The 110,211-nt window shown below is 37.5% G+C and overlaps 6 protein-coding genes across 10 annotated transcripts; 4 read left to right on the forward strand and 2 right to left on the reverse strand.

Moving 5' to 3' along the window:
• The first annotated feature begins 13,461 nt into the window (after nt 1-13,461).
• On the forward strand, nt 13,462-23,876 carry LOC113030452 (organic cation/carnitine transporter 2-like). 3 transcript variants are annotated; one of them, XM_080307251.1, is made up of 11 exons: nt 13,462-14,626; nt 15,642-15,824; nt 16,365-16,468; nt 16,905-17,059; nt 18,530-18,701; nt 19,515-19,641; nt 19,905-20,005; nt 20,370-20,584; nt 22,538-22,798; nt 22,948-23,083; nt 23,592-23,876. In XM_080307251.1, the coding sequence occupies exons 1-11, from the start codon at nt 14,420-14,422 to the stop codon at nt 23,659-23,661; spliced, it is 1,731 nt and encodes a 576-aa protein (XP_080163377.1). In that variant the 5' UTR covers nt 13,462-14,419; the 3' UTR covers nt 23,662-23,876. The 3 variants fall into 3 exon arrangements, with proteins under 3 accessions (XP_080163377.1, XP_080163378.1, XP_026037708.1); XM_026181923.2 differs by having other exon boundaries at nt 13,489-14,626; nt 22,616-22,798; XM_080307252.1 differs by lacking the exon at nt 18,530-18,701 and having other exon boundaries at nt 13,470-14,626; nt 19,511-19,641.
• A 150-nt stretch (nt 23,877-24,026) lies between these two features.
• Nucleotides 24,027-34,515, forward strand: LOC113030453 (organic cation/carnitine transporter 2-like). Of its 2 annotated transcripts, XM_026181926.2 has the most exons (11): nt 24,027-24,379; nt 25,883-26,065; nt 26,193-26,296; nt 27,017-27,171; nt 27,267-27,438; nt 30,811-30,943; nt 31,138-31,232; nt 31,799-32,013; nt 32,193-32,375; nt 32,533-32,668; nt 32,924-34,515. In XM_026181926.2, the coding sequence occupies exons 1-11, from the start codon at nt 24,173-24,175 to the stop codon at nt 32,991-32,993; spliced, it is 1,653 nt and encodes a 550-aa protein (XP_026037711.1). In that variant the 5' UTR covers nt 24,027-24,172; the 3' UTR covers nt 32,994-34,515. The 2 variants fall into 2 exon arrangements, with proteins under 2 accessions (XP_026037711.1, XP_026037712.1); XM_026181927.2 differs by lacking the exons at nt 27,017-27,171; nt 27,267-27,438.
• A 246-nt stretch (nt 34,516-34,761) lies between these two features.
• On the reverse strand, nt 34,762-45,693 carry LOC113031170 (organic cation/carnitine transporter 2-like). Its single transcript, XM_026183111.2, has 10 exons — nt 44,850-45,693; nt 44,312-44,415; nt 42,964-43,118; nt 42,689-42,860; nt 42,327-42,453; nt 40,369-40,466; nt 37,723-37,937; nt 37,305-37,487; nt 36,661-36,796; nt 34,762-35,729 (listed from the first exon to the last, which is right to left on the reverse strand). The coding sequence occupies exons 1-10, from the start codon at nt 45,327-45,329 to the stop codon at nt 35,666-35,668; spliced, it is 1,734 nt and encodes a 577-aa protein (XP_026038896.1). The 5' UTR covers nt 45,330-45,693; the 3' UTR covers nt 34,762-35,665.
• A 3,749-nt stretch (nt 45,694-49,442) lies between these two features.
• On the forward strand, nt 49,443-54,488 carry slc22a5 (solute carrier family 22 member 5). The gene is made up of 10 exons (XM_026183126.2): nt 49,443-49,979; nt 50,072-50,175; nt 50,719-50,873; nt 50,971-51,142; nt 51,261-51,387; nt 52,336-52,424; nt 52,580-52,794; nt 52,881-53,063; nt 53,333-53,468; nt 53,727-54,488. The coding sequence occupies exons 1-10, from the start codon at nt 49,590-49,592 to the stop codon at nt 53,779-53,781; spliced, it is 1,626 nt and encodes a 541-aa protein (XP_026038911.1). The 5' UTR covers nt 49,443-49,589; the 3' UTR covers nt 53,782-54,488.
• Nucleotides 54,489-60,235: 5,747 nt separating this feature from the next.
• On the forward strand, nt 60,236-96,433 carry slc22a4 (solute carrier family 22 member 4). The gene is made up of 11 exons (XM_026182362.2): nt 60,236-60,664; nt 61,992-62,095; nt 62,169-62,323; nt 62,696-62,867; nt 63,809-63,935; nt 64,182-64,282; nt 64,385-64,599; nt 65,481-65,663; nt 66,222-66,357; nt 66,465-68,703; nt 94,153-96,433. The coding sequence occupies exons 1-10, from the start codon at nt 60,236-60,238 to the stop codon at nt 66,544-66,546; spliced, it is 1,704 nt and encodes a 567-aa protein (XP_026038147.1). The 3' UTR covers nt 66,547-68,703; nt 94,153-96,433.
• irf1b (interferon regulatory factor 1b) lies at nt 96,127-100,004 on the reverse strand. Of its 2 annotated transcripts, XM_026182985.2 has the most exons (10): nt 99,832-100,004; nt 99,120-99,212; nt 98,540-98,639; nt 98,274-98,441; nt 98,095-98,135; nt 97,748-97,874; nt 97,543-97,644; nt 97,378-97,406; nt 97,067-97,190; nt 96,127-96,853 (listed from the first exon to the last, which is right to left on the reverse strand). In XM_026182985.2, the coding sequence occupies exons 2-10, from the start codon at nt 99,204-99,206 to the stop codon at nt 96,744-96,746; spliced, it is 888 nt and encodes a 295-aa protein (XP_026038770.1). In that variant the 5' UTR covers nt 99,207-99,212; nt 99,832-100,004; the 3' UTR covers nt 96,127-96,743. The 2 variants fall into 2 exon arrangements, with proteins under 2 accessions (XP_026038770.1, XP_026038771.1); XM_026182986.2 differs by lacking the exon at nt 97,067-97,190 and having other exon boundaries at nt 99,832-99,988.
• Between the last annotated feature and the right edge of the window lie 10,207 nt (nt 100,005-110,211).

Consider the following 110,211-nt stretch of genomic DNA (forward strand, 5'->3'; position numbering starts at 1 on the left):
CTCTAGTGTTAATTTAACACTGGAGATTTTGCTGTTTACACTAAGATTGACTGAATGATTAAAAAAATTAAAAAGCATATGCAGAGTTTACTTTTGAACATTAAAGCTCCTCATGTTACGGACAGACTAGAGACGCAAACAAAATAATACCACAGTAAAATGAGGCAAAATGCTGTAAATTCACAAAAATGCCTTTTAGTAATACAAGATCAGCCTGTCATCTAGCAACATGTAGGATCCCCTGTTTTTCATGTATAAAAACTCTTTCATCTTTTTGTTTCAAAGATAAAAAATAAAGGTTTAGTAATATTATAGAAGATACATACATGTATATGTGTATATATGGGGAAGAAAAGCATGCATTTGTAGATACATCTGTAGAGACAATAGTAGAATAGTGATACTGAAGATCTGTATCCCATTCTGCAAAAATAAAACTTATAACAAAAAACTAATTTCTTAAAAGTTATTAATTTTCAGTTTACAAGTTAGATTCAACCAAATAAGTATTTGGGATAAAGTTTAAGAGGTTTTTTTTTAGTTCTTTTTACAAATTATTTAGATTATTTTATTAGAGCTAGTGAAAGAAAATATACTTTAGAGCCTACTAATAAACAAAGGGTGTAACAAATAACACAATATCTAATATCTTAATCATTTATTAATGAAGGAGAACATTATGGAAAATTTTTAAATAAAATTTGGATAAAGTGTGGTGTTACTTGTTAAAATGAATTAAAATTTAAAAACAACATATGTTTGAAAAAAATAAGCACTCATTCTGTCACTGTAACCGGAAGGTCGCCGGTTCGATCCCTGGGCTCTCTGTCCTGGTCGTTGTGTCCCTGGGCAAGACACTTTACCCTACTTGCCTACTGGTGTTGGCCAGAGGAGCCGATGGCGCGATATGGCAGCCTCGCTTCTGTCAGTCTGCCCCAGGGCAGCTGTGGCTACAACTGTAGCTTGCCTCCACCAGTGTGTGAATGTGAGAGTGAATGAATAGTGGTATTGTAAAGCGCTTTGGGTGCCTTGAAAAGCGCTATTTTGAAATGGACCACACAGCTGTCCAAAACAAGATAAGAAATGCCACTGCACTGCTCCAGAGCTTACCATTTATTTGCTTGGAATAGTTTGGCACAGTCTGGACTGTCTGCTCAGATCGGCTACAGTGCTACTCTGCACAGCCAGCAACCAGCAGCTAGCCAGTTTTCCATGTATTAGAACCAGCTGAGCATGCTGTGGCAGAGCATAATCTGCTCTGGACATAGCATAATCTGCACTGCCATTGCTCAATATTCTTTCCATGACCTCCAGTCCATAACATTTGGCCCATGTGGCTATCTGATAACTGCTAATAGCTAATGTTAATGTTGCCGCCAGGTTGACATTCATGATAACTGTTTAATACTTCAGTGTTGTTGAAACAGAAGCTTTACAGGAACATTAACTGTTATGAACATTAACTATTTCAGCTGTTAGTGAGGAGAGGAGCTGTGTGTCTCTCTACAACGGTGACAAACGGTGGAGGTGGCAAAAGATTACACTGTTTGTTGCAAATGAATATTGTACATTGATAGTATTGATTAATACACGAGCACTGATTTTCTTGAAAACTCTAATGTCACAGTATGACAACACTTTCAGACCATGTCCACAGCAAATTTTGTGAGTAATTACCAATAACAAAACAAAATTTGAAAAAACCCACCCATACATCTTAACTACATAACCACTTCAAGGTCAGGGCTGGATCCTCTCCCAGCTAATTTTCCTGAGTTGGGTTTATTTCATTTGATATTTCCTATCGTGCTAACATTTGTGTTTGTTGCAAATGAATATTGTAAATTGATGGTAATATTGTAATACATGTCCACAACAATAAACATTATTCATCCTTGTTACCCGTTTTAGTTGTTTAAATTGCTAAATTTTAGAGTAATTACCAATAACAAAACAAAATTTCGAAAAAAAAACAAACCCATCCATACAACTACTTAACCACTTCAGGGTCAGAGCTGGGTCATTTCCCAGCTGATTTTCCTCAGTTGGTTTTATTTCATTTGTTATTTGCAATCACTCTAGATAACATCAGTGCCAAAGTTACCTGCGGAGGAAAATAAACAAAAAGTGTATTGTGCTTTGGATGAAGCTATGTTGTTTAAAAAAAACCACATTTTTCAAAGCAAGGTTTTAGATACTTCACTTACCTTCATTAACAGTTGTCGGTCTTGCTTTCTTACAAAAATGTTCTATAACCAGAATCAGAACCACAAACAGCATGATGACATTGGTTACCAAAGGTACTGTCAAGGTTGTAACAGAACCTAGAATGCAAAAGCAAATGTCAAACAATATTGAATATCATGACAAATTCCAAAATACTAAAATGCTTCCAAATAGTTCCATTTGCCATCCATTTCTTCAACATACAGTAACATCTGAAGTCACAGGAGATGTGTACTAATTTTTCCCACAAGAATTCACAGGCGACAACCAAAACCATATGGTAAATTATTTATTTTACTCCATATAAATTCAAATCCAATTTCCCTTTGAAAGAAAATATGTAGTGTTGTCCCAGAAAATCTTACGTTTAAATACTCTACCACTGCAGGCTGCCAGGGGAATAACGGTTTCATCTCTGCTGACATTATTCCAAACTTCGCACATAAAGTTTCCAGTCAGCTTTCCATCTAAGATGATGGTAACATTTGGAAACTCGGCTGTCCAAATGGTTAGGGACTGGTTGTGGTCATTGCTTTGTATAAGTATCTGACCATCCAAACTCAAAATTAATTGTACTCCATCTCCCTCAGAGAAGCAGCTGATCTTCATCTGTTCTGGTGACAAACATGTCTGAGACAATGTTGGCTTTGACACTGGAGCTGGAAGACATGTAATAATATTTTGTAAGCAGTGTACAACACAAACATAACGCATATCGTATAAGTTAATGTGCACTGTATTTTTTAAGTCACAAAAAAGGTTTATAGGAAAATATCAAGTATTAAGAAAAATATACATTTAATTTATCTCACATTTGGGAAATCTTTTTTTAAAACAGCAATGTAAGTTATAATAATAATAATAATAATAATAATAATAATAACAATAAGCAAATATGAATAACATTCTAGGGTTGAAAATTTGAATTTCCAGATTTAATTTAGTTATATGTATACAGCATCAAATCACAATAGCAGTTGCCTCAAGGTGCTTTATATTGTAAGGTAAAGACAATAATATAATAATGCAAAGATATGTTACAATTAGTGCCATAAGGGTTTTGTCTTGACTTCATTTTTGCAGAATATCGAGATTCTGATGTTCAGTTGAGAGGGACTCTGTATTTTGTTACTTAAGTTCTAGTTTTTAGTTCTTGTTTAATTTAGTTCTCTTAGGCTTTCCTGGGAACTCACGTTGTGTCCTCCCTGTGAGTTCCCAGTGTGTTGTCTATCATGTCTGTTTATGAATGTCACGTTCGGTGTGGCTATGACAGTCTCTTGTCCGGTGTGTGTTATGTTTAATTTTGCTTCCTCTGTCTTGTTATTTCTTGTTATGTCTAGTTTGCTCCAATTGTGTTCCCATGTGTCTTCACTTCTCTGTATCACCCTTCTCTGTATTATAATGGCTCAGTCTCCCTTGTGTCTTGTCGGATCATTAAGTCACTTTCTCCCTGTCTTCTAGCATCTGTCTTCCTGTTTTCTAGCAGCTCTAGTTATAGTTTTCCAGTTTATTTTTCTTAGTGGTTTTCTAGCTCCCTTTGCTTTTGTTTGATTGCCTAAGTTTCGTTCTGGACATCAGCCTTAATAAATTTGGTTCGTGAGTCTGCATTTTGGGTCGTTTATTTCACTACTCACAATCTGTGTTTCCGCAGATCATGACAAGTTTAAAGTCTTAAAACCTTTAAAAAGTTTCAAGGGTTTCTTGTTCACCAATTCACAAAATAAAATGCATTATTTGCTATTGTTTGTTTCGGTTGGAAGCATGCATAGATTTTTTACCTAAACTTCATTAATCTTTAAAGTTCAAGTTTATTGAATTTGTTGACAGTAAAAAGACAAAGGATTTCGACAGTTTGATTTAATCACATAAAATACCCCCTTTTTTATTCCTTGACAGGGATCAAATGCCAAAAGAATACCAGTAGTATTCTCTCTTGCCTCTGGCATTGACACTTTTTTGCATCAAGAATTAATTAAGATTTACATTTCTTGTCAATAACATGAACTAATACTCTCTAAAAGACAGAACTCAAATATGAACCTGCAGCCTTTGCTCCCCCCATATTCAGTATAACAGACCATTCTCAAATTTTGATTTAGTATTCAGGTTTTCTCTCAAATATTGTTTTACTGTATCCTGCATATATATTTAGGTTACTTTTTAAATCTGTGCAGTGAAGTGTAAAGCAGTAAAGTATTTTTGCTTTTGCAGATTTGAAGATTAAAGCAATAACGAATTTTAATCGAATTAAGATTTAATCTAGTCATATATATATATATTCACACACACACACACACGCACATATATATATATATATATATATATATATATATATATATATTCAATTAAAAAATTAAAAATGACTATACAATTAATGTACTAGGTTTACAATATCTGCTTTTTTATCTTTTAATAAAACAAAGCCATTCATGTAAATTAATAATAATGATTAACTTGAGTTTGAAGCAAACAAAAGAATAAAATAAAAACCTACCATGTATTTTTAGACATAGATTCGCTTTTTTCAGTAACTTTCCATTAGAGTCATGTTCTTCCAACTGGTAATATCCAGAGTGTTTCTTCATGGCTTTGCCCAGTTTCAGTGTTCCATTATTGATCCCATTTGGTTGATTTACATATTCATGATCTAAAAACACAGTCTCATGATTGTCAGTTTTTAAAACCCTGTGTTTGTTATCCTTCACGATTACAATTGAAGTATCAGTTTTATATGACACATGAAAAATTAGCGACTGTCCTACGGCTCCAAAGCAACAATGGGTTCCAGGAGATTCCGAGAAAATGCATTCAACTGATCCTAAAAGAAACAAAAACACAAAAAATTTTCTATGTAAGGATTGTATGGATTAAAAAGAAACTGATTCTATAAAAAAAAACCTGGTACAAATTTACAAATTCAATCAGTATTTCTGTATTGAAAACAGAGTACAATATACCTTTTGCCAGGGCTGTTGTTGCCAGAATTGCGATGTTGATGTAAATGAAAATCATTGTTTCTGTAACACAGAGGTCAACTTTTAGAATCATGTCACATTTTTTTGGAAGGTATGCCTGCCCTAGTTTATTCTACAGATTCTACTTCAACTTATTCTATTGATCACTTTGAGAATAAAGTGAAAATTTCTAGATTAAAGTCAAAATTCTATTTTGAGAAAAAAGATAAAATGTGGAGACTAAGACAAACTGCTACGCCTGCTATACCCTCTATAAAATGCCTTGTGTAGATGAGTTAGTAAAATCCTACTTCATAATCTGTTTTTGGTCATAAAATTATTTCTCTTTTAGCACATAACCAAAGTGTGGTGATAAGTATGACAGAAAGAGGAAAAAACACACAAACGTGGAAGAGTTGAATGAATTTATAACAAATTAAATGCCTCCCAATGGACAGATGCAGGAATATCGATGACTGCAACCTCATGCAATGAAGAGGATGTACGTTGTATCACAATACACTATAAGACGGCTGATCAATTTGTTTCACTAATTCATCTGCACAAGGCATTTTGTAGAATGTATATAGCAGTCATGGCATTTTGTCCTGAAACACCTGTAATCACCAAATTTGACTTTTTTTCTCAAAATAAAATTTCAACTTTGATCTTGAAATTCAACTTTATTCTCAAAATGATCAATAATATTAGTTTATTCTTAACACGGCCTTAATTGTTCTTTGTATTATTTAAACATTTGCCACACTGCACAAAAGGTTGATTTCACAAATTAAAAGTTATACAGTCTCTATGAAATAGTATACATGGATTATTATTTATAATTTGATTAAATAAATTTTTACAGATTTTTAGTTAGTTTTAATCAATATCAGCCTGCATGGATTAAAATTATAAGCTTTCACTCACCGCATTCAAAAGGGGATGTTTTCTATATGGCAGTGTAAGACTGCACTGTGAATGTTTTACAAGCAGAAGGCTGGTTTATGGTCATTACAGATGGGCGGATCAATCTAAATATCAATAGTATTGATACCAATGCTGGTATTGGTATTGGATTGATAGTAGCATGATAGAATCAATACTTTGTTTCTATCCTCTAAGTTCAGTATGTTGCCAACCTAACTGCATAAATTATTTATGGGGAAATACAAAGAAATATTGTATGTGTAAACCTCGTTGTACTGAATGTGATCTCAATTTGATTTATAGCCTACAGCACATTTAAACAACAGAAGAGTTGTTTAGAAATAGGCACATTTATATTTTAGGTTTCCACAAAACCCAGTTTCAAAAGTATAACCAATTATTGTGAATAGTAAAAGTCACTGTGATTTAGTGATCATTAAAATGTGTTCAGAATTTGCTAATCGATCATGAATCAACTCATAGGTTCAAGGTTCTTTATTATTTGTCACATGCATAGTTATACAAGTATAACACACAGTGAAATGTAGCCTGACACGCTCCTCGACATGTGCAAAAATTGGGGGGGGGGGGGGGCTGTAGAGGAAGAACATTATATATATATATATACATATAGTATATACACTGGGTGAATGTGCAGTAGTAGCAGCAAGCAGGTGAATTCTGTACATTAATATTTATTTATTTATTTATTAACCTTTATTTAACCAGGAAGATCCCATTGAGATTAAAAACCTCTTTTTCAAGGGAGACCTGGCCAAGATAGGCAGCAGCAGATGTCTCACAGTTACAGAAATTACTCAAACACAGGCAGCAACAACACACATGCAACAATAAGTGAAAGAATACAAATAAAAATAAAATTCAATAAAATTCAAATAAAATAAAAAGTCAGTTAAAATGACAATCAATCTAATTGAAACAGTTGCATGTTATGGACTTGGCCTCAAGGATTCGTAGTTTAGATTTAAAATCACTTAATGAAATGAATTCAGTCATTTTCCATTCCTTCTGCAGTTTGTTCCAGGCCGAGGGTGCTAAATGGACAAAAGCTCTTTTACCAAGTTCAGTTCGGGCAAATGGAACAGAAAGCAACAAGTAACCATGCGGACGAAGAGAATACCGACCAGCATGTTTCATTACAAGCAGGGAACATATATAAGAAGGCAGCAACCCAAGTATCGCCTTATATATAAAACTGTATAAATGAGAGTTCCTCCGACTTACCAAAGCAGGCCATCCTACCTGAGAGTATAACTCACAGTGGTGAGTCTGAAATTTACAGTTAGTGATGAACCTCAGAGAAGCATGATACACAGAATCAACCATTCGAAGACATTGAGCAGAAGCATTCATATATAGAATATCACCATAATCCAGCACAGGCAAGAATGTTGCAGCAACAAGCCGCTTCTTTGTATTAAAAGAGAAACACAACTTATTTTGAAAATAAAATCTCAGTTTTAACTTCAGGTTTTTCACAAGATTCTCTACATGTGGTTTGAAGGTAAGCGAGTCATCAATTAAGATTCCCAGATATTTATAGGTGTGAACCAACTCTATTTTATTACCTTCAAGAGTGGTTACTGATGGGATTGTTTGGGCTCGTCTCCTTGATTTAGAAAACAACATGAGCTTTGTTTTGTCTGCGTTGAGAACAAGTTTAAGCTGATGTAATGAGTGCTGGACAGCAGAAAAGGCTTTCTGCAAGGAGTCGATGGCTTGGACAAGAGTTGAACCACAGCTGTAAATAACTGTATCATCAGCATAGAAGTGCAAGTTTGCATCTGGCACATGTAGACTAAGATTGTTTACGTAAATGATAAATAGAAGGGGACCTAATACAGAACCCTGTGGCACTCCGCTGTGCACTGTAACAAAGTCAGAACATAGACCGTCAGATTTAATGCACTGAGTCCTGTTACTGAGGTAGTTTGAGAACCATGCCACTGCTCTCTCAGAGAGTCCTGACTGGAAGAGTCTAAGTTTTAAAATACAATGATCAACAGTGTCAAATGCTTTTGACAAATCAATAAAAAGGGATGCACAGTGTTGTTTTTTATCAAGTGCAATAGTAATATCATTTACCACTCTAATTGCAGCTGTGATAGTACTGTGATTCTTCCTAAAGCCTGATTGATATTCAGATAAAATGGCATTGATGTGCAAAAACTCCTTTAACTGCTCACACACAAGAGCTTCAAGAACTTGAAATATGAATAGATATCTGACTATTTTACAGGATAGACAATATAAACATATTTAAAATTAAAGGAATTGAAATGTACATTGTGCCTTGGTTTAATGTCTGGAAGAGTCCTGTCTCAGTCAATTATAGATGATGTGAGAGGGCGGGTGTGTGTGTTTAGGGCACGGATGGCTTGGGGATAGAAGCTCCTCTTGAGTCTCTCTGTCCTTGCCCGGAAGATGCGGAGCCTTCTACCAGATTGCAGAAGTTGGAACAGTTTGTTGCCAGGATGGGACGGGTCCTTCAGTATCTGCGCTGCTCTAGTCCGGCATCTCCTGGTGTAGGTGTCCTGAAGCGGGGGGAGAGCAATCCTGCAGCAGCGTTCTGCTGTACGGATCACTCTCTGCAGAGCTTTTTGGTCCTTCACACAGCTGTTCCCAAACCACGATGTCATGTTCTGTGTGAGGATGCTCTCCACAGCGCCTGTATAGAAAATCCTGAGGATCTTTGGAGAGACCCTGAACTTCCTCAGTTGTCGTAGGTGATACAGGCGCTGCCTAGCCTTTTTGGTCTGGACCTGAATGTGGGCAGCCCATGTCAGGTCTGAGGAGATGTGGACACCAAGATACTTGAAGGACTGCACCCTCTCCACTGGAGCTCCATTGATGATAATGGGCTTGTAGTCTCTGTGCTGACCCCTTCTGAAGTCCACCACCAGGTCATAACACACTGCTCTCCTCTACATTAACTTTCTTTATAAGTTAAAAGTGTTGTTTTTTGCATTGTGTGGGGAATACTGGCCCCACATTTAGTTGGTATCTGATCAATACCAAAATTTAAAGTATTGCACAGCACTGATGGTTATCCTCCTTTCTTCTTCTCTGATAAGAATTAAGGAAGGAGCTTTTGTACTGGTTCCCACAACTGTACAGTACAAATTGGTCATACATGCTTTAGTTTTTAGCCCCTTTTGTCAGACTGGTTCTGGCAAAAGGTGGCTATATTTGCTAAGTGTCTATTTAGAAAAGCTGCAAAACCGAACCTCACTCAATCATGTTTGTGGTGCTGGTGTTTTCTGTCGTTATCAGACCAAAAATATGGCTTCACATTTGGTTAATTATACTAACAGGCTTTTCAAAAGTTTTATGCTCCTTTTGTTTTGTTCATTTGTTCTGTTTTTGTTGTTGGAGGTTTTTTTTATCTATTCTTTTTTTTTGTCTGCGGTCAGGGGGACCGATATTGTTCTAAGCCAGGTAGCTTTAACTAGTAGTTCAACAATTCAGGTCCTTAAGAGAAACAAGATATAGACGGTTATTGTGACAATCTTGATCTAAGAACAGCACAAACATATAAATTATTTGACTTTTTGTGAATGCTGTATTTTTATGCGTGAAATTATTTTTAGCTTTCACACAATATAAAAGGATCCAGAAAGTTACAGTTTTATTTTATTTTAGAATCAGAATCAGATATTTATACATATTTCTTTCATTTATTTATTTATTTTCACAAATTGTGATACTAGATTAGTGAAGTTATACAATGTTATGTATTTTCTTTGGTGACACTGGTGTATTTTTGTTTTACCTTTTAATTTTCATAAGGGCTGGCATTTCTGATGACCATATTGTCTCTAAAGAACAGCTTGCTTATTAATGCTATTATTGTGACCTTTATTTTATTAAAATCCCCTCTGGATTCAAAATGTTTGATAAAAATTGTGGAGTGTGGGCATTACAGTTTTCCTCTTCTTCTCCAAAAGGCAGTGTGAGTGTTTGGGGCTTGCCAGCAAAAGACAAAAAAACATCACTCACACAATTGTTCAAGTTTCTCACCGACAACAAAGGCAATAACAAATTAAGCCAAGCGTGAGACTGACAGTTAAAAACCACAGCTCTTTTTCTGTTTCCGTCACTGTCTCATCTGTAGCTTTTAATGTGAAACTCTCAGGGGAAACTTCTGAGTGGGGAAGACATACGGCATAGGGCCGTGGGTTGGACTCGAACCCAGGCCGAGTCCAACCCACAGGCTGTGTGTGTCTCTGTCTATCTGTTACTCTGCTGTGACGGATACGTGTATGCTGCCTCTTTCCCAAAGTCAGATATAGGTTACACCTCCTGCAACACTTCATTGGATAAGCAGCTGAAAAAATGGACGTCCTCCAGAACTCTTTATCAAAGAAAAAAAACAAGTTGTTAATGCAATCCCACAACTGTCAATGATTTATTCTCAATCTTTTTCATAATCTTTTTTCATAAGATCTAATGTTGGCATTCCTTATACCTCACTGCATATAACGTACTGATTACCACATATAGCAATCAGAGTCCTTTCTATTTCAGCTTGATTAAACAAAAGCTAACTTGTTTTACATGTGTCAAACAGGTGAAAATGCTCTAATTGCTTAAATTTGTGTTTTTGTTTATGGGCCACTTTGCAACCAACTTATCCACATTATTCAGAGACTGACATGTTGCTTATTATTTAGTTTCTATCATTTTCCTCATTACATTCTAAGTCAGAACACTCAAAATTGCTCAGTACTCTTTGTTTTGTACAGCTTTCATCAGTCTCTGGGTTCTTGCAGTTCTGCTTCAGTTTCTCGTCTCTCAGGGTTTTCCATAATTCTCTCCAGCGATGTAACTGGACTATCATTTCTTTTTAAAATGCAGCCTAGAAGCAAAAATAAGAACAGAAAACAATGTTCACATAAACAATGAAGGACTGGCTGAAACTGGGAGTAATAGAGTTAAGATGATAGTAAGATGATAGTAGTTGCAGATATCCATTGCCTGCACCACAAAGTCATTCCAGTGTTATTATTGTCGGGTCTACCTTACAATATAGAGCCTTGAGGCAACTGTTGTTGTGATTTGGCAATGTATAAATTACACTGAATTGAATTGAAATTAAATTGAATTGAATTGGTGATGAGGTCATCCAGTCATGTTTGGTATTCTAACTGGCAAACTGTCAGGTCTGCGTAACCAAAAACTGTTAAATTTTGCAACGAATATAATCATTGTAATGACTGGTTCCCCAATCCCTGTAATCGCCTTCCAGTTAGCAATAGAGAGAGCAAACAAGAGGGAGTGCAGTAGCAGAAAGCAGAAGAGGAGGTACAAGACAGCAAACCAGCGATACCTGAGTAGGAGCGTGTTATTTGTTTTTGTCTTAGTGACTGTATGGAATACCACAGCAGGATACCAGTGAGGTTAAACAAAAACAAATATATGCGTAACAATAAAAGAGACCACTGAGAGAATGTGCACAAGGAGAGAAATTAGAAGCATTGCTAACAAATATTAGCAAACAAGTAAAACCTGTGCAACTGAAACAACATAAGGTATTTTCTCAGGGAAATGTAACACGAGCAGTTTTCTTTCAGACATGTCTTCACACAACCTGCCTGAGGGTTTACACTTAATTCTTTACATTTTTCAAATGTAAGGATCAGACATTTAATTTTAACTGTCAGACTGAACTATAATTAGTATTTTTCTATAGTCTGTGTTACAGAGTATAGCATGGTGGAAAAGGATGGAGAGAATCCCCCACTAAGCTTTTGGGTTGGCATTACTTTAGATTTTGTTTTGTATTGATTGCATGCTTTGGTGTTTCTTTGTGTTTGATGTGAGGTGTGGGCCACACCCATGTGGGAGTGGAGATTCTACTCTAGTCCAGCTGCCAGCTATTTGGAGTTGAATACAGGGAGCAGCTGATTGGGGAGGATTGGAGCCCTTCTCTATAAAGGGGAGAGGAAACAGGAAGTAGGTGTTGTCGTTGTATTTTTTAGGAGGACACTGGTGTAGCAGGGAAGCCTCGAAGCAGGATGAAGTGTGCACGTTTTAACGGAAAAGATTTTTAACCTGGCCTGGTTTTGCTTTTAAAATAAACTGAGGATGTTGGAGGGAGGACTCCAATGTGAGTGGATGTGCTGGAAGGCAGGAAAACAAACACTGGACTGGAGACTCTCTGTGCCCCTGACAAGGAAACTGGACCAGTGTTGGGGAAGTTCCAGCTCCCAGGATGTGATGTGGAGACCCAGCCTCGAATGAAGTCAGGCCTGAAAAGGTGGGTGGCAAGCCTTTTTGAGGAAGATGCAGGATTGATACGTTTTGGCTGCTTGTTCTTCCAAGTGACCACCTTTCCCCTGTTTGTAACCAGGCTAACAACCCTGACCGCGGTGGCTTTGGGCCTTGGATTCCTGGCCAGAGTTGTGTCTTCAGCCAGTAGTTTTACCCGGAGAAAGAACAAATAAATCTTGTGTAACCCATTACAGTGTGCGTGTGGTGGTTCGTTACTGGTCAATATTAGAGCTACTACTTTCTTGTACGGAGGCCATTTTGGGCCTTACGTAACATTGCACAATTTTAAAATATAAAGGGCCTTAGTCCCTATACTGAGTAACTAAGATTAAACAGGCAGGACAGGTTCAGTATTATAATTGATATTGTAGCTGCACCTTCATGACTGACATGACACCAGTGCTTCACCAGACTCTTGCTTCTCACACTTAGCATATTATAAAGTTATAACTGACATTGTTAAATCATTTCATAACGTTAAATTTGTTTAATAATGTTAATGATTATTATCAATCTTATTTTCTTAGTTTAAGCTAGGGCATTATGTCCCTACTGTATTTCAGAGTATTTGCGTCACTTAATTATGAACATACAGTGTAATGCACACTGTGAAAAGCTAGAGGGGGCAGTTTTCAAATTGACTTCACTACGTTAGAGCAAATTCTGTTTTGTTTTCTTTTATTTTTGGTCTTTTTCTCAGTCTCATTGGCATGACAGCATTTTCATTCTTTCCAACCTGCTGTGGAATAATAATGCAGCATTAGTTTATATTAACTGTAATGGAGCTACAACATTATGATTTACAAATAGCAGAGAGAACATTTATATTTTACACCTCAGTGAATTTTAGATTAGTAAAAGAAAAGATTTGGACATATTTAGGATCTCTCAGGGATGCCTGCCTGAATTATATTTAAGTCAGTGGCTCAGTCACAATTTTAAGACATTCCAGGGCTTCTTCAGCACTGCTGAGCTGTAGTGTGTCAACCACAGCGCTTGAGGCTGACTGATTAGCCTTATCTCGCCAATCCAATTGCAGCTTTGAGTGAGAGAAGTGTCAAGACAGACAACAGGTTAAAGTCATGAACTATAGCTCTATCAAATGCTCGAGAAAACCATTGTAGCATTTATGACATTATATTTTAGATAAACATGCATATAAACATATGGCACATAGGATATAACTGTACCTTTCAAAGTGTTTTCACTACCCAGCCTACATTCGAGCAACAATGCTATTAGTCACTGGTGTTCCAATATTAGAGCCCATAATGATAGGAATGGCTGATTGCACATCTAGATCTAGATTAACTTTTAGTAACAGCCATCTTGTTTTGCTTCCTAAATTTAGCCTCCCTTATATTGCTCTGCATACTGGAAACTCAACCCTGCTTGATGTGCTTGGCTCCAGGGTGCACTCTCGCAGCAACAGCTCGGGTTTCTTGCCCAGAGCTGTGCAGCTGACACGGCCACGCCTATATGTGTGTGTTTGTCCTATGAAACGCACACAAGGTTCTCCTTATTATCCTATAGAATAAAGACCGGTTTGTTAGGCAATCCACACCCTGTGTGGCAATAACTCCACTAGGCGCTGATTTCTGCACTGCACCCACTCCTCCTACTGCAGCTAAGGCAAAACTATACCCTAGCCACAATGATACAGTTACTTATGTATACTCCTTGTCCAAATCTCAGTTATATTATATACAAGTATGTTATTAAATGTGTATGTTCACGTATACAGTGAAAAGTTAACTGGAAAAAAAAAAACGTGTCATTATGATAACATTAGTCACTCCTGGAAACACAGCAGCTTGTGAAAGTCACAGTTTAAAAATATATAAATAAAAGTTTAGAAGGTTATTTTGAACAGTACAAAAGAGGTAATAGGAGCCAGGATCTGTGTGTGTTTGGGTGGAGTACATGTAAGCACAGCCAACAGGTGTGGCTGGACACAATGCTGTTTCAGGAAGACAGAAGAGTCAGCAGCTTAGAAAAAGGGTTATAATTATTTGACTATGAGAGATTATGCTGAAACCATTGGTTTTCTGGGGCAGTGGGGACGTTTCCAGCAAATTGTCTTCTTCTCGCTCGTTGCCACCATTATGCCAAATGGATTTGGTGCTTTCACTCTCGTTTTTCTGACTGATACACCGAGTCATCACTGCCTGGTATCTGGTATCAACCTCACTGAAGACTGGCGTAAAAGTGTCATCCCAATCAAAGTAAGTGACTGCGAGAGCCCCAACTCTGTGATACAGCACATCAAAGAAAACATTTAAACTACTGATGCAGTTTTTCAGTGATAATTGAGTTTGCTTCAAATATTATTCCAATAATGTAACTCAAAACATTTGTATTTATTCGAACACATTTATGCTTATTTCAAAACAAAAAAAACATGCTTGGGAGAAGTAGAAAACTACTTTTGGGAACTAAATGAGTTTTTATGTTGCTGGTAGTTGAAAGTTTAAAAAAAGCAGTGTAAACAATACATTTAAACTAAAAACCATTAAATCTTTATGAAATGCAATAAAATATTGCAAAACAGAAATAGGAAAAAGCACAAAGTTCAAGTTTCCTGGTTGTCAGAAGATCCACATTTCCAAGAAATAGAAACCGGTAATTGTGTATTTTGTGAAACAGAAGAGGAGGATTTGGACCATCTATTCTTTTTGTGCAATTTCATACAAATATTTTGGTTGGAAAAAGCACAAGGGAAGTGTTTCTGGGGAGACAATAACCCGATGTACCAGTTGCAGGAACCCAAAAAATAATAGGTGTGTTTTGTCATGATTCATATAATAGTGATGATGGATTTTTAGGCTAATAGTTAGGCTAACACACTTTCCTCTCATCTTTTCTTTCCTTACAAAACCATAGATCCTCCACTTCTTGGGCTATTTTGGTTCCTGCAACTGGTCCGTCAGGTTATTGTCTCCCCAGAAACACTTCCCTTGTGCTTTTGGAAATCTGTTTTTTCCTATTCCTGTTTTAGTTATTCCTATTTCTGTTTTCGTTTGTACTATTTCCGTTGTATTTTGTGTGTTTTCGCAGCATTTTTGTTATTGCTGGTGTTTTTTTAAGTTGCAGTCCATTTGGCCTCTCAGGGCCACCGTATAGGCCCATTGTTGCCTAAATATTACATATTTTTGTAAACACTATGACATCCTACTGAGTTTTTCTTAAATGTCTCAATACTAATAACCCTAAAACTGTTTGTATCCTTGTGACTATGAGGAGGTGGATGGGAAACAGGAGCTGAGCAGATGCAGCAGATACAGGTTGGATGTGGTCAGAAATCTCTCTGCTCAGGGATACATTCCTGGCAGGGATGTCAACCTTACAGACCTGGAGGAGGAGGGCTGTGTAGATGGGTGGAGCTATAGCAAAGACATCTATGAATCCACTATAGTTTCTGAGGTATGGTCAATCCTTCTTCTACATCTACTTATTTTTCATGTAGTATTTTTTAGCAGCATCAGCTGTTTTTTCTTGATGTTGCAGATATATCATTAAGTCCTTAGTCTATGTGGCTCCTTTCCTCCTACCCTATCCAAGACAGGGGATTTCAGCCCATCCATTTATTCAACAGTTAGGACAGAACACACCTGTGAACATACAGTAGGTGCAGTCAGTCAACATAGGAACATGATATAAATTCCTCTAGAAAACTCTTTCTCTACTGTTATCAACATGGCTTATTTCTCATTATCTTGTTGTAATCTTGTTGACCTTTGAGTCTTCAGCTTGTCATTATTTTGTCAGTGCTTAAAGTTCAAGGTGCTCTTTGGGGATTAGTTTCTGCACACCAGGAAAGACGCACCCTTTTTCTTTCTACTTAGAGTGAAAAGACATTTGAATACAGCCAGCAACAGTCAGCACAAATCACACTGACTTTAACATTGTTATTTCCTGCATGCACATATTCAGTCATTCAACTGTTAATATCTCATTTTCCAGTTTGACTTGGTGTGCAGTAACCAATGGAAGCAGCCGTTCACATCTACTGTTTTCTTCGTGGGAGGACTCCTTGGATCGTTCTTGTCAGGCCAGCTGTCAGACAGGTACTGACATGAGATTCATGTGAAAGAGACCAAACACCACACCATTCTTTAAAGGTTCAGGAAAGGCTTCCGTGTTTCGATATTAAGATTGTCTTTATTGTAAAAAGAAATAAAAATGAAAATCATTTAAAAAGATCATGTTACAGTATACACTTATAATAGTCAGTAATATAAAAGACATGTATTATGCCGCTGAAAATGCTACATCCAGACGAACTTTTCTGTGATTTTAATTGATGATGGAGTTGTATTTTTACCAGTATAATAAGAAATAGAGTGGTAGAACACAGTTATTATTTTGAGATATGTACTTATTTATTTTCAATTTGTGCTCCTTCCATCCAGATTTTTAGATGCAATTCACACAACTGTATAGGAAGTACAACACTTTTTATGCATGTATATGTTTACTAATATATTTATCTTCTCTGTCTAGATATGGCAGAAAACCCGTTCTTTTTGCAGCTTTGGCACTACAGACAGTTTTCACCTTTGCTCAAGTCTTTTCTGGTTCATGGATTATGTTCCTCATCATCCTCTTCATCAACGGTTTGGGACAGATGTCCAACTTTGTGGCTGCTCTTGTGTTGGGTAGGATGGAACATTTATTTAGCTATGATACAAAACTAAGGGCCAGATTTATAAGAGGGTGTCATGGTCCTGTGTCAGTGACCCAGTGTTTTTGAGTTTTGTGCTTTTAGTTTTTGATTTCTTGCTCACTTTAGCTCCTCAGCCCTTTAGTATTTCTTGAGTTCTCATTTCAGGTTTTGTTATGTGGCTTCCCTGTGTTCTGCGTTTCCTGTTTTACTTTTAAGGTCTGTGTCTCTTGTCTCGTCATGTTAATTAGGATCAGCTGTGCCTCCCTCCTGTTTGCTGTCCCTTTTTCCTTTTGTGTGTGTATTTATAGTGTGGGGTTGTCTTTGCTCACTGTCGGACCGTCTGTGTTACTCGGTGTATCTCTGTGGCTCTCTGCTCTACATTCTCTGTGTCATCCCTGCTCATCATCCCGTGTAGTTATGGTTTCAGGTTAGTTTTGGTAGCTCCCCATTCTGCATTTCCTGTTTTTTGCCACTACTGTAAATAAAGCTCACTCGCATCTCAGCCTGTACCTGCATCTTGGGTCCTTACTCTCACACACCACATGACTGCTGCCGCAGCCGTGACAGTGGGACAAATTGTAATGACACCACAATCCTAAAAAGTGCCAATGGGAGCGTTAGGTTCTACTGCTGATCTACTAACATCATGCCAATTAATAAATGATGCAGTTTGAAAGATGCATTTTGATGCAATCTAACACAAGGAGCATAAACTAGGGAGCCAAGAATAGAAAACACCAGAGGAATGTCTAAGTGCAGGTTTTACACGTGTGCTTTGTACAGCAAATGTTTTGATATAAGTGCAAAATTAGTCAGAAACTGAAGTCAGGTGACAGCTCAAATGGAGTGAAGGAGTCATTCAGAAGACAGCTGCTTTATTGCAGATCATTCTGCTGTAACTCTCACAGCTAACCTGTCAGGTGTCACATCACTCACATATTTCTGAGTAGTTTCTGCAGCCTCTATGCTTTTATTCAGTTTCTTAATGCACACTGTGTGCGTTTAGTCTGTGTGCCATATATACCCAATGGCAAGGTGCATTTAATCCTCACAAAAATCACTCTGAAACACATTTTGACAAGTCTTTACTGGCAAGCCCCCGCTGCCTACAGCACTTTCAGTCTTTCCAGGGGTCTCAGCACACTTTTACATAAAATAACAGGCAGTGATTGGCAAATTTGCTGCAGATGCGTGAACCCTCTCAGTGGACAGTGCTTCTAGAAGCACTCTGTCTCACGTGTCCCTTTGCAGCTGAGCCACAAACCACACCTCACTGCCATAAACAAATTCAGATGTTAAAAAAATATACATGAAAGCTTATTTATTGTGGGGTGGCACTCTGCATGGTGATGATAACATACAAACAGAGTTTTTTGTGCAATCTTCAGTTTGTTTCCTTTTTTTGTTTTGTTTTTTGTAACACATAAGTTTTTATTCATCATTACCCCCTCTTTTTTTGCAGGTTCTGAGGTCTTAACTGGCAAAGTGCGTGTCCTTTACTCATCTTTGGGCACATGTCTAGGCTTTGCTATTGGATACATGATACTTCCACTCTTAGCATACTTTTTAAGGGACTGGAAATCACTGTCATTGGCTTTATCTTTGCCTTGTGTGGCCTACGTCCCCTTTTGGTGGTAGGTGGCACTAGCTCTAGCATATCTATCTCTCTACATATCTTTATATAGCATTCCCTGTAGGAACTGAATCAAATGTATTGACTTGCTTGAAACTGTGGTGGACATTAGTCAGGGGGGAGTTTCCATAGACTGTGACATACACAGATGATATTGTTATCTAAAGAAAGAGTACGGTGTAGGTGCAAGAGAGCCAAGCCAGGTGGAAATATGGACTGCAGGAATGATAGCCAGTAGAAGAATATGTATGTGAACGAGAGGGATGCAGTTGGAATGGTGAAGATGCAAAGAGAGGGTAGTGAGGCCTGCTGTAATGTAAGGTTTTGACACAGTAGTGTTTACAGAAAGACATGAGGCCAAAATGAAGATGGCAGATTTTTCAGTTACTAGAAGCAGACAAGATTAGATATAAATATTTCCTCGGGACAGCTCAATATTTGGAGAGAAAAAGAGGCAAGGTTCAGGTTGATATGGTTTGAAGATGGACAGAGGAGAGATAGCTGATACACTGGGAAAAGGATGTTAAACATGGAGATGGCAGACAGGAGAAGAAGAAAATCACAGATAAGGTTTATGGATGTAGTGAACGAGGAAATGCATGGGTCAGTGTGATAGAAGAGGATCTTAAGGATAAGGTGTGACAGATGAAGATGATCCTCTGTCACAACCCCTAAAGGGAGCAGCTGAAACAAAAAGAACAAACTGTTCCCACTAACAAGTTTATTGACCTTATTTCACTGTCTTTTTTGCTTTGTCTCCAAAATCCCTCTGATTAAGTCTGCATCCTTCTGTTTGTGTTAAATATTAAGCCAGGCTTATGCCAGAGTCTCCCCGGTGGTTGCTTTCTCGAGGCAGAGTTGAGGAAGCCGAGGCCATTATAAGAACTGCTGCTAAGTGGAACAAAGTTCAAGCTCCGAGGATCATCTTTGAAGACTGTGGTGTAAGTGAACTTTCACTTAAACATTACTGGATTAACCCAAGATGCAGAACACAGTTGTTATCATTTGAAAACAAGTTCAAGTTTTACAAATAAATAAATATATTAATATATATATATATTTTTTTTTTAATATATTTGACATTTGACTGATATTATTAGTATAAAAATGCATGAAAAAAAAGAAATCTTAAACATTTTTGTGTTTTAATATTTTTTGAAAAAGCCCTGCTCACACAGTCAAACTAATTTTATGTGTCTTCCAGACAGAAAAGATGCAGACACACTCCAAGGAGCATTACAATGTCTTTGACCTGCTGAGGCAGAGCAGCATGAGAGCCACAACACTCATCCTCTGCTTTGTGTTGTGAGTAAACAGTGAAGACAGTGTGGTACATAGCGACTTAATGAGACATCCTCAGATTGAGAAAATAATGAAACAACGAGAAAATTAACAAACAAGGAATTTGCCGGATTCCTCATGGAAATCAAAAGGAGAATTAGCAGATAAACAGCTAAAATGACCTGTCTCTTAACTAAAAATGATTTTTTACTAAAAGAAAATTCATTTTTCTTTTGGTTTTTCATGTATTTCTGTTTCCATAATATAAGATCTGCGATAGACAAAATGATTACGATTTGCATTTGAAAAAAATGCATGCATGCAGAAAAATCTTTGGAAAGTTCACTTAGATGAAAAAAACGCTTTCATTTCCCTTTGATTTTCCCAGGTTCACTATGATTGTTGGCTACTATAGCCTGTCTTTCAATACAGCACAACTCCATGAAAACCCCTACATCAGTTGTTTCATCTCAGCAGTTGTAGAGATTCCAGCATACATTTCCAGCTGGATGGCTCTGCTATACCTTCCACGACGCCTGTCTGTGATCCTTACGTTGGTCTTCGGAGCCGTGCCACTCTACCTGATTCAACTTGTTCCAGATGGTAAAATTTCTTAAAAGCAAGCTGCAAGAATTCACATTAGAACAATTGATGAGTCATATATAAGTTACTTATTGCTTAAAGTGCCCATACTATAATTATTCCTTTTCCTTTGATGAGTGATACACACTACTGTGATTTTTTTTTAAATTTATTTATTATGTGCTTTCAAGGACCCAGACTTTCTTGTTGGTTTTTTTGTATTTTGTCTTGGTCTTCTAAATTTCAGTCATTGTAATTGTCCATTTTAGGGAAAAAATGTTGTTAAGCCACTGTTAAGCATTGATTTATGAATCATTCAAGCATAACAGGGCACCTAGCTCAAAGCATGAAACACTGTCGTGTCTACCTACAACTCATAACAAAGAACCTAAAGTATTGCTTTAGGCATTCGTTACTAGCAGCCTGCCATTGAAACGTGTAATTTGTTCTCATTTCTTCAGTGGAATCTATAAAATTTCAAAGATAACAGTTTGACAAGGATGAAATTATATTTTTACAACAACAAGATGCAAAGAGTGATGTTTGCTGAAAATGCAGCATAAACTGGGATGGTGTGCAATGTATGGCTGTCAAAAAAAAACATTCCTAAGGAGGGTAAACAAAAAGGCTGAGATATACCAAAATCCTCAAGAACTGGAACAAAAATCATTTTTAAAACTTTTGGTTTAAAAGTACCTATTATCTGAAGGACAACAGCTTCAACTTTTAGCATGCCAATATAGTAAAAACATACCTATATAGAAAAACACGCATTGGCTTCCTTACAGCCTGGACCCCAACATTATTGAAACAGTCTGGGATCGTCTTGACAGAGAACTGAACAAAAGGCAGGAAACAGACAAAGATGTGCTATCTGGAACCAAATATTGACTTTAACCTCCTTTGTACTATACAAAGAAACCTATATTCCCATATGGGTTTGCACATGTTCTAATAAATCACTGCACCTGCTTCCCATCTTCCAGGTAACATCTAAAGAAAAAGGGGACCAAAAGTCCCAAAAAATTATTTTTGGAAAGCACTGTAGCTATTTTGCACATAAAAGTTCTTCCAGTTACAAATTATAAAGCCTCTGGCAAAGATAGTTATTCTTTCATACATATAAAACACTGAACCTTTCTTTGCCTGACGTAACTGATCTATCATCAGTTATCTGCATGCAGTGACGTGTCTGCAGAGCAGCTGTTTGGCAACATTTTCTTCAAAGAACAAGAAATTGACTCAATCCAAATGCAACAGCTGCCTTAGAGCCTGCTAAAATTTTCGCATTAGAGCCCCTTCTGCTAACTCTAAAATGTCTCAAAGCATTACAAAAGTTTAGGATTACTTTTTTTTTTGTAATGTAATGTATCCTGGAAAAAGGTAGCTTCCTGTATCTTTAGTTCTAGCCTTGTCCATGGCTATTGTTGTTTACATTAGCATTAGTACTGACTGGGGGATGATTATTACAGTATCTTTCGGCCCAGAGAATGCATGAATGCATTTCTTTCTGACTTTCTGCTGGAATCCACAGTCTCTTCTGGTTCATTGTGTATCAGGAAACTACAGGTGTATGTTAAGGGCAGATAGCTTTCAGGAGACTATGCCAAAGTTGCCTTTGATGAGCTGACAAATCACAAATCAGGCTTTTCTGGAGGTGGGGCCCTTAAAGGGACAGAGGTTGAAAAGAGGATGGAAAAAAACCCAAAGCATCAGTGTGCATTGTGCGAAATGTGATACGTTATTTAACATTGTAGGATGTGAACCAACAAAAATATGAACATGTAAATAATCATAATAGAAGAATAGAATTTGTTTTTGTGATCTTTTCGTTTTACTAGGCAGGAAGTGACTATATGATAGGTATATGCAGAATTACCATCTTATATAAAACAAGTTTCACAGACTTGATTAGAGTTTTGTCTCTTACTGTTTACTTATATCTACAAACTAAACAAATGTATTATTCTTTAGATCTATCAAATCTGGCTCTTCTGATTCTAGATCTAAAGAATCAGAATCAGAATTCTGATTCTGATTCTGATTCTTTAGATCTATCAAATCTGGCTCTTGCACTGGAAATGCTGGGTAAGTATTCAATCACGACCGGTTCCTCCCTGATGTTCGCCTACACCGCAGAGCTTTACCCAACAGTGCTCAGAAACACAGCAACGGGGATAAGCAATACTGTTTCCAGAATTGGAAGTTGCATTGCCCCTTTATTGTTAAGTCTGGGTGAGTGCATTGATTAATATTCATTTAGCATTAGTACTAACTGTTTCTGACTGTCTGTTTTACCTCATTTGATTAAATTTCTATATTTTATAAATGCACACTCATAAAGGAGTTTTCTCTCATCCTAACTTCCCCCTCTGTGTCTTCAGGTATGTATTATAAGTATCTACCTTATATTATATTGGGGAGTCTGGCTGTTGTGGCTGCCTTTGCAGCTCTTTTCCTTCCAGAGAGTTTTAAGAAACCTCTTCCTGAAACTATTGAACAAATGCAAAGACGAGAAAGGTAAGCTACTTTCATTCACAGTTTATTTTACTTTCTATGAAGTAATAAAGGCAATTGTAATTTTACATTCTTATACAGCAAGTTCTTTAAACATGGTACACAGTATGCAGAAAAGTATGTTGTCAGGCGAGTATCTGTCATTTAGGGAGTTAGTGAAAGTGACTGAGTAGAAGTGAAGTAGAAGTTTCAGGGTGACTCTAAATGTATCATCATGTTCAATTTAACTTTAAATGTTGGGTATGTAAATTTAAAAAATCATTGACTATCACTGACTATCATTGACCTGAACACGACAGGAAGGTTAAGAAGTGAGATTGCTATTTATTTCCAAGTGAACTTTACTGCCACCAAGTGGCCAAATGTTTTGTTTTGGGGTTTTTTTTGCAGATTGAATGAAAGCCCTTAGCCAATAGTACAAAAAATAAGTGTTCACATCTTATAAGTAATAATGATAATGAAGTTTATCGCTGAAAATAAAACTCGTGTTTGTCTTTCCTCTTTAAAACAGGGTGAAGTGCCCATGTCTTACAAGAAATATGACGCCTGTACCTGTGGTACCAATGGACAGTTCACTATGACTATTTGTTTGTCCTGGTCTAGACAGATGTTGTTGTTGTTTACAGTCTTTTATATTTACATTTTGTTTGGCTTTGTTGTCTGTTAAATGACTGAAAGCTGTATTATATATAAATAGTCTCATAACAAAGATAAACCTATAATTTTCTTTTTTTTGTCTTATTTAACCAATAAATCCTCAATAGATGGTTAATAATAAATGCTGTCTTGCACAAGTTGGAAGTTTTCCCATATTTCTTGGAAACCTATTATGCAAGTGATGGTCAAAGATTATCTTTCAACATCTGAGCATTTTGTTATTGCCTTTGTAATCTATAACCCAGTGGTGACTATAAAAAGTCAAATTTGGAGTTGATACCTTTAAGAATGCACACTACATAAAAGCTCTGCAGAGTTTCTGGAGTCCTCACTTTCAGAGTAGCACTTGTTTATTTATGCAACTTTTTCTTTAAAGAGTATTTTTTACTTTCACAATAGATGAAGAAGTGATTTAAAAGACAGAATTCCAAGAGTATGCAGGATTATGATGAAGTCACAGCATTTCTTGGTCACTGGGGACATTTCCAGCAAAGTGTTTTCTTCCTACTTTGTGCCAGCGTGTTGCCAAATGGATTTGGTTCTTTTTCCCTCATCTTCCTGACTGACATTCCCAGACACCACTGCCTGGTTCCTGATATTAACTTGACAGAAGACTGGCATCAAGCTATCATTCCAATGGAGGTAAAGAAGTATATTAATTAAAAGAAACAAGAAGAGCTGCATGTAATCTTTACAACACCAATACAGATAAGTTGTGTCAGTGTTGCAATCAAATCGTCTAAATCTAATATTTTCTTCAAAGGTATTTAATGTATTTAGTCTGAAATGTCAGTATGAAATTTGAGTCGTGAATTACATAACCACAAGACCAAGAAAAACTTCACATAAAGCAAAAATTTAGGTGAAAAAGAAATAGTATTTTCACTCTGCAGCTTTGATACACAAACTGGAACATCATTATAAAAGTCTGGCTTGTGCAAGATAACTTCTCGACAATGCGTTCTGTAACTAAGTCGTTATGACAGATGAGTCATGATAACAAAATTTGAATCATTTAAGGTGGGGCGAAATCTGCTTTGGATTTGTATGACAGTCAGTGGCAAAGGAAATGCTGCATGGCTGGAAGGAATGATAGTTCCCACTAAAAGTCTGTGAATGTCACTCAGTCATTCAGCCAGCACAGCATAAACGAAAGCTACATTTGAAATAGCTTCCTTCTTTAGAAACAGAGTTAGTCAAATGCAATACCAGCCCAATACCAACACTTTAAAAGGCATATACAGTAACACACAATTATATATTATTTATAATCACACTCAGACCCATTTAATGGGCAGGACAGTTAAAGCGAATTCACAATTACTTGTAATTACCTACTTTTTTTCTAAGACAACATGTTGTATGTTTGAATTAAATGTTAATGTTGGAGGATGTGCAAATTTTTTAAATGTGTGTGTCTGATATTTACTTTAATGATCATATTTGCAGCTTTGTAGATGTATTTTCTTTGCATTCTGCAAAGCCAGCTTTAGCTTTAAGCTCAATAAAGTAGAATGGCCATATTTTATGATAGGGTATATATTTATATGTGTGAAGGGTTATTATGAGCACTAAGTGGTCAAAATACTGTCATGGTTTGGGGTTTTATGATTTTGGACTTTGCATTCTTGTTTATTTTTAACCATTCTTTATTTTAGCTTTAGTTTTGAGTTGTGTTTTTTAGAGTTCTTACAGGTTTTAAGATTATCTTTACAAGAGTAATGCCTCTGTGTCTAATCTTTAGTTGTTGAAACTTTGTGATCTTGTTTCTGTTGGTTTTTTGAATTGTATTGTGATCGCTTGTGTTTTACTTTGATCTGGCCCTTCCAGTGTACCCCTGTCTCTTTTAGGTAATTCCCCCCTAGGTTACTTCCTGTTTTATTTTGAAAGTATTTTGTTTCTTGTTTAGTTTCGTTTTTTTTCCTCTTTTGTCAATAACCTAATTCTCCTGTTATCCAGTTCTACATTTCAGTATTTGTTTGTTTGTTTCTGTTTGCTTGCTTTTTTGTTTGTTTTGTTGTTGTTGCAGTTACTTTAGATTTGTTTTTCTTTATCTTTCTAGAGCATGCTATTTCCTTTATAGTATGGTATTCAACACAATTTCACAGAAAAGTAAATAAATTAATGCATTTATTTACCTGCAAGATGGTGAATGGGAAGCTGGAGCTGAGCAGATGTCGGAGATACAGGCTGGATGTGGTCAAAAATCTTTCAGCTCAGGGATATATTCCAGGCCAGGATGTTAATCTTACTAACCTGGAGCAAGAGGGGTGTGTTGATGGGTGGAGCTATAGCAAAGACATCTATAAATCCACTATAGTCTCTGAGGTAAGTGTGTAATACAGACGATATTTGAACAATGATTGACAATTGAAAATTAAGATCTGACGAGGCATAAACAGCACCTGAAGTCTTTGTATTGTTTTATTCAATTTTTTATGCCTGGACGTTTCAGTTTGACCTGGTGTGCAGTGAAGAGTGGAAGCAGCCGTTTACTTCCACAGTTTACTTCATGGGAGTTTTAGTTGGATCCTTTTTTTCAGGACAGCTGTCAGACAGGTAAAGTTAAAAAATAATACTTGTTTCCCCCTTTTAAGCAGCACAAACTGTATATTGATCTTTTAAATTCTTTCTAGCTATCATTACATATTAATACTTTATAATATGGCTTCCTGTAATTAGACTTAATTTCAATTTATTTTATTTGAAATTAAAATGTACTTATATTTACCTACAAATACTTAAAGTTAGGTACACTAGAATACGTACAATTCTTACAAACAGTAATAAGTACTGTAATTTTACAAAATACAATTTAATTTTGTGGAAAAACAAACAATATTTATTCATTGTTTATTTCTTTTTCTTTTTTTCCCTGCAAAACCACAACTTGTTATCGCCTTATTCTAGTGTACATACATTTAAGACTGTAAGTCAATGTAATTCTTAAAAATATATATATTTTTTAAATATTTTAATTATTATAATTTCAAATAAAATGTGTTTAAATTCAATTTAATTACAGGCGAATTAGACTCTTATATAGTTAATAGTTTCAGGCCGTATTATAAAGTGTTTTTAATTTCTACAATTGCTCTGTTTAGCATGTAATAAAAGTCCTCATTACATTTTTACTTTATTGCAGAGTATTATATTGCTATTACCAATAAACACACAAGTATACTTTTTAATAAATACTTTATAATAAATACTTTATGATACGCAGTATGTCTTATTTGTTTTTTTACACTTATTTCATCTTTTGACTTTTCGTTGTAGATTTGGAAGAAAGCCAGTTCTGTTTCTGACCATGGCACTTCAGACTCTTTTCACTTTTGTTCAAATCTTCTCATCATCTTGGACAGTGTTCTGCATCCTCCTGTTCATCAGTGGTTTGGGACAAATCTCTAACTATGTTTCTGCTTTTGTGCTCGGTAAAGGCATATTTTTGGTTCTTTGGTTACTGCAACAATGTGTCCAATAACCTCCATTGCCTCAAAACTTCTGTTGGCTTTCTCTGTGTGTGCAGGCACTGAAATCTTCACTGGCAATGTGCGGGTCCTTTTCTCATCCATGGGTGTATGTCTTGCCTTTGCCTTTGGCTTTATGATGCTTCCTCTCTTTGCCTACTTTTTAAGGGACTGGACATATCTCCTGTTAGGTATATCTCTCCCTGGCCTTCTCTACTTTCCTCTTTGGTGGTAGGTTGTTCTTGAAAAAAATAAAGCTGCGTTTGTGTTAAGTTTATCTTCTCATGAATTCATTAGACAGGGTGGGCCATTTATGGATACACCACAATAACATGGGAATGGTTGGTGATATTAAAGTCCTGTTTGTGGCACATTAGTATATGTGAGGGGGCAAACTCCTCAAGATGGGTGGTGACCATGGTGGCCATTTAGAAGTCGGCCATCTTGGATACAACTTTTGTTTTTTCAATAGAAAGAGGGTCATGAGACACATCAGACTTATTGGTAATGTCACAAGAAAAACAATGGTGTGCTTGGTTTCAACGTAAGGCAAGGCAAGGCAAATTTATTTGTATAGCACAATTCAACAACAAGGTGATTCAAAGTGCTTTACAGAGACATTAGAAACAAAAACAAATAAAAAGCATGATTTAAAATTGATTAAAACAAGCAAACAAACTAACTAACTAAACACACACATTTCACACCTGTTCGCGCGATCTGAACCCTTATCGTAAGGGGAGCTACCAGTCCTTCTGTGGACGAGCTACTTTCTATTTTAAATTCCCTGAATTTAAAATACTCTCTAGACCCAGTCTAGACCCAGTTGGGGAGCTACCCAGAGCTCTAATCCCACACCTGTTCGCGCGATTTGAACCCTTATCGTAAGGGGAGCTACCAGTCCTTATGTGGACGAGCTACTTTCTATTTTAAATTCCCTGAATTTAAAATACTCTCTAGACCCAGTCTAGACCCAGCTGGGGAGCTACCCAGAGCTCTAAACCCACTTAACAAACAAACAAACAAACAAACAAACAAACAAAACAGTATATAAAATCAAAACAGATAAAATCAGAACAGTAGATAAAATCAGTTTTGAAATTTAAGCTTAACAAACAAACAAAACAGTATATAAAATCAAAACAGATAAAATCAGAAATAGATAAGATCAGTAGTTAGTGTAAGTTTTGAAATTTAAGCTTAAAAGTGTGGATTTGGTGCTTTATTCAAATGCAGCTGAGAACAGGTGAGTCTTCATCCTGGATTTAAATAAACTGAGTGTTTCAGCTGATCTGAGGCTTTCTGGGAGTTTGTTCCAGATATAAGGAGCATAAAAGCTGAATGCAGCTTCTCCATGTCTGGTTCTGACTCTGGGAACTGATAAAAGACCGGATCCAGATGACCTGAGGGATCTGGAAGGTTCATACTGGGTCAGGAGGTCACTGATGTATTTTGGTCCTAAACCATTCAGAGCTTTATAGGCCAGCATCAGAACTTTAAAGTCTATCCTCTGACGGACAGGCAGCCAGTGTAAAGACCTCAGAGCTGGACTGATGTGGTCCACTTTTTTGGTCTTAGTGAGGACTCGAGCAGCAGAGTTCTGAATGAGCTGTAGTTGTCTGACTGATTTTTTAGGTAGACCTGTAAAGATGCTGTTACAGTAATCAAGCCTACTAAAGATGAATGCATGGACTAGTTTTTCCAGGTCCTGTTGAGACATCAGATCTTTTATCCTTGATATATTCTTGAGGTGATAGTAAGCTGATTTTGTTATTGTCTTAATGTGTTTTTCTAAGTTTAGGTCTGCATCCATCACTACACCCAAATTTCTCACCTGGTTTGTGGTTTTTAGATGTATAGATTGAAGTTCTCTGGTGACCTGTAATCGTTTTTCTTTGGCGCCAAAGACTATTACTTCAGTTTTGTTTTTGTTTAGTTGGAGAAAATTGTGGCACAACCAGTCATTGATTTCCTCAATGCATTTACCAAGAGCCTGTACAGGGCCTCGGTCTCCTGGTGACATTGTGATATATATTTGTGTGTCATCTGCATAGCTGTGATAGTTTATTTTGTTGTTGTTTATAATCTGTGCCAGTGGGAGCATGTAAATGTTAAACAGAGGGGGTCCCAAGATGGAACCTTGGGGAACTCCACATGTGATACTTGTCTGCTCAGATGTGAAGTTACCTATTGATACAAAGTATTTCCTGTTTTCTAAGTATGTTTTGAACCAGTTTAGTACAGTTCCTGAAAGACCTGCCCAGTTCTCCAGTCGTTTGAGTAATATGTTGTGGTCAACTGTATCAAATGCTGCACTGAGATCCAGTAAAACTAGGACTGACATTTTTCCACTGTCTGTGTTCAGACATATGTCATTAAACACTTTTGTCAGAGCGGTTTCAGTGCTGTGGTTCTGTCTAAAACCTGACTGGAAGGCATCGTAGCAATTATTCTGTTTTAAGAAGTAATTGAGCTGTTGAGAAACTGCTTTTTCAATGATCTTACTTTAAAATGGGAGATTTGAGATCGGCCTGTAGTTTTTCATTTGTGTCTTGTCAAGATTGTCCTTTTTCAGTATAGGTTTGATTACAGCAGTTTTTAGTGGTTCTGGAAACACACCTGACATTAAGGAAAAGTTGACGATCTGTAACAGGTCTGACTCTAAAGTCTTTGAGACCTTTTTGAAAAAACGTAACTTTATTCTTTCATGAGTTATTTACAAGTTTCTCTTTGTTCACAGCCATTGACATGCTGTGGGTCCATTCTTCATCAATGGAAACCTCAAGGCCACTGGATATTTGAAATTGCTACATGATGATGTGTTTCCCTCTTTATGCACTGAAGCTGGCACGTTCCCTGAGTTTTTGCAGCAGGATGGTGCACCACCACATTATGGGTGCCAGGTCCGAGCAGTCCTAGATGAACAGTTTCCTGGAAAGTGGATTGGTCGTCGTGGGCCAGTTGAATGGCACCCAAGGTCTCCTGATCTGACCTCCTTAGACTTTTGTCTTTGGGGTCATCTGAAGGCAATTGTCTATGGTGTGAAGATACAAGATGTGCAGCACCTGAAACTACAGATACTGGATGTCTGTGCTGGCATTTCTCCTGCGGTGTTGCTATCAGTGTGTGAAGAGTGGGAGAAGAGGGTTGCATTGACAATCCAACACAATGGGCAGCACATTGAACAAATTTTATAAGTGGTCAGAAACTTGTAAATAACTCATGAAAGAATAAAGTTACGTTGAAACCAAGCACACCATTGTTTTTCTTGTGACATTACCAATAAGTTTGATGTGTCACATGGCCCTCTTCCTATTGAAAAAACAAAATTTGTATCCAAGATGGCCGACTTCTAAATGGCCACCGTGGTCACCACCCATCTTGAGGAGTTTGCCCCCTCACATATACTAATGTGCCACAAACAGGACTTTAATATCACCAACCATTCCCATGTTATTGTGGTGTATCCATATAAATGGCCCACCCTGTACAGTATATAACTTCTGGCCAAGCATCAAAGAGAGTAATAAGCAATACTATAACTTCTGTTCCACCGGATCCAGGCTAAATCTTTTTGTTTCTTTGTGTTGAATACTGATGCAGGTTAATCCCAGAGTCTCCTCGGTGGCTGCTTTCACAGGGAAGAGTGGAGGAAGCAGAGAACATAGTGAAATATGCTGCCAAGAAGAACAAAGTAGAGGCTCCACAGGTCATCTTTGATGATTACGATTCACCAGTAAGTTGGCTTTGAATTAAATCATTCAGGCACATAAAGAGAATCTGAGGAAGACACATAAATATCTCTCGCACTACGCACGACAATACCCAAATGATCAGAAATATTACTGTTACCAAAAAAGGGATAGAACCCTGGAGCAACAGATATTGCCATATGTACAGATGCTGAGACTGGGATTTTGTGTCTTTTAGGCAGATAAGACTCAGGCTAATGAACGTCACAGTATCTTCAGCCTGCTAAGGACTGCAAACATCAGAAACACATCGATCATTCTCTGCCTTGTGTGGTGAGTAGTAATTCAAAGCACTTATATTTTGGGGATGAATAGAATATCCTATGTATCGCTGAATTCCCATAAATGATGAGAGAACAGAAAAAAAGACAGTTTTGTTTAGAAGAGCAGTGTTTTGCTCTAAGCCATATTTATTCACATTATATTTTTACAAGCACTTGCAGCACCATCACCCACTGCAGGCCCATAATCACCAGAGAGCTGGCTGCACTGGCCTTGCAGACACATAATTCCTGCTGGTTTGGCACTCATTGAACACAACTAGCAGTATTCACTGGTGACAAGCGTTTGAAGGTCTTTTTCAATGCAATCCCAATAGTCTCCCAGAAAAGCTCCTTACTGGTAAGTCACTGGGAAGAGTTGGAGTGTAATGCATTGTAACGTAACACATTACAGAGATGTGATTATTGATTTTGGTAGTGAGAAGTGCAGTAGTAATATGATTAATAACAAAAACCTCATCGTTCAATTGCATGAATAGATAATATAAACCCACTACTGCTAATTCCAAGCAGATTCCTTTTCAGATTGCTACCATGTTTTATTTGACATGTTTACAGGTTCACTCTAAGTACTGGCTACTTTGGCTTATCCCTAAATACATCTCGACTCCATGCCGATCCATTTATCAGCTGTTTCATCTCAGCAGCCGTGGAGGTTCCAGCATACATTACCAGCTGGCTGGCTTTGCAATACCTTCCACGACGACTCGCTGTCGTAAGCATCTTGCTCCTTGGAGGAGTATCACTGTATTTCATTCAACTTGTGCCTCATGGTAAGCAGAAAAAATGCACCATATTGTGTCCATAGGAGTGTCAGAGGTTTTATTTATTTATTTATATGTCTGAGGTTTTTTTCAGGCAAATCTTATCTCAAATACCGACATTAGAAGTAGGTACTGAAGCAAATTAGTATATAGCCTTATACAAATCTTTAATTTTTTTTTCCCTTCAGGTCTATCATATCTGTCTATTACTCTAGAGATGGTGGGAAAATTTGGTATTACCACCGGTACTGCCCTGATGTTTGTATATACAGCAGAACTGTTCCCAACAGTACTCAGGAATACTGCAACAGGAATGTGTACTACTGTATCCAGAGTGGGAAGCTGTATTGCACCATTTTTGTTAAAGCTGAGTGAGTGAAGGAATGTTTCTCAAATCTTCATAAATAAGCATTTTATCAAGTATATCTAGTGGTCTGTGTAGACTACAAATTCCCACACTACATTACGTTGCATAAACACAAGGCCAAGGCCTTTCTCCAATCCTAATTGCTCCCTGTCTTTGTGCAGGTCAGTACTTTAAATATCTGCCTTATATTACACTGGGGACTCTTGCTGTTGTGTCTGCCTTCGCTACTGTGTTCCTACCAGAGAGTTTCGGACGGCCTTTGCCTCAAACTATTGAACAGATGCATAAAAGAGAAAGGTGAGATCAGTTGGAAGAACATATGTAATATTTATTGAATGTGAAACTTGTCATAAAAACTTGACCTCAGACGTAGATCTCAGACTTGTGATAACGTAGTAACTCTGCAACTACAAAAATTGACTCTTAGTGTGTCTTAAAAGCACCAAAATAGCAATAACTAATTTGGCAGTAAACACAAAGATGGTGACACTTTTACAGACGTCCTTTCTGCAAAAACTAAACTGTGTTTTCTTTGTCTTTTGTCCCGCACAGAATGAAATGTCCCTTCATTACTAGAAAAGGACAATCAAAACACGTGAAGATTTTTGAAAGTCGACTATGATTGTTTCCAACACCGATGACTCACGAATATATTGTTTTTACTTCCTGTGTCTCACTGCTATGTTTTTGCTGTTCTTTGCATTGGAGTCAGTAATAACATGGTAATAAAGTTGAAGAAAACAAAGTAATTGCACAATTTGAATCCAGACGATGTTGTTTTAACAGTGTGTATGACTGAAGGTAAACTTAATGTAACCAATATTTTTGGAGCAGCAGCTTGAATGTCCTTGTTGGTTAGCAGAACAGGCTGTCAGCAATTTTGCTATGTAATTTGGTTAATCTTGAAACATAAAGCATTATTTTATTACATGTTTGCATTTGTTTAATATGCAATATTTTCAATAGGGCACGTTTGACAAACTCATAATTACTTTATTACTTTATGAACAATTTTCTGTAACTGAAGTCATAATCTGTGAAGAATTAGTGAATTTGTTGTTGTGTGTAAAGAGTGAGTACTGAAATAATGATTTAGTAATGACAAAAAATCTATCTCTTCTACCTACCCTTTCTTCATTTATTATGCTACAGCCACAGAAAGCACAACTGTGATTGGAAACTGCAGCATGAACAAAGTTACTGCAACCATGTGCAATAAACTTCATTTCACTTCATTTAAATGGTTGATTTAACCCTTTCATGCATGAATTATAACAACCTCAATCAGGTTTTTTTCTTAAATATTTATATTCATCATCATGAATGAATGAATAATGAAACACGTCATACATCTATAGTAACATTAAACGTTCAGTGGGTGCCAGGGTATGGAGTGACACATCAGTGTCCAATGTAGTGGTTTATGTGCAAGTATACCATCAACACTGACACAAATACAAGAAAACAGCCTTTTCATAGCTGGCCACTGTAGTGACTATGCATGAAAGGGTTAAAGACCAGGAACCATTCACATTCAATTGCCTTCAAAGCGACCTTGGTGCATCAGGATGGTGAAATAACAAAAATAAAACAGAGCCAGTCTATTACTTTGTTATTATTTGGTGAATGAATGGGGTTCCTAAATTAGACAGCAATTATTTTCAAACCTTCACCAGTTCGCCTCTGTCAGTGCGCCCCGGGGCAGCTGTGGCTACAGTGTAGCTTGCCATCGCCAGTGTGTGAATGTGTGTGTGAATGGGTGAATGACTGAATGTAGTGTGAAGCGCTTTGGGGTCCTTAGGGACTAGAAAAGCGCTATACAAATGCAGACCATTTAGTTCACCTGAGAAGGACTGCAGTCAGTCTGAGTCAGATGGTGATTGTTCATGACAGGTTGGCTTGTAGGCCAGCTGTGCATTCACCTTACTCTTGAAAGTGGCCCCCAAAGGCTAAAGGCTAGCTGACACAGTTACTTGTAGTCAGTTCCCAAATATAAAAAAAAAAGAAAAGAAATCAGTGCAATCACCAGAAAACCAAACATGTTTCCTAGTCACAATCAAATTGCTGCCCTATTTTTACTCTAGTGCACAGGTGTCAAACTCCAGGCCTCAAGGGCCAGTGTCCTGCAGGTTTTAGATGTGTCCTTGATCCAACACAGCTGATTTAAATGGCTAAATTAACTCCTCAACATGTCTTGCAGTTCTCCAGAGGCCTGGTAATGAACTAATCTTTTGATTCAGGTTCGTTGACCCAGGGTGATATCTAAAACCCGCAGGACACCAGCCCTTGAGGCCTGAAGTTCGACACCCCAGCTCTAGTGTGACTGAGTAATTAGTTAGCCTATAGAACACAGATGTCGAACTCCAGGCCTCGAGGGCCGGTGTCCTGCAGGTTTTAGATGTGTCCTTGATCCAAGACAGCTGATTTAAATGGCTAAATTACCTCCTCAACATGTCTTGAAGTTCTCCAGAAGCCTGTTAATGAACTAATCATTTGATTCAGGTGTGTTGACCCTGGGTGAGATCTAAAACCTCCAGGACACCGGCCCTCGAGGCCTGGAGTTTGACACCCCTGCTATAGAACTTCTTCTGACCTGCAGCACCATGTAATTGGTTGCATCTGATTAACAGCTGAATCCAAAGAAAACATTATTTTTATTACATTAGATTATAATGGTTACTTGTTTGTGTGTTTGTTTTTACAAGTCCCCCTTAAGTTGTGGCCTTGAGCTGATCTACTATTTTCTACTATCAATCTACTACTAGCCGGTCTACTTCCTGGTGTCTTATCATCACAATCAGAATTACTTTGTGGTATCTGGGTATTTTATGGCATACTCATGTATGATGTCATTCAGAGTGGCAGATCATGGTCAGATCATGGTTCATGGTAAGCAATTAATGAATAAACCTTCCATTAAAAATGCATTAAATGCATTATGTATTCCCACTATATTCTAAGCAAATTACTGAATTTCTACAAACTTTCTGCAAGTTACTCTTTCAAGTTTCCTACTGTACATCTTAATGTTGTCAAATTGGTGGTGAGTATAAGCTTCCTTTTATAATATTTTTTTTTTGCTATAATGTAAAAAAATATTTTCCAGTTTTGTAAGGAAATTACCTCTCTGGTCCCCTTGAACTGATATAATTTTATACATCCAGTGACAACACAGCAATAATTTTACCTACGTCCTTAAAGAGGTCACTTAGTGGAAACGAGTACACAATCTCTGCTCATCCAGTGATTCGAATCAAGTCAGATTTTCACTTTTCTCCTTGTTTATGTAGTCTTTCATTCAGGAGCATTTTCCTCTTCTCTCATGTGTGTGAGAGTATAAGGCTTTCTCTGACAGCATCTACAGAGAAGGAAGAAAAAATAAAGTCATAATCAAGCATTTTCTGTTGATTTTCTGTCCTGGACTAAAGAGGAAGTGGAAACACTTGTCAAACAATTATCTGATTCCCACTAAATGTTTTAATATCTGTTATATGGGATTGGCTGACCAGACTGGGCGAATCTGGGTAAATTTGCGAGTTACTAAATGATAGTGACACCAATAAAATATTGTAAACTATGGTGCAATTGTTTTGGTTATCATTTCAGTATATTGCATACACTCACTGTCCACTTCAATAGGTTTAACTGCTCATGAACACATATATCTAAGCAACTCAATGCATTTAGACATATAGACATGGTCAAGATGACAGCAAAGCACAGTCAGTCTTTTATGCAGTGAGCTTTTTATCATAGTTTTTTTTTTACCTTTTCTGATTAAACACAATTGTAGCTATGACAAATATATTGAGAAATATATATTACATGACGATAATCCCTGATACTAACTGCATGTAGGCAAGATGCAGGGCAGATGAGGGTGTTTTCAATATATGCAAATAGACATTACTTATTAAACAAGCAAGAATCTAATCTTTGCACATTCAGTTTAGCTGTTGTGAAAAATAATCAAAGGGCAAATGTATTTGAGCTTGTGAACTAAATAACACACCAAAAATTAACAGAGTTGGGTAAAAGAGTAATCTTTCAAATTTAAGCAAACACATTTTTTGAAAAAAAAAATATAATGGCATAAAATTGTGATACAAGAAAAAAGAAATTTAAACTTTATGTTTAAAACTATTAAAAATCGAAAGATTGGCCCCTCTTTATAACACCGGAAAGTAAAACTACCAAACTACAACAATTGTGAATTTAAACTACACTGAAAAAAATAGCAAAATAATATTTTTACCTAATCTCACTCTATAATGAAACTCTTTCTTTACCCGGGAAAGTGCTGCATGTGATCAATGGTCTCAGGCAAAGGCATTCCAAAGCTCTCAGGCAGCAGGAGACTCAGCAACCCTGCTAAGGCTGTAAGGCTTCCCATAAGGATGTAAGGCAGTGAAACGGAATAGCTTCCTGTGGCAACATATCAAAGGAAGTTAAGAAAGTCAAAAGCAACCTTGCCTACAATGGTTACAAAAAAAAAATCCCTTAAATGCTAAGAAACTTGTAAATTTTAACTGAAGGCTGTTGTTTCCTTTCTGATTGCTAATCAAGTCTTCTATTATACTTCAGCTGGTGGTATTTCTTGTTGTTTAGTTCTAGTTGGGACATTTCTAAGTTGCTATGTTCTCCTTGGACGTGTGTGGTCTGGTTTCCTTGAGGAGTTAGTTTAACTCCAAACTTCAAAATGCCAAGTTATCTGACTCTGAACGTCTAAATGATCAAGCCCTGTGACAGAGTATTTACTAAAATAGATGAAAAGAAATGCATAAACACATCTTCATTTAACGAGAAACTAAGAATAAGCTAGATGTAATGGCAGGATGCTTAGCATATGTTCTCCTCACTTTAAATGTGTTTCTTTTTCATCCTTATGACCAGTGATTAACACAACTTTAAAGAGAGGACAGAAGATCCTTACTTAAGTAAATGAAGAACGGAGCAGTAATGCTTCCTATTCTGGAGGCCATAGAACAGGCACCGAGAGCTGTATTTCTCAGCACAGTTGGGTAGATCTCAGCTGTGAAGGCGTAGACCAAAGAATACGCTGTCGTCACTGCAAACTTCCCTATCATCTCCAGTGCTATCGCCAAAGAGAACAGATCTACAGGGAAAAACACATTAAATTGTTCGAGGTTTGATGTAAGTTATTTGTTCAAACAGCGGTATAGTTTTGCAAAAGATTGAAAATGACTGTACTTAATCAATAAATATGAGAACAACACTCAAAATAGAACATGTGAACATAATATATAATGATATAAAAAAAACTAGTTAAAGATTGCCAGAAATTACAGCTATAATAAATCAGTTTTGAACAAAACATTTAAGTGCCATACGTGTTGGAATAAGCTGAATGAGTAGCAGAAACAACCCTCCCATGGACAATGATGAGGACAAAGTCAGCCGTCTGGAACACCAGCGAAACATAGTCCATGACAAAATGTAGGCTGGTATCTCCACCAGAGCTGACAGGAAACAGTTGAAGTGCACATTCCCATGAAGGTTTGCCGTGTTCAGGGAAACAGCAAAGTAGGCAATGGTCAAGGTGTTCCTGTGAGGATATAAAGTGTCCTTTTTGTATCCTTATTCTGTACATCTCAATAGTATGGCACTACAAAGTAGTCAGAAACATAACGAAACATTGTATCAACAACAGACTTTAGTTTTTTGGTGGTTTGACACTGTAGATCAGGGCTGCCCAATCCCAGTCCTCGAGAGCTACTATCCTGCAGCTTTTAGATGCATCCCTACTCCAACACAGCTGAATCAAATGGTTTGATTACCTCTTCAGCATGCCATCGTGTTTGGCAAAGGCCTGATAACAAGCCATTCATTTGATTCGGGTGTGTGGGAACAAGGATGCATCTAAAAGCTGCAGGACGGTAGCTCTCGAGGACCGGGATTGGGCACCCCTGCTGTAGATGTTGTGATGGCAACATCTACAAAACCTCCACTAAAAGTGAGAAGTGGTATAGATGAAAGGCTAAATCTAGTATTTTAGGTGGTGTAACATAAGTTTGTCATAGCTTTGTAGAGCTTCATAATGTTTTAAGAACATCCATTTTAGAATTTTGTTTGACTTTTAAAAGTGCAGATAAACACAGTTAGTGAGTGTCCAAGTGGTTCCTTCAAGTGCTGAAAAACAAAGCCAAGATGAAATTTTCTAGGGTCAGTTGATAATGGCATCAAAAGCCCTGAAGTACTTTACTACTGAAGCATAGAGCTGCCAGCCAGGCAAAAAATAAAATAAAATAAATAGAGCTATATCACATTATAACGTGAAAAGTTTATTTTTCTAACTATATACTTTTCATGTTTGTACAATATCCTATAAAGTATTACAATATACATAATTATCACGTTATAACAAAAACCTTTCACGTTCGTACAATATAAATATTATATTGTACAAACATGATAATTATGTATGTTGTAATAACGTGATATTATGTTGTTCAAACGTGAAAAGTATTTTGTACTAACGTGATAGTATATTGTACAAACATGAAAAGTATATTGTTAGAACAATAAACTTCTCACGTTATAACATGATATAGCTCTGTTTTTCTTTTGCCTGGGTGGCTGCTCTACGCTTCCGTACTTTACAGTTTTTATGCCTAGAAAGAAACAAAATAAACCTAGAGCTATTTTTTTCCTTTTATATTGATAGGGGACTTAGTTTTATTTTTGTCTTTTTTCAAAAGTTGCCTTAAGCCTCAAAGTTATGGCAGATAAGGAACATGGTTACACTGAGTGAGCGGCATAGACAGTTTTAAGATGGCTGCAGCTACTGCAACTTCATCCATTGATTTCTGAAGAATGTAGGCTTCAGTCACTTTTGTATTGGCAACATTTTTTCAAGCTACATCTATGTTTTAAACTCGGTTCCCAGCTCTAGGTTCCCAGTTCTGTGCCACATTTCATTTAAGCTAATTAAAGTCACTGAACTGAAATTCTTTTTTTTTTAGTATGTTAACACTAACTAACAGGTATCTTTGTGTGTGCAATGCATCTATAATGTGTATGGATATGCCTTGCTAACCAAGCTAGCTAGCATTGCTAGCTTGTTTAGCACATCAACGTCCAAAAATTGACAATTTTGGCTAAAATAATAAGACTGCAACACATAAAACCACAACTTCAAAGCAGATAGAAACCATTGCAGTCTTTGTCCATTTTTTAGTTTATGGTAAATGGTAAATGGCCTGTATTTGTATAGCGCTTCACCAGTCCCTAAGGACCCCAAAGCGCTTTACACATTCAGTCATCCACCCATTCACATACACATTCACACACTGGTGATGGCAAGCTACACTGTAGCCACAGCCGCCCGTTTATATACAAGGTGACTAGCTAAATATTATAACAGCAAGCCAAACAAGAACCACAACTCAACCTTATCTTGGGTTTCCCCTACAGGAACCCTAAAGCACTCAAAACAAGTTTTTAATAGAAAGAGAAATGAAAAATTTGAGTTTTATAAGTCAGTTATTTGTAATATGCAATGTGTGAATACATATTTATTCCAATTGATATTTTCAGGATATGCATCCTAAAAATATTTTCATATTAATATTTTTAACTTCAGAGGTTAAGAAAAATATAATCTTATCCACTAGCAAAGACTTAACTGTGTAAAGCTAGATTGAATTGTTTCCTGATCAAACAGAAATGCAGCTGCATCTGTTTTCGGACTCAGCAAGGAAGCGTGCACAGGGCGAATACAGGCATACTGTGCAGTTACGCAAAACCTGATTTTGATCTTAGTTGCAGGCTTCACAGCACCCGACAGGTCATTATTTGTTGTTAGTGAAACAGGCTGACATGTGGTTAAAGTGATGCATGAACAGGTTAAAACTTTGTATGTGAATGTGAGCAGTTGTGTGTGTTTATGCCTACATGTGAGTGCTTGAATGTGTGTAGCTGTGTGTGTAGGGTCACGGTACCAAATGTGAGGGTCAGGTGGGACAGCAGGGACTCACCAGATCAGCCACAGCGTGACAGAGATCCAGCGGATGTTTCGAGAACGAAGCAGGTCACAGATGTTGTGGGCCCTTCTCTTCTCAGGCTTAAGTTGTTCCTGCAGGGCATCGATGCATGTGGAATAACAAACACTTAACAAGCAGAGCCATCAGTCTGGAAGTAATGTAACGAGAGAGAAGCTTGTGGGTTCAGGGTCAGATTTTCCATATATATGTATATATATATATATGTGTGTGTGTGTGTGTGTGTGTGTGTGTGTGTGTGTGTGTGTGTGTGTGTGTGTGTGTGTGTGTGTACAGTATATTCAACTGTGAGGATTTTAATTTAAATGAGCCAATATTTATGTGTATAATAATAAAGTTGGGGGAGGGAATGCATTTATATCCCCTAAACCGCATATTATACTGCCATTTGCAGTAATACCACATTTGTAAGCTAATCATATCCCCATGGATTGCTTGAGACAGATGTTTATAATTTGAAACAGACAGCAGTCAAGTATTCAGCTTTTTATTCCCCCCAAAAAAACAATCCCTCAAAAACCACCATAATCCACTCCCAGTTTCCAGAAATGACACCAAATAAATGCTAACTCTACACATTTTTTAGCAGATCTGTTCACAAAAATTAAAAAAAATGTGCATCCATAAAGACATTGGACGTCTATATTGTTCTAGACCTAGTTACAATAAACAGATAGAGAAAAAAAAGCAACATTTTGTAACCCATGCAAAGGGTACATTATCTCTAAGGGGGAGAGATTGCTGCGCAGGATAAAGTTCATGAATGTGGCAATTTGGTTTCTTGAATAGAGTTCAAGAAACCAAAGTTGAAAAAAATAACACAGAGGTCATCTGAATGGAGGAATGCATTGTGGAAAAAAACAGACCCACTTTTTAAAGTTCTTTTGTAGAGTTCAACTGGTAATTTTCCATTATTAAGCATGTGATCTTTTTTTTTTTTTAACAATGAACACTATTACTGCAATTAACAGTTTGATTTATTTCATGTTTCAATCTCGGAAATCTACCATTTTTTTGGATTTAAGGGTTCTTTTCAGTTTCTTGGTAATGGTGTCTTTCATTTTTAATAGACAGTTGTCTATGAAGTGAATTCAGGTAGACAAAAACCAAGGTAATATTAAGAAACATGTTGTCTTCACAGCTTCTTTCATAAACTTACCTTTATTTGCAGTTACAGGTTTAATCAGTTCTTACACAATAGACACTTTTGTTCAACTGCTGTTAAAGTTTAGGCCTTACAGGTTTAACCATATACTCAACCATTTACCAGCTAACCTATCTAACCTATGCACATTTAGGCTCATAACACATGTATAGCTGTACTCAAGCACAATATAACAGTGCTTGGTGTTCTTTTCAGCACGTTGAAAACTCCTTGTCGATTAAAGTCGACTTCCTTCAATAGTTAAAAGGCACATTATCCAGTGCAAGAGTGCAAGAAGGAAAGGTGTTAAATGAACCTTGACAACATGTCTGTCTGTTAGCCGCCAGATTAACGTTCATTCATGCAGAAAACAGGAAAACAGTAAATGATTACCTCTCAATGCACACTGAGCAGTGAACCTGAAAAGGTTCATGCTTCTTGCCCTTTCACCTAGAAATACTGAAAATTCAGTTGGAACATTAAAAAACATAGTGACATGGTTTAATTGTAGGTGTATGCATTGTAATTTTCCTGGAAAAGAAGAAATATTTACCGTCTTACTATCTTGTTCAGTCATTAATATTATAGTGTCTAAGTGATTTCTGAAAACAAATGAAAAACAGCAATCCTGTCTCCAGTAAAACAGCCTTCTTTCTAAATTATTTGTGTAGTGACAGTAACAGATTTTCAGTTACAGAGAAAACACTGACAGATAAGGCATTTTTGTCTTCCCTAAATATTTTAAAAGAACTGCCGCTTCTCTAGCACTGCACCCAAAAAAAGGTCTCACCTGCAAGAGACTAAAGATGACTGATGGAGGCTCCACCTTGTTCTTCTTAGCAGCGTCTCTGATTATGGCCTCAGCTTCTTCTATCCTTCCCTGAGAGAGTAGCCACCGAGGAGACTCTGGGATAAACCTTTTTCATTAAACAAAAGAGGGGGCAGAAACAGAGGCTCAGTCTTTTCAAACCAAAGAAAGCGCAGTCAGGACATCATGTAAATGTTTTGTCAATATTTTGTACTGGCTTCATTAAAAAGGATCCAAGGGAAAATAATTTGATTACCCTAAAAAAAAATCCTAACACTCCCCAGATGTACAGCTGTGCATTATCAGTTACCGTAACATGTACAGTCACACACACACCTACCTACCACCAGAGAGGCACAAAGAAGAAGCCAGGCAGTGAAATGCCTAAGAGGAGCATCCTCCAGTCCCTGATGAAGAAACCAAAGAATGGCAAAAGCATGTAGCCCCCAGCAAAGAACAGATTCACACCCGCCGTGGTATAAACAGTCCGCACATATGGGCTTAATATCTCCGCTCCTTGGAAAATTATAAATAAATAAAAAACATTCAAATTACAAGTTACATTACATAAAAGTTTTGTATTATAAAAAACATATCTGAAAACTTTTGAATAGAGTACCTAACACAAACGCAGCCACATAGTTGGAAATGTGGCCCACACCAACGACAAAGAACAGGGCGCAGAACGCCGTCCAAGATGGAGAGAAGACCTGGATCAATGTGAATACCGTCTGAATTGCCTGAGTAGCAAACAGAACTATTTTTCTCCCATACCTGAAATTGAAATACAGCAAGACTGAACAAATCAGCATGTTTTATAAAGTGGGAGAGTCAGTCAAATTCACAACAACAATAAGGTCTCATATATTCTTTTTTTCTACGTGTACTTCAATGAGATGACATGTGCACTTAATGACTACCAATACCATATAGACTGACCAATCCCCTGACACTGCATCTCTTTGCTTCTTTTTAATTACAATTTTGTTTTACAGCAACTTTACTGGATAGTTCATCCTCGCCCCAGCCATTAGCTTCCGTCCAGTACAAATGAAATAGTCTGAAATTGTGTGGTTTTCTGAGACATAAGCAAACAATTAATTATTTAAGTTTGCCCCCCCCCAAAAAAAAAAAATCTTACTCTAATGAGTAACAATGGATTTCCCCTTTAACCCAACTTGGCTTCTGAGTTGTGCTGGAAATGTGTTTAGACTTTGTGAGGGATTATGCAAGAGCTGCTTTCAATAAAAACAAAATGCAATGAGTTATGAATCATCTAAATTTGTTCTAAGGCCTGTTTTTCTTTTTTCTTTTTTTTTGCAATACTTGCAATAGTTTGAAAAGAGAGATATCTTGCCTTGCATAGGGTCCTTTCTTGTTTTATTTTTTTTGTTTCATAGTACAGCAGAGCTATAGATAGCTGGTCTCGACTGGAAGCTGACCAGTTTAGTATCAGGACACGTGGTAAAACATTTGTAGCATGTGGTTTGACACTGTTTTGCTAATAAATATAAATTTATGTGTTTTTAAAAAACTAATCTGGATGATTAACATGCGGCTCAAAATTTTATCATTTTGTGATTCACTGATGCTGTGACACGGAGTTGTGGAATGAAAAGTGTATAATTAACTTGAGCATCCTGATTAGCCTACTGTATGCAGTGACTTTTGTTCAACAGCTTAGTTCTGTAGCAATAGATATGAGCTTAAGGGCATTTATTTCTATATCATATCTAACACATATTGTGGTAGGATTAGCTATATTAATATACAGCTGGGCATAAAAGTTTTTTTAAAAAACTATTCCTCAGTAAATACTAGATTAGATGTGCTAGGTCACATTACTCCACATGTGTTCATTCAGTAGATCAATAGTACTCTAGCTCAACTTTGAAGCATAGGACTAGAATTTAAAAATTGATAATAATAAGTAGAATTTAACTGAATTAAGCTATCTTGTCCATAACCTGTCAGAGAGCTGTCCTGAAATGAAAGAACCGGTGAGAACTCCACAGAAGAAGAAAGAAGAAGTCAGTGGTTTCTTCCAGCTTTCATCACAAACCAGGTCCCACTGAAAAAACACATAGAAGATATATACAGTGCAGATCACACTCTATATACAGTGCAGACAACAACAACACACTGTTGTTGTTGTTGTTGTTGTTGTTGTTGTTGTTGTTGTTTTCTCTTCAAGAAAAAACAAACAGCCCAGTGTGTTTCAGATGTTAAACAACAATCTAAAAGCATAAAACAGCATTGTTCCTGTAAACCACACAACCTAGGGCCAGTTTTCCACGAATTAGAGATTTTGTGTTATTTGAGAAAATGTTGCCACATCTTGTTTGACTTTGTGATGAATTCCCATAATAACACGAGTTTAGCTAACACACTTCCTGTATATCACAACATTTAACCTATACGGCTATACACAGTCGCCTAGCTCTACCTCAGCATAAAAGCAGAAGCAGCCTTTTCCGCATTTAGAAAAAAGGTGTGTATATATACCTCCGATATGATTGTAGAAATGTAGATGCTCTGGTCATACTCCCATCCGTCCAAGCAACTTTCTTTCGGCACAGTAGACAGGTTCACATCAACGTCGGGCAGCAAGCCTTTTTCAGAGAAACTGAGGATATCAACAAGTTTGTATCTGGAACACCTGCTGCGCACCAACGCGCCACCTTGGCTGCTCTCTTGCTCCAGCGGGATGCTGCTGTTCCTCCACGCGGGGGTGAGGTTGAGTTGCGCGGGTATGAGGCAGTGGTGGGACGGCGTGTCGGCTAGGAACACCGTGGAAAGGCCAGTCAAACCGTTAGGGATGACGGTCAAAGAAAGGAGGAAAAACACCTGCTGCTGGAAACATCCCCACTCTCCGAGGAAAGCCGTTGAAGTTTCATAGTCCGTCATCTTACTGGTTTCTGTCGGCTCAGGGTTCACACAGTGGGCCAGAGTTAAGAAAAATGAAATGGTGACTGGAGTGGGCATTTCTTAAGCAGAGCTTTTGTTTCAACTACTAAACCATCCCTCCCACCTCGCGCCGTTTTAATTATTGTCCAAGTTCCCCAAATTAACTTGTCTTTAAAGGGGCAATCCGTGATTTAAACTGCATGACGCAATAATACATTGTTAAGCCCCCAAAGGTCTGCTTTTATCTGTACTGAACTAAAAGAGGCATACGTTGTTATTCCTAATATATGTATAGAAACTGTAGCCATATCGATTTTTATTGCATTTTAGTCCACGTGCATTATGACAGCTACAGCATCTCTCATTTCTATTTCCTAATACTCAAAAGCACAAATAAAACATTACTGATTTTAAAATAATTTCAAAGTAATAATGACAGCAAAATACTTGATTCGATTTACACAAGTGGCCTTTTGTATATGCTTTAATTAGCTGCCATGATCTATGCTGATTTACATCAGCCAAAGCTTTTTTCCTGAGGTACAACAATAAAATGTGCATTGGATTTATCTGCTAAGACAGCTGTTTCAAAGAGCAAGCAAATCACTGTGACGGAAAAGTCCATCATTAGGGACAGTCCAGAAAGGACAACGTCTTACCCCTGCACTGGAAGTTGTGTTTCCAAATTCCTTACTTTAGTCTTGCCATACAGAATGCACTCTGGACTCTTTAATTATCGTAATGACACGTATGAGAAATTATCTTTAGTCCAAGGCCAGATAACGATGCGCGGTATTCTCTTTGGTTATAGTTCCCTAAAGTCTTCCCTCCCCAAAGACCAGACACCTTTTTTGTTGTACTGTGTCTTTCTCCTGAATCGAACTGCCACAAAAAGACCATGAAGTCGAACACTCATAATTTCCTAAACATGACTGATTACGTAAGCATTATGACCCTTGTTCAACATTTTAGGTAACAGACTTATAGAAGGTGGATACCACTAGATCAGCAAATACGGTTCCAGCCACCACTCACTTACATTCCAGCTTAAATTGTACACATTGTTCTACATTAGTACCAAAAACCAATGAAGAATGAACACCGTGTATCAGAATGTCTGTCAATTATTAAAATTAAATGAAAAAAAATTACAGCTAGATAGAGGGTAAATGAGGGGGGGGGGGGGGGGGGAGCGCATTGCTCTTGTAATTTTCCCTCTGCTCAAAGAGTAGGATAGTCTTACCGCCATATCTAACTGTCACATGCATGTAATCCCAGCCTCTGCATTTACTGATTGTGTAAAACATGATCTCCTCAATGAAAACCTGCTTGCCGGTAAAGCTTGGGTTAATGATTGTGTACACTGCTTTACGCATTTGTTGTAAAAAAAAAAAAAAAAAAAAAAGACAAGGAATATGCTGTTTTTCACCCAAGCATTAACAAGGAAATCATGCAGGCTGACACTGGAGACACATGCTCTTCATTAACATCGGTGACATTAATTGTTTATGAATTAGATTAGAAAAAGCCAGCAGTATATTTACTATTATACATGATACATGTTTTAAAAGCCTTATTTGATGTTGCATAAGTGTTTGTGTTTTCCAGGCTTTATTAAGTAGAAACATAACTGTTCATTGCAATGTTTCAAATGCATGTTGCTGTTTAATCTATGTGGTCTTTTCAACATGTGTGACCTGAGGAGCTGTAAGTCCCTTTGTTAGAGCTGTTAAGCAAGACTCTTTATTCCACCTGCTGCTGGACTCTCACGTGATTGTTACAACTTGATATGTTTTTAAATGTTGTTATGCACTTAGAAGGAAACTTGTCTGTAGACAGTAAATAATTTCAGCTTTAAATTTTCATCTATAGATGAGTATTTTCACTTTGGGAAACGATTTATCTGTATACTTTTGATCTTTTTTTATGTATACAGGGGAACCCCGACTTACGAATACCCCATGTCACGAAAAATTCAAGTTACGAAGGCGCTGAACGGCAATATTTCTGCCCGTGTAATAAAATCTGCTGGCTCTGATTGGCTAAGCCTACAATCCCCACAATGCCTTCCGAATCATGTGACAACCCCTTGCCTTTCGTAATTGCGCTTCGCTGTTCCACTTGAACGACGTATTGTTGTTCTAGTTAGCAATTAGCCTATAGCCTATCGTTCAGCATCGCCTTACTCAAAAGGCGCGATGGGTGCTTCGACTTACGAAAATTTTCGACTTACGAAAGACCCTCGGGAACGAATTAATTTTTTAAGTCGGGGTTCCACTGTATAATGAATAAAGACCAAACAACCTTTCTTATGTGGCCTGAATTGAGTAAGTGGTTAAGAAATTGAAGACTGGCCCAGCTGGAATATTCATTATTATTTTCTTGTACTTTATTTACTGTCTTCACAATATATTGTTTCACATCTTAGTTTGGTTTCTATGCATGTCAAATATACAGCATTTGGTTCAGAGACAGCCAATCAAAAGATCCAGTTCAACCCACTGGGGGACTAAACAAAGTGTTTTTCAAAGAACTTCACTGTCAGTAATGATTTGTCCAATAGGATCGTGCAGTCCTATTAAGACTGGCAAGCTGTCTGATGGATGCACATATTATATTGGCTATATTTTCATCCAAACTCAAAGTCTATATCATTGTTAATATTCAGACTCGCTGCTGAAAAATAATAAGGATGTTGGTTCTGTGCCACGGCAAGGATATTGCCGTTCAGCGCCTTCGTAACTTGAATTTTTCGTGACATAGGGTATTCGCAAGTTTGAGACGAGGTGCCGACTTGTATTCATACAGGTTATACAGCAGTTTTAACAGTCTGACCCGTTAAGGATCAAACTGGGTTGTGTGTGGCCTATGAACAAAGATAGGTTTACTGACCTAATTTCTGAATGCATTGACTCAACAACATGCTGAAAACATTTCTCAGAGTTTTTGTTGCATATTAAAATGCTGTCATGCCTTGGCTGCAGAATCGTTGGCTGCACAACCATAATACACGTCCTATTCAACAACATCTCAAAGGTGCTCTATTGGATTGTGATCTGGTGACACTGGAGGCCACTTGAGTACGGTGAAGCCAGTTTGAAATGATTTGAGCTTTGAGCGTGTTATCCTGCTGGAAGCAGCCACCAGATGATGGATACATTATCGTCATAAAGACAGCAATTCTCTGTAAACCCTGGAGATGTTTGCATGGGAAAATCCCAATAGATCAACGGTTTCTGAAATACTCAGATCAGCCTCTTTGGCACCACCAACCATGCCATGTTCACAGTAAAAGAAAACACTTAGAGTTTGATCATCAGCGGTTTGTCAGTAGTGAGTGTACATTAGATGGATATCAGCAGCTTTAGCTCTAAAATTAATTACGATAATGCAGGTGGTGCAATTCTTAGATGAGCTAAAAACATACAAAATTAATCACTAAAAATTGTTTAAAAAGAAAAAGCACTCTCTGCACGATCTGGGTTTTTGTTCTTAGAGTATAAAGATTTTGCCTGTAGGTTTTGTAATTTTTTTACTTTAATCATTCCTCTTTATTTATTTATAAAGAGGAATTTATTTATTTATTTATTTATTTATTTATTTATTTATTTATTTATATATTTTATGTCTTATTAAAAATGCAATTGAACTTAAGCTGCAATACAGGACCCCAATCAGTCTCCAAACCATGTACATGATGTAAAAGTGGCTAAATATAAAAATCTGTAGTAAATTTACAAAAGCATGATCAATAGGTGCACACAAAAAATCTTTAATCTACATGAAGTCATGTCTGCCTTAACAGAGTTTCTTAAAATAGTCCAGTGAGAGACCTAATTCTTCTTAGCAACATTTAGAGTACAGGCACGTGGACTTCTTGGGAGTATTTAATAGAGTGGAATGTTGTTTAGAGGAAATTTCCACAGTAGTGAGGGGGCTGGGTGAGGGGGCTGGGTAACTATGAAGCTTCTGGTTATTCTTACTTACAGTAAATCAAATCCAATCAAATTACCGCATGAGCTGTCTGTCATTCTTTAATATTCGATTCATTTTCTGCCTTGACTGCTTATAAGAATAGAGGATCAACAAGAAGTTTCACATTGCGATGAAAATTTATCCTTTAGAAAGGAGGTTTAAAACTCAGCACTTAAATTTAAAGTTGAACTCCGTCCCACCAAGAGACCGGCTCACTCTGCCTGACAAAGAGCTCAGCTCTAACACTCTGACACTAAGCTGAAGAGTTTAAGAAGAAAGCCAGCTCTGAAGAATTTTACAAGACTTTGCCTTTTTCCCTTCAGAGCAGGGAGGTATTTTTTGTAATATACTTATATATAAAGAATGGGAGATTATGATGACGATACAGCATTTCTTGGACAGAGCGGTCCTTACTTCTGGACCACATTCTTTCTCCTAAATGTTGTTTTTGTGTCAACCGGATTCAACGGGCTTTACATTGTCTTTGTTGGAGCAGCTCCGAAACACCACTGTTTGATTCCAGACGTCAACCTGACCGAGGAGTGGAGAGATGCCATCATTCCCTTTACGATAGTGGATGGTGAGGAAGTTCAGAGCCAGTGCAGCAGATATAAGATAGACGTGGTTAGAAATCTTTCTGCACAAGGATATATTCCTGGAAGAGAAGTTAACCTGACAACCCTGGAGCAGGAGGGATGTTTAGATGGATGGAATTACAGCAAAGAAATCTACCAATCCACTATAGTCACTGAGGTCAGTATTATATTATTATGATTACTAACATGAAATTCCAGTTTTGAAAGCTTTAAGCTGTCTTTTTATTATGTAATTCGCATCTTTTACAGTGGGACCTTGTTTGTGACAACCAATGGAAAGTTCCATTTGCATCCTCGAGTCTATTTGTGGGATATCTCATTGGGTCCCTAGTCTCAGGACAGCTTTCAGACAGGTACTTTACTCCTAATTATCCTTTTTCTACTTACCCTGAATCCACCCTGTATAATTATACCTACATTGACTTAATTATAAGACATTTTCTGTCATTTACTATATACTACAAGTCTGTTAGTTTCTCTAAATCAAGTCTGTTCATACAGTGCTGATTACAGTAGTGTCTGAAAAATAAATAGCTGGCAAATGACACTGATTTCGGAATAGTTAAAAAAAAAACCTATAGCCACACTATATAGTGGAATTAATGACAGCAGCCCCATCTGCTGTTATAAGAGGGATGGTGCTAACACACGGGCTAATATAGTTTTGTATTTAACATAAATTTTTATTTCCTTATTCAGTTTCTAATGTTTCCAATTTCGGTTCATTTCCAAAGAGGGTTTGTTCATTTAGCTGTGATGTTTGTTTGTTTTTTTAAACCTTAACTGTAGCTATTTGATTGCATTTCCTCACCAAAAGAAAACAAACCACATGCATTTATAAATGCTCTGTATCTGTGAATAAATATCTGCGATATATACGATTCCTTTCTAATCAGGTTTGGAAGGAAGAAGGTTGTTTTTATGTCTCTTGGGGTCCAGTGTCTCTCCGTCCTGCTTCAGTCCTTTTCTCATTCGTGGAGGATGTTCTGCATCATGTACCTCTGGGTTGGAGCCTCTCAGATATCCCTCTACATTTCTGCATTTGTTCTAGGTTTGAAATATAATTTAAACATGTGTTTGGTATGATTCCTCTGTCTGCCTTCAGTAACAAGCTTGTCACTAACGATTTATGATTTCATCTTGGATAGGAACTGAGGTTTTGAGTAAAACTATGCGTGTGCTGTTCACAACTCTCGGAGCCTTCCTTTTCTACTGCATTGGGTACATGACACTTCCTTGGATTGCATACGGCATCAGAGAATGGAGGACTCTGGTTGCAGTTCTGTCAACAACCTCTCTGATAAACTTTCCTCTGTGGTGGTATGTTTTTTATGATATCCAGTGATTTTTATTCCAATATTCATGCATAAATGCAAAGTCAATTACACTGTCAATAACTGTGAAGAAAATAGACTCTAAAACTATGTTGGTTGGGCAGGTTTATCCCAGAGTCTCCTCGATGGCTGATGACTCAGGGGAGAGTCAAAGAGGCCGAGGCCATTGTCAGAGAAGCTGCAAGTAAAAATAAAGTTCAGGCACCACCTGTAATCTTTAAAGAATCTGAGGTGAGGTTCATTCATTGTTATTAATATTAGTATTAATATATGCATTTGTCTAACATTCAGGTCCATATCTAGTATTTTCTAAAAATGGAAAAACAAATTTAGGGTTACATTTCTGGAAATTTGACACACAGAATGAGCCACAACATTAAAACCACTGACAGATGAAACAAATAGCATTTGTCTTCTCATTCCAATGCATTATTTTGCCGGAAAAACCTTGGGTCTTGGCATTCTTGTGCATGTTACTTTAACATGTATCACCCACCTAAATGCTGTTGCAGACCCACTCCCCACATCGTAGCAACACTCTCTGACGGCACCGGCCTCCCTCTGCAGGACAGTGCACCATGCCACACTGCCAAACCTGCTTAGGGGGGTACCACAAAGAGCCCAAAGTGTTGACCCAGATCTGAGTCCGATCAGATATGTGGGATGCAGCGGAACAAGCCAGATCTACAGATGTCCAACCCTGGAACCCAAAGGATCCACCGCTAATGTCCCAGTGCCAGACATCACATTCAGGCCTTCAAGGGTCAGAGCTGTTTTATTGGCATGAGGGGCACCTGCACAATGCTACATAGGTGGTTTCAATGTTGTGGCTGACAGGTGTACGCTGGTAGTTTTAATATTCACAAACTAAATGTAAAAATGTGACTCTAGAGGCCACATTGAATATTTTAGTCATTTACATTTTTTTGCCCCATAATGTTTTATTATAAGTTGCTTTCTTGAATAGAAATCTAGTGCTAGTGTTTGGAATTAAGAATCATTCCTCAGATTACTATAAGATTAAAATACAGTACAATCTCACCCATTCATATCCACATAATGCTTTTTCCTTGGACAAAGCCCACATATAATCTGCTTATGATATACTGACAATAGTCTATGTACAAAAGTAGAAGTTCAAATCACATAAATTATATTCTGTCTCCATTTAACACCCAGGAATTGCCTCTTTTCAAGACATATACCATGCTTGATATTCTGAAATCCAAGAATCTGAGATGTATCACACTGATGTGTCTCCTTTTATGGTACGTTTTATGGTTGCTTTCACCTTTTTCTGACATTTTAGGTTTTTGTAATTCAGCAAAAATAGTCAGTGTGAACAGATGGCTGACTTGACCTTTATATAATAACACAAATATTGGTAAATAATGACACTGTACTTTTCTTTTTGTATTTTCAGGATGGCAATAAACATTGGGTATTTTGGTTTATCGCTGAACACCTCCAACCTCAGTGGCAACCCATTTGTGAACTGTTTTTTGTCTGCTACAACCGAAGTCCCCGCTTACATAGTCTCTACGTGGCTGCTAAAAACATGTCCCAGAAGAGTGCTCCTTTCATTGTTCCTTATCATTGGAGGAGGAGTTCTTCTGCTCATCCAGTTCATCCCTGACAGTAAGGTTTCCCTTCTTACAAAGTAAAGCTCTAATATCATGAAACCAAAAAACAATTAAGTCTCTCTCTATTTCTTCTCTCCTCAGCCCTTCACAATGTTGCTCTGGCATTAGAAATGACTGGAAAGTTTGGCTTCACTATGGCCTTCAGCATCGTGTACATCTACACTGCTGAGATTTACCCCACAGTACTCAGGAATATTGGCATGGGGATGTGCTCCTCAGCTGCACGTGTTGGCAGTATCACAGCACCTTATGTCATTTTTTTAGGTACACAGATGTTAGATATCTCACACAGACACTGCATTGGCTTAGTCATACAATGATATAGCGTAGGTACCTAAAAAACCAGCACAGAAAAACAGCAGTGGTATGTAAAAATATTAAATAGTCAGGTAAAAGTATGTCTTGCAGCATCTCATGTAAACTTGAAGTAAACATAGATTTGTAGATGCTTAACATTTCATGAGGTTATACATTTAGGTATCTAAAAGTATGCCATTTTCTAAAGTTGACTTTTGTTCCTTTATTATTTCTAGGTACGTATAATAAAGTTCTGCCTTATATTTTAATGGGAAGTCTCACAATTGCTTCCTCTGTGGTTAACCTCTTCCTTCCGGAGACCCTTCATAAAGATCTTCCGGAAACCGTGGAGCAGATGCAAAAATGTCAGGGGTGAGGGCAGTTCACGCATCACATGTAGATATGATCAAAGTGCTAAATGTCTCACATGTGGGCTGTAGAACACATCAGAACTTGATTTTAGTATTTGTCAATGCATAATTTCTGAGAACACTTAGATTGATTGACTTCCTGATAAGGTGATGTGCATGTTGTAAAAGGGCAATATATTTTTTTATGCTACATACCTTCAAATGTGAAGAAATAGAAAATAACATTTTTCTCTTTTTTTCACTTTTTTTGTAATTTCAGGCTTTGCAGTGGACCAAAAGAAGAAGAAATGCATAACAAATGCAGCAATAGTTAACCCACCCATACCATGTGAGGCCCATTCTGATGGGCAAGCTCTTTCTCTTTAGTTTATTTGATGTTAAGCGTCTTTTGCGTGAAAGTGACCATCTGAAATCCCAAAATAAAATCCCACAAGCATGCTAAGATTGTGAATTCAAGAATTCCTATAAGTATTTAGACATATTGAAAATAAAAACATTATTCATTTTTTACGGAATTGAATGGTCACAAAATTCAAGTAAAAAATTAACATTTGAACCCTATTAGCGCACAGTTCTGGTTTTGTGTTTTAACAGCTAATACCACATTTAACATCATTGTCTATTTTATTGTTTTTACTGCCAGTGAAAAGTTTGATTTACTGTAATAAAAAGCATCATGCTACCATACTAATAAAGAAAAGGGTACAGTCAGCAGGTCTTAAGCTTAGTTAACATAAAATCTGGAAATGGCTAGCAGTTTGCTTGATTATGTCCAAAGGTATCAAACTTCACCTGCCAGCATATCTGAAGCTTACTAATTAACTTGTAATATCTTGTTTGTTTAAGAGAAGACAGAGCAAGGAGTTCTGGGATACCCCAACCCCCAATATTGAAATGGGGAGACTTGAAACCATTTAAGTGTTACAAATCTTTGACTGAATCAATGCACAAGATGTTAATAGATTACATGTTTGTTTTACTGTTTTTTCAAATAAATTGTCATTGAATATTTGTTGTTAAATGTTGTTTGTTTATTTTTACGTCTTTTTTAAATATATGCTCTCTATTAATTTGTTGGGCCACTTCAAGCTGTTTTGAAATGAGAAATATAAACCACATATTGATACATACCACTTGTTCTACAATACTGTGATTATGAATTGCTATAAAATGCAGCGAAGAAATCAGAGGTTAACGGGAGATGGAACCAAGCAGTGCTGTTAACAATGGTGTCTCTCTAAGCTGTCATATGCTCCAAGCCTATTTAGTGAATTCTGTCATAACTGTATCAAGATAAATTCCTCTTGAGTTGCTGTCCCACATTAAGCTTTTGAAGCTCTAGCTTTAGCTTTAGCTTTGGAAATGTCTCAGCTGTCATTATGTAAAATGTATTAAAAACCTGTATGAAACACAAATAGAAGAGACCTAAAAAATGACACTTTACATAACTATCTGACCTCCTAGATTAAATGAGCTATATATAAATTCTGAGCTCTAAGTACTAAGAAAACGTTTTGCTTTAAATGTTAAGAAATTTAGTCACAAAATGGACAGCATAAAAATCATGACACCTTCGCAACTGGCCATCAGTATCCTCCTGAACAGATTTTTTTGGCACCTTTTATTTTATGTAATTGAATGATTGCACAAAGTACATTACTGATCTAATAACTAGAAATTCTAACTTAACCCTTTAAGACCTACCATAGAACCAAGTCCGCCAGAGCTTATAGTATATTTTTACATGCTGTGGAGCCATTTTTTGGAGCACTTCAAGTTGCTATACATCAATACAACCATTATAGCCCACATTTTAATAATATGTCTGCATTAAGTGCATAGTAATTACGTAAATTGCAAAAAAAGTTTTGCAAAAAAAAGTTTTAAATCGTTTTTGATTTTTTAACATATATTTCTAGTTAGAGAAATGTAAGAGGCTTATCTCTCAAAACTGTAAATACAAAAAAGTTGCACAAACTAGTTTCCCACCAAAGGAAATTTATTTTAAGTGTCTTCATAGTTTTATTTTTGAGATACACCAATTTTCATATACTGCAGGAAAAACAAAAAAATATATTATAGTGCAAATTTGCAAAATAACAGCATATGCATCAAAATAAAATATTTCCAGCAGTGCAATATGAGTCCTAAGCATCCCAGAAACGACACAGAAAGTCATAAATTCAAACATAACTTTTAAAAACACAAGTATAGGCTCATAAGGCCACGATGGTAAAAAACTACATTTCCGCAAAATAACGTCACTTCCGGTTTCGGGCAGGTCATGCCGGACATGTGATAGGAAAACCTCCTGTGTTGTACCAGTGCCAAAGACTTCACGCGTCAAGGACCTCAACAGCTATGGGCCGGTGGCTCTGACATCCCACCTGATGAAGACCGTGGAGCGGCTGGTCCTGGCTCAGCTTCAGCACCTGGTGAGCTCATCACTGGACCCACTTCAGTTTGCCTACCAGCCTGGCATTGGAGCGGATGATGCCGTCATTCACCTCCTACAGAGGGCCCGGTGGCTCCAGTGTCCGGCAGCCTCGCCTCTGTCAATGCGCCCCAGGGTGGCTGTGGCTACAGTGTAGCTTGCCATCACCAGTGTGTGAATGTGTGTGTGAATGGGTGGATGACTGGATGTGTAAAGCGCTTTGGGGTCCTTAGGGACTAGTAAAGCGCTGTACAAATACAGGCCATTTACCATTTTACATCGTTCCCTCGCTCACCTGGAGACCGCTGGAAGCACTGTGAGAATCAGGTTCTTTGATTTCTCCAGTGCCTTCAATACTATTCTTCCCTCGGTCCTGAAGGACAAGCTGGAGAACTCAGGAGTGGACCATCACCTCACTACCTGAATTCTGGACTACCTCACCGACAGACCACAGTATGGGAGAACTCAGGGCTGTGTGTCGGACAGGGTCGTCTGCAGTACGGGGGCCCCACAGGGAACGGTTCTGGCTCTGTTCCGCTTCACCATCTACACTGCAGACTTCTCCCACAACTCCACCCAGTGCTTCCTGCAGAAGTTCTCTGATGACTCTGCAATAGTCGGCCTCATCACTGATGGGGACGACAAGGAGTACAGAGGACTGACCCAAGACTTTGTGGACTGGTGCCAGCTGAACTACCTCCAGATCAACGCCAGTAAAACCAAGAAGCTGGTGGTAGACCTCCGCAGGCACAAACATCCTCCACTGCAACCACTGAACATCCAAGGTATGGACATTGAGGCTGTGGACAGCTACAGGTACCTTGGTGTTCATCCGAACAACAAACTGGACTGGACTCATAACTCAGACGCCCAGGAAAGGGCAGAGCAGGCTGTACCTGCTGCGGAGACTCAGGTCGTTTGGAGTAGAGGGCCCACTCCTTTACTCAGTTGTATACAGCATTTGTATTCTATTTTATCCTATTGTATATTTTATTCTATTTATTCTACTGTATATAGTATTTTATTCTATTCTGTACAGTTGTGTACAGTATTTTATTCTTATTGTATTCTAATTTTGCTATATAACTTTTGCACTGTCCACTTCCTGCTGTGACAAAACAAATTTCCCACGTGTGGGACTAATAAAGGTTATCTTATCTTATCTTATCTTATCTTATCTTTAGAGAAACTATAATTGTCAAGGCAGCATCAAGATATTTTCCAGGGAAACTGGTTGTGACTTGATGCTTAAGAAGGTTAGATGATGCAACAAATCAGTTACACTGAAGTCAATCAGCAACAAGATGGTTGAATAATATTTAAAAAATCAACGTGTATGGTCGTGGCTGTAACTCAGGAGGTTGAACTGGTCATCCGGTAACTGGAAGGCTGGTAGTTTGAGCACAAAGTTTTGATGTCAAAGCATCTTTGGGAAAGTTAATGAACCCCAAGTTGGCATCTGAAATGTTAATGTTCAATAGAAAGCATTTGGTTGTAAAAAATAAAAAGTGCTTGTTTGAATGGGTGTCAACGCATGAATGAGACATGTTGTATAAAACACGTTGATGCTCCAGTAGAACAGAAATACTGTATAAGATCCAGTCAATTTTTCCATTTACTAAATAAAGGTAACACCATCATATGAAATTAATAAGCGATGGTGATGGCTTAATTTGTGACTGTTTTAAAGTGATTTTAAAGTAAACTTTAACATCCAATTTAAGTTTTTCTTTGATGTGTCCAGGTCATCGTTTGGTTACATTGATATTGTCAGATATTGTAGTTATATTGTTAGTATTGTTGTCTTCCCATTGGCTGCTCTCTCAGGGAAGCGTAAAGGCCATTCTGGAAGAAGCTGTTAAGAAGAATAAAGTAAGAGGCCCCTCAGAGGCTATTTCGACCCAAGCTGAAATAAGAGTCTTGGAAATATGTTGTTTGTTTGAATATGTGATCTTCACAATCTGCAAAGGTGCTAAAAAGGTCAAAGGTTCTAAAAACTAGATGAAAGATAATTTAATTATGATGTCGTTTCATTGGCTTGGCCTTTTTATCATCTGGAAGTAATATAGCAGAAGAGGCTAGAAAAGGCTGTAGGAGGGCTTTGTGACTTTTTTTTTTTTTTTTTTTTTTTTGGTTAAACAAATATTTCTATAAACAAATATTAAATATAAATATTTTTGTTCCCGGTGAATATGAAAAGTATTTGGTTAAGACTTGCTTACACCAAGAGACTCGAGTTCCTGTTGTCTGTTGGCTCAGGTTTGCATTTCAGGTTAGCCTGTTTGTGTTAGGTCACTCATTATATCACTTTGTACCATGTGTGCAGAAGTCGTGTTTCATTTACAGATCTAGGATCCAAAGTTTAACTACAGTTTCATCTTGTTGTTTTCCTCCCCACACCTTGAAGATTTGTTGTCTATGAAGAAAAAAACATTACATTTCTGTGGTATGTGTACAGTTTCCACATATAATGTGAAAAGTATTAAAACCAAGAGATGAAAATGTAAACTTTAGTCATATGCATGAGCTAGATACAGTACAAACGTTTGGTTATTTAAGTCTCGAAACTGCACCTAATTCGTTTGATATTTGGTTGTGTATTTTGCATTTCCAGTCTTACAATTTTACTCTGAAGTCTCTACACTGTAAAATCTAATTATTTCCAAGAACTTCAAAAAATAATGTAAAACTCATTGCCTCAAAAAAAAACTAAGCTTTGTAATTGAAATAACTAAATTAGGGTAACTCATTCGTTATGAGTATCTGTCTTAGCAGGATCGCTGTCATCATCATTAACTACTACACTTCAACCCCTAACACATCAAACCAGCATGTCAACCATTACTTAAGCTGCTTCTCATCTGCTGAGGGAGGTTCCAGCTTACAGAAGTGTCTTGGTACTGCTTCAGTAATGCTCCAGAACCTTCTCCGAGTCTTCAGCTCTCCTCCTCCATCCTGATCCTCTGTGTCCACGCCATCCCAAGAGGTAATGCTTCAGAAAAATGCATTGCTAGATCATCGTGTTCCAAAGACCCTATTTTCTTAACTTAATAAACAGCATACTCACTCTTGGCTTGCATTGTGATTTTACTTACTGTTCCCGACCCATGTATCTACGCCTTCCTTCGTTCGCATGCAAGTGATGCCTTGGGTGCACATTATCAGATTTGCTTGGTGCCCCGGTTAAAGTGGCACCATCTCTTAGCTAACCTTTGGTAGCCCACTCTACAGAGAGAGTATGTGCAACCTGTTCAATTTGCTTCAAAAGCAAGGCTCGTTCCTGCCTTCAGCTCTTTTGCAACCACTCCTGTCAGCCACCTCTGTATTCCAACTGCATTCCCTCACACATTTTCTCAGACAGACAGACATTCCCAATTTATATATTGTTTTTGCGTGAAGTACTAGGCACAAAAGTTAGCTTGTTCTCAGGATTCTAGTTCAACAATCAAAAAGAAAGGGCTAATCGGGAGCTTAAAGCTGCCCTGTGCTGTATCACTACCTCAATCCCTCCTTCTGAAGGCCCCATGGTCCTTAGGTTAAGTATGCTCACTAACCGCCTCACCATTTGAAGCTTCATTGGGATGTCAACCGTCTTTGCTTCCAGTCCAGGAGGGGGAGACTGTGGTGCTCTCTTTACAACATCCCCAGCATCATTAACACATCAGCTGTCTATCTCAAGCTTCCAACATCTTTTAAGATCCAGCCTACTTTTTATGTTTCCCAAATGAAACCTTTTCTTCCAGCCCTTTTTGCATGCTGGCCCATCAGCATGTACCCGCCCAGGTAGTGGACAATAAACCTGGTTACATGGTTCACAGGTTTTTGGGCATTCAAAGATAAGGTCCCACCTCAATCCTTTGCAATATTCTCTTTGTAATGAAAATAAATAATTCTGAAATATTCTGAAATAATCCAATTTATTAAGTCATGGTATCTGTTCTATTTCAAAAGTTCTATTTTACTTGTTTTTGTTTTGAAATTTTATTCTGTGCACAGTATTTGGTATGTCTAATTTACCTAACCTACTGTGAAGAAAACATCAAAGTCATTGAAAATATTAAAATCTAAATAAAATACTTTTCAAAATCTTGTGTAACTGTGGTCATAATGCGCTAGTCTCCACAGCTACAGGATATTCACTTGTTTAGCACAACAAAACATGTGCTAAAGCTCAAATAGTGTTGTAAAAAAAACTTTATGTAACTGTGTAACCTCCCATATCAGGTGAGGCATATAAAACCTGAGCTCAGCTTTACAGTTCACAACCTCTGAAATCTCTTAGACCAATAGTGCTCATCCGATCTTCTGGCTATTCAGCACTGACTCTTTTAAGTATGAAGGATTTTGGTGAAGTAACGAATACGGTAAAAATCAGAGACTATGACACCATCACAGCTTTTCTTGGATCTTGGGGACCCTTTCAGCTCAGGATTTTTTTAGCACTGGCCATAAGCATTCTCCCAAATGGATTTATTGGCGGCTATATAGTATTCATAGGTGCTATTCCATCTCACGAATGCTATATTCCTGAAAACTACAACATCAGCGAGATGTGGAAAAACGTGACAATCCCATTGGAAACTGTTAGTGGCAATGCAAAGCGGAGTTCCTGTTCAAGGCTTAACTTGGATGTGGTCAGGAACTACTCTCAGAACAATATTATCCCAAATGTCGATGTGAACGTTAGTGAAATACCTTGGGAGAGTTGTATAGATGGGTGGTTACACAGCAAAAGCATCTACCAGTCAACTATTGTTACCGAGGTGAGAAATTTGTCATGATTTTATTTAGCATCATAGATTTATCTAGAACATGCATGCACAAGGTATAGCATTGATCTGCCAATCTAGTAACTAGAAAGTCTTATCAGTGTTACCAGATGTGCTTTTAAGTGAAGTGCCTGGCATGGAGCTGGATGTGAAGAATTTCAGACAAGATGGTTTTACATAGACTTTTCCATGACATGATTAAGCTATTATGCAAAGTAAAACTAATTCATGTAAACTGCTAAACTATGGCAGCCCACCAGGTACAACAACAACAGGTCAAAATGCCAAACTTTAATTTTCTACTCTTATACACAGGGTTCATGGTGTGTGATATTATTATTAATGGGAAATTAAGCAGCAACTAGAAGTCGAGCAAGTAATTATTTGTACATTAGTGCCGTAAAAAAACAAACACAAATGCTTGTTAAGATATAATCTTGCTTAAAGATGACTGTTTCAAGAATTATGCAGACTGAAAGAAGTCACACAAACACTTGAATTTACTCAGCAACCAGCAGCATCCTGCATCATGTTTTTAATGTTACTGTCAATTAAAGTTGCATTACAGTTACAATGGATTTAAGATTAATGCTCTTTAGTTTATTAGTCCTTTTCATCTTATTCAAACATCTCTCTCATGCCACAGGTGAGGATTTTGACTTACATTTTTTATAAAGTTTGACAGTTCCTTGTTTTCCCCAGTGATTGCAAAGCATTCAAGCATCAAAACAACATCAAACCACAATGTTTCCTCTACATCATGCAAATAAAAAGACTAAAACAATAACTATCCTAACATAAACTGATTTTTTCTCACTTTCTATCAGTATATGTGTATATGAGTTAAAAGTAGGTGTTTTACAAATTGTACGTGTGATTAAATTCTCCCCGTACTGGGGAGATTAACTGATAGTTATTATGAAAAATTAATGAAGTTATTGGTGTTGTTGCACAAACAATTACCTGGAACTATTAAAAAATAAAAGTTGTTCTACCTGTGGGAGAGTTACTCTTACTTTACATATTCAGAAGTCATAGATACTGTGAGTTCTTATTCTATTCTTGTCTTCAACTAGTTACTGAGAATTCCAGTCAGTAAAATATCAGCATATCATGAAAACATCCTCCAAGATGTAGCCCATGCAGGACCCCGTTGCCTACAGTGGGATTTCAGAACTTATCACCATATTACCTTAGATTTATAACCTACCACTAATTTAAATTGTGATCTGAGTCACCTGTCATTTCTTTATTGGTTGACAGATTTGCAGATGTATACCACAAATTGTAAGTGAGTGAAAACGATGTACTGATTTTGCAGTGGGACTTGGTTTGTGAGAATGCATACAAACTTCCACTCACCAGCTCCATTTATTATGTTGGTGTGCTACTGGGAGCGTTGATCTCAGGTCTGGTGTCCGACAGGTCTGTACTCCACACAACAATGTTTGAACAGTATTTGTGTTGATCTAGTCTACTAGACTGTGTTTCCTTACAGATACGGAAGGAGACCAATACTCTTTATCATGATGCTGCTTCAAACTGTATCAATCACAGCACAGATATTCTCCCCGAGCTGGGAGATTTTCACCTTCATTTTCTTTTTGGTGGGTGCTGGGGGATTCTCCAACTACATCATTGCATTTGTGCTAGGTATGTTTTCCTAATAAGGAATGAGATTTTTTATGCTGCACAGACATTAAGTAATTTTGTCTGTGCATGAAGTACAAGTCAATTGCTTGGATGTACAATAAAATTTAGGAAGCCCTAAATGAAAGAATAAAGAAATCAAGAAATAAGCAAACATAATTCCTAACTGTTATATAGACATACTATGTATCACTTATGCACAACTCTTGTTACAACCTCAAAAACTACATATGAATTGTGCTTCATGCCAGACCGTAATGGTTTATCTGATTTGATAAGTAAGACAGTAAGACAGACTGCACTAATGCTCAGTTTCAGAACTTTCCTTGTAACAATATTACAAATTTTCCAAAATGTTGTTTTTGACATTTACAGGTTCAGAAATTCTAAGCCCAAAAACCAGAGTGGCGTTTTGTTCTCTTGGAGTTTTTATGGGCTCAGCAATGGGGTACATGGCAATGCCTGGAGCAGCCTACTTCCTCCGGGAATGGCAGTTGCTGCTGATTCCAATGGCTGCCTGTGGATTGATCTACATCCCTCTGTGGTGGTGAGACTTTTTCATTTGTTGCATTATGGCTTGTGTCCTGAAAGTTGTTTTCAACTCAAGAAAAAGATATAATTTTTTATTGAAGGGTAATACATTAATTTATAGTTCAAGATAGCAAAACACCAGCTTTTACTTCATAGTTTGTTTGTTTAAGGTTAAATACAGTAGGGGGTAACACTGTCATTTTCACTGTTATAAACCATATGTTTGGAACAGTGTATATTTTCATTGCCAGTATTAAAACTGTCTAATTTATAGAAAAAATGTTGCATACTCTTTGTTTCATTTTTCCACTTAACTTGTCAAAAACATTAATCCCCTAAGAGAAAAGGTTCATTTTACCAGATTTAGCTAATAGCTAATTTTCATCTTGAAAGGCCAATAAGTAAAATATCAACTCAACTGAAAACATCCTCCAAGCTGTAGCCCAGGCCAGCTGGATGTTTCTCCGGTTAGTTTGTTAAACTCTGACTCCAAAATATGTCAGCATATTAGAAATTTACAGCCTTATATGGTAAACAGACCCAAAATTTGCAACGTGATCTGAATTCCTTGTCAGTCATGTTGATCACTTGTTTTGTTTTTTATGAATGGTGTGCTGCCTTGAACTGTGGGACATGATCATCTGCTTTCTTTTTGTGAAGGATAGTCCAGCATATTCTACACTAGATGGGCAAATAGTGAAATCACTGAAGCACTTTTCCTGAACATTTATACAGATCAATCAGCTCTTGTCATGGCTGCCATTCAGATACTGGGTCATTTCACTACTTTAGGATCGTTCCTAAACAAAAACAACTATTCAACCTCAACCAACAAACAGCTAACTCAACAAGATGTTTTGGCAGGGATGTCGTCAATGTCTTGCTTTACTATCAGATTAATGATCAAGTTTGTGTTTCTCTGAAAATATTATGTTGCCACTGTGTTTGTCTGCTCAGGATAGTCCCAGAGTCTCCTCGCTGGCTGATCTCTCAAGGAAGAGTAAACGAGGCTGAAGCAATCCTGAAGCACGCTGCAAAGCTGAACAAAGTAGAGCCGCCACAGGCAATTTTTACACAAGCTGAGGTAAGTGCATCAGCAAGTTGGTGATTTTAAATCAGAGTGTGTTTTGAGAAATGTGCATTAGGTTAGAATAAAACTAAAACCTTTGACATTTGCACCATGATTATGCTTGTCTCTTGGCTTAGGTTTGCATTTCAAGTTAGCCTATTTTTCTTTATAAAAATTCATTATATGGCTTTATAGCACATATGCAGAAGTCTGCAGGTCCAGGATCCAAAGTTTAACCACTTTGTCTGTTTTTTGCCACAGATTGAAGATGCGCTCACAATGAAGGAGGAGAAGCAAAACATTTTGGTCATTGTGAAAAGCTGCAATATATTCTCTATTACACTGATATGTTCACTTCTGTGGTACATCTAGAATTTGCTCATATGATTTAGGAGATTAAAAGATTTAAACCAAAATAATTGCTTGTTATGTCAAATTAAGTTTTGCTTTGAATTTCTGTGCAGGATCATCATCACCATCAGCTACTATGCTTTAGTCCTCAACACTTCCAACCTGAACGGTGACCCTTACATAAACAGCTTCTTGTCTGCTGTCGTAGAAGTTCCAGCTTACATAATTGCCTTGGTACTGCTTAAGTACTGCTCCAGGCGCTTCTGCCAGTCTTCCACGCTCTTTCTCGGGGGTGTCATGATCCTCTGTGTCCACCTCATTCCAATAGGTAATGATTAAAGTGTTACAAGCAAGTCACTTGTTAATGAGTTCACACTGTGGATGAACAAATGTTTGCACTTCGTCCTCAGAAAATGTAACAGGAACAAAACCCCATTTACTTACCTTGATAAAATAAAAATGTATTCAGAATGCATGTGACGTGTTATTTGACCAAGTTGAATACTTTTAGCTTCCGCTGTGACCAAATCGGACATGGGTCTAAAGGGCATTACAGACTGAGCGCGTGCAAAAAGAAACACAAAGTTCTAAATTTTCCAAATGCATTTTCACCAGAAAATGCACTGAGACAAAATAGGGCAGTTGAGCAGTTTTAGCACTTGTTGACAGAGTTGGAACCACATCTGAGGAGGCAGAGAAATAATTTCAGAGGGCCATTGACCCGGAGCAGTGTCTACTGTAGCTGTTCGTCTGATGTAAAATGGTATTTTTTAGTATTTGTATACTCGGTAACAGTGTCCGTTTTAAGTTACAATTGCACCTGTTGCCAGATGCAGTGGCCTGACTGGTCAGAGCTATTTATTTGGAACTGACAAAAAGTTTTTTGTTCATTAAACTAAATCCTGGCAAATCGTCAAGTGAAGTTCTGCAGTCGGTGAGAATTAGAACAGATATTTTAACGTGCAAAATATTTGGACCGATCTAATGCATTGTGTGTAAAGGCCTTAAGTGCAGTCTCTTTAGCATGGCTGCATTGTTTAAAAGTGCATATTAATCGACTGCTCATGAATATTTAGCACTAGCACAGCTCGAATGATTAAGTAAGGTATATTTAGCTACATGAGGAAGTTAGAAACAACACTTAGTTATGTGCATCTCTTTTGACTTTTTAGGTTGTGCTGTAATGTTAAATGTTTTTTACTTCCATAGGTTTACCAGGTGTGGCTGTTTTTCTTGAGATGTTGGGAAAGTTTGGCATCACATCAGCATTCTGTGTGGTGTATGCTGTCACATCAGAGCTGTTCCCCACAGTTATCAGAAACACAGCAATGGGGATTTGCTCCATGGCTGCACGGATTGGGACCATCATCTCCCCATTTATTATTTACTTAGGTAGGATTTTTTGTTTGTTTTACTTCTTCAGGCATTTGGCTTTTACCAGGATTATTTTTAACAAAGTATTTAAAGTTAGCTGGCTTATTATTATTATGGCTTAGTACCTTTTATTACATAGTAATGCTACTGTCAATACTATTCTGTCTTTCCAATTCCATTCAATTCATTTCACAACAACAGTTGTCTCAATTGTAAGGCAAAGACTCCACAATAACACAGAGAAAAAGTCTTAACAACTTATAGTAAAAAATCCCAAAGTTTTGCCCTTATTCTCTCCAATTTGTCTGCTTAACAATGCTACCAGTTCAGCTGGAACTCTGGAAAATTAAGCACATTTTTCAGTTCATAATTTTGTTTACATTCTATTTATTTATGTATTTATTGATGTTTTTGTTTTTCAGACTTGAAGTTGTATTAAAAGGTCAAGGTTTATGTTCTTTAACAAGAAAAAAATTAACTTTTGCTTATTTCTTCTTCTTTTTATTTTACTAGCAACAGATAGTCTGTTTTTGTTTTGATGTCCTTATCATTTTATTTTGCATTTTCTATTTGCAGGACAAGAATTCAAGGCACTCCCCTACATACTAATGGGAGTTCTAGCAATATGTGGTGCTGTCTTATGTTTGTTGTTGCCTGAAACAAATGGAAAAATCTTGCCAGAGACTATATCACAAATGCCACAGATATGCAGGTACGTTTAGGCATTAATATATCTACAATCTTTATGTTTAATACCTATTTTGTCACAGTTAAAAATTTTATGTCCCACTGTTGCTAAATGACACCTTGTTGTTCTAGCAGGAGAAAAGGAGAAAAGGAAAAGGAGGCTGAAAATGAAGCGACTCCATCTGTTTGCCAGCTCAAAGAATCTAAATTATAGTTTGGCTTCTCTATGTTTTTATTTTTTGGTTTGTTTGTTGTTTTTTGTTTTTCAGATATTCAGTTGCTGCAGAACATCATGAAGCAGCATGACGTTCTGCAGTTAAACAGCATGTTATACATTTTAAACCTTCTTTTCAGTATTTTTGTGTTTTATGTCTTTTATTTTGAACTATTTTGTAACGGTACTGTATTTGTTTGTTTAGCTTACTTGTGTTATTGTGATGTTTCTTGTCATCAGCAGATGTAGCCACCTCTAGAAATTTAGGAAATTTGCTGGTGTGGAGCATTCAGATATGTCTCCATCCTGAGTCCCAATGGACTTCAAATACATCTCTCACCACCTGCAACAGGCAGCGTGCAGAATATGCAGCACAATGCACACTTCTCCAAAATCCTCTGTCTATGTGGCAAATAATGGTAACGTGTTATTACAAAATAAATAGTTTAGAATTAAAATACATTTCCTGGCGGTGTGGTTTCTACAGTTACACACATTTTTGACATAAAAGAACTCCCCACCTTCTTCAGATATCAGTGGGGTTGCGTGTTAGGAGTGTCAGTATGGGGACAGCCAAGCCTGAGCCAAAGGTTCAATCTCTTTATTTGTCCTGGAAACAAGTCAACTGATACAGAAAAAATGATTTAATATACATATATAAAGCCCTTAGAATCATCACTGCATTACTCCCTCATGTGGAGGCCCAGGAGAAAGCTTCTTCTATTTAGTAACACATCAAAAGAATGAAGGTGTTGCAATTACCGGGTCAATGTCCAGACCTCGACCTGATTAAAATGGTGTTTCTGGATCTCAGGGACAGCTCTGCATAAATGAATGTGCACAAACCTTATTTAAAGCAATGCTTAAATGCAATGTAGTATTGCTGACAGGTAACACTATTCACCTACTGAAATTCTTCCAGCTGCTTCTATCCTTTGAGTTGCCTGATTTTAATCACTCTAAAATGTCTTTTGCCATGGCTTAAATCCTCCTACTGTACAACTGACTGCTCTGGTGGGTAAAACATTACTTAAGGTGCTGTTGTGGTGCCAAAAGCTGTATTTAGACATCTGAACCTGAGCTAGGCAGAGAGGAGAGGTGACTTGGAGGACTTCTGCTGGGTAGACCTGGTAATGCAAGAGGAGATGAAATAAACACAAAGCATCACTGGTGTATCCTTTTTTTAAAATAATAATAATAATAATAATTATTATTATTATTATTATTATTATTATTATTATTATTATTCACTGCGTTTTACATCTGCACAAAAAAGCTGAGCTTTCTGTGATGTAATAAATAGTTTCCCCAACTTCTGTATGACCTTTCTTTCAATTCCGTTTTTGTGATGACAGAAAAATAGTGCTAATATTCTGTCTCTCTGGACCCTGTACGAACTATTTAATTGTGGTAAATGGGTGGGATAACTGATTGATTTTTTTTTTTTTTTTTTTTTTTTTGCTACTTAAAGACAAAGCCACCTAGACTAAGATGAGTCTATTTTACTATTTTTAATAATTTAGGTTCCACGGGTAAGAGCAGTGTGAACAGGGACATGGATATTTAATAAAGTATCATTTTAATTCACCCTCACTATAATCAGATAATACATAGGTATCTCTGAATAAGACATAAAAAATGTGCGTGCTTTCACCAGCGCTTGGAGGCAACGAACAAAAACAAAAGATCCAGGAAACCTTGGTGTCGCAGCAGTAGGCTATTATTACTGCGACAATGAGACGCCTAGGCTACGTGGGGCTGTGTGAGGACACAGTGTGTGATGTAAGATGCTTGTACATATTTTTGTTGACACATTTCATCGTTGACATTAGTTAACTGCTAATTAATTATTTTGTGCGCGTCTTTTAAAAGGCCGCGGTGTTGGCTAGAGTTTTATGCGTTTTTTAAATAAGCGTTTTGTTTTTTGTTTTTTTAAAATGAAGCGTCATCAGTTTCCGGGGAAAGTCCGCCAGCATTTCGCTTTCAATTCAGATGCGACGGCACGATTTAAATGTAAACCAGTGTAATTGTTTTACATTTTATTACAAAACGTAAAAATAATTAATATCGACTGGACTGTTTGTATATAAGAAGCTGGATTCGGGAAGCTGCAAGAACAAAACTGACCACAGCGATGAACGCAAATCGGAGTTACTGGTAAGTCTTGCGTAGGAATTGTGCCTGAAGGGCCGAGCAAAGTAAAAGTGAAACCGAACACACAAGCTAACTGCTTCATTCTTTGCTCAAATCCACTCGAGCTTTAATTCATATATGGATGGATTTTTTTTTCATCTTTTATGCGGAATATATTGATGGAGGCACATGTTGAGGTGAGTTTTTTCTTTTAATCTGCATACTCGCATCATTTCGCCCCAGATGGCGGCAGTTCTGTTTTTTCATTACAGCCTTGATGTAACTGGAATAGCTGGAGCTTACATCACTTAACAGATATGAAATCGGAAATCAATGCAACTTTCTCTGTCAATTCTTGGCGTGCTATTCATTAGAAAATTATAAAGAAACGCGATATGCACGATATGCACAGAAAACAAAACATGAATAAAGGAACACCAAAAGGTAGGGATCGTCATGCTTCACAGACAGAAGGTGAACTATTTTTTCCAGCCCCATCTTTTCCCCTCGGTGATGAATCTTAAAGAGTATTTATTCGTTACTATTGACTGTGCTCAGTATTTAATTCCACTTTAATATTTTAATCCACAAAGGCCTAAATGAAAACATTTGTGCCTTTTATGTACATCTTGACTGACACATACATCTGTTTTCAGTATGACTCTTTAGATTCTCGGAAAGACGGAAAATTGCTTCCTAGGCCCTTAAGTAGCAAAACCGCTGAATCAAACTATTCCTTCATTACACTGCTAATCTTAAAGGGTTTTTTTAGCAATATATTAAGAATATCTCATAGGTTTCTTTCAGTTTCCAAGGAAAAAGCCTCTGGGTTTGTATTGTAAATCTTCTATAGCTGGGACTGTTTAAATGGCTGCTCTCAGGCAATCCCCTATTTAGATAATACTTTTTGTACAGCTGTACTATATATATTTAACCGCTAGTTGTCGCCATAGTCAACTATTTCATTTTTTTATTCGTTTTGTAATATGTCAAAAATATTCAATGTGTTTAACTTACGCTTATTAATTTAAGCATAGTGTTTAGATTTATGCGAATTTCTACTGTTTTGTAATAAAAAAAAGTTACAAATAATTAAGAACAATATATACAATAACAATATAACAATAATTTATACCAAGGGCGTAGATTTGGCATGGACGGAAGGGACATGTCCCCACCAGTATCCAGCGATTATTGAATTGTCCCCACCAATAATTTAATCGCTTCAAGTAAAGAAAAACAAAACCGGCAGAAAGAAAAAAAAACGATCTGTCAACGTCTCAGTCACCTAGCGGTGCAGAAAGAGTTAAATTACGTTCTCTCCTGGAGTCCTACCTCATGTGACAAATATGGCCAATGTGATTGGCTGTGCCTTTCAGGGAGCTCTGTTTAGTTTTAGCAGCGGCAAGCCTGCGCTGCAAGGACCTGCAAGGAGGAGAGGAGGATGGCAGGAAAAGGAACAACATAGATATAAGAAAGTATTTTTGCACAAATTGACAGAAACACTGAAGCAGCTACACATTTTATTCTTATTGTCATGTATGTCCTATTTGTCAGGTGACAGAAGAACCAACACAAAGCTCAGAGAGCAATGGTGACACAAGATCACAGGTGAAATTGGATGATGACTTGGTGGGTCATTACTGTATTTGAAGCTAATTTTATTTTTGTATGATACCTGATTTATATGGAATATGGCTGAAGTAAACTAAAGTCTAAAATACTTAGTCGTTTGTTTAATAGTAATTTTACATTATATAATTCATATTCATATTTTTGTTTAATTTAAGACTAAAATTAAATTAAATTAATGAGAGGGGTCGGGACAAATAAGTGTATACTTCTGTCTACTCCTTTTCAAACAAAAAAATGGAATGATATTTTGTAATGATTGTGAATGTACATGTTTAAAATAAAAATGAACTGAACTAATTCACATATAAAACTATGAATTGAAATTTTAAATGGTTTAAAAGCATGTAAAATAGCATATGTAGGCAAGTATATTTCTCCTTTTTTTATCAAGACGCAAAGACGATAAGGAAAAAGAAGAAAAGAAACGGGGCAGTGTTCGGTGGTTGAATCATCCATCCCCACCAATGCCAAAACCAAATCTACACCCTTGATATACACAACTGTGTATTTCATCTTATATTAGATAAAATATTTTGCGTAGACGAAGTGGTCGAGGATTTAAGGCTATGAAACAAAGCTTTTGCATATATTGTTTACTATATTGTTTTTGGCACCATGTGAAAAACTCACATATACATATACAGAAAATCAACAAAATAGGATGCTGTAAAACATAAAAACAGATTGTAATGATTTGCAAATCTCATTAACCTATATTTTATCCACAATAGAACACAGAAAATATTATCATATGTCTAAAGCTAGACAATGTCCCACGTTTAATACAAAATGTAACATTGAATGCATAACTGATGGTATGTGGATACATGAAATTGGCAGCTTGTATGCCTTGTAAGGCCCCAGCTGTGCTGAAAGGTATATTTTAGAGCTTTTAGAGCAACATATACTCCCTTCCAGATGAAGTATTTTTTTATCACAATAGTATGACTTTGTGGAAAAATCTGTTTACTGAACTGACCTGCCTGCAGCCCTGGCCTTTCACCAACTGAAAACATTTGGACCATTATGAAATGAAAAGTATTACAAAGACCCTGGACAGTTGAGCAACTAGAGTCCCAAAACAGGCAAGAATTCCTCTCGCAGAAGTCCAGCAGCTGGTCTCTACAGTTCCCAGACACTTACAGACTGCTGTCAAAACAAACTAGGATGCTGCACTGAATTATAACACAGTTATAACTGAGTCTTTTTGTAACTTGTACATAACAGAGTGAGTTTAATATTTTGGCTGCTCGCTCCACTACAGGGCTATGTAGCTTGGCCAGGAAATGTGGAAAATAGAGATATAATCTTTTGTTTGTTTTTTGGTTTAAAATTCATAGATTGCTAGCTGAAGAGCTCTTGCAGTCTAAAAGTGGAAAATAGATTGTTATTGGCTGATTTTTTTTTTCCTGGATTGTTTAGCCCTGCGACAGACTGCCAACCTGTCCACAGTGTACCCTGTCTCTCGTGCTGAGACAGCTGGGATAGGCTTCAGCCCCAGAGTTGATGGATGATTTTTTTTTTTTAGTTAGGTGGCATACCATTTGAGTGCTTTTCCCTTCTGGACTTACACAGGAACTTTCATGACATTGTATTTACTTACTTAGATTAATTCTATCACTTACAAAAGTTTTGAAAGCTTCAAAATAGTACTACCGTCTTACTTCCAGATATAGAAGTATTTTACTCTGAAGTATTTTCACTTGAGTATTTGACACTTTTGGCACTTTCTACACCGTCCATCCATTTTTTCCCACTTATCCAGTTCAGCGTCCGGGTGCAGCTGAAGTTTATGCCAGCAGTAAAAAGGGAAGAAATGGGGTATAGCCTTGACAGGTTGGCTGTATAACTCGCTAACACAGAGAGAGACAGAGCACCATTAACACCAGCACCCAGTTTAGAATCACCAGTCAACTTAACATGCTTGGGTTGACCAAGGCCAGTAGATTTGAACACCTTGCTGTGGCATAAAAGTGCAAATAACTGCCGCACTGTACCACTCTACTTTTTAATCCATTACATCGATTTTATAACTTGGACCTTTAATGACTGTGATGCAGACAAATGAAAAGAATTAAAACAGAAAACATTTTTTTATATTTTTAATAATTTCTTGGAAGAAAAGCTACAAGCCAAAAAAAGTGTATATCTCCCCCCCCCCCCCCCCCCCCCATGAGGTTTGCCACAAAGTAACTGCTGACACATAAATGCACAAAACATCGGAATTCCAATTATTTTCCTTTAATTATTTTGATAGGTTATGTTTTCTATAAACATAACATTCCATTTATATTTGTATTCCAACACTTATTAGCACTAAAGCATACCAAAACATGCTGATACATTTCTTTTAAATTCTTAGTACATTTAGAATAAATTTTATCAATTTGACTAAAAAGTCTCAAAATGTTTGTTTGTTTGTGCCACTCATCAACCTCACAGGCCAAACATGCAGTTTAATAAATGAACACCAGATGTCACCATTGGTCAAGACTTAAAGAACCACAATATCACTAATAACCAGTAGGTGGCACTGGAGACCTAGTTAAAATGGCTTTGGTGACTGTGTTCTGCTTATGGCATGAGAAAAGGAAGTTTTGTGGTTTGAGTGTTAATGATGAGCTGAGTACTTGCCCTTGTTTGCTAATCATCTGACGTTTATATTTTGCATGTCTGCTAACATATGTACAAGGCAACAATTCGCCACATAAAAGCAGTCTTAGAGCATACAGTTTTCTTTGTTTTATTACAATCAGTCTGCAGAGCAGCATGATGAGTGTCCTACATTAAAAACAGGAAATGAATCGACTGAACTACAGCAGCAATAGATGTGCTACTTTGAACCCAGCCTGCCAGCAGCGACCTTTACATAACAGAGTTACAGGAACTCTTGTAGCAAAAACATAAGATGAAAAAAACTTCTCCATGCTATCACCAGGCAAACCCTCTGCTCTGAAAGCCTTCCAAAAGCATTCAAAGTAGGCAAAATATATTTAACGCGGCAAAATACAACACTTTAACTTAAGCAGACTATGTGTATCAGCGTCACGGCATAAGAATACTTAAGCTTTAGGTATGCTTTTGTCTGGTTTCCATATAATCTGATTTGAAGTGGAATGCTTCCTTCAACACTGGTCATCAGATAATTCATGTAGATAACATGCAGCCACCGGGGGGGGGGGGGGGGGGGGGGTTCCATTTTAAGTTTGTGACACCTAGGAGGACTGAATAAGTCATTGTGGTAACAATCCAAAAGTTTAGCCATTATTTAACTGTGAACGTGCAGCATGCTTAACCCAAGAAAATGCCAGTATTGAGTGACTTTTTGAACCCTAGAAGTTTTAAGTTCTCTTTGATGTTCATGTGCACTGCTAAGTGGTATGACACCTTAACTCAGAGACACACCACAAATGAGTGAGTGTGTTGCATGCCATGATTTTAAATCCCAGTATGGTCACAAATTCAAGGGTTTACACTGATCATTACTCGTTTAGTAAAACCATGACTGCACGACTTACAAACAGCTGGCAGTGAGTGGGTGGCATTCACCTAGAAGTACTAAACCACAAACAACATGTTATCTAATCATTTATGATCTTGCTAACTGGCATTGCGTGTGCAAAGAGTCATAAATACTATGATTCTTACAGTAAAAAATACATGTGTACCAACTCTCAGGTCTCAACATTTGGTGATACATCTCCTCCTATGAGATAAGGACCGCAATCTCAAATAGGCCAGTAACTCACTCGGGTAGAGTTTGTTTTGCACTGTTTCTTATGTGGGTTTTTTAATTGCTTTTTTTAGTTTGCTGTAATGGAATGATAGAAAAATCATACCCTCCTTCTGTTTTGTGTCATTTTTCTGTGATATCTTATAGACCACTAAGCTAGTGTGTAGTGATGCAAGGATGTCGGGCACTCAAATGCAGAGGGTCGTTTGCAAGTATAATGTTACCCATATCTGATGAGCAGAGAGTAAACTTGAGTCCGTGAGCTCCTCTCATCATCACTAAAGATGATAATTCATAAAAGAAGTGGTTTATTTAAAAGAAGAAGAAGAAAGAAAGAAAGAAAGAGGAAAAATAGCATTCAGTTCCCCCCAAAAAGCAACTCTCCTGCAAAAAATGCTTTGAGATGAGTTTTTGTTTTGATGCTGTGGTTTCTGTGGCTTCTTCTTACAAAGCTGAAACTTTAAAGCCTGGTGCAAAAAAAGCAAAAAAAAAAACAAAAAACATTCCACTGCGGCTAAACCACAGTTCAAATGAAAGCATGAAAGGTGAAGCCTGACTTCCCAACTCCAGGCGGATTTATTAGAAATGCCTCGCCTTCTCTCTGAGCAGCACCATCTACTGGCCAGAGGACAAAAATGCAAAGCATCTGCTTCTCTCAAGTCACGTGATTTAAGAGAAATCGAGCCTCCAGTTTAGAGCAGGTCACATTGAGGCTGACACAGACCATGAAAAGGGCTTGACTCAGCAGGTGCTTTTTTTTTTTATTGCATTGGGTGTTCGTCCACTTTTATTTCGCTTATCTGACCATTTATATGAATTATCCAGTGCATATTTTCAACTTTTAGCTCTGGAATTACTTGACATCTGTCACAGATGGCAGTTTTGGGTTCAGTTATTGGGGTTTGTTTAATCACATATGTGTAACTGCATGTGTAGAGGTTCTCTTGCAGCACACCCAGAAATAAAAAGTTGTACTTGCCATTAATTTGCTATGCTTTCAGAGTATGATAAAGTGTATTTCTTTAATGTCACGCTACTGTTGGCTGACATTAAGGAAATACATATTTTAAAAAATATATTTGGAGGGATTAACTCACAGTTGTTAATGTTAGCCTCAGGCATCCAGCCTGAGGCTAACATTAACAGCATCCAGGACAAAGAATAACACATATGTCTGCTATGTCCAAACAAACAAAACTATGAGGTTTGTTTTTTAAACCTTCATGTTTATCTTTAACCCTGTTTGCTGTCTTTGTTGTTGCTGTTTTGGCTTCATAGCAACAACTTTGTTCACCTGTGGCCACACCCACAGCAGATGGCACGGCAGCACAAAGACATTTAGAATGATGGGTGATTTCGGGTAAATGGGATATTTATTGTACACACAGGCTCGAACACAAATAAAGAGTGTATATTGCTTACACCAAGACCTCAAAGTTGGCACATCACATCAAAGTATTCTTGATCTCATTCTCATGCTGACACATTTTTAAAAAAATTTTTTTACTACTATTATGTTTTATCAGCAGTAGATTTGATATCACGAAAAGGTTCTGGAGACATTGGAAAGTGGATTGCAAAAATAGGGAAAAAGTTCATTCAGTCACTGGGGCGGTGGTAAATGTGTCTAATGGATCCTGAAGTGTGCGGAAGATATTATGTTCTCGAGGAATATAGAGGAACTTCTTAAGCAACACATTCCTTGGGAGCTGTCGTGTCCTGATGCTCAGGAATGCCAAAATTGTCCAAGACGGTTTACACCCTGTTACGTCCGCATAGATTGTTTTTCAGCTTTACCGTGCCAATCACTATAATGCACATACGTGTTTGTTAAAGCAGCTCGGCAGGCTGGATAATAACAACATTCCCTGGCTCATAAAACAAAAGATATTTTTTTCTCTGTTTGCATGCCACCTTAATGGAGAGTTGTTGGCATTACACACACAAAATCTGTGATGATGCAGGTTGGGCTGGTATCATTAATTTAAACAGACAAATTACAGGAAGAAGGTATTGCTCCTCTGGAGATCACCAGCTGTCACTGCTCCTAGGCCTTTAACATTTTAAGTTAACTAACAAAATAAACCACATTTTGCTCTTGTTTTGTTTAGCACAGCACTGTTTCTGTTTATCTGTGTGACTTTATCAGAAACGATTGCAGAAAAACATGCATTTTCTTGTAGAAGGCATATATATAACTTTATTGAGAAGACCCACATGGCATAGTAAGCCTTTAGATGATGGTAGTCTCAAAGAGATAAGTCATTCATGATAGATGACTTGTTTGAGTTGTGATTTAACATGACTATTTTTAGTGCACTGTTGATTGTGAGTTGCACTCCTAAGAAAAGAAGTCATCAGGATGTTTTTCACTTATGGTAACCACATGTGACTATTGATTAACATCCACCTGTTGACTGGGCAGAGCAGCATTTATTTTGCAACATAATGTGGTAAAATATGGGCGCTATATCATCCTGCCACTAAATGACATCCACTTCCTTTGTGTGTCTGTGTGAGAGAGCAAGAGACAGAGAAAAGCAACAGAAAGGATTTTGGTCTTTCCAGTAAATGAGCTAACTCTAGTAAATTGCCTTCTCCTTTGTCTCATTTCTTTCACTCATTTAGCTACCCTCCCAACCAAAAAACAACATGCATGTGCATACACACACATACACACACAGAAGCTTATAAAGCATCGAACCAATATGTGGCCAGAAGCCAGCCAAAAACAGCCTTGGCTTATCACACTGTCTTACCCTTCCTCACTCCATCCAAATCTCTTTATCTCTGTCACCCATGCCTACAATGCACCCACTCCTTTACACCCACATGCACACTTGATTGCTTTTGCACATCGTCAACTTTTTTGGCATACAGGTAACTCCTGTTTACAAAGGTATGACAGTCAAACAGGATGTGATTCTACTGAATATGAATGCTTGCGTGACTTCTCTCTCTGTGTTATGTATAATTAAATTGAATTTTATTTTATTTTATTTAAGGCACTTTGTAAGTAAGACCTAGCTGCGTGGAGAAAGACTCAAATAATCCAAAAATCCATTTTGTGCAAGTCCCCGGCAACAATAAGGGAAAGAAACGTTTATTCAAACCAGACTCGTGAAGACAGTCCTTCTACCCTGACTGTTTGGGATTAGATAAAAGTGAAGAAAGAAAAGAAAAAAACTAAGAAACAATATGAATTATTAGAAATTAGAAATATTGGCATATAAAAAGTACTCCAGTGCAAACTTTGCATCTTTGAAAATGTAACCTGTGAGAATTTGGAGAGTATTAGTACCTTTAATACTGAAATTAACCATGCTAAAATTATTGAAATGCAACTAACTCACCTTTATTATCGTGTTATGTATCATATTGTTGGGTTATTATAAGTGCAATTATGTGTAATTAATTGTGTTAAATAACTATAGCTATGACTAGTAAGCATAAGGAGTGTAAATCTGCAAAAAACAAAAAAGTTAAAGTTGGTCATCAAGAATTAAAAACAGGAATATTTCATATTAACGCATGAACGTGTTTGAATTTTAATGCAAAGATGGAAATAGAGATGAAGAAAGACTTTCCTTTTTTACCGCTTTGTTCGAAAGACTGCGGCACTGAGAAATATTATTAAATATGTAAACAAGCATTGACATGAATGAAGACCATGATGGAAGCTTTTTTATTTAATTTTGAATGCCATCCAATTGAACCTTCATTCAACCTTAGAAATGGCATCAGCTTCAATGTGATGTGGCATGGAGGCTACGTTAAGATGTTTTTGAAGTCCGGGTTGTTTTCATACCAGCCTTTAGCTTTTGCATATTTTTGAGCTGGGTGTTTCCGGCTTACTCTTGACAACACTTCACAGATTCTCTGTGGGTTAGTCAGGTGAGTTGGCTAGCCAGTCAAGTGCAGTAATAACTTGAACAGCTACCCTTGGTCATGGTTTTGACTCTGTAGGGAGGTGCTAAGTACTGCTGGATAGGGAATCAGATGGAAGAATAAAGTGCTCTAGAGTCTCCTGGTAGATGGATGCTTTGACTTGTGGATTGATAAAACAGTGGACGAACCACCACCAACACCAGCAGATGATATAGCACCCCAAATTATCACAGAGTGGGGAAGCTTCACACCTGACTTGCGACATGCTTCTTCGCCCTTTCTCCTCACTCTAGGAACTTGATTTTCAAATTACATACAAAACATACTCTCACCTGAAAAGAGGACTTAGAACCGCTGACCAACAGTCCAGTTCCTCTTCTGTTTAGGTTAGATGCTTTTGGCATTGTCTCTGGCTCAGGATTTCCTTTTTATTAGAAATGATGGTGGCTCTTCATGCGCTGACATCAACCTTAGTCACTATTTAATCACGCCACACATTGCCATGATGAAATTGATTAAATTGAATTCAACCAACAGATTTTCATGTTAAATGAACACATTTCTATTTTGCAAATCAACGATGCACCTTAGCAGACTTTTTTCAGCAACGACCCTTTTGTTGCTGCTTTTGTTACGCAAATGATATTCAGTTGTATGTGTCATTCAAAACCCAGAATAGTGCCAAACTACCTGCCCCCTAGGAGTACGTTAATGTTATAAAGAACTGGATGGGAGATAAGTGTCTTGTCTTTACATGCCTGAAAGAAATGAAGTTCTTATCTGTGCCTCTGACAACTTGGTGTTTTTTTTTTTGCTAAATACATTGACCGTCTTGTACAAACTTGTTTGTCATTTGAGAAACATGGCAGGCATAAATGTATTGTGCCTCAGTGTGAAATGGAAGTGATTGTACACTGGTTTGTATTATGACTCCTTCATTATTGCCGTTTGTTGTCGGCTGTTATCCGTGCCAAGATCGTCCCGAGATCGACTGCAAAAAGTCCAGAATGCTACTGAAAGCTGCTCACGAGGTCCTCCAAAAGGTCCCATGTAACTCCAATTCTGTCTTCTTTACACTGGCTCCCCTTTAAATTAGGGTAAGTTTAGCATTTCAGTGATTACTTTCAGCGCTCTTCATGGTCAGATGCCTCCCCACATCTACTACATCCATTCTTAAGTGCTAGGACAGCTGATCAGCGCTTGTTGCCGGTAACTCGGCCCAGGTAGGGGCTGTGTTTTTGAGGATGTGGCTCCCAAATTGTGGAACTCGCCTCCATTGGAATTAAGATATGTGGACACTGTTGATAGCTTTAAAAAAGAGGACCTACCTGTGCAGGATTGTTTTTTACATTGTTTTATCCAATTATATGGTTTTAATTGTTATAGTTTATACTGTGTAACACTTGTTTTTTATAAGTGCTATATAAATAGACTTACTTCTGGAACTTATAATCTTTATGGATGGTGTAGATGATCATCTTCTGGAGAACTGTCAAGTCAGCAGTTTTCCCCGTGATTGTGGTTGCCTCAACTGGACTAGACTGAGTGATACACAGTATTTATACTGTTTGAACAGTAATTTACTTGTACACACAATATTCTAATATTCATGGGTACCATATTTGTGACTTTTATGACTTTGTGACTTTTATTAGTTATACAACTTAATCATTAAAATTAAAACAGAAGCCAAAAAAAACCCTACCTGAAATCTTTCACTTTAGATATAATACTTACTAAATACAAGGAAGGTTCCCTTTCTTGATCAAACATTTTTCATGATATTCTAATTTTTCTGAGATGCACCAGTAGTCTTTATGTATGCAATCGTATCTGTGTGTGGATCTTTTGGTTCAACGTCCAGGTAAATGCAAATTTCTTTTAAACACCTGCACCTTTTTTTATCCGTGCATGGTGTTGAGGCCAAGGATGCACAGAAGACAGATTCAGAGTTTAAGGGGTTTTTGTTAGTTTTTTTGCTATTTGGCACCTCATAAATGTGTAGAGCACTCATATTTGTCTGTAAACTCTGTCACACCGAGCTTTATCCCATTTAACACTTGGCAAGAGGTAGAGTACAGCTTTGCACCTTACATTGCTTACATTACACCTACAACCATCACACAAAATGGGACCAACCGGCTAGCAAGTGTAAACCCACAGCCTTCTTCCTGTGACATGACAGAGGCCACCTGCTCACCACCATGGCTGTGCACCACCTAGTCTTTGATTTACCTCAAAAAATATACACTAATAATATATATGTTTTTAAAACAGAATTGCAGAAGTTAGCGATAAGTTTTTCTGCTCAGTAGCTGTAATCGTTTAATAATATCCTTATTTAAAGCAGCAGTTTTTAGCAACTTTTTACTAGCCGTAGCTGATATAAGTGAAGTATACATGCACTTCTTTTTCCAGTCTGTTGTGATCCCACTTGACCCACTTGATTGGTTAAAGGTTAAACTGGATATTATAAAAATGTAAAGCCTTGTCTGATTTAGATTAAACTCTGGGAGATGATATGGCTCGTATTTCGTTTTATAGGGTGTTGTATCCTGAAGGTTTACTGCAATCATCTTTTGTTTGAATGAAACCACAGGCAGTTCTGGTGTTTCCAGTAAATCAGCCGACCAATATTTCACTCTCTGTAACACACAGTCGCTCTTTCATTCCCTCTCCTTATCTCTATCAGACACACACCCACATCCACTCACTCACAGACACCGGCATACCCACAGCATGCATAAATCAGTCTCAGAGCAGTCTTTCTTCCTCTGCATATGTGACCAACTACCAAAGTTCAGTTTTTTTTCATACGTCACCAATTTGCAGCAGTTATCTCGGGGCACTTTGTTATTATTATCTTTATTTTACGGTAAACATCTTAGAATAATAAAGATTGAAATCAAATGACTGCATGTATCGAGGCATTAAAACATTATGTTTTAATAGGATGAAACCTGCAGCAGAGCCAAGCTCGGGAAAGTCAACTAGCAGTTAAGGTAAAGGAAATGGAGAGAGAGAAGAAAGGCAATAAAAAAAGACAAAGGAGACAATAAACAAAGTAATAATAAACATTTTATAGGTGAACGTTCATTCATCAGTTTATCTTCATGTACATATTGATGTATTGAACCGCTTTGGAGGTTTTGAATTAGGTTAGGGAGAAACCTACATGTTTTGGCATCACATTATCATGATCTGATCCCAAAACGTGCTTCATGATCTTAGCAAGTGTACTTTGAGAAACTTTTAAAAAGTTTACTATGTTAATTGTGCATTTTTGCAGTTGGTTAACAAAACTCTATTTTGCATAGTAATAATAGTAACAATAGTAATAATTAGAAATATTGTTTATTTTAGGTGCATTTCAAAACATTGGAGGTCACCCACATATGCACATACATGCATACATAGAAGAACAGAGAATAAAACTATCCGTCAAGTCAATGAGACAAGTTTACAACATATTAAATCATTAAAAACTGAGGATTCATGTGACAGGATGAAAACATGTTAACTGAAAATGGTGGAAGGAAAGAAATTGCATCAAAGGGAAAACAGTTAATAACAAAAACCAAATATTTATCTGAGCAAAATGCAGCACCACTTGTCTCTGTAGCTCACAGACAGTAAGAATCTGGGGTAGTTGCTACAATCTAAACAGTCTAAAGAGCAACCAGCATTAGGTACTTTGAGTCTGCTTTGAGGCCAAAGTTACACAGTAGTCTGTACTTCAGCATACAGGCTTGAATGAACCTTTTAAGACAAATACATCAGTCACCATCTGTGCTGTTAAAAGGTGTGAAACGCAAGATACTAGAGTTCACAACTGTTCAAGTAGGTCAGGTCAGGCACTTTGGTAATCTTTATACAGGCATCGCTACCGGGACAAATTCTGCAGTCCAGACGTCTAAGTAGCCCACTAAATATTTATAATTAACTTCAATGTGTCCGCTTTACATCACCAGCAGTTACTTTTTCCTTTGTTGCTTGTTGTTGCCAAATGTTATTCACAACATATGGTCTCTAGTTATGTTAGACAACAGTAGATGAAGCGGCTGTGTTTTAATTTTATTTTTTTATTTCTCTTTGAGCCTACAATTTGGTTGGCAAATTAAATTACTTCAAAATTGTCTTGGAATCAGATAATTAGTAATATGAGCTAATTACATTTAGCTCATATTACTAAATGTAGTTTGACATATATGAGCCTCTTTATCCAATGTGTATTTGGGACCTTGCCTGTACCAGGTTGGACCCCATGTTCAAAGGTGCCTTAAATCGTCATCACATAGATTCAACAGATACTGGTACTGGTTACAAGATCACACAGTTGCTGCAAATCTGTCAGCAGCACATGCAAATTTCCTGGTCCACCACTCCCAAAGGTGTTTTATTGGACTGAGATCTGAGGAGGCTATTTGAATGCCAGGGAACATCATGTTCAAAAAAACAGTTTGAGATGATTATGAGCTTTGTGCCATCACAAAGCAGCGCAAACCACTGATACAAGACAGGACAATCCATGCTTTCGTAGTTTAAGTTCTGACCCTACCAGCCCAATGTTGCAGAACAAATCTGGATTCATCAGACACATTTTCATGAATTGTTTTGAAATTTTGGCGACCCTGCATGAATTGTAGCCTCAGATTTCTGCTCTTAACTGACAGGAGATCCACACAGTGTGGTCTTCTGCTGCTGTAACAAATCTGTATAAAGGTTTGGTGTTGCTCTATTGCAGGGGTGTCGGACTCCAGGTTTTAGATCTCACCCTGGGTCGACACACCTGAATCATATGATTAGTTCACTGCCAGGCATCTGAAGAACTTCAAGACATGTTGAGGAGTTCATCAGCTGTGTTGGATTAAGGACGCATCTAAAACCTGCAGGACACCTGTGCTCCAATGCATAGGTTGGTTGTGATGAGTGTTTAATTGAGTGACTGTTGCCTTCCTTTCAATGTGAAGCAGTCTGGTCATTATCCTCTCACCTTTGACCTCTGACATTCACTGAGTATGTTCTCTTTTTTGGACCATTCAACTGGAGAGACGGTTGTGTGAGAAAAACCCACTAGATCCCAATCTTTACAATGTCTACATGCGCATTGCAATGGGCAAACAGCTGTTGCTATGTGATTAGCTGATTAGATGTTTATGGTAATGAGCAGCCAAAGTAGTCTATATACATAAACGGTTAGGATCAACTCAAGTCCATTCTTAACCCAGTGACGCCAAATGGGGATTATACTTCCATAACTACACACGCTCAGTTTTTATTAGCTCTGTGTCCCGAAAGTGTCAGGAAATACCTTTTAGCTCTGATTTCTCTAATCCAACACCAGAACATTAAATCATCTAAAAAATAATCTTAATCCAGTGCATGATGAAAACAAAATCTATTCTACCAAGCTATTTTCTAGGAGCGGATGTTAAAACATGGAGCATGGATCACAACGATAAGCCCACCAGTTGGCCATCTACTCCTTCTGCTTCCTGCTATTGTTTTCAGCTGCTCAGAATGAAAGTAACAACTTCTGCCAAACGAGTGCTGGGATACAGAAGTTATGTCAATATAGTTCCTCCAAATTGTCTTCTAGATTATGTATTGTAAGCAGTTCTGCTGCAGAGAATATGGTTTGTTTGGGTTAATGTAACAAACACTCCAAAGCCTACATAGAGCTGAAATCGAGCACCTTAAAATTATTTTAGTCCTGCATCTTGTTTCACTGGTTTCATACAAAAATTAGGTGGAGCAAATGTTTCCAGAGGATACTCCAAGTATGAGTGGTGATTGTTTTGGAATGTGTGTGACTTATCAGTATCATGTAATGAGACAGCAGAGCCTTCCAGTTTGACTCACTGTGAAACTAATGCTTAACTGCTGAAAACTTGTTTCTTTTGTTGGCTTCAAAGTCTTACTAAGAGTTGAAACCCAAATTGAAAAGACACCGACTGGGAGCGAGAGGTGACGGCCTTTTAAAAATCAGACACTACACTGGGACACAGTCCAGCCTGTAGCTCAAGATGTCTGATCAGCGATGACTATTTCTTTTAATTTGCATCTTTTTTGTTAAAGAAACAAAGCCACTTGTGTAACAAGTGTGTTCTAGTTTAAAGCATCAGTGACCTACATTTTTACATTTGCACATTAATAAGAGCAGTTTGTTCCCAAGAAACACTTTGTCGTTGTTGGGGAATTCAATTTCTGCCAAAGTAACTGAACTCATGCAAGAACACCTTTAATTGCAAATGCCATGTCAATCATTTCAGCGTTTATGACGGTTCTACCATCATCCATTTGTGTTTTCTCTTCGGGCTGGTATGCATGTTACGCATTCGTTCCACCAGAGAGCTTAATCCTGACTTTAAACCGCACAAGCTGACATCGTCAAACCTGAAAATCCACCCGCTCTGGTTCGTTCCGTGTTACAGATGTTTGGCTTTTCTCCTTTTGTCTTCAGGCTTCAGGTACTAAAGATTTAATTAATCCAGGAGTACCACACCCCTGTTTAGTTAAAAGTTCATTTATTATTTCTAATATTTCTAAAAATGTGATTAACAAGGGCAAATTCTGTGCACACTGGCAGTAAGGTGGGTCATGATCAACACTGTTGCATAACAGCAAAAGGGTCATGATTTTAAAACTTTCGTGCTTTTTGCCTGTTCTTCCCATAGTGGAACACGTGCAAGATAGATTCTTGCTCTCAGGAGTTTCACTTCCTGGTTTAAATAAATAAACTTATAACTCATTCTAATCTGGCGCCTTTTTTTATAATGCAGAACATGCACAGTACAGGGTGGAGTAAAACGCAAGTGAATGATTTCATTAGTAGGCTAATCACTATTGAGTGTACATGTATGTAGCTATTTGTACAAAATCACTGTCATTTTGAATCAAAGCAATACAGAAGTAGAATTCATCTATCTGCAACATGCAACCTCTATTTTCTGCAAAGGCATGCAAAGCATGCTGGTGATTTTACAGCAGTTACAGTAGTGTTTATGAGACCAAACATTATGTTTTCTGGTGAGAATCTACACTGCTGAGAGGGGGATCAAATAACAACTGTGCAGCAACCGCAGATGCTAATGTTGGACTTCCTCAACGGCTACAGTAACCTAATTCTCACAATGAAAAGAAGCTCTATTGCGGCGTGATTATGTGAATACAAAACTTGACAATTTTTTACGTAACAACTTGATCCAGATTATGAGAAAAAACACACGACTTTTCCCTGAGGCAACTCTGCAAATTCTTTTGTGTACGGTGTGGGTTGTTTGACGCAAAGAATGTTCAAAACATTCGTCCTTTACAGAAACTCCGTATTATGTCTGTGAGTCAAATCACTATGTCTTTCATATGAATCACGGCTGATGATTTGAAAGAAAAGATAACAGAACTGGGGCAGTTAATTAAGCAAAATATGCATGGAGCTCATCATTACATGTCTGAATAGCTCCAACAGCAGATTTTCAGGGGCACGGTGTAATGAGAATTGGAAAAAAAAAACAAAAAATGAAAACTAAGACATTCAACCTAGACGGTGAGGGAAGAAAGCTGACTGACTGTTGAATGACGCAGTTTCCTGTTAGAAAGTAACAAACACAGGGCAAAGAGTGACTTAATAGGTGGAGTATAAAAAGCTGCAAACATTGCAACACTTTACCTCCTGTTGATACAGTCAAGCCCTATTTACTTATGATTTGCTCTTTGTTTGTTTTTTTTTATTAGGAATTATTTTATTTATCTTTTGATAAATTTGGAACCAGAATACGAGAATTATGGAAAAGGCTGTATTGTGCAATCAAAGGAAACCAACACAAGATGGCTTAAACTGTAGTATTAGTAATGCTAATGCTGTTTTTGTGTAGTATAATTCTACAGAGTCCACAAAAGGCCATAGTTTGGAGGTTTATTCTGGATTATTTCTGCATCCTTTGCAATAAATTTCACATGCCGTTTTATCAGTGTAAACAACATATTGTATTACACTCAGCCAGCAGTGCACCCACACAACTGCTACATGCAGTCAGTGTTACACTGTTTAGCTGCTGGGTCACACCCACAATCAAAACAGTCAGAGCTGTTAGGTGCATCTGTATGGTTTGATGTAATCACAGCTCTGAGAGTGGCCATGGACAAAGCTGGTGAACATGCTTCTATAATGTTATTTCTCTCTGTAACAGTGTAGACTTTTAGCTGTCTAAGCAGCCACAACAGTTGGTTCAGTGGCACATTCAGCAGCACTGGTTGATCTGTTGATAAGAATGAGTTTTAAATTTCTTTTAGTAATTTTTCTGTGAGGTCATGCAAATGTAATCCAGAAAATATAATTCAGTTAGTGACATTATGGGGGTTCCTTATCATTATAATGTATTTACCATCAGCTGTGTAGACAGTCATCACCTAACGGATGTTCACCCAAACTGTTGAATGGAACAAATACGCTTTAGCATGTCTTTAAAGAATGGTAGTTCATTCAGCACAAAAAAATCTCACCTCAAGCCATTTATTTTTAAAAAATAAGAAGTAGAAATGCTCTTAAAGGCACCAACATTACAAGCATCAATAATTCACGCTTTGATTCATGGTATCTGGCATGATACTTAAACAAGGAGTCTAGTGCACCCCCAGTAGTTACGCCAGGGATGGGGAACGCCAGGCCTCAAGGGCCACATCAAAAATCTGCAGGTTTTATATTTGCTCTGTATCCATAATTTAAAACACCACTACAATTTATGTAATTTATATAAGCATTCACCACCTGTAGGGCTATAGTGATTAAACATAAAAAAATGTTTTAGTCTCTATGGCCGGTGTAAATATTTATTAAAAGTTCTATTCTGCTCCTATTAAGTTTTAACATAAGGGTGGGTTATTTTTAGAGCGAGCTTCAAATGACCATCTGAGCAGCTGTGATTTTGACTAAGTCTACATTGGCTTCATTTATCTGCTCCAGTTTGCAGCTTTATGTTATGAGCGGTGGTGAAAAAACGTATATGTGCCTCCAAGTTATGAATTTGGTTGGGAGGATATTACTGAGTTCACCCACACCCACAGGGAAAAGTACTAGGAAAATGTCAATAACCTGCATAACCTACAGTGTTTGCACTCGACTTGTGGTCAAACCATCTTGACCATCATAAAAGTCTTTTAAGCAGAATAAGATCATTTATTTCCTGGTCTCATTTTACTCAAATACACCACAAGCTTTCTGAGCCTCGGTGTGTGAGTGAGTGGTACAGCACAGATTCTGGCATTAATTAGGAAATATTTTTCAGATTGTCTTCCATCCTGAGCCTAAAAAAACATTTTGCCAATCTTTCTATTTACTTATTTTTATGTGTATTAAGCAGATTATTGAAAAGAAAGACAAAACGTCACACATATATTTATCTATATTCATAAGAATATGAACACTACAAAACTGGAAAAGCAGTAATCAGTGAGAGAAAAAGAGATAATGATCAAACATTGCCTAAATTCCTCACAACGGGTTATAGATGACAAAACAAGTTTCTGCACGCTGTCGTCGTATATCCTTCTGAAACATGGATAATTGTGTCTCTTATTTGCTTTTTTTACGAACCCTATATGCAAGACGGTCTCCTAAAAACTTTGAGCTGGGACAGCTAGAGTTTGTTTATCGACCACTAAAAAATCTTGGAGAATTTGCTGCAATGAAGTAAACCTGGAGATAAATAATTGTTTCATATAATTCACTATCAGACAGTGAGTTGTCATGCTTGTGCAATGGGACTTCCTGTGTTTGCGTTTCCTTGTGTTCATTATTGCCATAACATTAAATTTTCTAAAATTAGAATATTACGTATTCTATTTTCTACTGTACTTGTGAAACTAATTCAAAATATCTGGCTTTTACTCTTACTATACAGTCATAGTAAAAAGAATGGACACCCTTTTAAATTCAGGAGTCAATCAGGAGACCGTAAAAATTCATCAGGTCCTTACCAAATTTAAATAATATTAAATACAAACTCAGATTAACAACAAGCAGAGGTGGGACCAAGTCATTGTTTTGCAAGTCTCAAGTAAGTCTCAAGTCTTTATCCTCAAGTCTCAAGTCAAGTCTCAAGTAATGTCAGGCAAGTCAGAGTCGAGTCTCAAGTCACTGGTGTAAAAGTCCGAGTCAAGTCACAAGTCTGAAACTTTGAATTTCAAGTCCTTTCGAGTCTTTAAAAAAAAAAAATGAAAAAAAAATGTTGCAGTTATGCTAAATGTAAATATTAGACCATGTAATTTTAAAATCTGTGTTTTTCTCAACACATGACAAAATAGTGAACTTAGAAAATATACACAAATTGTGAAATTGCACCTCTTTAAAATGCAGCTCAATTAAACCTAGCTCCAAGAATAATTTTCACCGACAGTTCTGAGATAAGCTGCATGTTATTCTTGGATGCGGTTGTAGGACCAGCTTTAAAATCGCATGACAAAAATATCATACACATTAAAAAAAACTGTATCACCAACGTAGCCTGGACAACATTTGCTAGTTAGATGAAGTCAGCTATCTCATCTTAGCATATTTATATGCATATTTATAATTATACGGTTCTTGGAGTGAGTGCATACACTCATGAAGTTTAGTAACTTCAGGTCACTGCAACAAGCCCAGGTACAGTTTACCGACGGATGGGTGCAGGACCTTGAAATGCACCGTGTAGAACGAAAGACCATCGTACGTATCATAAGTTTACCAGTCTCACAAATTGTCGTCATAAATACACATTCGTTAACCGTTTATTAATAGGACCTTTGAGCTCAACGGTAATTAATTAGTAGTGGAAATAATTTCTGGTAGCATCACAGAAATGTAGCAGTGACAACAATATTGTATGCTGTAATCACCGCGCGGATAGGAGGCGGCTGGCTTGACCGCGGCTCACAAATGACGGCTCACTTTACCGCAGTCTGTAATCGCACTGGGCAATTAGTGATACAAAAAACCTGTTTTATCCTGTGAATAAAAGTATATGTTTTTGTCAATGTACCATAATAACAGAAGCGAAACGCAATATTGTGTCAGGACAATTCACTATTTATGCACAATAAATAAAGGAGCATAGCGCGACAATTTCTGTTCAGCGCCAGACTTGCTTGTAACCTATATCACTAATTATGTTATGAAAATGACGTATTAACTACTAAAAAACACTGACCTTCGTGTAAATGCTTGGAGCAGACTAACCTGTGAGCTGGAGTGTTCTGGGACGTTATATTTGGTCTTTGAATGGCTGCAATCCAGGCCATCCGTCGCGTCTTTGTTACTTCGGAAACATGGCTTGAACAATTTCTCTTCAACGACGTAATCCGATAACAACCGATCTCTTTACCCGTCGGCTTCCCGTGGCTGTCATGCGACCGGCTATTGCAGTTAATGATACAACGGCTTCTTGACATTTTTGTTTCTTTTTATCGCTGTTTAACTGATTTTAATTGAAAGCCTGCGTGCGCTAGTACCGCTTGCCACGAGTTCCCAGAATCCTTTGCGGTTCTACCCGTGAATGACGTCACATTTTCAATCTCTATATAATATGCATGTTAAATTTTATATTTGGGGTAAAATATCAAGTCTTTTCAAGTAAACCGGTTCAAGTCCAATTCAAGTCCCAAGTCATTGGTGTAAAAGTCCAAGTCAAGTCACAAGTCTTAGAACATTTTTTCAAGTCAAGTCTAAAGTCATAAAATTAATGACTCGAGTCTGACTCGAGTCCAAGTCATGTGACTCGAGTCCACACCTCTGACAACAAGACATATTACATCATGCCATTGTTTCACAACAGCGAAGCCAATGTGCAGACGCAGTGTGTGGAAAACTAAGCACAGCACATGGTTCAGTAGCTGGTAGAAAAAATTTTAGCTACTCGGTGCGACTCTATCAGTGTTTCACATCATTATGGAAGAATTTTGGCCCGCTCTTCTCTACAGCGTTCTTCAGTTGATTAAGATTTGCAAGCAAGCTCTCTTAACGTCCCACCGCAGCATTGCAGTCCAACCAACGTCTGAATTTTACCTGAAGCAATGCAACATCTTGATTATTTTCTTTCTCATCTCTCACATTGTGGATTTGATGATGTGCTTGGGACCATTTTCCTGTTTTATGACCGAGTTTTCGGCCAGACTTTTGCTGTTTGCCTAACATTTGCCTACAGAATCACGGACTGCAACGTGGCCAATTTCTGTGGCTGCAAACCAAACCCAAATTATCACCCCTCGTGAAGTGTGCTATGAAGTGTTTTTCTGCTGATAAGCTTTGTATTTTCTAACTGTGGCACTGTACATTAGCGCCAAACATCTCCACGTTGGTCTCATCTATCCAAAAAACGTTTGTTCAGATGCAGCTTTGCAAACTTCAGCTGTGCTCCCAGGTTCTTTTTTCAGATAAGGCGGTTTCGCCTGGCAGCCTTTCCAAACAAGCCATACTTGTTCAGCCTTTGTTAAATTAACTGTCACAAACGTAAACATTGACGTCTTTCCTTTTTGATATCTTGAAACACACCTGAATACTCCAGACCAGCAAAATGCCACAACTTTAATTAATTAATCAAGCGCATTTGACTAGCAGCACCGGGCTGCAACTTGCCCTCTTTGGTTCTACAGTTCTAGTTTTTCACACACTGCTTCTGCATTTTGGCATGACAGCATGTTATGCTGCATGCTTTTTAGTTCATCTGAGGTTTCAGTTAAATCATATTAGAACCTGCTAAGAATTGGTTTATTTTTATTGATTTCACAACAACTGCTGCTTCGCTGTAATATTAATAACTGTTAATGTTTGAGTGATATTAGTCTTTGTCACAAGACTGAAAATCCTAGGGAAATGCCAAGCCAGCTTGATTTTACCCTGCTGGTTATTGTGGTATGCATGTGTCTACAAGTGCTTTGAGGAAGTAACTTCACAAACACATCTGTGTCGTTAAAAAAAAAAGAAAGAAAGAAAAGAGAAAAAACAACTTTGGTTGAGCTTCACTCAAAAGTGGTTCAGGATGAAGCATCATTAAAATTAGCACAAAACAAGTCTAATGGTTATACTTGTTAGGTGGAAAGCACCAGAGATTCACCAAGTGTATTACCAACACATACAGTCCCCTCCCCCCTCGGCCCTCTCTTGCGGTTTTTGCATGTTAGATCTCTTCATGGCCGTGTCATCTATGTAGGGAGGAACAGTTTTGCATCGTCTGCATCCCTCCCTGAGTGCTACACCCTTTCCTGGCCGTGGGACAGTGTTAACGCCTATATTTCTTTAGCACGTGATCGGAATTTTAAGCACATTTTAGTGTTTATCTTTTTTTTAACATCCCAACACAAACCATTTTCTCTTGGCAAGCACATTTCCAATGTGCTCTCCAAAGGTGGACCAAAGAGCTTATTTATCTTATTTTGCACCTGATGTGGCTCTTATGGTTGCCAGTGAGTCATCGCCTGAAATTTTAGGGTATTACAGCCAGCCATGGCACCAGTTTGCTTTTTTCAACAGACAGAGTTTGTGGCCTCAATCTGATGTATGTTAGATTAATGTTGTATTAACTTTATCTACATTTGTGCAGCTTAAAACAGAAGCGAAACATGAATTGTGTTCATTTTTTGCGCATCTTATTGGTCACTTTTTACACACAGACTTTATATACTTTGTAATAAATCAGCCAGGTTTTAGATTAGGCTGAAGTTTCTCCTGAACTCTCATATTTATCCAATGATTCCACACATTCATTCGAACAGTCACAAGCAATTTTTTTCAGCTTTATGTCAAAACCATCACTTCTCCTTCAGCTGCCTTTCACTGGTCTGAATCATCACTGTGCCACAGTGCTCCTAAAATTGTTAAAATTAAACCAATTAAATTAACTAATTAAAATATCTGCCATCTGGTGCTTCTAGAGTTGTCTTGAATAAAAGCATTTTTGCCATCCGTGTGTCAAAATTTAAGGTTAGATCACAAAAATTTCAAGTTAGCTCTTCAATTTTGAGTCATTTTCTCAGACGTCAAAATTTTGACATAATAAGCTTAATTTGGTCTTATGTATTGAAAAAATGTTTTTCAGTGGCAGAAACAAGCTTCCATACCCTTGACAGTCAGTGGTATCAACATTTTATTGAAACTGACTGTGCTTCTGTGACATATTTAAGCTTTTCTAAAGGGATAACAAAGAGAAAAAGCATTTATTTAAGAACTGCAGACAATAAAGAGAACCGCATGCTTTAGACAAAATCACAATGGTGTCATGTAACAGGAACTAAACTAAAAATGCACAACCTTCCCACCTGGTGATTCACTACTGTTTTTTTCCTCTTTGTATGCACGATGCACTTTCAATTAATTCTGGTAAATCTATGTTTAGACTGGGGTCATGTTAACAATCCAATAAGATTTGTCTTATATTCAACAAGATCATCAAGGTCAACATGATGTTTTGGTCAACAATTGACAGAAAGTTTTACATTTTCCACTTTTATTACGTAAACAAAGTATATAAGAACTAGCAGAACAAACAAGAGGTCATGTGTTGCGATAGCACGAAGTGAATTATGTAGTTACGCTCGTATATAACAAGTAAGAGTCGTTAATGATCTGTCATACTGGCAAGATAAGAACGCCATTTTTTTCCATTGCCTTTCACCCAAATATTTTTGTAGAGAGATCGATTAAGTCATTTGCTGATATTTAATTATGTTAGTAAAAAGCCAACATGACTTTCAGAAGATAAGCTTCATATTTACCCGTACTTTCCGGGATATACCCGAGATGTAGAGATAGACGCTCATGTTAACAGAGATACGCAGGGTTTGTGAAATGAAGCAGCAACATCCTTCCAAAAGAATGTTATAACCGTTTAACTAATGCATGTACAATGTTCCTGAATAAGTATATATTTTAAACAAAATAAACATGTTCCAAACTTTTTTCACTTCATATTTATTACTAATCATTTAAACAAATGTTACCAAACAATGCAATGTATGCTTCACACATACTCTATCTGCATAAATAAAAAAAATAATTATGCTCAAATTATGTCTAGTATATATGAAATGGGTTTCAACCAGTCAAATAACAAATAAACACTTTACACTTTGTTAAAATGTGTTTTAAAAGAACAAAGGGGACAAAATAATATATAGAAAATACAAATAAATCCCCTTAAAAGTAAATACTGCCCAGAGAGTGAGCTGCTGTGGTGTAGGTTTGCGTTTGTTAGAAGGTAGGGCGTCTTGTTTGTGTGCTTCGAAAGCAGCAAACTTGATGTTCAGCATGGGTGTCCTGATAAAATCAGCACCTATTCAGCTCAGTTTACCAAATTGTAAATAAATAAAAGAATATTTGGTACATTCACAGTTTGGAAATAATATTCAACTAATGATAATTAGTCCACTCTAAACAGGTCTCTACACTGTAATAATGTGTAACTTTTTGCCTGTATAATCAGCATTAGATTCACCACTTTCTTACTGAAACCTTTCAGTTCTTGATACATTATAAAGTGATTCCTTAAATTATGTGTCTGCACCGAAACTGGAAATTTTGTGGGTAGGAAACCTGAATAAAAAGGGTACAAATCTTATATAACCAGTCACCCTGACGTTTGTTGGTTAAATGCTAACTAATTGCAAAGGCAATTTAGCTTACCAGCTTGTGTAAATTGGACTGAATGCAACATAGATACTGTTCCTTGTTGTACCGGGGAGCTAATAGTGTCAGGAGTCCCAGCAGAAAATCTAGGTTCAAATGCATAACAACGCATTACTTACACCATATCTGCCTCTTGCTAAATGCTTTTTCTTATTTGCCTTGACTTGTCATTGCGCCATCTTTGACCTCTAAGTGTTTGTTTTGCCATTACAAGGTTTATGTTGGTACTAAGCAGATGCCATTATTTCTTTTTTGCTATTCCTGCTGGTTCAAATCACCTTTTCATCATTTAGAGACTGAACACAACGACAGCAGTTAAATTCACGTGGACATGATTTAACATGAATAGTGCCTGCATGACATAACTGGCAACATGGAAAAGATTCTTTGTGTTGTCGGTGTTTATACATTAAGTTAAATAGAGTCAATGTATGCCATTTATGTTGGACGTTTGCCTTAAGATAAGCTGGAATTGTATTTAATCATTATTCTTTGTTCTCTCTCTCCCCCTTTTTGTTTGTTCGTTTTCTTTGTTTTGTTTTGGTCTTGGTGTTTTTCAAAGGATGATCTTCAGTGGATCAAAAGTAGCCCTGGCATGGTTCACCTCTACATCGAAGATCAGACAAAGGAAGGACAGAGTCTGATGGTTGTCTATCGACAAAGGAACTATGCCTTCAGCAAAGAAGGAAACAGACAAAGACATGTCTAGAAAAATATATGTTCATTTCAACATACAGAAAAATGAAGTCTGCAGTCTGTGCTTATAGTTTCACATCTTTTTTTGCGTGTATGTGTGTGTGTGGTTTATTTCCCAGATGGTATTCCAGTCTCGGGTTTGAAACCACAGAAGCTCGCACACCCTCTTTGTATCTTCATGGTGTAGCTTTTGACTGTTTAAAACAAGATGTGTTTAAACTTCTGCTGCTGATGCCGTATTGTCGCGGGACTTTGTACTCGCAAAAAGTCATGAACTACAACATCGTAAACCGAACAAAAGGTGTTATGCATGAGCAGCTGTCATCGGGGGGTGTCATCAACCTGACCTCTTTTGGATTAGTTAATGATTATTTGTTTATTATGTAGTCGAGTTGTTGCGTGACACCTCACGTGTACTACACTTTTATACGTTTATCAGCACGTTGGAGGCCATAGCAGCTGTCACAGGGTGAGAGGTGGGGTACATTCTGGAAAAACTGTCAGAAGCTTTTAAGATAACTGTAGATTTTGGAATCACCTGTAATTGTTTCTAATTGATTGCACATTAGAAGCAGGTGAGTGTTAACATAAATGTTCATTTATACATTTTTTGTAATAAAGTGGAATAAAAACACATACTGGAGTCTTGTGAGATTCAGTTTTTCATATTGTGACTTGTGAGATGCTGTTTGTGGATATAGCTGTCTCTGCCTCTCTGCCGAAAAGTGAATAATTGTGCAGGTATTCCTTCAGTTGTTTGGATGAAACCTCAGTGAATCATTTGAAAGGCGTGATTATTGATGCTTAAGCTGTAAACACAATGTTTTGAATTCCTTTTGTGTTCGTTGTGCCTCGGGAAAAGAGAGTAATCACGTCACAAGAGCCTTCATCAAGAAAAAAGATCAAAGCATTATTTATATATAAAAAAAAACGTATGCACATAATAAATGACATGAAGTAATTTACAATACACATAAAGACTAAATTACTCTTTTTTCCCTTTGACATAACCTACATAACCTCTATTAAATCTGGAAACTGGATTGAAAGCAGGAGCTGAGAAAATCTCATTGTTATCCACAGAAAAGTCAATGACTACAAAAAAAGTTTGAACACATTAAGTGTACATTTGAAAGTAATTTTTAATTTAAAACGTAAACACTTCAAAGCTTATTCCATAGTTTTTATGTTTAAACAAATGAGCTTTCTCATTGAAAACCCTTCACCTGCCTCAAATGAAGTCACATGATTTACTGTAAAGCAAGGCTTTTCAGGTCCCAAAGAAAAGCATGGCTATTATCTCGTTTTCATCTCTAAGGATGTTTGACGAGTCTACTTCAACAGTCTGGACTAACCTGAAAACATACACGAGATAAAAGTAAAGAATCCCATTTGTGGGGTCTCCTGCAGTAACAGCTCCTTGTCAACGAGCCAGTTTAGAGTATGTATAGCGTGCATGTGGGTATATTTTGCAATGACACTATTTCCTCAAACTGTCTGGGGATTATCGGGGGAACCCGAGATGAGGAAGAAAAAAAACTGATGCAACTATTCACAGTACCACATACCACAACTTTTTTTTCTGCTCTTGAGGCTCAATGATTTAAATTGCAGAAATACATCATTAACTGCATGCTGTGATCATTTAGACCAGCGTGATTAGAATTCTTCAAAATATTTTAGAGTTTATTGTTGCTAGTTCTAATTTAAGTTTATTAACTTGCTCAAAGAGATGTTACAAATATATGTTTTTTTACACAAACATGACCTACAAATGATCAGTTTCATAACAGGAGACCATTTAAAACCACTTGCTATAGGAATGAAAAAACAAAAATTCTTTTATATGTTTCATATTTTGTTTATTTTATTAAAAAAACACGCACACACATTACTATTTACAGTATAGAAAAGCTTTCACCTGTTGTTGGGCTGTTTGTCGACAAGATGTAAAGATGCATATAATTCACTGGTACATATAACGGAAAAACAAAGAAAAAAAATATGTGATTTTTTTTTACACTGTACATTAACTAACTTTCACAAGCACTGAGTGCGAGCATATCTGCAAGATGAGGTTAATGACAACTATCTTGTAATTGTCAGAGGTTGTTTAAGATAATGGAATTACCATGCCTGAGCTTAACAGAGAAAAAAACGAGCAGCATGGTGCCTTGAACCAGCCAAAACTATAAACAATGTTGAGCATGTGAATTCCTTTTACACAGCAGTGCGCTTTATAACTTCTGTTCACAACTTCACATATGGGATGAGAGCGATGAGGGTGGCTCTGCAAACTGCTTCCAAACATCAAACACACAGTAGAAGTCCGGATGGTGGGATGGTGTCCTAGCGAAGGGATGATTTAGCTGAGAGGTGAGCTCTGATGGGAGAAGATTTCAGGAGCTTCTTAAAAGTCCAGTGTAAAAGAATTGTCCTGTCATGTCCTTTACTTTTTTAAAGCAAAAGTGGGATCTGTTGGCAAAAGCTGTTCCAGAATTCATCTGTGGAATTTGGGATGTCTGCAAGAGTTGTGTACTGTGGCCGTGTGTCGTCTACATCGTCGACTGCAAAACAAAGAGCGAAATCCAAGGTCAGTTAAACCAAGTCATGTGACTTAAAACTGATAGCATTATTTTGATTGCTAATGTAATATACAACAAAATCTAACCATATTCATTGATGTTGACTAAATTCTACAATTAAATTCTTAAATTGCTGGCATGGACTGTGGTGTTTAAGCAGCAGCTACATGACAGCTTCCAACTAGCAACATTTACCTGATGAAGACTCACTCCACTGGCTCCCTGGACTGGTGCATGGTTCATTGCACAGGAACCCCTTGTCGTCTAAACTGCTTGTTGTCATCCAGTGTGAAGTTTCTTTCTCCAGTTTTCTGCAAATCTGAAAGAGTAACACTGGATTGAGTATGGCTATATTTGGCCCAACTAGTTTTTCAACACAAAACATGCTTATTAGTGTTTTGGGTATTATTGCATGAGCCAAACCAAGCAGAATAAGACAAACATGGGTATTCCTGTCAATGAAATGTTGCTTTCTAACTAGGGTAAGACCTGTAGGTTATGCTTACCTCAATAATATCTTCTGGACAGTCGTAGTCTGCACGATCACAGCGATGAGAAGGGGAGAAAAACAGAAAGGAACATGAGTATTTAAGTTTCTATTTAAGTTGAATTATTCCAAGCTAAGCCAAAGTCATTTACTAGCAAGTATGAGCTATGTGTTGTTGTCTTACCGGAGCTGTGATCAGGTGAAACCTGAAATCTGTTGATGAAGGAGTCAGGGCCAATCTCAACTGTTGAAGACCAATCAGGAACCTCAGTTGGGAAGAAGTAATCTGCAAAAATGGCAAACAAACGTATTGAGTACACTTTGACTTTTAGATTCAAACACACTGTTTATCTGAACATTTTTGGTACAGATTTTTCAAACTTGCTCACCTGGCTGTTCTGTCTGCACTGTGCTGTCAACTCTGTTTTCTTGTGTGCTTTCTGGCACCAGTGCAGGGATGGGAGACTGAGTGTCACTGTAGCTGTCTTCCCTCTCTTCCATCTTAACCACTGAATTCTGCAAGAACAAATCAAAGAGAAATTAAGTGAGATGTTTGAAATGAAAATCGAGACATTCAAATCCATATGTGTATGTCTGTTTCCTGCACAGCTACGAAGTAGCATTATTTTACAAAGCTATACATTCAGTATCTAGATCAGTGTAAATGAGGAATATTTTGAGTATGCTATTTAAAAACAAGTGTCACTAGAGCTATAGTAACAGTGATAGCATTTACCTTCTTCCTTCCCTTCGATTCCCTTGATTTAGTCCGTTTATCTGTGCAGAGGAAAGAAAAACATTTTGGTCACTTACTTTCTTTACCACTGAGACTGTAGAGCACATGAATTGAAGATACTGAGCGCAATGTTAATTCGCCAAAAAGAACAAACGTTCATTTCCTGTCAGTTTTCTCACCTTTAGATTTTTGACTAGCAGGCAGCATCCTGAAGACGCGCATAGCTTGGTGGCCTTTGTTAATGCTTTTGTCTTTCACCTCCTCAATGTCAGGCAGTGAGTTCATTGCACAGCGGAAGTTGGCTTTCCATGTCTTGGGGTCACAAACTTGGCCCTCTGAATATTTCCCTGTAAAATGCATTGGCACATGCTAGTTTAGTACACTTCCTCATCCTGTAAAGAAGAGTTGTTCTGAACAGGTGGCAGGCTTATTCAGGCTTTCTCACCTGTGTGTTTGGCCCACTCTTTGAACAGACATGCATCTTTGTCCACCTCCCAGCCATGTCGAGCTGCATGCTTCCAGGGGATGGAAAACATTGTTTTCTCCTGGGAAATATAAAAATTTTTATATATATTAAGTTGGATCGTGGGTAATTGCGCTTACTGAGAGAATGTAATGTGTTATCTCCCAAGCAGAAACCAAGCTTCCGTTCAGCTACCTCATCGTGCCTATTTTCACCTGTTTGAAGTGCCACAGGCATAGCTGTGAAGTGGCTTTAACTATAGCACGCCTCAAAGTAACACTGCAACACTAAGACCCATCCCAAGCTAGTGCTTCAAACCAGGTCAATGTTTGTAACACGCTAATACTGTATGCACAGCAAGGGGACAACTCAGCATCAATAAAAACATGTGCAGCTTTGCAGAAATCACTTCCCTGTCTCATGGGGAGAGGCATCAATCCTACAACAAATAGATTTCCAAATATCTATTCCTGTACTCTGAATTATTATTACTTATTTGCAGGCAATTCCTATTTACATGAACCAGTTCACTGTATTATAATAGGATAAGAAAGCTTCTCACCTTGTCAATCCAAGCCAGACCCCAAACTGTATTGGATTCGATCATCTTCTCCAGCCATGGCCTCATTCTCATCCTTGACACTGGCATGTTTGCCTAAAAAAATGCAGCAGCAGAAGAAAGTTTAGAGAAATGCTGTAATGCAGCGTGTGAAGAGCAGCGGTAAAAGGAAATAAACTCCCGCATCTCAGCCCCGGCTTAGATTTACTACTGCTTCTTTGCTGCGCGGGACAGAAGAGTTCATGGCCAGGGCAATCAGCGCGCTCAGGGAGGTGTTTACGTGTAGGAGTCAACGTTAGTTTAGAAAGGTTGGAAGGAACAAGAAGAAAAAATAACTAAAAATAACTCATGCAGTTATGCAGTTATTTTTATTAATCCTGTAGCGCAAAAGTTTAAAAATCTAGAATGGTAAGCGAATATTCCCCCCCCCTAAAAAAGGTTTCTTAATTCCTTAGAGCAAACGAGCGCAACTCAACACAGGCTTGGCAAAAATGTCACAGAATTAAAAAATTCGAGTTTTAAATGTGCATTAAAAACTTTGCATCTATTTGCATGTTATTTAATTCAATGTTCATTCTCAAACACACAGCGTGAGAGAAAGACAGACTCCTAAAGTAATAATAGATCATATTTCTTTCAAAGAAATCATCCCAATAACATCATTTAGCTTTTAAAAAATAGAGCAGGGATGTTAAATTGATATCACTATACTTACAGATTAATTTGCTTTGTGATTCCAGGAGGAAAAAAATGCAACAATAATCCCGTTGGTTTAAGAAAAGCTTCTTCTCGTCTTTAAGTGTTCCACTTGTAAACGTTTTCTGAGTACAAGTGAGTACCGACAGCTTCGTGTGCAGAATTTATACACAGCCACTCCAGTGGCGGGTATTCCCCGGCAGGAGGCTTGGTGCTATAAAAAATGTCCTCAGTAAAAAAAAAAAAGTGAGAGGTGTGTTTATCAAGCCTTTGAAAATGTATTGGTTATTTGACGATAACCTTGTAGTTGTTTACAGTAGCTACTTTATTAATGTCATATCTGCATATTTGCGCATTACCACCCTGTTATAACTAAAAAAAAATACAATTTGAAGGTTTATTATTGAATTGACTGAAAGTCCTCTTATAATAGGACTGACCTTTTTTACAGTGTGTTTGGAGCATGCGCTGTGATCCTTTGCTTCAGCAAGTAGCAAAGGATTTCCGAGAAATCACGCTGTTGAGAGCTAGAAGGAAGTTAAAAAACAACACGCGTGGAATACAGTTGATTGCTGCACGTAGACTAGATCATCAAACTAAATGACCCAACTCATGTGTCACTCGAGTTTCTTTCCCCGCTCCCTCCTTTGTAAGCTATTCACCTTACAGATAGTGCTTTGTGCAAATAGTGCAAATATTTGCAAGTGGCAAATTATATTTAACTCACATTAAGATTTGACATTAAACCCTAACAGCCGACTTGTTATATTATCGCAACCTGTTATGCACCGTATTTCGATTATAGTGATCATAATAACGCATTCTTATAATAATTTTGCTTTGGAGGTTGTGCAAAGTTAACACTATTAAAGTCTGAGAGCGCGTGCATTCATTTCCAAAGCACGCGCGCACGCATTCGTCTTCCACAAGCCAAAAGTCTCCCCCACAGTCTGGCATGACAAACATGTGCATGGGACCAACCCTTTAGTATAAACAGCGACCTGCCTGAGAATTCAGGCATTTACAAGAAATGGTGTAGCAATTTTCAATGGCCGCTGGGGGCAGTGTGATACCGGCTTGCTGGGCGCATGGATATGGGTCATGCAGACTGAACTCTTGTACTGCCTTGACAGCGGGAAAAGAGAGCGGCATCGGACGATGCGGAAGCAGCAGCAGCTGTTTATCTGCAAATACAGGACCTGCGGAGCGTTTTACACAACACATCCTGCATGGGCGCGCGCTCGCAGCAATATCAAGCATTCGCGAAATTCAACGTAATGAAACAACGGGCACAAAACTGCGGGGGTGAATAGAAATATGGCAATCATTCATATCGTGTGTCGTAAATATCGACTCAGTCTCTTAGCTTGATTGCATCAAATACACGCTGAAGGTCATTGTAGTTATAATCGTGTGAGTTCACTTGGAGGGAAATTTGGCAGAGTGAATAGAAATATGACCATTAGTAACCTGTATCCTGAATTTCGGTGCTTAAAAATAGCGTAACTGCACCTGATAGCGTAACTGCACCCGCAGGTCTTTTTATGTAACGGGGTGAGTTCACTTGGAGGAAAATTGGGAAACCCCACACATGAAGCTTTGTCTCAGATAATGTATCTGTCCATTTAGGGGCTTCCCGTGTGGTGTGGCGAGTTCGCGTGCTCGCGCATGCTTTACGTGACGCTCGCCTGCGCGTACCCGCGAGGGAATTGCAGGGAGTTTTTCCCGCGGAGTTTTCACCGGTAGCGGGGGTCTGTGGGATTTCCCAAACGAATACAGAGATCTGGATTGGAAAAGGGAAAATCATCCCGTTTTTCCCACCGATTCTTCTTCTTTCTTTTTTGGCAGGCAGCCTGTGTGCCAGTGTGCAAAGAAACAGGTGAATTATAGGAATTCACTGCAGCTGGCATGAAACAAAACCAGCACCAGCATCATCATAGTTTAGTTAAGAGAATCACTTTAAAAACAAATTTAAAAAAAAAAATAATGTTATGTTTTTAAGGATCTTTAAAATTGTGCAGCGTTATTATGCAATTGATGTGAACCAATTTTTCTAACCCGCATATATATATGTGTGTGTGTGTGTTCTTATTTAAAATCCATTATACCTGAAAATACATAACTACAACATGACAGTTACCTGGTTCATCAACCTAGCCCCTATACCTCACCTTAATTCTGAAACAGGCTTTCAGCGAACACCAGTGACTGATTAAAACACTTGACTGTCTGTTTCAAACTGCATCCAATGTGATTTCACTCCCAACTGACCAAATTCCTCTAAAATCTATTGCACTCTGTGCTTACCCCGAGCTAGTCTGGACATTAAGGTCACCTACATGCAGCAAGAAAATGTAATTTAAGGCTCTAGTCACCAATCTCGCCTTAGACTCACCTTTTGACAGCTTACCTACACTGGAGCGATTCAAAGCCTTCCTTCAACTTTAGCCAAAACGTTAAACTGAAGGTGCAAGTTTTTCTTCAGCTTTTATAATTGTGTTTGTTTCACCGGCAAATCCAGTTTGCTTGTCTTTTGACTGCAGTCAAAAGACTTAACTGTGAAGACTGTTCTGTCTCAGGTGATTGTTTTCTTCTGCTTCTTTTCTCACATGAGTAATCTTCATGTCAACTACTCCCAATTGTCACCTTCCAAAGGACATGCAGATCGCAGTTCTTTTTAGTGGGATAACACCTGTATACTTTACTTAGCACCTGCAAATTAAAGTATTATAGGTATATAATAGAAGGCAATTAAAGTGGGGGAGAAAAATAATATAAAGATATCTTGCCACTATTTGGTAAGGGAGGATGAGTTTCTATACCAGCAGACATGAGGAAGCATGTTGGCTTTCCAAGATCAGCCTAAAACTCAGCCCTCAGGTCAACTACTCAAGTTTCACCCAAACAGGCCTCCTGAATCTGTTTCACACAGTGGAGCTTTATAGAGTTTAGCACCCCCATCAGGCCAGTCGCTGTACTGCTTGAAAGAAACATGTTACATCAGACTTTGTAGGCATTCAACAGTTGATTTGGAATTTCAAATTATAGTTTAAGTATAAAAATAAATCAATGAATAAGAAGTGATGCAAGCAGTACTCGGAGCCTTTGCTCTGTTGCCAATACAGTGTACTTTCAAAGGTGTCCCCAATATTACTGCTTCAAATGTTGTATATTCTGTAAATTCCTAGGAATTCCTATTTTTGATATCAAGTCATCCTAAAATGTTTCAAAATTTGAGGGCCGTGAGTCATATGACAGGAAGAAAGAAAAGCTGTCTTTAGCGACACACTGGATTCATTGTTCAGACTTTACTCCTTCCCTTTTTGTGAAATAGTCAAACGTTTTGCCTTTCAGGGCCTCCAACAGTTACATGAACTAAACATTTTTAGAAATTGTGTTGGGAGGCAACTCTCATGTTGAGCTGCTTTTATCTGAACTTGATCATTTTCAGAAACATGACAGGGGAGCCCACCTAGACTTCTTTTTTTTTTTTTTTTTTTTGCAGTGTATTCTATGTGATAATCTTCTGTATAGGTTATGTACCACAGGTTTTTAAAGTGGCTGTAAATAAACCATTGCTTTAAAATTCTTTACTTAATTCAACTATCATAGCCAACTCCAGACTGATTTCCAACCAGGGGCGGATCTATAGGGGGCCAAGGGGGGGCAACTACCCCCCTGCTGTAGAGAGCCCCCCCTCCAAACTCTTACTGGTAAATAATACTGATAAAAATTAATTGCTGGTTTGTCCAAAAGGCTCTTATAGCCTTTGTTTTCTTTGAAGAGATACAATAAACAGTTTTAAAGTGTTTTTGTGGATATTTTGTTTACTTCATTTCAGGGGCGATTTTAGCCCATTTTTGGTAATGGGCTAAAATCAAAATGAATCAAAGCACCCCCAAAGATTTCTTACTTTTCTGACAATATTTGCTGTTTGTGTGACACACTACTGAAAATGTAAAAAGCATACAGTACTTGGTTGAGACGTAACATTTTAACAACAAAAGTATAGATACCCCCCCCCCCCCCCAAAAAAGAAAAATGGTTTGTTCCAGCTCGCCTCTGAAAATGTGTTTTCTGATGATATTTGCTACCCTACAATCCGTCCTGCTCTGTAGTAAAATCAGCAACATTTGACCGCCCTGTTGCTCCCATTGAAATTTATACAGCCTATTTAAAATCTAAAACTTATAATTGTCCGTAGCCTGCTGTTGTTGCCACTGTCCTGTTTGAAATGGAATGAGAGAAGCTGGTCATTTTGTCATATGTGCATGTGCCGATATTAAGCCCAGGAGCCACATTCAGGTACAAATGTAAGAACAAATGATCCGTCAATAAAGGATAATGTTGGATCAGTGTTTCAATATTTATATCTTTTATTAGATGTACATGTGGTTTGGTTATTTGCCTTTTGGTTGAAAGTACACTGAGAAAGGACTTTTTTTATTAGTGATCTTAATAATATTTTTTTTTCATATCAATGTAATTTTTTCATCTAATTGAATACCATCTATTGTGATTGTCAGTCCAAAGAGGGAGAGAGGAGGAAAGAGGGGAATGTGAGGAGAAAGTACAAGGTCAGGAAGAACCAGGTAAGAAAACAGACAGGGAATAGTGACAGGCACAACAGAAACTGTTAAACTGCTTCAGAGAGTTGACCACCAAAAGTGATAGACAGATTTGCCAACTTCAAGGTGAGGCGACATAGGTTAAAATAAAAGAAAAAAATCTGCAGAGCCATAGTAGTATCTGCAGTAAAGATCTTTTCATACATTGTATACATTGTACCATAGGCAAAGTTGGAGTGTATTTTTATATATCTGTACTGTATTATACATACACATTAAAAGTGAACCTCTGTCCAAAAAATACACTCAGTTTACTTCTCATTTACTATGAGCATCATTTTCCCCCAGTAATTAAGGTTAGGATATGTATTTTTTTAATCCAATCCATTCTTCATTTGCAGCATTTAAATAACCTTTATCTGATTTGATGGTTTTGTTACAGACTTTAAAAAAGTGTTTTGCTTTTCTTTCACAAATGTGGGGATTCAATTGTGTTAAAATGTACAAAACAATGATGTCATGTTTTGTGACGAGGACCCAGGCACAGAGAGACTTGATGAATTTAAGAATCTTATGATTTAATAAAGAAATTTACAGACTTGCACAGAGATGGTAAAATTATGATGACTAATAACGGAGATGAAGACAACAGACAATGAGGACAGGTTTAAATGCACTAAGGAGACACTCAGAGGGAACTCAGGACAACTGGAGACATTTAAGGATGCAGGGACTGACAGAAACAGGGAAGAAGTCTCATTGTGACGAGTAAAGTTTATGTTGCCTGGCTGGGCAGCTCTCTGGGTGCTCAGCACCCCCAAAGCTCTGATCCTAAAATCAGCCCTGCTTCATTTACATTTCGGTGATTTTCACATATACGTCACAGAAGAGGTATGTGCCACCCTGCCTAGACCGCTTGCCCCTCCTTGTCCATTGTTTCCAACCTTCCTTTAGTTTCTAAAATCACTTGCAGAGCAATGGTTTATTAGAAGAGTTTCACTCAAGATTTAGAGGTTTTTATTGACAGTAATAATATTATTTTGGTGTCTAACATTGTACTTGTCTCTGTGCTTGTACCGCTAGACCCCAGTGCAGCATTCAATGCTGATAATTCTGTTCTCTTGATTGTGATAAAGCTCAGGTTAGCCGTAAAAAACATAGAAACGTGTTTTCTAGCCAGATGCTTTCTCTGGATGGCATGGCCTTGGCCTCCAGCAGCACTGTGAGGAACCTTGGAGCCAATTTTGATCACGATATGTTGTTCAATGTGCAAACAAATATGTAGGACTTCCTTCATTCTTCTTCATTTCTTTCTGAATGGTATTGCCAAAATTAGAATGTCCTGCCTTAGAGTAGCGCTGACAAGTTAGTTCATGCATTCATTATTTCTTTTCTGAATTATCCCTCGAAAGCCTTCAGTTAATCCAAAGCATGAATCACAGAGCGTACTGGCAGAAAGGGAGATCATCTGTCTCCCATATTAGCTTTTTACCATTGACTCCCTGTAAACTCCAGAATTCAGTCCAGAATTGGGAGGCAGCCACCCTGTCTGCTTTTATGAATAAAACTCTTTTATTTTAAAGCTTCTGGTTGGGGCTGAATCAGGTGACCCTGAACTATCCATTAGTTATGTGGCTAAATGCTCAGACTGCTGGGGAACTTCCAGTGATGCACTGAGCAATTCTCCTCTCATCTCTTTTCACTGCTCATGTGTTTTTATGCCACCACTGCATGTAATTAAATCTTCTCTTCTCTTCTTGCTCCCACAGTTGAGTTCATACTCTCTCTTCTTATTCCCCTCAATCCAGCCGTTTGTGACAGGTGATTGCCATTTACTAAGCCTGGTTCAACTGAAGGTTTTCTCCTGTTTAAAGGGAGCTTTTCCTTCCCACTGTCACCAAGTGATTGCTCATAGGGGAACGTCTGGATATTGGGGTTCTCTTGTGGGGCGATTGTGGCTCAAGAGTTGGGAGTTCGCCTTGTAATTGGAAGGTTGCCAGTTCGAGCCCCGGCTTGGACAGTCTCGGTCGTTGTGTCCTTGGGCAAGACACTTCACCCGTTGCCTACTGGTGGTGGTCAGAGGGCCCGGTGGCGCCAGTGTTCGGCAGCCTCGCCTCTGTCAGTGCGCCCCAGGGTGGCTGTGGCTACAGTGTAGCTTGCCATCACCAGTGTGTGTGTGGATGACTGGATATGTAAAGCGCTTTGGGGTCCTTAGGGACTAGTAAAGCGCTATATAAATACAGGCCATTTATCTCTGTAATATTTTAGGGTCTTTGCCTCTTTATAAAGCATCTTGAGGCAACTTTTTTTGGCAAATGGTGCTATATAGATAAAACTGAAGTGAATAATGGTTTTTGTTATGCTAACATTTATCTGAAAAGAACCTACCAGTTGAAGCTGTTACTTCCCACTGAATTGTAAAGAATTTTAGGTTATGTTGTGCACAAAAAATAGATACTCCATTTTAAAATATTAAAAATTTAAGTAGGCAAAAGTGTTTTTAAAGCTACTGTGAAGAGGATAAAAGAAGAAGAAGAAACATTCTTAAAGTAAAAGGACCAACCAAATACCTCATTAGCTGATTGCCACCATTAGCAAAAAATGAATAAGTAGGCTCATTTCCTTCATTATTTAAGCAAAAGTGCAAACATTTTCTAACTTATCAGCTTCTCAAATTTAAGGACTTTTTGTCTCATGTGCTGTGTTCTTAAATATAGTGACACTTACTGTATTTTTCGGACCATAAGGCACACCGTCGATGAACGAGTCTGTTTTCATGCATAAGGCGCACCAGATTATAAGGCGCATTAAGTGAAAAAAAACAGTCAGAAAAGTCTGATTTTACTCAACTCATTCTTCTTGCTTCCTCCACTTCTGTACCATCGATTCATTAATATTAAATTCTCTCACAGCTGCTCTATTCCCATGTTGTTGCAGTATATTAATGACTAACCTCCTATTGTGGATGGATTATCTCAGTTGCTCTACTGACTGAAGTTTGGTTTGTTTACAGCATCCTGCCATGTGATTGCATTTGTACCATCGGGAACTCTCGTGTTAACTTTTATCGAGTGGAAAAGGGTTAGGGTTCATCTTCCAGCTTCACTGTGTTTGTTATGCTAACATAGCTGTGTTGCTAGCGATCACATAGCACATTAATATATACCAGCTAGCCCAACTTCAGTAACCCTACAAACATCACTGCTGTTTAGTTTTCTGTCTTCATTTATGTTGGAAGTGATAGCAGAGCTGTACGTTTTAATTTTTTCACAAATCTCTCAGTCAGAACATGCTATATCATACTTAGGTGGAAACTAGCGAGCTAACTTCCTGCTAACTTCTAACTCTGTTAAATTTAATAAATTCTGTTTTCATGGATGCCTGGATGTTAAACTTCATAGTTACACCTGGTAAAGCAGCAAAACTGATCATTTTATTAAAGATGAAAGAATTTAGACAGTTTTTAACTCTCAGTGATGCCGCAGTGTTCGCTTGACTTTGGGACCTGAAGCGGACGGAGTTTTGGACCCAGATTACTCTGCGAAGCTCCTGACTATGGTAGCCTTAATGCGCCAACAATCCATCAAGCGGTGTGCTTTCCTAGCTTACCAAAGTCATACTAAAACATTTTTTGATAGATTTTTGAGCACCGTGTACCACATAAAATCGGTTTGACGTCAGTAAACACAACTAGAATTTATACATAAGCAGCTCAGGGTTATAAGGTGTACTGTCAATTTTTGATTAAAAAAAATTAAAGGATTTTAAGTGCGCTTTATAGTCTAAAAATTACGGTCATAGAGAAAGTTAGAATGATAAGATTATTTAAAATATAAAAAGAATATGTAACATTCCCAAGCCTAAAACCCTAAAACAATAAGGTACCACTATGGAAATAAGCCATGTTTTATCCTGCATTATGCCTCATTTTCTACCCATTACAGTTGACTATTATTGTTTTTACATTGTATGCATCCATTTATGTGTGTGTCATCAAAATATGGTTCCAAAGCCAACTCATGAAGAGTCACATGGGGGGGCAATAATTATCTGAATCCCTGTGGAATTTTTACGTTTTCTCATTTCCAAAAAGGAAAAACAGAACAGTCTAATTTTTATAATAGTTTCATTTTAATGGAGAGACAGAATGACGGGCTCAACAAGAAGCTTGATGACAAGATGCCAAGCTTCTTGTTGTGATCATTTGGAAAAGGAAGAAATATAAAATGACTATCAGTCCGGAGATCCATGCAAGGTCTTGCTTCATGGGGTGAGCATGACAATGAGAAAGATGTCCAAAACTACAGGGATATGCTAATGATCTGAAGGCAGCTGTGACTCCAAGGTCACCCTGCTCAACATGAGTTTGCCAGTTAACACCTGCAAATCTGACAGAAGTCTGCAGGCCACAGCCAAGAAGAAAAGAAGTGGGCCAAAATCTCTCCTGAGATGTGTGCAAACCTGGTGACCAACTACAAGAAACATCTTACCTCTGTGTGGTTGCCAACAAGGGTTTCTTCTGGTGTGTTTTCTTCTGGAGCCATAAAAGATCTCCGCCCCACCCCCACCCCTAATTTATCCCTCCACTTACATCATTTCTGGTTTATCTATCCCAGCATCCATGATCTTTGCCCCATTCTGCATCTGGGCAATTCTGCTGGTTGCTTTGTGTAAACTTGTATACTGCTACTAATAATAATAATAATTGTCTGACTGATGAAGGATAATAAAAGATACTAAATAATATGAATGCATGCAGGCCCATCAGACTCAGTTGTATCAATAAAAGGAAATAATATCCATAAACTCTATAATTCCACTTGATTACATGACATAAAAGTATCCCATCTGGTCATTCAGCAGAAACACGTTCACCTCTGCTCTTATTGATAAAGCAACAGATGATTAAAAGCGCAGCAGAATAATAAAGGGAGTTATTAACTTTATTGCTGTAAAGTTAAATATGTGCCTATAATGGAACGAGAGGCTGAAAGATTTTTTAAATCTTAAAATAAAGATTTCTATTCCTTTAGAGAGCCTTTTCCCCTCTCTATATCGGCTTTTTATTCCCTCTGACTCCTTACTAATCACCCCATGTACTGTTCTCCCTATGTGTTGAACTCCTTGAGCGTGAACATTAATAAACAGCCAGACAAACTCCTTTTCAAGAGCCAGGAAAGAGAGCGTGTTTGATCCTTTAATGACATGACATAATGAATTGACATCAATGAACTGGAGTGAAACTAGAAAGACATATAAAACAACTCTTAATAGACTATCATATTATCTGCACATAAGTATAGTTATCCAATAACACAGTAGAATACAAAATCAGTATCCTATAGATATGCAATCTGGTATTAATATAACGGACAACAAGCTAGCAACGGGTAAACATACACTTGTATCATTAGCTTACAGGCTAAAAATGTCACAAAACACACTATTATTAATTTCTGGACATACAAGGTACTGATAGAACTTACAGCCTTTGCTTTCTGAAGGACTCATCTGAAGGATTGTTTTGCATTTAACATAAATTGCCTAAAAGGTGTAGCCATGCTTTTCCCACTGTTTTCTACACTTCCCGTTTCCTGTCTATCCAAATTTCAAATTAAAACTTTTGACATTTATGAAAATAAATAATAGAAATACAATTTTCATGGCTACATATTTGTACACCCCATGTTTCTGTAAGTATAATATAATTATATTCCATAATAGTATATGCTAACTTTTGATGATTTTGCAGTGATATCTTTTAGCTACTGAACTGTTTTTTCCCTTATTTTTTCCTCGTATGTGTACTTTGATCCCATTGCAAAATAAAT

This window comes from Astatotilapia calliptera, chromosome 10 (genome assembly GCF_964374335.1).
Source record: "Astatotilapia calliptera chromosome 10, fAstCal68.1, whole genome shotgun sequence".
Taxonomy (NCBI): domain Eukaryota; kingdom Metazoa; phylum Chordata; class Actinopteri; order Cichliformes; family Cichlidae; genus Astatotilapia; species Astatotilapia calliptera.

What these genes read in the sequence shown, in the direction of transcription:
- LOC113030452 (XM_080307251.1), top strand. Translation starts at nt 14,420, where the DNA reads ATGAGAGATTATGCTGAAACCATTGGTTTTCTGGGGCAGTGGGGACGT. An exon ending in TGTGGCTGCTCTTGTGTTGG is followed by an intron (nt 17,060 to 18,529) that starts GTAGGATGGAAC and finishes CTTTTTTTGCAG; the next exon opens with GTTCTGAGGTCTTAACTGGC. An exon ending in TCATCTTTGAAGACTGTGGT is followed by an intron (nt 19,642 to 19,904) that starts GTAAGTGAACTT and finishes TGTGTCTTCCAG; the next exon opens with ACAGAAAAGATGCAGACACA.
- LOC113030453 (XM_026181926.2), top strand. Translation starts at nt 24,173, where the DNA reads ATGCAGGATTATGATGAAGTCACAGCATTTCTTGGTCACTGGGGACAT. An exon ending in TGTTTCTGCTTTTGTGCTCG is followed by an intron (nt 27,172 to 27,266) that starts GTAAAGGCATAT and finishes CTGTGTGTGCAG; the next exon opens with GCACTGAAATCTTCACTGGC. An exon ending in ACCATTTTTGTTAAAGCTGA is followed by an intron (nt 32,376 to 32,532) that starts GTGAGTGAAGGA and finishes GTCTTTGTGCAG; the next exon opens with GTCAGTACTTTAAATATCTG.
- LOC113031170 (XM_026183111.2), bottom strand. Translation starts at nt 45,329, where the DNA reads ATGCCCACTCCAGTCACCATTTCATTTTTCTTAACTCTGGCCCACTGT. An exon ending in TGTGGCTGCGTTTGTGTTAG is followed by an intron (nt 42,861 to 42,963) that starts GTACTCTATTCA and finishes TAATTTTCCAAG; the next exon opens with GAGCGGAGATATTAAGCCCA. An exon ending in TCCGTTCTTCATTTACTTAA is followed by an intron (nt 36,797 to 37,304) that starts GTAAGGATCTTC and finishes ATGTTGCCACAG; the next exon opens with GAAGCTATTCCGTTTCACTG.
- slc22a5 (XM_026183126.2), top strand. Translation starts at nt 49,590, where the DNA reads ATGGGAGATTATGATGACGATACAGCATTTCTTGGACAGAGCGGTCCT. An exon ending in TCAGGACAGCTTTCAGACAG is followed by an intron (nt 50,176 to 50,718) that starts GTACTTTACTCC and finishes CTTTCTAATCAG; the next exon opens with GTTTGGAAGGAAGAAGGTTG. An exon ending in ACCTTATGTCATTTTTTTAG is followed by an intron (nt 53,064 to 53,332) that starts GTACACAGATGT and finishes TATTATTTCTAG; the next exon opens with GTACGTATAATAAAGTTCTG.
- slc22a4 (XM_026182362.2), top strand. Translation starts at nt 60,236, where the DNA reads ATGAAGGATTTTGGTGAAGTAACGAATACGGTAAAAATCAGAGACTAT. An exon ending in CAATTTTTACACAAGCTGAG is followed by an intron (nt 63,936 to 64,181) that starts GTAAGTGCATCA and finishes TTTTTGCCACAG; the next exon opens with ATTGAAGATGCGCTCACAAT. An exon ending in CAAATGCCACAGATATGCAG is followed by an intron (nt 66,358 to 66,464) that starts GTACGTTTAGGC and finishes TTGTTGTTCTAG; the next exon opens with CAGGAGAAAAGGAGAAAAGG.
- irf1b (XM_026182985.2), bottom strand. Translation starts at nt 99,206, where the DNA reads ATGCCAGTGTCAAGGATGAGAATGAGGCCATGGCTGGAGAAGATGATC. An exon ending in AGTGCAGACAGAACAGCCAG is followed by an intron (nt 97,645 to 97,747) that starts GTGAGCAAGTTT and finishes CCATTTTTGCAG; the next exon opens with ATTACTTCTTCCCAACTGAG. An exon ending in GTGGAGTGAGTCTTCATCAG is followed by an intron (nt 96,854 to 97,066) that starts GTAAATGTTGCT and finishes TTTGTTTTGCAG; the next exon opens with TCGACGATGTAGACGACACA.